Source organism: Pelodiscus sinensis, chromosome 13 (genome assembly GCF_052426305.1).
Source record: "Pelodiscus sinensis isolate ZL-2025 chromosome 13, ASM5242630v1, whole genome shotgun sequence".
In the NCBI taxonomy this organism is placed as follows: Eukaryota; Metazoa; Chordata; order Testudines; family Trionychidae; genus Pelodiscus; species Pelodiscus sinensis.
Window position 1 is genome coordinate 15,122,162 of NC_143064.1, and position 143,773 is coordinate 15,265,934.

Consider the following 143,773-nt stretch of genomic DNA (forward strand, 5'->3'; position numbering starts at 1 on the left):
CCAGTAGCCTAGGCGGAGGAAGGCTTTGCCTTCCCAAACCACTAGGCATGGCCCCGCCCGCACTCTGCCCCTAGAATGCCTGGTGTAGGCATTTGGGGACAGAGTGTTGCTGCCCCCAGCACCCACCCTCCCGTTGCTCCAGGGCAGGGAAGCAGGAACCATGTGGCCCCCTCCCTTCACTGGTGCTCCAGGGGGTGGGGCTGCACCACGTGCCCTCTTCCCTCCCCAGTGCTCCAGGGCTGGGGGTGGGGCTGGGGCTTGCCTCCCCCAACCCTATCTTCACCAACTTCCCATGTCAGACTTTAAGAGCAGAAGGAACCATCATGATCATCTGGTCTGACCTCCTGCATGTTGCAGGCCACAGAATTTCATTCATCCACTCCTGGCTAAGTTACAATCCACAATCACGAAGTTACTAAAATCCGTAAATTGTGGTTCAAAGACGTGAAGTTATGAAGAATGCACCATTTATACTAGTTGAAACCAGCAAGAGACCCAGGCCCCATGCTACAGAGGAAGGCAGCCTTCGCCATCCAAGCCCCAAGGTCTCTCCAAATCTGACTCATTGGGAAATTCCTTCCAGCTATGGGGTTCCTCCGTCAACCCCAGAACATTTGACTGGGCCACTGCATGGCTTTTGGAGCTGTCTGCATGCATTTGAGCCAGATGGCTACAGAAAATCTATTTTATGCAGGAATGCAGAGCTGTGGGACACAGAGAAGGAGAAAACCTCTAGTGGGGCTAAGATGAGAGATTGGGATAAGAAAGGCCCAGGACTGGCAATCAGAAGACCTGCCATTTTCCTGGCTTCGTGACCACGAGCAAGTCCCTTCACCTCTGTGTGCCCGTTTCCCTACCTATAAAACAGACACAATTCAGATGTCATTTATTGTCTCCATTTCACAGAGAGAAAGAGATTGGGACTTGCTTACACTACAGGGTTGTGGTGCATTTGTAAGCAACTGACCCCCACATGTTGTTCAGAGCCTATGGATAACACAGCTCCTAAACGTGTTTCTTCTGCGCTTAGCCCATGTGTAAGACCAGACCTGGACGGCCTTTTCTCGCTGGGCTGTAAGGAGTGGATGCTTGGTGCTAACGCTCTGACAAGGCTCTTAAGAATGAATTGTTTAATTAATTGTTATTAATGAACTGGAAGCCAATATAAAATCCCTGCTGGTAACACGTGTGGGTGGCAAGATCCTAGCGGAGTGGTAAATAAGGCTGAGGCCAGGGCAGTGACACAGAGCAATCTGGATCCCTTGGGAAGCTGGAGCCACACAAACAAAATAGGTTTCCCAGAGCCAAACACAAGGTCTTACCCAATCCCCAAAGCCCGCAGGCCACACCCCGGGAATGGGGAGCTGTACTCAGGCAAGCAGGGACTCTGAGAAGGACTTAGGAGACATGCTGGGAAAGCCACTCAACAGGCGCTCCCAGTACTATGCTCCCGTGAATAGGGCTACAGCCATCATGAGCAGAGGAGTGAGAAGGGCAGGAAGGAAACGCAGACTCTGTGAGACTGGATACTGCAGGCTGTTCTAGGGGCCACATTTTAAAAAAGATGTTGAAAAAATTGCAGCTAGGACAGCAAAGAACCAAATGTTTCGAGGGCCGGAGAATGCTTTCCTGTGAGCTACTGAAAGGAGCTTGATGTGTTTAGCTTCTACACGGGAAGGCTGACGGTGATGCTAGTGGGGCGGGGAGGGGGGGGAAGAGACTTAGAACAGTGGTTTCAGCAGTTTTACTGACCATGCTCAGTGCAAGCCAAGCAGCAAAGAGGAGGAGGGGTGATTAACCCCATCCAACTTCCCCCCTCTACTCCACCATACACATCACCTCTTTCCAGGGGCTATTAAGGCACTTGAAAACTCTAGTTTTTTGGCAGCTCCGCCAGTCCCCCTTACATGGTGCCCATGGGGAGAGGCAGGGTTCTGGCTCTGTAAAATTTAGCACTAAGTCACTGGTCACAAGGCACGTCTGCACCAGAGCTGGCGGTGTGATATCCAGCTCAGGCACACATCCTCACCCAGGTTCCTAGGGGGCTAACGGTAGACGTGTCGCCATGGCAGCACAAGCAGTGGGGCTTGGAGGCGCGGGGGTCGGCCATCCCATGTACAATCTTGTTAGAGAGCCTAAGTACAGACTGGAAACAATGTTATCCTCCACCAGGGCTGGAGCTAAAGTAACTCCTCAGCCATCCTCCATGATGCTCCTGTTACACGTGTAAACGGGCAACCAAGAAAAGGCCAGCAGGGGGGGAGTGCCCGTTTTTTGGGGGGGGGAGGGGGAGAAGGGGAGTGTTCGGTATTTTGGGTTAAACCATCTGGCAACACTACTCAGCATAGCAGGCCAGGTGCTGGCCCACTCCACACAGATCTCTTCCCAGCCTGCCTTTGCCCTGAACTCCCTTCAGATCCTGCTTCTCTGGCTGCCCCCCCAGGTGCTCCAATAATGGGGTAAAGTCCCTAGGGTGGTGAAGAGTTCAGTTGTCCCCCCTACTCCCTCCACTAGCTTTCTCTTCCGTATCAATTTTTCTTGGCCCCTTCCAGACAGGACTTACAGTGAAACATGGCCCACTTTGGGCCAGTCTGGGCCTATCCCTCCCATATGCACTTTCCCTTTGGACAAAACACTCTGTGTGATATTCTCCTAGCCCAGGACTGTCCCAGACCTCCGCCTAATGGAGTTCTGGACCAAAACCTGGAGTTATTCTTCCACGGCTGGCACCAGCTAAGCACTCAGCACTGTACAAGGTTCATGCGTCTACTGCAGTGGCTCTCAAACTTGCTTGCATGACCTGTTAATTACTACATGATCCAGGAGTGGGGACCAAAGCCCCCACCTCTCCACCCTGGTCAGGGGAAGATGAAAACCCAAGGACTTTTGTGCTGGATGGGGGAGCATGTAACCTGAGCCCCCGTGGTAGGGCTCAAACTTTGGCCTTAGCCCTAAGTGGTAGGGCTTAGGTTTAGGCCTTGGACCCCAGAAAGTTTAACACCAACCTTGGAAACCCCACTAAAATAGGCTCCTGACCCACTTTGGGGTTCCAACCCACAGTTTGAGAACCACTGATTTACAACCTACACCAGTGTTTTTCGAAATACGGGTCAGGACCCAATACTGGATTATGGAATATCAGACACTGGATCTCTTGCTGCAGGGAGATCAAGTACCCAGTGGGGTGCTAAGGCAGCTATTGTTTGTTATGGCACCACAGACAGTGCACTGCACTGCACCCCAGAAGGGGCTGGGTTGCAGCAGGATCTGTGGTGCCAGGAGAAGCAGGAAGCTGCCTTAGCACCCTCACTGCACTGCTGACTGGGAGCCGCTCAAGGTAAGCCCCTCCTGCCCCAGCCTTGCTCGCCCCCCAAGCCAGAACCCTCTCCTACACCCCAAAGCTCTCATCCTCAGCCCCACCCTGGAGCCCACACTCTAGTCAAATTATGTTGGGTCACAGGCATCAACCATTTTCTTCAACTGGGTCATGAGAAAAAAAAAGTTTGAAAACCACTGACCTACCCTTAAGCAGGCTGCGATTCCTAGTTAGGTCACTAGGTGGCAGTGAGTGTGAGATGACAGTGAAAGGAGGCAGAGACAGCTCTAGTTAAGAGTGAGTGCAGTAGAGAAGCCTATAATGGCTGCCCTGTAATAATAATAATAAAAAAAAGTACTAGCGTGAAACCACTGCCATCTGTCTTTGTTTTGCTAACCCACTTCTCCAGTCTGTGCTGGCAGTTTGATACTCTGTTGGCTGCAGACTCTTTTCCTAAGTTTGTGGAAGGCAGCACGAGCCGGCCTGATGTTGCTCAGGGCTTCCAAGTTGATTATGGCTCACTGGAAAAAAGTTTTGCCCAAGTACTGTTCAGGTCCTTTGGAAAGAGGCAAAGCAGGGTGGTTTGGCAACACTGACATGAAACCAGGGGCTGTTTGGATCTGAGTCTCATTTTATCTGAAGCCCCAGCATTTCAAAATCAGACCAGTCCGGCCACTCGGGACCATAGTGACTGTCTTCCCAGTGAGCTGTCAAAGAACAGAAGTACAGAAGTCAGAGATGGAAATCACTTATTGGGGTGAAATGCTGGTCCTTCTGATGCTAATGGCAAAGATCCTATTGACTTCAGGGGGGGTCTCATTCTATAGTTTCAAGGCCAATGACAGTTTTTTCCTCGAATTAACATTTTTCTTGTTCTTTGCCCTGCTTATTGGTATTTGATTTAGCAATTATATTGCAGAGGGTGTCTAGAAGGCAACCAGCTCAGGCTAGGGGCTGTACAAATAGTAATTATACATCCCTGTGGTCACAGTTTAAGAGTAACTGGACTTGTATTTCTTCTCCACAGTCCTTTAAAGGAGCCCACTTAAGGTCTCAGAATTTCAGCTGTCACCTCCCTTGAGCGGAGACCTGCATCCCTCTTGAGTCTTGACTGGGCATTTTATGGCTGCAGAGCCCCCTGCCACACACTGGTGTTCCAGCAACCAAGACTGGGCAAGGGTCAGTGCCTGGGCTGTTTTCTCTTCAGGATTAATGACCAGCCTATGCCAGCAGTGACAAATTACCACACTGCTCTTTCTTAGCAGAGAACATTTATTCTGAGGATAAAGCAGCACAGAGAAAAACAATAAAAAGTTCTACACACCAACTAATTACATGAGAAACCGCTCATCTTCCACTTGGGGAGTCTGGTAGGCCCATGTCCTTTCAACAAGGGTTGGGGTCCACTTGGGACCAAAGGTCCTGACTGCTGAATCAAAAGGAAGATCCCTGCCTCTTTTAGCTCAGCCTTTCTCCATCCACATTCTTTCTTCGCCTCTTGGTTGTGGGGAAAAATCTAGTTGACTCAGAACATGCAAACCATGGGGGAAGGTGAAACCCCCTTGGGATTGTTTATAATCTTCATGAATCACCTTAATCATGACCCACTGTTTTGAGTTCCTAGAAAAGCCTCTACCCCATAGAGCAGAACCATAATCACTAACCCTAACTGAACCATGCATAAAACACTCATAAATGTAATACACTAGCTCTCAAAGATAATGCATGGGGATTATGCCACAAAGAGCTTGCAACCCTGTCTAGATTTTAATGTCTCAACTGATACATCTTCTATTGATTCCCTTAGCCTAGTCCAGGGTTTCCCAAATGGTGTTCCGCAGAACCCCAGGGTTCCGCGAAGTGAAAATAAGCGTTCCACAAGAAAATTCCATTCGAATAACGTTTTATGATTTAAAAATAATAATAAATGTTTAAGCATTTATGAATTTTATTGAAAACAATTGTAATTTGTGTTTGCCATGATAAGTGTCCTGGTGTAATGGCAGCTAGAGTGGGGACGATAATGTCACTACTCAGCACTGCGCATGCAGTCAGTCAGTGGTGCAATCGCTTGTTAGGTACCACCGTAAATCCCTGTACTTACTCTCAGGGAGTGTGGATCATGTGGGCGACTGAATATGAATATACTAATGCCGCATCGGACAAAGTTTATTATTATCATTACTTATTTGTGGTCTACTTTTTCAGCGTTATATAAGACTGTTATTAGGGGTCCCGCAAAATTGGGAAACACTGGCCTACTCCATAGCCTAATGCTCGGCGACACAAAGGGGGAGAGTGCAGAATCTGACCTCCAAGTTCTGTTTGCTGTGGTCTTTGGAATCATATTATTCATTACTAGAAGATTTACTCAGTGTTCAGAGTAGGGGGCTGAGGGTGTGGGGGATGCAGGAGTCAGGGTAGAGGTGTGGGAATGTGGGAGTGCGGAAGTCAGGGTTGGTGGGTGAGGAGGGGCTCAGGGCAGGGGGTGGGGGTTCAGGAGTCACGGTGGGGGTTTGGAAGGTGTGGAGGGGCTCGGAGAGGGTGGGGGGGCCTCAGGGCAGGGTTGAGGGGTTCAGGACAGGGGGTGGGAGTGGCCAGTGGCTGCTCCCCGGGGTCAGCCCAGAGGGGTAGGGGAAGCACAGCTTAGCTGCTGATTGCTTCCCAGGGCTGGGGCACTTGCTGTCCCCTGTAGTCATTCAGAAGTATCACTATCCCTGCTACCACAGCCCTGCCTTTCTGTTTGATGAGAAACAATCGCATTCCAGGCACATCCCATTGTCCTGGCAAAACCATATCCTGACCGTGCTTTAGTTATGATAAGAGGAAGTTGCATACTAAACTTAGTGATCCTATCTCTTAGGAGGAGGTCTTGAACAAACGGATTCACAGATGGATGGACACACAGAGAGACAGACACACACATTCTCTCAGATATATAGTAGATTTGTGAATATATGGACAAACAGCTAGGTACTGGTGCAAAATTTCGTCCAAAAATTCACACCACAACATGTTATTTGTTTAAAATATTTCAGTCCTCCAATCAGGAAGCAGCAACAATGTCACATGACTTCAAAGCCCACACGACACAAAAACCAAATCATCCAAGCAAAGTTTGGGAAAACCCCATCATCTGAAAAATGTTGCTCTGAAATATTAGGTGAATACACACATGTCATTAAGGCATTTGGAGAAAACCATGCTCAGTTCACAAACAAGTCACACCCCAGAAAAGGGGCTACATTCATTCTGAGTATTTATAATAAATAGCTCTGCTAGTTAGCCAGAGCTAGTCTTTGAAGATCTGTGCTTGGCAAAAGGAAGGATCTGCTCACCTTGATCTGGGGACCTGTGCATTTTGTTCAGTTTCTTCTTGCTGGAGGCCCGTCCACACTGATAGGCAGCTAAAATGAAAAGAGCTAAAGCACATACTGGACCGGATTCACCCCAGGCACCACTCTCAGGAAGTCTTGGCAGGGATGATTTTTGCCTATCATTTTTAAAACCAATTCAAAGAGGAGATTCTCCTTCTCCTGCCCACATCACCACCATCCCTGTACTAATTAAAAGGAAATGGAGCCCCACCCCTCCCTGCTGCATGGAAGTGACCTGGCATGACGGCAAAAAGGGCAGCCCCTCCATGCGTTGAAAATCCAAAAGCGGGGGGGGGGGAGGGACGGGGGGGAGGTAGAATGACTTTGTCCTGATGGACTGGCACAAGCTGATGGAAAAAGAACACTGGCAGACGTTCATTTGTACTGCACTGAGCCTTCAGTAGAATTGTACTTCCTTACCACCACGGGTGTTACACAGTTTGAGCAGCGCACTTGGAGAGGAACAAATGTAAGAAGTTGCGGGGAGGGCAGAGAAAAGCAAGACTTTTTCTTTGACCATGCACATTTTAGCTCAATCTGCATTCTCCTGCTTGGCTTCACTGCAGAAAAACTGAACTCTGTTAATTAAACCTTTTATGTACCATTTTCTAAAAGACTGAATAAGAATGCACCCTACATATAACTTTGTTATTCTGCCTCCAGTGTGGTAAGGTAAATACACATGCCTGCCAGTGGCATTATCAGAGTCTTTCCAAGGGGCATAAAAGTCATGTGACTGTCTCAGATTTAAAAAGTTGGCTAATGAATTATCCCAATTAAATACAGAAACTGAAGGCTGCTCTGTCTATCTGATATTAGTACAAACTTTTATTAGTTAACATATCTCAAGTGGTTATACAGAGAAGTCCCAAGGTGGGTTACACTGCACTAGCAACATTCCTGGGACCTGAGCTCTGATCTGTGAGGCTACATGGTCAATAAGGGTATCTGAGAGGATTACAACTTACCTTCTCCTACAGAATGGTTTTGCAGTTTTGCATGTGAATAAAATATTAGAACTGGTTACTGGTGAATGACCTGAGCATAGTTGGCTTTGAGTCTGAAACTGCCATTCCTGCTGAGTGATGGCATCATCTTTCTTGCTAGCTGGCACCTTTCCACACCTTCTGTTTTTGCACGACTGCACACAGGCTAATGCTGTGAGGGGGAGCCTGAGAGAACCAATGCTCAACAGGATTTAGAAGCGTCCCAGGGTATTTGCTGTGTTTGTCCTGACACTCACCTGCGCTGAAGAAGCCTTTCTTAAACAGCTCTGAGATTCAAGAGCAAACACGGATTTTAATAACCTTCAGCTAGTTACACAAACTCAGAGAAAGAAGGACGGTTAAAGCAGAAGCAAAATACAGGACTATGTAGCACTTTAAAGACTAACAAGATGGTTTATTAGATGATGAGCTTTCGTGGGCCAGACCCACTTCCTCAGATCAAATAGTGGAAAAAAATAGTCACAACCATATATACCAAAGGATACAATTTTTAAAAAATGAACACATATGAAAAGGACAAATCAAATTTCAGAACAGAAGGGGGATGGGGGGGGGAGGTGAATGTCTGTGGGCTTATGATATTAGAGGTGATAATTGGGGAAGCTATCTTTGTAATGGGTAAGATAACTAGATCCTTTGTTTAGACTCAGATGTAGTGTGTCGAATTTTAGCATGAATGACAGCTCAGAGGATTCCCTTTCAAGTGCAGATTTAAAAGCAGAGGCTCTCACTACCTACTTAATGCACTTAGTTTAGTCTACATATCGCTATACCATATGTATGTCCATTTTCACCACTCAGTTTATAGTACAGGATGAACCTCGGTAGCGTGGCACTCTCTGGTCTGGCAACATCCGCAATCCGGCATGATTTTAGTTGGCTGGATGTTCACTTACCATGGATGTGGCCAAGTTTCCCACAGTCTCATAAAGTTTGCTTACAGCCACCAGTCCTGGCTCTCAGTGTTCTGTGCTGTTCTGTAGCTCTAATTTATCCCTAAATATCTTGTAAGAGCCCAGTAAGCAGTGACAGTGTTTATAATGGTGCTAGGCAACATTGACCTCCAGTGGTCTGACAAATTCTTTGATTTGGCACCAGTCAGGTCCTGAGGATGCTAGAGTAGAGAAGTTCAACTGGTATGGCCACAAAATTGAGATAGACCATGATATCGCTACTTCAAAATAAGACATTTCCTACAAAAATCTAGTCTATGAATTCTCTGTATTAAATAACTGAAAACACTAGACCAAACTGGTATTTTGTGTGATGTAATTATTTGTTTGGCTATGTTGATACAGGCTGCAGGTAGCAGATACGTTTAAGAAGTGATTCAATGAAGAGACAGACTATGGTAGAACAGACTTCACGAGGGGATATGAACCCTTTAAAGATGTTGCAAGGTGATGTAGATTGCAACTGCTTTGAACACTAAGGAGAGGGGATCACCACATAGGAGTGTAAGGATTTGTTTATTGAGTTAAAACTGGTAAGAGGGGGGATCTCACTCATACATTCAACCACACCTACAGTCCCAGGCAGATAAGGCAAGCAGAAGGCAGTTCGTGTTGTCCCGATCTTCCCGTGTTGATTCCTGAGCTGGTCTGCTGGCCAGGCGATCCGAGCAGAGGCCGTTCTCTGGGAGGCTCCACTTGATGGTCAACCAACAACCTGTGTCTGCGTACCTCTCTCCTTTAAGGATCAGCCACCTGCAGCTTCTGGGTCCCTGGGCCTCTCCAGCTGTGTGCACTCCCTGTAGGGGTCTGTGAGCACTGTTGTTTCCTCCTGCTGTTTACCTCAGAGTTTTTCCGCCTCTAGTGTCCACCTCAGACATTCTTCTGCACTCACTCAGGGAAGAGATAGGGGGCTAACAGATAACATTTTAAGAGTTTAGGGAACCAAATAACATGTTAACAGGTGAGACAGAGAACATCATCCATTTTAACTCTTTCCTTGCTCCTCCTTTGCCTCCAACAAAAGACTTCTCATTTTTTGTGGCTACAGGCTAACACAGGGACCCCTCTGATAAGAGGGAATATGCTAGCCTTCTAACAGAACTGCCTCTCAAAAGACAAGAAGCTTTTTCTCAAGAATTCACACCCATACATCTGGACAACACAACTTACAACCTTATCTGTAAGGCCAGCATTGTGGGACTTCTAAACCTTTACAAAAGGAACAAAGACCACAAAATGCTTTGTTAACTTAAATAGATATGTGCCCAGTCCTGGAAGTCCTCGTTTCTAAAGCTCCCATGGTTGTCTGTGGACTGCACTACTAGTAAAATTTCTCCCTGTGCAGAGGACCAGCACAAACTCAGTGGACTACATAAGAATTTAACTGGCCTCATGCCAACCTCTTACACAGGGCTGAATTTCAACCACAGTAAATCAGGCCACAATCCGTGACAAATATGGAGACGCCTCTTAATAACTGTGGTGACTGTACTTTGGCTGGCTATGGGCCATGACTTTTTCCTTTTCATAAAAAGGAATAGATACCTCACCTAAGGAAAGTGGAAGAAAATCCCTTCTAATAATCCCCTTACAATTTACACCTAAGGTCTGTTAAGAGATAATCCCAAAACAAGTAGTTTTTGGCTCTAGTCACAGGTGTGCACTGAATCCTGGGTGAATAAGGCAGATGGAGCCAGTCGTACAGGAAGATCTGGGCTCGCTGAGAGGCTGTAAGTTAGTATTATAGTTCTAGACAAGCCAAGGTAGGCATCACTACATTAATCTTTTCTACAAATATCAAAAGGAAGAGAGGCATCTGGTCAGACCATTTGATTTGAATTCATTTATCTGGTAGTAGAAACCAGAGCCAAACTAACAGATTTTATGATCATTTATAGACCATCACAGAAAGTTGAATATGTACATCAGCAAAGCAACAGATCCAAAAGCCCCAAAACTCATCTTCTCACTTGCCTGCTACAATGTTCACGGGTAATTTCTGGTCCAATCCACACGGCTGGGCATGCCCTAGACCTGGTCTTTGGCCCACATGTTAAAATAGGGAAATGGTCAGAGACCTTCTATTACCCAAGCAACAAGACAGACCAGTTATCTTGGTTCAACCGTAAAGATTCGGACAACAAAAAATTCAAAGCCTGCTCAAGGACGACAGCATTCTGCACACCGAAGGAAAAGATGAGGCCCTGTTCAATCATCACCAATACCTTCCTACACTAACCTCGACCATTAATATGCTGGCCCCCAAAACAGCCCCCTCCTCCCATCGCCCACCCAGGCCTCCTTTCCTTCCTGACACCCTGCACCGAATGAAAAGAGAGGGATAGAAACCTGAGCACCAATGGCAGAACACAAAAGTTGTGTCAGGCAGGAAGGGGTGTAATGAATTCCTCAAAGTGGAATGGTATGAGGCTGTACTATAGGTCAGAAGCACCTCTCTATTGGCCTCCTTTAGGCAGCCACGTCCTGCCCCAAAGAGCTATCTAGGGGGCAAATGCCTGAATGCCTCCAGACTACATGGAACTGAGCTCCAAGTGCTGCAACAGACTAACAGCTGGCTGCGCTGAAAAGATGGGCTACCTCTGAGCAGCTGGATCTGCTCCACCTGCATTGGCCAATCCTCAGCCCCCTGCATTCCCAGAGCTTGGTACAGTCATTTAGCGAGAAGTTCTAGACACCTGAAAGGAATCTCAACCCCAGACTTGTGAATCCAGCCTATTGTGCTTCTTGGCCTGTGCAAGAGCCATGAACAGGGCACTGACAGCCTCTGAGAGCCCCTGGTTAGGTGGGGGGGAGGGATGTGCGCCAGGCTCCATGCTCCCAAAAGGAGCAGGAAGAAGGGACAGAGCCGGGGCATGCCACATTCCTCCCCCACCCCAGCCCTTACAGCCTCTCAGAGCCTGCAGCGCAGCACTCTGGTAGTGATTTAAAGGGCACAGTAGCAAAGAGACCCAGGCCCCTGTGAATTGCTCCCTAACCCCCCTTCCCCATCAGTGGGCCTGATCATGAACAATTGGGTCCACTCCTGACCAAAACAGCCTGATTCAGGGAAGGAATTTTCTCTTCCTCCTTCAAACACACATGAGTCCAACTAACTTGGAAGAAGCCCCCTGAATACTTCTGTCCCAGCCAACCACCGCTACTGCTGGATGATTGTCTGCTGCTAGTAGATGGACGGCAGACATCTCTTCTCATCCTCCTGGACCACTCCCCTGCATTCACATGGTTGACTATGAGATTCTGTCTTGCCTGCAAGAGGTGGACGGTGTCCAAGTTAATGCACTAAAATGGTTTGAATCCTACCTGGAAGGAGTCTCCCCACGTAGTGATGCCCTGCACCTGCACTGATAAACTAAATATGGGTGTACTTATTGTTGTTCAAATCCTCTTTTTCATGTCACATTTTGTTCCAGCTGCTAAATAAAATTTCATTTCAGAAAGGCCATTGGTCAGTACATCCTGGGTCACAGGCTTCTGCAGGGAGGATCCACAGGTGCCCGAAATCCATTTGGACTTGCAGGGTGGTAAGTGGCTGGTGCATAGGAAGTGTCCCTAGTATCTGATCTTACTGGAGGAATTACAAGGGCCTGCCACAAGACTGGGCTTTTTCTGAGGCGGAGCACATGGAAACCAGGAAGGCAAGGGGGGAGCTAACCCTGTAACCATGCCAAGCACCGTCAGTCAGACTGCCTGTCTAAATTTGGTGGAGAACTTAGCATCACATGTAGATGTGCAACATTAGAAAGCTTGACATAATCAGTCACTGCTGTCAATACTTTAGTAAAAATGTGACGTAGGCTACTATTTTAGAGTCCCTGGGATAAGGGGGTTGAAGAATTCATAAACACAGGATATTCCAGTAAAGCACAACAGGGTTATCCATTAGGAAGGCCGGATAAGGGGCACCCTAAAGGTGGGGTGGGTTCTCAAGTGGCTTAGGAGTTAGGGCATTAGTCTAGGAATCCCAGAATTGTGGGTTTGAACACTAGCCACCTGGTGAGTGTCACTGTCTCTAGCACCAGCTACCCCATTAGGAAGGTGAGATAAAGGGTGCCTTGGAGGTAGGGTGGGTTTTTGTGTGGCCTAGGGGTTAGGGTAATGGCCTGGGTGGGAACCTGTAGAGTTTTCTAGAGGATGACTAGTGTGTTGGCATCCAAACTGAGATAAACAAGGAAAACAGAGGTGAGTGTGCTTTGAGTTCTAATTGCTTCATATTGAAACCCAAGTAAGGATGTTATGAAGGATCCTTTAAGGATATATACAGGTTTCCCACCTGTCTCCATGGTTTACTCCTAGTTGCTGTCATCTGTATGGCTGGTTCAGAGTTTGTTTGAATAAACTAACTCCTTACTTCCTCTTACCAGTTCTGATTTCAATAAAATGCCCAGAGATTGATTCTGCGAACACATTTCGACAACCCTTACTGTGGGGAGCAGTAATTCATCCTAAATGTTAATCAAAAAATAGATTGTTGTTGGATAAAAGTGTTCTGTAGTTAGCTTCAGACACTGCATCATATTGCATGGTTCTCGGAAAGTCTCCAGGACATGAGACACTTTGCTCTTGTGGTTGTCTGCTTTTTTCCTCTAAGACACCACGGACAATTAACCGATAAACTAAAGTGTACAATGCCTTATGAAATATGGCTCAGATATGCTACAAGAATTAAGCCTGCCCCTGAGGTATTCTAGAATAAGTGAGATACTTGGGTAGATCAAAATCAAAAGGCAGGAAAAGGGAGGGGAAAGAGAAGTAAATTTAATGAAGACACAGAGAAGGGTCACCCTTATAGAAACACTCAGCTGTATATCATGCATAAGTAGGACACCGTGGGTAGATTCACACAGAGGAGAAAAAAGCAAACCCACTGTCTGTGGCACATTCAGGAATGGATTTGTCGCACACTGTGCCTGCACTCCCACCAATACCATGACATAGGAATCGAACTCCAGGCCTTCAGCAGCAAAAATCACATTTGAGCAAACAGTGACCAGCTTTTCCCATGAATAGCTGCTGGGATCGGCCACTAGAGGGAGACATGATGACATATGCTAGGCCTGCATCCTCCCATTTGTACATTTGAATAGGGAAAGTGCTAAATAAATGCAGTTATGATGATTTGTGGATCCTTGGTTGCTGCCGTGCAGGAAGAGATGACAACAGCACCCTGCACTAAACACCCTGGGACTGGTCAAAATTACTTTTCAAATCCTTGGAATCCCAGTGAACACACCAAGTGGTCTTTAATGTCCAAAAAAGTCCATAAACAACCCAAAACCTGCAAGACCCCATTGGTGTGGAGTTTCAAGACAAAATGTTTTCGTGAGATCATTCTTTCTGGCACATTTTGGTTATTTTCTGTCTGTGATTGACACCATCTGTGATGGGCAGCATCTACACAAAATAACATAGGCTTTGAACAGACCCTAACAACCAGCTACACCTCACTCCTTGCAGAGCAGAGTTGCTTTGGAAACCTGTTTACTGACATTTGTTTCAAGAGCTTACCAACGAGGCCCTGCCCCAGGGATTACTGACTCACCCGTATGATGTTTATTGTCTTCAAACCTACTTGATACATTTCAGAAGGGGAAACAGATCCTTAAAACAACACCAGGAAAGAGAATCAACCTAAGCCGTACTGTAAACCAGCCAGAAGTGCAACCCTTATTGCAATTGTTAAAGGGCGTGAGCAGTTTCCTGCTTTCTGAGGAAGCCAGTAAAATGACCTAGAGTAACCCCCCCGCACCTGTAGGATGGGTTTTGGTCTGACAGTCAGCAAGATCACACATTGTCACCTCCGTGTTTCATAACCAGCAGTAAAGATGAAAAAAATGACCAGGCAGGTTGTCTGATAGCAGGTGTGCCACATAAATTATTGACAGTTTTGGGTGAGCTGTGTTTTTCAAACACCGTGCCCACGGCCATACACATAGCAGCGCTGCTGGTTTGACAGCACTTCCTCAAATGCTATGCTGTTAGCAACCGACAAGGGCAAACAATACATCTCTCTGGGTTATGTTTATCTACAGTCACAAGTTAAGCAATAAACTCTCAGCAAGAGGTCTCAGCCAGGGCCATCATGAAATGGCTCTGAGTGGTGCAAATTGTGATGACGATGCAGATTTTTAATATCAGGACTCTCTCGTTTCCACCACACATCCCCCCAAGCTGGTAAGAGTGGCTAGTAATTAATACGCTCTTGAAAGAAGTTATTGGTGGAACTAGGAGACTAGTTCTCTTGCTCGGGATCGGTTGTCTGAGTGGGTGGCTAGGTAGCAGAAAACCTGTTTTCCTTAACCCTTAAACTGCTGAACTTTCACCAGTTCACATGGTTTTTAAGCTGGTATGATAGAGGATCCATTCTCCCTCTCTCCAGCGGAAGATGAGTTACTGAAATGGAACTTGGGAAATTCCATGAAATAAATGGCATAGACAGTTGCAAAGGAGATGCTCAAAGGGTCTCCACATCGTTAGGTGAGAGCACAAAAGCCTGGACAAGCCTGCCCCATACTCCTGAAACAGCTAGGGTTACCAGATGGCTTAAACCATCAATTTGCTCAATTTGCTTCCCGGACAGAAAGCTTAAATGCTGGACTGTTTGGTTCAAAACCAGAACCCTGGCAACCCTAGAAACAACTAACTGTGTACATGCCTACAGAGGAGCCTAAAATGGGACCTTTTGTTTCTGGGGAGCTCTGAATCCAGGGCTGTCCTTAGGATTTATGGGGCCCTCGGCAGTACTATTGAACTCGTGCCCCATGCCCAATGGAGGCGGAAGGAGGGCAATTTTTTAGATTGATTTATAATCTTCAGCAACACACTAATAAAATATTTTAAAGCAAATTTTAAACTCTGGTCCTGTCGACTAACACAGTAAATTCAGAAACCAACAGGATATACCTGGGGTTGGCAAATGTCTATTATATGGCTTCATTACCATTTGAATGGCTCTTTCACAGGTTCTGCCAATAGCTCTGGCAGGCTTTTTCACTTTTAAGTTAACTAGATTCTTTCCAGACAAAGCAGAGCCACAGAACAGGGATTGGAAGAGGCAGGTGGATGGACGTTAAGACTCTACGGTACCCCACATTTTCAGGTGCCCCACACAGTTGCATATTCTGCACATGAGTAAGGACGGCCCTGTCTGGATTTGAGCTTTGCCTCTCTCTGCTAGTGCCAAGGAGCCGTATTAGATCACATTCTGTACATTTATTCTCTAGCAGATATAAACAGGTGGAAGCACATTGCCCTTCTCCCTCAAAGGTTTGTTTCCTTGCAAAATGGAGGGTGTTCTCTAGACTATAACTGAATGGCTTGGGGCCCTAAGCAACATGAGGAGACAGCCGGGCAGTTACACAGTATTTTTCATGGAAAACTCTAAGAGGATGTCTCTTTGCAAAGGACTCTCTTAACCATATTTTGCAGGGAAAAACCGGACACTTTGGTAAAGCTTGGTTGTCTGTATAAACCACCAAGGATGAAATCCTGGCTTTGTTGAAGGCAATTGCAAAACTCCTATTGATTTCACTGGGGCTGGGATTTCACCCCAGTTATCCCTAGAATGAAGGCAGGCATACTCCTTTGTTCTTGAAGAAGCAGAATTTATCTTAATCTTCCACAATACTGCTGGGAATAGCACCCAGAGGAACCACAGAGCACCAAAAAGAATTTACTTAATAAATTGCCTAAATGTTATTAAATCAAACTGAAGTTTGCAAACCAGCAGTGACTACCTAAAGAGCAGCCTAGTCCCCACACAAGGCAGACCACCTCTCTGCCACTCTTCTGGGCAGTCATGTCCAGGTTCACCAAACACAGCTGCAGACTAGAACATGAGCTGCATGTCCTTTTGTCCACTTTGCTGTACTCCAGCATTTCTAGCCAATTAAAACTGGTATAACCTATCAGAGGATGCAAAAAACCTAGATGGAAGGTCCTCCTCCTAGATGGAGGTAGATGGAAGGTCATCGTCAAAAAAAAAAAAAAAAATTTAGTACTGATAATTGCCGGAATGGAAATACAGAAGTAGTCAAAGAATTGACTAAATGCCACTTACAAGATATTAAGGGCTCCATTCTCTTCTATGCTGATTTCGACTGCACTTCTGTGGAATTGCCTGGTATAGCCTGAGCACCCGGAAGTTAATTCTGCCTCCAAACAAAATTAAAGGTTATTATGACATGATACAGGTTGAACATCTCTAGTCTGGCACCCTGGGGACCTGGCTGGTGCCGAACCAGAGAATTTACTGGACCACGAGTGGTCAATAATGTCTAGCAGTATTACCAACACTTCCACTGCTTGATGGGCTCTTAGGAGACATTTAGGGGTAAATTAGAGCTAAATAACAGCACAGAACACCGAGAGCCAGGCCTGGGGGCTGTAAACAAACTTTATGGGATAGTGGGAAACTTGGCCACACCCACAATAAGTGGACATCCAGCTAACTAAAATCATGCCAAAACAGAGATTGCCAGACTAAAGCGGTTCAACCTGTAGGAACAGCTTTTCTCTGTGGGTTAAGTGCTGCTCATTTCTACTGAGTTTTAACGTAAGCAGACTTGAGCTAATGTTGTAAGCATTTGGAAATAAATGTACTTTCTTCATGGGCTACAGACAGCCATGGGGTCTGAGTGTGTTTTAATATCTAATGATGTAATAACCTGATTTATTTGGGGGAGAAGGTTTGACGGTTTTGTCACAAATGAACACTATCACGGGGTAAGCCCCCCCGTCAAAGGGCACACAGCCCTCACGGGATTAGTCTCACAGTTCCACTTCCTATAGCAGAGCAAATTGTGGGCTTAGTCGCAAAGTTCAGATCCTCTCTCAAGGTAAATATGGCCCCTAAGGGCCTAGTCACAAAGGTCAGTGCCCTATAAGCAGGGGAAATACAGCCCCTATGGGCCTACTTCCAAACACATTCTGGCCTAAAAGCCTACGTCACCGGTGGGCTCTCCCCGGCTGTTACAGAGCTAAGCACCATTTGGGGCAAGGGTAGGGGGACCCAGGCCCTGCCGCTCCACCGGGTCCCGACCCAGAGCCCTGTGGGTAGCGGAGACTGCACTGCCAGCTCAGCGGGGACTATGCCCAAAACACACTGAGCTCCCAGAAGGACAATCCACCACCCTGGGCCACTTCCTACCTTGGTCAGGGTGGTCTCTGGGTCTGCAGCTGGAGCTGCTGCTCCAGGGACGGCTGTGGCCGTGACGGTTGCTGCTGGGTTTGCTCCTCCAAAGATGGCTGCAGCGGGGGGTTGCGACTCCAGGAACGACTGTGATGGCTGCTGCCGGAGTTGCTGCTCTGAGGACAGCTGCGATGACCAGGATAGCTCAGGCACTCCAGCCTGAGCTCCCTCCCTGCTTGCCATTCCCCCCGACTGAGCTGTACCCAGGCCTTTTATACTGTCTCCGCACCAGGAGCATGCCCAGTTGGTTAAAAGGGGCGGTGCTTCCTCTGCCCACAGACATTTCACCCCCCTTCCTCTAGTGTGGTGGCCAGGTGTACACTAGACCAGCAAGCTCGGCTTAGAGTATGCAACTCCAGTTACATAGAATGGAGTCAGCTCACCTTAAGCCAAGTTTCCCCACAGCAGGAGGCTGATGGGAGCGAACACTCCCATCAACTTCCCTTATTCCTGGCAAAGGCAGGAGTATCCATCCACTCCTGGCAGGTGAGCCTTCTGAGTTTGATTTAGCAAGTCTTAACTAGACTCACTAAATCGAACTCCGAAAGATGGACCACAGTCGCACTGATCTTCCACCGAGTGAAGTCAAGACCTCAGGCAAAGAAGAAACCAGAGTGACTTCTTCTGCTGAATAGCACAAGTGAAGCTCCCAACTTAAATGCAGTTTGGCAGTTTTCCTAAATCAGGTCTGTTTTATGGAAATGTTTATAAGAATATTTGCACTGAGGCAAATGAAAGACATGTCAGCTGTGGCAGACTGGGTGCCATTACTGGCAGTCATTGCAAACAATGCAAGGCTGTATTGACTGCATTCATGTTTTTATTACCATTCCATAATACCAGTAAAGAAATTTATTTTATGGCTCGAAAGGACTTGTAATTGACTGAATCCTGTCCTGGATTATTTTAAAGGGTGTGCATGCATGCAAGAGAGACAGAGAGAGAAAATGGAAGTAATAAAATAGTTTGTAAGAGTCCTATGTAACCATAGTAACCGAACTAAGCTAAGTCCATGGCAGCCAAGTTTAAATAGATGAAATAGTGGCCACATGCAGGTTTATACCAGTTTAAATAAACCAATTAAAAAACCCCACTTTTACATATAGACAAAGACTAAGTGACTGTATGTCCTGACTTTACTGGGACATGCCTGATTTTTCATGTTTTCCTCTTTTCTCGGTATTTGAGACACTTGAAATGGTCTGGTTTTTTCATTTAACCTATCAAATTTTTTTGTAAGTATATGAACACAATATCTGACCAGGCCCTACTGTCATTGTGGGTGACATTGGCTTGGTGCTTACTAACAAGCGAACCGTGCAGCGGGATGAATGTTCAATGCGATGAACTGTGTCTGGAATGAAGAGAGAAGTCTAATGAGTGCAGCAATGATCCGAACTGTTCCTTTGTGCAGTGAACGTTAACGACACTTGCTCATTGTTCCATGATAAACTCAGTCAGACACACTGTACACTAGAAACGTATTTATTTTGCTACAGTGCGTAGAAGTAATGGGGCCCCTATTGCTCTAAGCATTGTATAAAAACCACTAAGAGCTTGTCTTCACGGCATGGTGGATCAATGCTGTAGTGATCAAGCTACCAGCGGTCGATTTATCGTGTCTGTGATGCAATAGCTCAATCTTGAAGCACTCTCCCATTGACGCCGGTACTTCACCAAGATGAGAAGAGTAGCTGGAGTCGATGGGAGAGCGGCTCCCATTGACCTTACCATGTGGAAGACATGTTGTTTTTACTGTGGTAGGTACGTTTACTTCAGCTACGCTATTTGCTTAGCTGAAGTTGCGTAGGTTAGATTGACAGGGGTGTGTATGTCAGGGCCGTCCCTAAGGGGACGCAGAGTCTGGGGTAAGCCCCCAGGCGCAGGGCCCAGGACAATCCCCACCCACTACCGGCCCTGCCCCCATCCTGCCTCTGCTCCACCCCACCCTGTCCCGCTCCACTCCTTCGCCCAAAGCCCTGCCACACCTTGATCCTGCCACCTCCCCTTCTTGCCCCTGCTCCATCCCCTTACTCCCTCCCGCATGCAACACAAAATGACAGGGGCCTGGTGTAGGGTGACAGCAGAGATGCCACCCCTCCCTGCGCTCACCACAGTGACAGCTGCCTGCTCCACTCCACCTTGCCACAGTCTCGTGGCCTGCTGCGCTTGGATTCTCCATAGCAGCAGGAAGCTGGGAGAGGGCGGCAGGGTGGGGTGGAGCAGAGCCCTGCCCTATATCCGCCCCTGCCCTGGGTCCTGTCCATAGGACAGTTGAGGTGGCCGCTGCTGGGCCCCAGGCAGCCACCCCGAACCGTCCTATGGATGGGATGACTCTGGGGTATGTAGACTAGGCCTAAGAGACAGTCTCTACCCTGAAGAATTTACAGTCCAAATAGCAGAAGGGCAGAAATATTGTCTCAATTTTCCGGATGGGGAACGGAGGCACAAATAGTTGGCTAAGATTTTCAGGAGTAACTGGAGAGAATGGGTGCAAATCAGGCTCTCCAAGGTATTACAAGCTGGGCCTCCAAAAACGCCTTTTGGCAATCTTGTTCTAAACGTTTTACCCACAACTATGACTGGGATGAGAACGGAATGGAGATTTCCTGACTCCTACAGCAATGGGCTATCCACAAGGCCATCCTTCCTCTGACCCCACTGAGAAACTGGCACACGTGGCTGGTGACCCAGAAGCGGACCATAGTGATCCCAAATCCATGCCCTTTGGTGTCTAGCACAATTATTTTGTGGGGTTATTTTTAAGAAAAGTTACCTCAAAACAGTCCTAGTGTTTTCTTTTGAAAATACGGTCATTAAAGGGAGTTTCGTTGTTTGGAAAATAAAACCAAATGCTTTAGTGAATTGGAAATTCATCCCTGTGGCTCGTTTACCCTGATACTTTTTTGGAACGTGCCCATTTGCCAAGGTGTTTGCTTTTGCAAGGCACTGAAGTGCACTAGAGCCTGGGGAAGCCCTTTGGGAATGGATGAGTGACAGAAGGCCAGGAAAGCTATTAAGCAAAGCAACTGAAACTTTTGCAGCTGAAAATGAGTGTCTTATTAATTACTGGCAGACTGCCCAGGGCTCTTTGTGTAGGCAGGTCTTTACACACAAGCCCGTGCGCAGGAATTTCTGTGTGTGTGTGGGGGGGTGGGGGTGGGCAGTGCTTTTTTAGTAAATGTGGCCTGCAAGGGTGCGAACACCCTCTCCCCCCATGGTCCCTGAAGTAGGTGTGCTCCGGCTGGCTGGGGCTCATTTCCCCTGCCTCCCCAGGAGTGAGGCCAGAGGCAGGGCGGGGCCTCACTCCTGGGCGGGGGATGAGCCCCAGCCTTCCCCCTGCCAGCCAGAGCATGGGTGGGGAGGCTTAGGCAGCATGCCATTTCTGCCTTCCCCCAGCTGGCTGAAGCACGCTTACATGAGGACCATGGGGGATACGTGCGCACCCTTGACACCCCCCTGCATACGGCTCTGACCCAGCATAACAGCATGTCGCAATTCGAATGGCCAAAACTAAAGAGGGGCACACTCGTTTTTGTGCCTTTAAGCGTGGACATTTCCAGACGTTTCTCTTGATCTAGGAGCACTAGAAACTTACTGACTATGTCTAGACTGGCAAGTTGGAAAAACTTGCCAGCTGTCTACACTGGCTGCTTGAATTTCCGCAAGAACACTGACGATCTCATGTAAGAAATCAGTGCTTCTTGCGGAAATACTATGCTGCTCCCGTTTGGGCAAAAGTCCTTTTGCACAAAAGGGCCAGTGTAGACAGCTCAGATTTGATTTGCGCAAAAAAGCCCCGATAGTGAAAATGGCGATCGGGGCTTTTTTGCGCAAAAGTGCGTCTAGATTGGCACAGACGCTTTTCCACAAGAAGAGCTTTTGCGGAAAAGCGTCCGTGTCAATCTAGATGCTCTTTTCTGCAAATGCTTTTAACAGAAAACTTTTCCGTTAAAAGCATTTGCGGAAAATCATGCCAGTCTAGATGTAGCCACTGTTTTTAAAAAATGAGAACTGAGAGCCTCATAACCAGGGCTCGACAATTAGGGCAATCTACTCGCCCGTGGCAAGTAGATTTTAGCCCGGCATGACGCCACAGCGTGATCAGCGCACGTGCAGCGCACCAAACCGCACGGCTGGCGAGCAGGGCTCGCCACCGCTTGTCAAGCCCTGCTCATAACCACTGAAGTGGGGGCTTAAAAAAAGTCAACTATCACGAGACTGGTGATAAAATCCTTGAAAATAGACCCCAATGCTCTTTCTTCCCACAGCAGTTCTCTTGGATGAAATGTCTTCCTTGCAGTGGCTAGCAAGGAGAGCGGCACAGAAATGTCCTTAAGTAGGGTTTCCATTTGTGATGTGTTCTGACACTGGCCCGGGCTGTTATAAGATAAACAAGAACATGGGCAGTCGGTGAAGGTAAGGCTGGGGGAGGCAGGCTCCCAACCTCACCTGCAGCCCTGCCCCTTCTGCTGAGGCCCCACCACCCAGGGGGAGGGGAGAGGGCGCACATGCCCACACACAGCCTCCCAGGCCCAGAGCATGGGGAGGGTGGGCGCTCCAGGGCAGTAACATTCCACCTCAGTACGCCTACAGCAGGCATTCTGGGGGTGGAGTGTGGGTGGACCATGCCTGGCAGTTTGGGAAGGCAGAGCCTTCCCCCGCCGAGGATACCAGATGCCCATGAGCAAGAACATCTATGTGAAGCTAGATGAAAAGGCACAGCCAGGAAAGTAACGGCAGGGAACTTATCTACAGCGAGGTCCTATCCCCACTGATGTGAACTGGAGCTTTTCTATTGACTTCAACATGGAGAGAATTTCACCCACCCCAGTGTATGGGGACCAAGGACTTTAGGGCCACCTTTTTATATATATGTAAATACCAAACCCTCACAGGGATGGACATGTTTTTGTGAACTTTCAAAAAAAAGTCAGTGAAAATACTTTTTTGCTTGTACAGGTTGCTCCTCTATAAACCAGAACTCTCTGGTCTAGCAACCTCCGTGGTCTGGAAGGATGTTGGATGTTCCAGGATAAGAGAGTCATGGCACACTGTGGAGTTGGAGGGGCCGGGAGCCTGGCCTGATGTGGGAGGGACGACACACAGCCCAGCTGGACTGGGGGGGAGAGGTGGAAGCCAGTAGCCCAAGCGCGTGGCTCAGCAGGGCTATGGGGCAGGGAGGAGAGAGAAGCCAGGAAGCCCGGTGGGAGAGGTAGGGCACAGGGTGGGACCAGAAGCAGAGGGGCAGAAATGACCTCCCCTGGTCTGGAATAATCCTTCATCTGGGACCAATCAGGTCCTGAGGTGCTGGACCAGAGAGGTCCAACTTGTATTTAAACATTTCCCTCTAATACTAGAAATGGTCACACTCAACATTGTTCTAGGGCAGGAGAACAAGAACCAGACACTGACTGGGGGTGCTCCACACAAGAAACTGTTACCAGTTGTACCAGTATAACCCCCAAAGGGCACTCTTCTGGTATAACTAATCTTTTGGGGGTTTATCTGAAACCCCTTCCTGAGCCACATAAGAGAATCAGAAAAAAGTAATACTTATACTGGAACAAGAGTGTCCACATGGGGGAGTTATTCCAGTGTAAATTCACACCTAACCTTTGCCTGTATAATTTTCCCGTATAAGTTTTAGTTGTCCAAATGGGCTGAAATAGAAAAAAGAGACAAACAGCACAGATGGATAAAAAATGAGGCTGATTTTAAATTTACCACTGTAATAATCTATTACTTAGCAGTGTGGGTACAGGATAAGTATATTACTTAATCTGGATGGCAGTATCCCTTTTAAATACCTAATGTCAACATTATATAGTTATATAGTCTACCAATAGATTATATATATGTGTATCTATGGCTATGCCTACACTGCAATATCCTGGAAAAACTCCGCTGCATCCAGGCAATGCATCTGCTCTTCTGAATTTTTTTTCGGAAGGGCAGACACGCTCCTTCAGAAGCTCTGAATTCCTCATTTTATGAGGAATAAGGGCTCTTCCGAAAGAGGAAGTCTCCACAGGGCCAAATGTCGGAAAAGCCTCTTCTGAAAAAAGAATTGGAAAAAGGTACGCAAATTGCAATCCGCAATTTGCGTACCTTTTTCTGAAAAATCCCCCCAGCAGTGTAGACATAGCCTATGTGTGTGCGCGCACACACATACTACGTGGCGCTCAGGTAGCAATGTCTACAGTTAAGACTCCCTAATGCTTTGTGAGCACGTAATTCAGGGATGGCAAACATTTTTGACGGGGAGGGCCACTCCAAACCTTTGGTAATTGATCAAGGCCATTGGGTGCATGAGAGGGTGTGGGTCTGAGGGAGTTTGGGTGAGGGGCTTTGCAGTGCATGAAGCTTTCTCTTTCTCCCTCCTACCCTCCCCCAACCTCTACCGGCACATAGAGGCAGATAGCCAGCCAGCCACTCTGAGCTTTGGGGCTGCTCCCTGCCTGAGGGTCCAGTGGGGTGGGCCAGATTAAAAGGGTTGGAGGGCTGAATTCAGCCCTCAGGCCATATTTTACCCACTCCTGATCTAACTGACGATAGTAACATCATGCATATGCAGAAGGAGGCAGAAAATAAAGTTTCACAAGAAACCTAAAGTCAGGTGTTTTCAGCGTTTGACTTTTCAACTTTTCAACCTTAGTGTTCTTAAATAATTTTTTTTATTCTTTCTCTCTTTATATCTATGTGTGTAATTTTAGTACCCCTTGTATTTAAGAAGTTTCAAAAAAACTGTGTTGTACTGTCACAAAGTATCATTGCTGGGGGAAAAACAGCTTGTTACTCACTCAAGAAAAATAAATCCTTGACCCTACTCAAGACCTGTTTAGCAGTGGCGCCGTTCACTCCTTATGAAAGTGAGTGGGTGGGAAAACAGTCTATGCTGACTTTTATCCTGGCTATGTGAACTGTGCAAAGCATATAGCCTTTCAGTAGATGGTTGATAAAAGTCAGCTACTCCTCTACTTGCAGTTAGCAAGCCCCAAAAGAAGCACGGATTGCAAACATGAAACTGGAGTCTCCCACTCAGTGTTTGAGAAGGACATACCCTTTCACAGCCTCTATTTGCTTGGGGGAACCGTGCTTATCTGTATTCAGATGATTTATTTCTTTAGATTAATGAGTCAAATTGGCTTGCTACCAAGCCCACAGTAAAGTCTCTGTTTTCATGGGACTATCCTAAACCACATGGAGTTTCATTGCTTGTTTGTTTTCTGAAGCTGGATTTTTATCGAGATTGTAAACTAGAATTTGGCTTTATTTTGCAGATGCAAGGCAGCCCACACTGTTTTGATCTGCAAGCAAAATATAGCCTTCTTAGAGTTCAAGGTGGACTACTAAATCAGGCCTTCTGGAACTAGAGAAACAAAACCCAGCTAATCATGGGAGCACAGTAGGAATATTTCTGTTCATCTCTGCAGATATGTAACCAGAGCAGGAGAAACAAGGCAATAATAATCAGCAACTTGAGGGAATTTGCTTTCATATGGCATTGAGGAATACAGCAGGGTCATATTGTCACCCCATCCTTTCCTTATGAATATAATAATATTGAAATCAACCTCCCTGAGATAATCAATGCAGAAGGTGGATGAGAATTCAAGATTCATCTCTCCCCATCCTGTATTAAGGGTATGTCCCTTTTGCAATACTTTAAGAACAAGGAGCAATGGTCTTAAGTTACAGTGGGGGAGATCTAGGTTGGATATTAGGAAAAACTATTTCACTAGGAGGGTGGGGAAGCATTCGAATGGGTTCCCTAGGGAGGTGGTGGAATCTCCATCCCTAGAGGTTTTTAAGTCCCAGCTTGACAAAGCCCTGGTTGGGTTGATTTAGTTGGGATTGGTCCTGCTTTGGGCAGAGGGCTGGACTTGATGACCTCCTGAGGTCTCTTCCAGCCTTAGGATTCTATGATTCTAAGACACCATTTAAGGTGTTTATTTAGGATTACACATATCAAAATGCTCTATTACTCCATACAATAGCATGAAGATCATAGGGACCCTGCCTCTCATGACATCACACAAAGGATACCTTAGCACTGCATATTTCCTACCCTACTGATCCTCGTAGCTACAGTTACATCAGATTCTTTGAGCTACAGATTTCAAAGATACTCTAATTTTCAACCCTGGGGTTGGTGCATTTATTGAAATGAACATGGCGGTGATGTTCTTAGTAGAACTGTCTGAGCTATATTCACTAAAAAGAACTTGTATTTGTCAGGACAAGCCGCTCAGTATGAAATGTTCACTAACAAATATTAATGAAAGGAATTCCCAGATTGGTGGCTTCACCTAAAAAAGGTAACGTAAAGAACATTTTGTTTTTGGTCGGATAATAATACAAGACTGTAGGGAAGGCAGAATAACCAATAGGAGTGCTGGGTGAATAATCAGTAATAAATTATTGATTAGACTAATTTTACCATTTTCTCCCGTTTGTCAGTTGCCATAAGCTGTCCCTATATTCTCAAATTTGTTACTGGAAATTAAGTGTCTGTCCCTAATTCTTGAACCTCCAGCTCATTTGTAAGAAGTGTGTTGAGAGTGGCACTTAGTGCTGAAAATTTAAAATTCATGCTATTTCAGCTGCACACATAAGTCTCACATTTTCTTTCCCTCTGAGGATTCCGCAGTGTTATCCATACATAAATTTTCCTCAGCTTAGTTAAACTGGTACAACCCTCATATGGATGTACCCATTTCAGTTTAAAGAGATGTATTTAGTTTTAGCTTCAACCAGTTCCTAGCCAACTTAAGCCAACTTGAAGAAGCCTGGTTAAAACCATAACAAGAGTACCAATACAGCCTTTTGCATCCGATTTTTTAAAAAATACATCTATAGTTGAATCAATGCAACTCTGCATGTAGAGTATCAGAGGGGTAGCCATATTAGTCTGAATCTGCAAAAGCGGCGAGGAGTCCTGTGGCACCTTATAGACTAACCGAAGTGTTGGAGCATAAGCTTTCGTGGGCAAAGACCCACTTCGTCAGATGCATGTAGTGGAAATTTCCAGAAGCAGGTATAAATATGCAGGCCAGAATCAAGCTGGAGATGATGAGGTGGATCCAATCAGGGAGGATGAGGCCCACTTCTAGTAGCTGATCTGGAGGTATGAATTCCAAGAGAGGAGAAGCTGCTTTTGTAGTTAGCTAGCCATTCACAGTCTTTGTTTAATCCTGAGCTGATTGTGTCAAACTTGAAGATGAACTGTAGCTCAGCAGTTTCTCTTTGAAGTCTGGTCCCGAAGTTTTTTTGCTGCAGGATGGCTACCTTTAGATCTGCAATTGTGGAATTCACACCTCCAGATCATCCACTAGAAGTGGGCCTCATCCTCCCTGATTGGATCCACCTCGTCATCTCCAGCTTGATTCTGGCCTGCATATTTATACCTGCCTCTGGAAATTTCCACTACATGCATCTGACGAAGTGGGTCTTTGCCCACGAAAGCTTATGCTCCAACACTTCGGTTAGTCTATAAGGTGCCACAGGACTCCTCGCCGCTTCTGCATGTAGACACATCCTTAGACTCAGGTGTCTGGTGTCAATACTTGAATTTAAGAATCTAAAATTCACTTTTATTAGCAGTCTTCAATATTTACTTGAATTTCCATTTTTTTTTTGACAAATGGTCCCGTCAGTAAAGTCATATGCTGGAATATTTGTGGAAAAGGTGAAATTCTCTTTCCAGAGGAATAGCATGGGTTCTATGCATTAGTGACACTATTTTGAGTGAAATTTACTTGGCCCTCTGCAAGGGCAAATTTCACCCCAAGCGAACACTATAAGGAAACAAAGAGACTATTGCTAAAAACTGTGCTTAAAAATTGAAACATGTATTTACAGAACATTTTTGTTTGAGTAGGAGGGAAGGATAGCTCAGTATTTTGAGCATTAGCCTGCTAAACCCAGGGTTGTGAGTTCAATGCTTGTGGAGGCCATTTGGGGCAAAAATTTGTCAGGGATGGTACTTGGTCCTGCTGTGAAGGCAGGGAACTGGACTTGATGACCTTTCAAGGTCCCTTCCAGTTCTAGAAGCTAGGCAATCTCCATTAATTTAATTCTACTCATCTCTAACAATGGCATCTCCTCAACCCTGAGCCCCAGAATCTGTTCAGCCCCATGCCAAATCTAACACAGACCCGTGTCCTTGATAAAAAGTCTCAGAGGGGTAGCCATGTTAGTCTGTAACTTTAAAAACAACAAGAAGTCCAGTGGCATCTTAGAGACTAAAAAATTTATTAGGTCGTGAGTTATCATGGGTAAAACCCACATCAGATGAGCTGAAGTGGAAATTACAGAATTCGGGGTATATAAAACAGCAAAAAAAATTGCCCATCAATTGTAGGACCAGTGTTAATTAATCTGCCCATCAACTGTAGGACCAGTGTTAATTAATCTAATTAAGTTGGGGTGGATGTGCCTCATTCACAATATTTGGTGTGGAAATATGAATATCAAAGATGGGGAAATTGCCTTTGTAGTGTGTTAATCTACAGTTAAGATCTTTATTCAGGCCTACACTGATAGTACTGAACTTGTAAATGAACTCCAGTTCAGCTGTCTCCTTCTGTAATCAGGTGATAAAATTCCTTTGTAGAAGAATGGCTACTTTTACATCCATTATTTAAATGGAAGTTAAAATGTCCAAGGAAGTTAAAATGTTCCCCTACAGTTCTATGTGTGTTACCATTCCAGTCATCTGAAGAAGTGGGTTTTGCCCACGAAAGCTCATGATAACATCTACATGTTCTGTAAATGGTACTACTAAACTATTTGTTGTTTTTTAAGTTTTTCCTGTTACAGACTAATTCGGCTACCCCTCTGAAACCATTCCTGATGTCTGATTTACGTCCATTCATCCTTGGTGCAGAGACTGTTGGAACTGAGAAAGAGAAAAACAGTTGTTAGCTCTGTGCTGCTCCTGGCGTAGGGAAAGTGAGTAATGCTGTAGCTTTCTTGAATGCTGGCTCATGTCGTAATATTACTGGCATTTTATGCTCACATAAAGATCAGAGCTGGACAAATAGTGGAAAAAATTAATAATGAACGATTATGCAATGAAAAAAGTGCCCAAATGTGCAAAGAGTATTAATCACAACAAATTATACAACCAGCTCTAATTAAGGTCGGATTCTAGTGGCTTTTTTATTGACATTCGCACAATATTCCATCTCTATTCATTGCACAACACTAACTGAGCCAAGACTTCTTTGCTGTATAGATTCCCCTGTGTCCGTGGAGACAAGTCAGTGCTCTAGCATACCCAGTTCAGCCCTTTCTCTAAAGGAGGTTCACAGGAAATAAGACCACAGCTTGCATGTGTCAGCAATTTTATCTTTACTGTCAAATCCAAGCATGACTCATGCATTTTCCGAACATGCCATCCTCACCAAACACTGGTCTGTGAGTTCAATCCTTTTCCTTCATGAGGCATTTGAGATTACCATGTGTCACACACTTGGTTGGTTAGTTTGTGCTCACAATCAGTTACACTTCATCTTCTTTTTTCGTGCATCGCAAAGAGTGCAGGTGTCAGTGTGTACCAGCATCGAAATACTTGCATAGCTGTCTCATTGTCCTATGAAGGTTGAGCTATTGGTCAACCTGCAGCAGAGAGACTGGTGTTTGCAGTGTGTATTAGCCAGAGGTGGACTCAAACCAATGCTCATGATCAGTGGTTTTCAAACTACAGGTTACGACCCAGTACTGGGTCATGGAATGTCAAGCTAGGTTTTGTTGCTGCAGGGGGATAAGGTGACCAGTGGGTACCTGTCCTGTATCACAGTCTGTGCTGTGCCCCAGAAGCAGCTGGCTGCAGGCCCAGCTCCTAGGTAGGAGAGGGGAACACCAGCTCCACACTCCCACTCTGTGGGTACCTGCTGCCTTCTGCTTTTGGGGTGCAGCATGGTCTGCGGTGCCAGTAAGGCAGGAAGCTGCCTTAGCGCCCCCACTGCACCACTAACCGAGAGCCACTCGAAGTAAGCCTCTCCTGCCCCAGCCTTCCCCACCTCCAAAGCCAGAGTCTCCTCCTACACTCCAAAGCTCCCATCCTCAGCCATCTCAGAGCCCACTCTCTAGTCAAATTATGTTGGGTCACGGGCATCAACAATTTTCTTCAACTGGGTCATGAGAAAAAAAAGTGTGAAAATCACTGCCCTAGAACTGTACATTTTGGGGAAGCTTAGATCTTGGCTGGATTCCCTGCCCCTCATCCTAGTTCTAAATATTCCTCAACTTTAGGGAACTTTGGACTGGATCCAACCTTTGTGACCGAGGCTACATCTACACTGCAGAGTCTTTGCGCGAAAACTCACAGAGCGTCCACACTACAAGTGCATTTTTGTGCAAGAAAAAGTACAGTAGATTGTCAGAAGACAGGGCTTTTTGCACAAGAGTTATTCCTCTTTCTACGAGGAATAAGCCTTTTTGCACAAGAGCTCTTGTGCAAAAAGGCGTGTGTGGACAGACAACAGGGGTTTCTTGTGCAAGAAACCCCTATCGGAAAAAGCACTGGTGTTCTGATGGCCATTCTGCGAATGGCCATCAGAGCTTTCTTGTGCAAGAGCGTCCATGGCAATGTGGATGCTCTCTTGCACAAAAGCACATGGCAGTGTGGATGCGCTCTTGTGCAAGAACTTTTTGCAGAAGATCTCTTCTGCAAAAAGTTCTTGCACAAGAAGCCTGCAGTGTAGACGTAGGCTAAGACTTCTCCATAATTTTACCTAAACTCTGCAAATACAGAATGTTTTGGGGGTGAAATTTTCCCATAGGAAATACAGGGAAAGGTTGTCATGAGCACACTGCCAAGAATGCATTTATTAGGGAATTTACAAAGGCCTGCTGGTAAACTGATAGCTGAGGGGAAGTCTTCATAACACTAAATGGCATCTGAGTGACATGAGAATATTAAGAATTGGTCTTGTAGTTAAGGCATAGGACTTGAGAGATCTGGTTTCAATGACAATGTTACTGTGAGCAATATTTCCTCTGTCTGTCTTTGTTTAATTTGTCCTTTGTTCCGGGCAGGGACTCTCCCTCCCTAAGTGCCTAGCATAGCAATCTCAGTTGATTAGTTAATCACAGGGTGACAGGCTCAGAAGGAGTCACGCTAACATCTCGATACAATTTCATTCCTGTTATTAGAAGAATAACACCCCGTTATTCCAGTTTCACCACAACAGACTCTAGACATCTTTCCCTGGGAAGGCATGTCAAACTGTGCAGTGGCTCTGAAAGAAAGATAACTGGAACTAGCATGAAGCTGTCAAGCACATATTTTACTTTTGACTTGCTCGAGGATCTGAAAACTCTTCCCAGAGGCTGAAGAGCAAAGCCAACTGTGTGCAGGTCTGGTTTGGAACACACTATTCAACTTGAGCAATGGATTAGATACACTGCTCTCATCGCACTTGTTTTAAACAATTTCTGCAACTCATGCATTGGAACTATTTGCATTAATTTGTTCATTTATTAGAACATTTAGGGAAGTCGGTTTTAGTTGCTCCATCAGTTTAAGATCCATACAAACTAAAGACCCTAATAGCCTTACTCATGCAAGTAGCCTCAGGTGAGCAATGATTGCAAGTGGGAGCTCTAGGCTGGATATTAGGGAAAACTATGACACTAGGAGGAGGATGAAGCGCTGGAATGGGTTACCCAGGGAGGTGGTGGAATCTCCATCCCTAGAGGTTTTTAAGTCCCAGCTTGAAAAAGCCCTGGCTGAGTTGATTTAGTTGGGGTTGGTCTTGCTTTGGGGAGGGGGTTGGACTCGATGACCTCCTGAGGTCTCTTCCAGCTCTATGACTCCACGATTCTAAGATCAGGCCTTACTTAGGAATCGCCTTAAAAAAGGAGTACTACAGTCCTTCATTAACAGAAACCCAATGCCACTGCAGTTTGCATGCAAGAACAGCTTTCCTCAGTATGAATAACCCAAGGGAAACCACAACATATGGAATCCTTAGTTCTTGGAGAACAAGTAGTGCCACAGGAGGCAGCTGCTGATTTCTGTCTATGCTGCAGTGTGGAAGAGAGCTGCACTCTTCTCACACAATTTGATGGCTTGTCTGCTTCCATTCAGATATGCATGGGTGGTGGGTGAAGATAGGACTGAGGGAGACAAGACCCCAGTCCCACCCCCAGCCCTGCCCCTTCTGCCTAGGCCCTGCCCTTCCCAGGAGCCAAAGGCTCCTGTCTGCCCAGAACACCATGGGGAGGTGGGGAGGTGGGGTGGTGCGCGGCCCCAGCCTCCCTGGCCTTGGAGCATAGGAAGGGCAGGGTGCATGGGGACAGCAACACTCCATAGGGCAGTAAGCGTTCTGGGGGCAGAGTATGGGTAGGGCCAGTCTGGTGGTTTGGGACGGCAATGCTTTCCCCCACCTATTATACCCACTACCCCTGCAGTTGTGGTATTTTAAAAATGTCCTTGCACTTCATTATGACACTTTTGCTGACTAAGCTGCCAATCATAGACTCATTGGCCTGGAAGGGTCCTTGAGAGTCATGGTCTTTGCAACAGTGTCACACTGTTGACTCATATTTAGCTTGTGACCCACTTCGACCCCCAGATCCTTTTCCGCAGTGCTCCTTCCTAGACAGTCATTTCCCATTTGTATGTGTGCAACTGACTGTTCCTCCCAAAGTGGACCAGTTTGCAGTTGTCCTCATAGAATTTCATCCTGTTTATTTCAGACCGTTTCTCCAGTTTGTCCAGATCATTTTGGATTTTGACCCTATCCTCCAGTGCACCTGCAACCCGCCCCAGCTTGGTATCATCCACAAACTTTATAAGTGTACTCTCTGTACCATTATCTAAATCACTGGGTGAAGATATTGAACAGAAGTAACCCCTGTGGGATCCCACGTCCTTTCAGCATGACTGTGAACTGCTGATAATTACTGTCTGGAGGGTTTTCCAACCAATCATGAACCCACCATCTAGTAGCTCTGTCTAGGTTGCATATCCCTAGTTATTTTATGAGACGGTTGCGTGAGACAATAATGATGGCAATTAAAGTTCTTTTCCCATGAGTGAGTCCTGAAGCCCTCTCTGGCACGGGTGGTCTACGCTATAAATAAGTCATTTCTAACAAGTCTGACTAGTTAACCTTTTTCCCCTCAAGTCAAACACATAGGCTGGAATTGTGTGAGGATTATTTGACCAGCCCAACTGAGCTGTTAGCACGATAGAAAATAAGGAGAGCCAGGCCCTGTTCTCAAGATGCCAATCGGTCTAAACAGTCAGCCAACATCCTTCCAGCCTAACACTGATATAAGTCCCTTGAAATGCTTGACCGCCAGAGACATACAACAAATTCATTAAAACATAGAGATTGTTTTATTAACACATGCACGTGGCACAGACAATGTCACCAATGCCTTTGCAAAGTGCTTAGAGATCCATAGATGCTATATAAAAATTCTCATTAGTGCATCTAATAGGGAAGGAGTAGAGGCAAGAAGGCTTTATTTGCACTCATTTTGGGTGAACTGCGTTACTTTCTCATGGTTTGTGAATATGTAGTCATGATAAATGTGTGCTGTCAACAGGTAGCACCAAACCTGCAACCTCTAGAGCTTAGTGCATGAGCCTACAGCTTGGGCATAAACCCAACCACCACTCAGCTAAGGCTGTAGAGCAAACTCATCCTCTCTCTCTGTAAGTCAGCAGTGAGGAACCGAAGGCACAGGGGCTGCATCCAGCCCCCAAAGCTCAGGGCTTCTACCCCCCAGGACTGGGGAGCCCGCGTTAATGCTCCAGCCCCCTCGCTATTCCTCTGTGGGGCTGGAGCACACAAAATCTACTAGCCTGGGCCCTCTGAGGCTCTGGTGTGTGGGGAGTGTCTTTCTTCTTCTCAGTCGGGGGCTATGTCAGTGAGGGTTTGCTTGTTTGTGTGTGTGTTTCTACCCCTGACTCTTTTTTTGAAATCTACTCGACAGCGATGTCCCATGAAGAAGCATAAATGTGAAATTTTTTAAAAAGCAAAATATATTTTCTGGAGACTATTTGCATAAAATAAAACAGCCTCGGGACACAGAGAGGGCACTGGTTACTTACTGACCAGTAATATTTCAAGCTGAAATCTTCACGGTTCACCCCATGTGTTGCCACAGACAGCTATGCAAAGCAGATGGATCGTGCTGCCATGTAGAACAGAAGAGCTATGCACTGGTACGACGGATGTTGTACAGGCACTCAAGTGGAGAATCAGGTCCTGTGATAGGAACAAAGGCCCAAATTTTGCTCTCCTCAGTCCAGTAAACGCTGAGTGTAGTCAATAGGAGCAGCCTAGATTACGTTTCCTCTTCCACACCTTCTTATTTTGTTTGTGCTGAGGAAGTTACTTGCTGATAAAGTCCTGCTGCTTTTCGGTTTGAATTAAATATCGACCGGTTGTATCTGTGAGTCTAATAAAAAGAGTGGCTTTGCTGCAGACACCATTAAGGCGTTAACGCGTGACCAAGTAATAGGGAGTCCCGCTCTCCGTTCAGCAACAGAGAGCTGCCAAGATGCCTCCTCGAATGACTCAGGTAAAGCCCTTTTATTGCCGGAATTCCCTTGCCTCAGCCAAGCATTTGGGGAGGGCTGAGTTGAGAATGGAGACGGCTCTTGCAGCTAATTCTTCTAAGCTAACGTGCTTTTGAAAAAATGCTTCTGTTGATTTTCCATTGTGCTCTCAGGGTCTGACTTGCCAGCTCTACTGGACACCACCAAACTGGCAGCCAGCCCCAATGAGTGGACTGTCTGAGGCAGCATGCTCTTGCTCTAAACTCAGCTGCTATTAGCTTGTGCTCTGAGCCCAGCCCCGGAGCAATGAGGTGAGTGGGAGGCAGGTGAGAGTGGGGAATCATTTATTAGACCCATTTTGCAATGTGCTCCCATCCGACATGGCTAGGCCCAACTGCTTCTTCCCTCCCCTCCCTGCTCAGATGCATGGTCATCCTGCTCTCCCCGCCCCGGCACACCCCCAAACACAAGTGGATGTAAGTGGGCTGTTCCTTAGGCAGGCTACACAAAGTGGGGGAATCTGCCCCCTGCTATGCTGCTGCAGTAAGGCAGAGCACAGTCCAGACAATAGAGAGGCAGAAGCATTTGCTTCCATAAGGCTCTGGAGCGGGTCCCTCCCCTCCCCCGACTGGGGTACCTCAGGGCGAGCCTGTGAAAACCTGCGGACCTGGGTCAATTTGTGCCAGCTGGCTGTGAGTCACCACACAAGTACCCCTGAACACACATTTCCCCTCACTATGGTGACATTCCCACTGGTGGGGAAAAGGGTTTAAATTCTCCCCGCCTCTCCCAAGAAGATAAATCCCTTCTCACGACCTCTCACATGTGCAGTGAGAACCCCACCAGAAATGGTTTCAAACCTATTAAAAAAAAAGCAAAGGAAGGATCTGATCCCACAAACCCCCGTGCAAAAGGAAGCCCTGACGCTGGTGAATCGTTCTAGAGAAACCAATGTTCACCATCACTAGGCTATTCAAGGGCCTGAGCTAAAGCCACTGGAGTCTGGGTAAAGACTCCTGTTGGCTTCAGATCAAGCCAGGGGGGCAGGGGTGGGGAAACTTTTTTGGGTTGGGGGCTGCCGACCCACAGAAAAATCAGTTGGAGCCGCACAAAAGCGAAGCCAAAAAACCCCAAACAAACAAAAAAAACCAACCCCCCCCAAACCTACTGACTGAGAAGCAGAAAGACACTCCCCCCATTCGCCTCACACATCAGAGCCTAGGGAGGCCCTGGCTACCAGATTTTGTGGGCCCCCTATGCTCTGGGGTGAGGCCAAAAATGAGGAGTTAGGTGTGTAGGAAGGGGCTACTGGGATGTGGACATGAGTTGTGGGGGCTGGGTGGGAGGGAGGGTGCAGGAGTGGATTAGGGGTTGATGGGTCTGAGAGGGTGCTAGAGCGGGCAGGGAGCAGGAGGGCTGAGCAGGAGGGAGGATATAGGAGCAGAGGGGAGGTGTGGGGTCTGGGCAGAATAAAGCTGCAAGGCTGGAGCACCAGCATTGGCTCCCTAATGCTGGGGAGGAGCCCCAAGCCTTGGGGGCCAGATCCAAACAAGCCTGGCTCACAGGCCAAAGGCTCCCCCTCCCCCTACACTAGAGAGTAAGGACTATGTGGATTTGCAGTTAGTGTTTTCTGTAAGCTGAGCATTTGGGTGGCCACCCAGGAGAGATTCAGGTGCTGCTCAGCTGATTAGCAGAGCGCCCAATGCTGCCTACAGCATGTTTCCACTGGTGGTGCATGTCCACACATACCTTGGTGCACATAATAAAATTTGTTCCACCTATGGATGGAAAAAATTAGAGGGAACATTGGTTTGCAGGACTGGGCCCAGAAAGATCACTGCTTTTCAATGTTAGCCTAACCACGTGCCCATTGGCACGAGCAGGAGTCCTGACACTGACCACTGGGAGTAGAAGCTGGCCCCAAGATAGCAAGACAGTGATTTCCAATTTGCAACCTTTATAAGTAGCAGCACAGGCTGATCCGTCGCTCTTAATGGTGGCTGCACATGCTGGCACTTATGGATTCATCCTTCAACCCACATTCATTCCATTTTCAAGCTGCTTTTCAGAGCACACAGCTTGTCTTTCAAATAAGAGCAGTGTGCTCCGAAAATAACTAAACTCAATGGCTCTGCTACACAACAAAGCCTACTCTTCCTGTGCTCTCATGGCTACCTGCCCACTGCACTCCCAGGGGTGGAGAGGCAGAGGCTGCCAAAAAGGAGGTGAGTAACTCCAGTTTAAAAACTGCAAGTGTTGGAGCAAGAAAAATAGAATGCTTTTGAGAAGTTATAAACTCAGCCGACTTGCAGACGTGGGCTTCTTATTACTTTCCCCTAGACAAGCCCCCATTAGAATGCAGGAATATAAAACACTGACTTCTCCCTACCCAGAATAGAGACAGAAAGTGACCCATACAGCCTGATTCTCGTTATCAGTACCATTCACTTCATGTTAGCGTTCAGATCGGGACCTCTTTGTGTGGGGTGCTGTACGAACCCAGTTAAAAGACAATCCCTATCCCCCAGGTCTTACAGCCTAAACAATTCACACCAGAGCGAAGGCAGGGAATGGAGACAGAACTCACAAGCAACCACAGAGGGAGGAGGAATTGGCAGAGCTCAGAGAGTTATGGAGTGTGTGGTTGGTATTTGGGTTTTCACTAGGGGGTGGGGGAAAGGTGATGGAAGGCAGGCATAGGGAAGTTAGAAACAAGGGAGGGAAGTGGGTAGCCTATGCTCCCTACCTGCCTCATTCGGGGCAGCATGTGGCAGGTGTTGTGACAAAGGTGGGCCTTAAGGAGGGATCCAAACACTCAGCATTGCCTGCCCCATGCGTTCCAGTGCGGGTGCTAACTTTTAAAAGTGCTGGGGGAGGGGGTGTCTTGGACCTCTGGCTCCGCCCCACCCCATCCTTCCTGCCCAGTTCCATCCAGAGATGGGTTTACAGTGAAACATATGGTGCCCTGGCATGGCCCTTCCCCCAATAACATGGTGTCCTGGACTGTGGGGGAGTCACCAGGCCCTGCACCCCCTCCACAGTCAGACGTGACTCGCAGCAAGCAGAATAGAAGGCTTATTGGTTCACTGGGCCACAGCGTAGCACAGACTGGATACAGGAGCCAGGAGCAGTCAGTCCAATCCATCCTGGGGATAGGGGGGCCACACACCAGGGCTGTGGGCTCCTGACAGCCCCCCCCCCCCCGGTCCGGCTAGATTCCCTTCTCCCTAAGCCAGCCGAAAAACTAAACTCACACACCCAGCAACTGATCTTCACCCTCTAGGGAGCCCTGACTACTCTTCTGTCCTGCTTCCCCGGCCCAAGATGTTATCTGCTGCCACCTGGTCCTCAAGACTGAGAAACTGCACATACTTCCACACTGAGTCGTGCCCAGACTTCCTCTCCCCATCCAGGGAAACTGAGGCACGCACGCACACAGTTACTACAGACCAGAACAGGACAGTAGAATTACATACAACACAACAAAGCAAACAGAGTGATTACAGGGACTACAAGAGCGAATACAGTCCCCACTACATCACACATGGGGCCCCCTGAGACAGGCAGTCCGGCACCGGGTCCAGCATCTCCTCCTGTACAGGGAGTGGCCACTTTGCAGGGGGAGAAGGAAGTCTCTCTGTAGAGAGGGTTGTGGGGGGGAAGAAGGACAGGGAGGCTCAGCTGCAGGCTGCAGCCTCAGGAGGGCTGGCAGGAGGTGGTGAGCAGTGCGAGCACAGGCTGGAAGGCTTCAGAGGAGAATGGGGTAGCTGCTCAGCCGGCCAGAGAAAAGCGGCGCTTTGAAGCTAGAAAGCGCCGCTTCGCTCCAGCCGCTGCCTGTGCTGTTACCCAATGCTCCTGTGAAGCCTTCCAGCCCATGTTCGTGCTGCTGGCCGCCACCTGGTGAGTAGCAGCTGCCTGCGGGTGAGGGGAAGAGCGGCTGGGGGATGGAGAGTCTGGGGCGCTCAGGTGGCCAATGGAACTATGCCCCCCACACGGTTAGATAGAGCACATGTGGGTCTCTGCCCACATCTCCAGGCCAGCCAGTGCAGGGCCACTGCGGCGCCTGAAGCTGTCATCCACAGCCACAGAGATGATTTTTTTTATAAAGCACCCCTATCCAAAGCACTTCGCAATAGTTAGCTAATGGTACCAACAATAGTTGGAAAGATCATTAAGTGGTCTACCGAGACCCTCAGCAATTTTCAAGTGTTCAGTGAAAAAAAAGTTAGACTCCAAAAACAATCCAGGCACCTCACTTTTTTCATTTACTTTTTATTACTTATAATCTAGAAGGAGGATGAAAAAAAAAGAATGAAAAATGGGAGGGGCAGGAAGAGAATGTTCTTTTTCTTCACTCGGTCCCCAAGGGGGCCCCAAAAAAGAAATTGAGCATAAGACCCCACTAACTCTAAATCCACCACTGGTTCCATCCCTTTCCCAAGCATGCTGCATCCTTGCTCCTCCCTCCATGCTGCAAAACAGCTGATTGGGGTGGGCAGGAGAAGGAGGTGCTGATGGTGGGGCCCACCGGCAGGTGAGCAGTGCTGGGGGATACAGGGAAATGATGGGGGGGAGGGGCTGCTGGTAGGTGCTCAGCACCCACCCATTTTTCCCAGTACATGCTCCATCCCCGGAGCATGCACAGAGTTGGCACCCATGTGTTCCAGAATTGAGCCAAGACCTCCAAACTCATCCATTTCTAAAATAATCCATGTCTGGCTCATTTGATTTGCCTCCAGTTCTGTGCCCCTTTAGAGTGCACATGGGTGATATGTTCATGCTTTTCACCTCAACCACAAGAGCCAGAACCCTTTTTTAAAAGGCCAGCTGCGATTCTCATCTGTTCAGAGGATTCCAGGGGATGGGGCTTGATTTATTAAAAATAAGAGAGCTAAATATCAGTAGGCCTGTGATAACATTGTAAGACCTGGCGACTCTGCAGAGTTTTCTAGTTCTACCATGGAATTTTTTCCCCTGCACAACGGCAGCCACAGATAGGGTTCAGCACAGAAAGGTTTATGGGTGAAGTTGACGAGCGAGGGGGTAGAGGCGAGTAGAACAAAGTCAGAGTGGATGTTGTGCTGGGTTAACGTGTGTGAAGGGCCTTAAAGGTACAGCCAGGAAGTTTGTATATGATGCAGAGGTGAAAGGGGAACTGTTGCAAGGCTGATGTGGTAAGACCTGCAAGCCAGGAATATGAGCTTTTCAGCAACATTTGGAAAAGATGTGAAGGGTCAGGCTGCAATAGTTAATGCTAGAAAAGAGAAGATGGCAGTTGTCAAGATGAAAAACAGTGAGGGCCTGGGGGGAGATTTCTAGCTCTGTGGCTAGAGAGGAAAGGCCGAGCCTTAGAGATGTTACACTAGGGGAAAAACAGCAAAATTAGACAGTGCTCAGGCAGTATTCCCTCTAATTTTTTCCATCTATGCATGGATAAATTTTGTTATGTGCACCAAGGCATGTGTGGGTGTGTACCACCAATAGGAACACATGCTGCTAGCTGAGGGTGCTCTGCTCATCAGCTGGGTGGCATCTGAATCTCTCCTAGGTGGTCGCCCAAGAACTCAGCTTACAGGGAACGCTGTAGCCTGCGTGTGTGGACCTACAGATGTCACTTAGGTTCTAGGTGTAAGTGACAGCCAGAATGGTCATGTTGTCCCCAGTGACAGAGAAATGAGGCAGAGGCGAGGGTGTTGGGGAGGGAGGGACAAGGCTCCAAAGTGCAGTTTTGGCCATGTTGAATTTGAGATGCTGCAAGACCATTCCTGACCAAGGGTACATCTACACAGCAACATTACTTCAATATAACTAGTTATTTCGAAATAACTTAGTCCACATCTATACAGCAGGTAGTTATTTCAAAATAACGTCGAAATACTGTCAAGCTGGAGGACTTCTTACTCCAACTCCTGTAACCTCATTGTATGAGCAGTAAGGGAAGTCAGAGGAAGAGTGCTCTATTTCAAAATAAGTGCTGTGTAGACCCTCCCAATTTTGAAATAAGCTACTTCAAAATAAGCTACACAATTAACATAGCTCAATTTGCATAGCTTATTTCGAATTAAGCCCTGCTGTGTAGACATACCTCAAGTGTCAGAAAGACAGGCTGAGAATCTGGATTGCCTGAAGAAACTCAGCTCAGGAGGGGTGAAAGGCAATAAACCTGCCAAATGGAGAACTGATGTTTTACAATGATCTGATCCAGAAAAAGCTTTTGAGGTTAAGTTCCCTTCTCCAGCCCCATTCCTGGGGAATAGGCCCATCTCCTAGAAGAGTGTATTTCAGGATCTGTAACTGACAAGCTGGAGTGAGAAATCCATAAATGTGGTAAAGAGGCGAGATAAGTTCTGACTGCCACGCAGTTACTCAGTTATCTGCCAGAGAACAACAGCTCACTCTAGTTGTTGCTACTCCAATGAAAGATTAGCTCAGAGCTGTCACAGTGGAAATTCAGGATGTATTAACATTTCAGCCTTAGATTCTCAATGCAGTGAGGCAGGAAACATATTTAGCAGTTAAGAGAAAATCAACAGCTGGCTCAGAGTGAGTCTTTATACTTTCTTTCTTTTTTTCCTAAGGCTATGTCTACACTACAGAGTTTTTTTGGAAAAACTGCAATATTTCCGAAAAAACGTCAATTACATCCACACTGCAATCATGTTCTTTTGAAAGAAAATCGGAAAAAAAAAGGTTTTTTTCTGACATTGGTAAACCTCTTTCTACAAGGAAGAAGCCTTTTTCCAAAAGAGCTCAGTTCATAGTAACCACAGCTTAAATGCAAGATAGTGTCCATTCAGTGTGGGCACTATCTTTTTCAATGCGCTTTTGCTGTGTAGACACTCTCTTTCGGAAGAAGTTTTTTCGGAAGATCTCTTCCAGAAAAGCTTCTTCCAAAAGAAGCCTGCAGTCTAGACATAGCCTAAGGTGAAAAAACACTAAAATATAAGAATGGGTAGCAGATTGAAAACAAACAAAAGGAAGTTTTTCTTCATGCAGCACACAGTCAACCAGTGGAACTCCTTGCCAGAGGATGTTGTGAAGACTAGGACTTTAACAGTATTCAAAAAAGAACTAGATAAATTCATGGAGGATAGGTCCATCAATGCTTATTAGCCAGAGTGGGTAGGAATGGTGTCCCTAGCCTCTGTTTGTCAGAGGCTGGAAATAGATAACAGGAGAGGAATCTATCCAACCTGCTTTTAAATGTCTCCAGTGATGGAAATAGTGATAGAAATGTAGCTGTGTTAGTCTAGGGTAGCTGAAAGAAAATACAGGACTATGTAGCACTTTAAAGACTAACAAGATGGTTTATTAGTTGATGAGCTTTCCTGGGCCAGACCCACTTCCTCAGATCAAATAGTGGAAGAAAATAGTCACAACCATATATACCAAAGGATACAATTAAAAAAATGAACACATATGAAAAGGACAAATCAAATTTCAGAACAGAAGGGGGATGGAGGGGAAGGTAAATGTCTGTGAGCTAATGATATTAGAGGTGATAATTGGGGAAGCTATCTTTGTAATGGGTAAGATAACTAGAGTCTTTGTTAAGACTCCGGTGTAAAGTGTTGAATTTTAGCATGAATAACAGTTCAGAGGATTCCCTTTCAAGTGCAGTTTTAAAAGGCTTTTGAAGCAGGATGCAGGTAATTAAGTCGTTGAGACAATGTCCTTTCTGGTTGATGGAGATTCCACATGCAGCAAGTGTGGAGAACCAGGCCCTTTCTAAACTACACTGCTTTATAGTAGGGAGGCACAGACATGAAAATTAGGCAAGGTTCCTTTGCCATGACTGGACAGCTGTGAATATCATGTGAGCTAAATGGCAAAGGGCAATAGTACAGGAGTGAGGTCTTGTCAAACAGTCTCTCTATTAAAACCAGCGAGTGAAAAATTCTTCCCCTTGAAACTGTGGTTGGTTTCTCTGCACCATAATCCAATTGCCATTAAATTAATACCATTTGCATTCTAAGTCTTCATGCACAGTATTTATTTTGGCTCCACTTTTGGTTGAAGATGTCTGATTTTGTTGTGGCTCATTGGCACATGTGGCTACATTTTTTTTTAAGCCACCAAGACTAGAATTGTCTCTCTCCCATAAGGGATCCTGGCTTTCACGTATTTGCCTAATTGTTGTTTGTCTAGAAAATGAAATGTGAATCTGAGCTTTGTTGAAGGGGTCTTTACCAATTGCAAGAGCACAGCCAGCAACCAAAAGCAATGCTTCAACAACTTGCAGATTCAGGTTAGAAATCGGTTTTATAAAACCTGGACAAATGTTCTTTTCTTAAGAAGACTGCTTCCCAAAGCAGACTTTTGGAGCCTGTTTTCAGGGCTGGACCCTGAGTTCTCTGGCATTATTTTGCAGCTGTAAATAAATACTTTATAAAATAGTTTATTTTTCTCCTATATTATCTTATTTTAGCATCAACATAATAAAAAACACAATAGTAATGAACTGCTTTCACTTTTCTGTTTGTATTTAATGAAGACCTTAGATAGTGCAAGAAACCACAAATTCTGAAATAACTGAAAGTGTAAAAGAAACAGGACAGTGATGGTAAAAGTTTTCCAGTTAAAGGCTTATAAACGGAAACAACATGCACTTTGAACATCATTTAAAATAGCCCCATTATCTCTTAGGGAGGTACACCACAGTTTCATTCCTCCAAGAAGCAAATGCAGAAGTAGGTAAGTACTTACTTATAACAGCAATCAGACAGCTATACTTTCCTTGGTTAAATGATCTTTAAACCTGCATTTTCAGGTTGCTTTTTACAGTAAGATCATAGGGAAAAATCTTACCATATATTTTTAAAATGTGTATCTGTCTGTCTGCCTGCCTGTCTGTGAGTCCATTTGTTCAAGAACTCCTCCTAAATGGTAAAAGCTGGGACCACCAAATTTGGTATGCAGCTTCCTTTTATCATAACTTAAAGCATGGTCAGGCCTTGGTTGTGCCAGGACAGTGGGATGTGCCTGGAATGTGATTGTTTCTCATAAAATGGAAAGAGGGGGTCTGATAGGAGGGAGTTTGTACTATACAATAACCATAAGGGGCAGAAAGGGGCTATAGATGGGGACGAGGGCAGCTATCACCCCACTGGGCCAGCAGGGTGGAAAAAGGGATAGCTAGCTACTATATGTTTCAGAGAGTTTGTTTGTTTGTGTGTCTGTTTTTCTGTGTGTCTGTCTCACAGCCAGGGGACATGCACCTAATGCTGTTCCTGCTGCAGCTGCTATGGACAGGCGCTTCTCACCTCGCCCCAAGCTGCTGCAGTGAAAGAGCTGGAATTGTTCTCTCTCCCCGAAGGCTGCCTGCATCCTGAACCCCTCATCCCCAGCCTGACCTCAGAGCAATGATTTAAATGAAGAGAAACAAAAATTATTTGAGTTAAGGACCAGAGCAACAGCAGGTAACTCTTCTAGTATTATATATTATGACAATATTGCTGTATATTGAGTTGAAAGAAAGAAACAATGCCTTTGAGGGGAGACTCTGAAATGACTTTTTTCTCCAAATCTTTCCAAAACCAAATGTAACTATCCCTCCTTTCTCTCCCCCTTTCCCAGTTCTGTGCAATGTGTGTATCTAATAAGAGAAGAGTGAGAGGCATAAACCCTGTCTAGTTTCAATGAAACTCGTGGTGGATTTCTCAATTCATAGTACAGGTTAAACCTCTCTAGTCCAGCACTCTCTCTATCCATGGTTTGGCATGATTTTAGTTAGCAGGATGTCCACTTTTCATGGGTGTGGTCAAGTTTCCTGCTGTCCCATAAAGTTTGTTTACAGCCACCAGTCCTGGCTCTCAGTGTTCTGTGCTGCTATTTAGCTCTAATTTACCCCAAATGTGTTCTAAGAGCCCAGTAAGCAGTGGAAGGGTTGTCAATGCTGCTAGACAATACTGACCTCCCATGATCCGGCACATTCTCTGGTTCGGCACCAGTCGAGTCCCAAGAGCACTGGACTACAGAGGTTCAATCTGTATCATTTACTGACATCATGAAATTATTTTGGCCTTTTCCTTTTGTCTCTTTGCAGTTAGGGTATTTTCCCCATGAAGCTAAAATCTCTGTCTTTAAGGCGAAATTGGTTTTTCTTGTAAGAAGTAAAGAAACGCAGATCCTGGTCCCATAATCGATGTTTCATTAATTGTTATTTTATTAAAATGTTTTATTAGAAAGTGATCATCAGGTTCTTGCAAAAAAAAAAAAAACACAAAAAAACACAAAAAAACACAAAAACCAGCCACTTTGGTAGGCTAGCTGGCAGGTATCGTATGCCATAAATGGCATAATCAGATGGCAAAATTATTCCATACAAAATATGTTGTGTCAGTAATACCTTTTATCACTTAGCATATATGTAGTGCTATTTGTCTGTAACCAAATTGTTTCCACTTACTGACATATTCTGAAACAGCCATGAATCTTTTGGAATAGAAAAGAAAGGGTTGTGTGAGATGTAGTACCCACTCTCCAGTAAGCTATGAATGCCTGTAATAGCGTAATGTAACTAAACCAAAACCTAGGTTGGGAATCTACAGCAACACATGCATGTGAGTGTGTGATGGAGGGAAAGAATGTGAGTGAGAGTCACAGCATTCTCGTACAGCGTGGCATGATGCAGGTCATTAAATGCTTGATTATGACAGTGACTGTGTGTCCACGTAGGAGGGAGTAAGAGCCACTCCTTCATTTCTGCCTGGGCTGCCTGGACTTTGCCACGCATCTACATACTTCCAAAGCCCCTCACCCCAAGGCAGAAGACCCAAGGTGGTTTTAATCTCAGCTCCACTCTCCAACACTTGCCAATACAGCTAAGCCATTGCAAGGGGTACCATAATTTACTGCTGATACTTACTCCTCCCCGCTTTGTTATTCCTCCTGTGAGGAACAAGCTGTCCTTTGTAAGACGACTAAAGGGTACAAAACTAACTCTGGTTTTGGCACTCTGACTTTATATAGTCACATCTCACTCCACTGAAGTCGGAGGAGCTTTTGTCACTGACTTGAGTGGAAGAGGGATTGGGCCCAAATTACTTTCTCACTTAACTAGCAACCCGGTGGAACAGTCATTTGAACCAGTGACAGTGAAGTTCAATCATTAGAGCCCTGTGTGGATACAAAACTGGTATCCACCTCTGTAAAAAAGGAGGTGTGGACAGGGGTGGCCCGTGAGCCTAGGCAAACTAGGCAGTTGCCTAGGGTGCTGCTGGCCCAGGTGCCCGATGATGACATCACGGCCACTGATGGCCGTGCGCTTTCGTGGGTATAACCACTTCTTTAACCTGGTCTTAAATATCTCCTGTGATGGAGATTCCACAACCTCTCTGGGCAATTTATTCCAATGTTTAAACACCCTGGGCTCGTCTACATTGGCCCCTTTTCCGGAAGGGGCATGTTAATTTCACGAGTCGTAATAGGGAAATCCGCGGGGGATTTAAATATCCCCCGCGGCATTTAAATAAAAATGTCCGCCGTTTTTTTCCGGCTTTTAGAAAAGCCGGAAAAGAGCGTCTACACTGGCCCCGATCCTCCGGAAAAAAAGCCCTTTTCCGGAGGATCTTATTCCTACTTTGAAGTAGGAATAAGATCCTCCGGAAAAGGGCGCTTTTTCTGGAGGATCGGGGCCAGTGTAGACGCTCTTTTCCGGCTTTTCTAAAAGCCGGAAATTTAAATAAAAATGTCCGCCGCTTTTTTCCGGCTTTTAGAAAAGCCGGAAAAGAGCGTCTACACTGGCCCCGATCCTCCAGAAAAAGCGCCCTTTTCCGGAGGATCGGGGCCAGTGTAGACGCTCTTTTCCGGCTTTTCTAAAAGCCGGAAAAAAGCGGCGGACATTTTTATTTAAATGCCGCGGGGGATATTTAAATCCCCCGCGGATTTCCCTATTACGACTCGTGAAATTAACATGCCCCTTCCGGAAAAGGGGCCAATGTAGACGTAGCCCCTGACAGTTAGGAAGTTTTTCCTAATGTCCAAACTAAACCTCCCTTGCTGCAATTCAAGCCCATTGCTTCTTGTCCTATTATCAGAGGCCAAGGAGAACAATTTTTCTTCCTCCTTGTAACACCTGTGTAGGTACTTTAAAACTACTCATGTCCCCTCTCCGTCTTCTCTTTTCTAAACTAAACAAACCCAATTATTTCAGTCTTCCCTCATAGCAGGGCCGGCCCGGGCCATTTTGGTGCCCCAAGCCTAGGTGCACGGCGCATGCATGGGCTGGCCCGGCCACGGCCTCTGGTGTGTAGCCCAGAGCCCGCCGTGCATATGCTGCCCAGCCACCACTGTTGGCTCGCAGCCTGGGGCGGGCCACGCAGAACCCCACAGCTATGGGGGGAAGGGCGCTGCTGGCTGGTGCTGCGGGGATGGGGGGGGACCAGCGCTGCGGGAGCCAGGCGCATGGCGCCTGATGGCAGCTATCAGGGATGCCGCGTGCCCCTTACAGCTGCCATCAGGCGCCCCCCATCGGTTGGCACCCCTTCACCCACCCTTTAGTCCGGCCCTGCCTCATAGGTCATGGTTTCTAGACCTTTAATCATTTTTGTTGGTCTTCTCTGGACCCTCTCCAATTTCTCCACATATTTCTTGAAATGTGGGGCCCAGAATTGGACACAATACTCCAATCCACATTCGCAATCCACATCCACATTTGCAGATGCCCTTGGATATAAAACAGATATCTGCAGATCTGCAGTGTACTAGATATAAAATTTGTATCTGCATCCACATCCATATCCGCACAAATGAGTTGCAGATATCCACATTCACAGAGACCCCCAGATATGAAGCAGATATCTACAGATTTGAAGGGCTCTGTCAATCATTTCAGTTGCAGGGCCGAGGGAAGCCAGAGGATGTTTTTGACAACATTCTGCCTGAATCTGGTTCTTGCATATTTCTGAGTTCTTCAAATTTCACTCCCTCTCCTTCTACCCCAAACGAAACTTTGAAAGCCTGCACCATCTTTTGGAACTTGCAAAATCCGCTCACATAGCACCCGGCAATATTGGTCTCTGGACTTCTTGTGCACAACAGGAATGCCATAGGAATAACCTTCAACAATGTGTGAGTAAAAAGGGCAGGCAACATGCAGCCAGCCACTTTTATAGCATCACCTTCTGGTGCCACTTCTAAAAGTGGCCAGGATATTTTTAGGACCTTAACTCCTTCACACTATGATCCAAACAGTCAGAGTGCCAAGCAGAGGCATCTGCAGCTGTGAAGGCAGGAAAAGAGGAGCAGCAGCTAGCAAATCTATCCAACAATTGGGGTACGTCTACACTGACTGTGTCATGGCTAAGACAGACACCACATGCCCAGCTAGGAAGGGTATAAACAGCAGTATAGATAGTGAGACAAGTAAGTGTGTCCTGGCTGCTCCAATCCCCATCGTACGAACCCAACACAGCTCTCTACACACCCAAGTGGTGCTCCCCATGTCTACACTGCAGTTTTTAGCAGTGTGCAGCCCTACCGCTGGAGCTTTTTCCTTCAAAGTGAAAGAATCTGGCAAGGGGAGACCATGGGGAAAGGCCTGGCAGAGACCTGCTGCCTCTGTGTGCCTGTGACTGCAGCACGTAGCTACACAATGCAGTGACAAAGGTGATGATATGGCGCAGGTCTCATCCAAGCTTCCCCTCCCATGCGCCCAGTTTACCAGAGCCTTGTGCTGCCCAAAACTGGGGTGGGGGGTGGAGCTAACACCACCGCAAGCTCAGTGCCACCTGGATGGGGCACAACCAATGTGCCCTCTAATCTCTTCCCTCCACATGTGGATTTTTTTCCATCCATGTGCAGAATATTTTGTTATATGCACCGAGGCATGAACGAATGCGCACACGGCTACAAGCAAAACACCTAGCAGTGGGCACTCTGCTAATCAGTTGGGCCACGCTGGAGTCACAGCTTACAGGGAACATTGCTCAGCTCTGAAGGCAGCGCTGCCTGCCAGCAGCAAATGTCGCAGCTGCTGCTGGTGGACTAATCGGCTTTCCGCTGACCCTTTGCAGCAGCTGCTGCTACCGCTCTCTCCTCTGCCCAGTTTTGGTGAATAAGGAGCGGCAGCCAGGTCAGAGCTGAAAAAGGGGAGTGTACCAACCCAAACAGGACACATGGTCAGCCCACCTGCCTTCCACGGTGGCATGTAGCTACCTGTGTATTGCCCATCCTCTGTTTAACGGGAGCAGGCAGCTGCCTCAGGGCAGTCACAGATACTTTAGGGTTGCTCCACTGGAGGATTGTGAGCAGACCAGGGAAGGCTGTTGGCTTCCAGTGGGAGACACCAGACCATCCTGTGGCTGTGTAGACAGAGGGTGAAAGCCTGATGCTAAAATCTGTGGCAGGCCTCTGCTTCCTGGCCAGCAGTTGGCTCCCCCTCAGCCCTGCCACTATGAGATCCTCCATGATTTTCAACTGGGATTTGAGCAGTGCCTGTAAAAAAGTGTGAGGGGACTGTGTAGGTGGGAAGGAGCTACCATAATCTGGCAGCAAGCGCTTTGGGTAGATAGTGTATAAAGTGTGCCCCTTGGCAACCTGGCTCGAGTTTTCTTTTCTTTCTCTGGGTCTGCCTGCAACCCCTGACAGCTAAGCACTGGATGTGGGGCAGCAGGGAAGGGGGTTTGCCACTGACGGGCCGCTGTTGAAGACTGGCAGGGGATAACCACTGCCTGCCTGATGTGTCACTATGCCCCAGACGCTGCCACTGAGATGGGAATTAAAGCGTTACAGCCGGCTGTCCTAAGCAAGTTAAACTGGCCCCAGTGGAGGCCAAAGGACCACCGCATGGCCGTGTCTTCAAACTTACCTGGGACACCACTGGGCCATGTAGCTATTGGTCCCCAAATATCATCCCCAACCTGTCCCACCACAGACCCACCACCCTCTACCTGGTAGCGGGTTCTCACAGTGAAGCGGAGGATGCTGGGCTCCGCTTCATCCATGGAGGTCAGGTGCCATCAGGCATAGTCACGGATCCCCTCACCTTTACCCTCAGGCGAGGGAAGACATGAAATGTGTCCCTCTTCCCCTCAGTGCCGCAGGGGGCAGCACAGAGCTGCTCCCTCCTTCCACCCTCAAGGATTTTCCTGAGAGCCACAGAGACAGCACACAAAATGTGGCTACTGTCACCTCTGAGGGGGAATCCAAAATGGTTTCTATCTGCCCTGCTGACCCCATACAATCAGCTTAGCCAGGGAGACAACCAACACCAATCACAACCAAAAAAAAAAACCCACCCAGCATGGAATCCCCAACAGCAAAACTGCCCCAAATTGAAAAGTAAATTTCACATTAAACATTTGAACATTTTTGCGGATGTACAGAACATGAATGGTATTTTTTAAAACAAACCAAAACTACCAGAGAGATTTACATGCAAAATTTAAATTTTCATTCCATTGTTCCAATTTCACAAATGTTTTACAAGTCGAAAAAAGTTTTTTTTTATAATGAAGGAGGAAAAAAAGACAAAAGGAAACTTAAGTATTTCACTCAGCCCCCATGTTCAGACGTTTGTAGTTAACAGTTCAAGAAATCTGCACAAGATCTCATTGTTAAGGGATAAAGCTGCATTCAGAATTATTTTCTCTACATTTGTATGTTGTTATTTATCACTGTTATTTCTTATTTGTGTTACAGTATCAAGATCAGGGCCCCACTGTGCTAGGCGCTGTACATATATAAAGTAAGAGACAGTCCTTGTCTAGAAGAGGTCATGGTCTAAATCAACTAAGGAGGAAAGAAAGAAACTATTATTCCCAGTTTACAGAAAAGAAACTGAACCACAGCGAGGTTAAATTATTTGCTAAAGGTCACAGAGGGAGTTTGCATCATAACCAGGAACTGAATGAATGTGTCCTGAGGGCCAGTTTAATGTTTGAGCCATAAGACCGACCCTCTTCCCTGGGAGGCTAATATATGTATTAGTAACATAGCTACATAGTATCAATTTCTGCTGCTCATTGCAAAACTAGCATTTTTACTATCCAGAGTCTCCTAACAACAAACCAATATTTCAGGAACTTTTTTTTTTCAAACTAGTTTAAGCTGTTGAATCACTGTGACATTTCCTTTCTTCCCTGCATTTTGTAGTAAAGCTGCAAGCTGTAATGAGTATTTAATGTACACAGGCTTGGGGAAACGACAGCAGCTTCCTACTCTCTGTATCAGACCCCGCTCGTGCAGCAGGAATGGCTTGTGCGACTGCTAAAGACAAGTTGAAATGTCATTTTTGCTGGAGAGGAAATGTAGAAACCCAGTAGGCTGTTTCACTATGTGATTCTGCTGGTGAAACCACAGCAGTGCAGAGTCTGGTGTTTGCTTCCTTACACTCACTGCCTCTGAAAAGACTTCAAGAGATCAGTTAAGTGAAAATGAAAAAAACAAAAATACGACATAAGCACCCACGCCATCGTAGCTTTTCTTACAAGTTGCTGCTGCTGACCAAAGGCAAAATTCTGTCCTTCTGCACCAGATGTTGACAATATTTTGCTCTCCTGTTGGGAGAGCCTTGCAATGGGATGGAGGGGAGCACAGAGTTTTGATCTACTTCACAGATCTAAAATTGGCAGGCAATCCCAACATGGCAACTGCCCATTCCCAACCCACCATACCTCTTTCCGCCCATCTGGTATATCCCATACCCTGATTTCTCCCAGTTTCCCAGAACATCCACTCCCAAGTCCTACCCAAGCTTTGAAAACCCAATTGCAGGTTCTTGTTGGGTCCCAGCCTTGAACATAAGAACTAGATACATTCATGGAGGTTAGGTCCATCGATGGCTATTAGCCAGGATGGGTAGAAATGATGTCACGAGCCTGTTTGTCAGGGGCTGGAAATGGGTGATAGGAGAGGGGGTCACTTTTCTGTTCATTCCTTCTGGGGCACCTAGCATTGGCCACTGTTGGAAGACAGAATACTGGGCTAGATGGCCCTTTGATCTCACCAAGTATGGTTGCTCTCACGTTCTTATGTAAGTTTGGGTGCAATAGCACAGAAAAAATCAATACACTAATTAGTCGTATAATATAGTTTTGCACTACTATCATGTAAAACACTGCAATTGTAAAGGAGAAGTAGAAGCTCATCGCAACAGTTATAGATTATTGTCTATAAAATGACACACTCCTTTCTTTTTGAAGAGGTTGCTGTGTAGTTCCAGCCTGTTGATTGTCCTAAACAATTTCAGCCCTGCAGCCAACAAAACAGCCACAAAAATCCCTCAGGGAGTCAAATCTCACAATCCTTTGCACTCCCAAGGGATGGTGATATATAGTGGGATGATGTTTCAGCCATTTTGGGGAGCAAAGACCAAAACAACGTTGAGGCCCATGACTGATCCCAGCTTCTACACAATTTCCAAGATGTGTTCTGGGATTCATTCACTGCTCTCTTCTACGTTGTCATCTTTCTGCACAGTGACTCAGGGGAACACATTCTTGAGCTGTATTGTCTTGTAGCAAAAGGAACTTAAAACTTGAGGCAGGTACCCTGGCATTCTTCCTGCCTATCCAGGCTGAGAGTCAGCAGCTAACCACAGGCTAAAGATAGTAAGAATGAAGCTCAATCTCAAAAGTGACATTCACGTGTGGTTCAAGGCTGCCCATATCACTACTCGTCTCTCTCTTTTACTTAACTAGATGGCAGGACTATGGGATGACAGGAAATCCGGTTGACACATTTCTCACTGCTGTCACAACCCCCCATATTCATGCAAGTTAGGAAAGCTCTGATGGACCATAAGCAGAAAGTGACAAAACAATGTAGAGAAGTAAGGAGCAAGCCACCTTGGTGATACTCTTCCTTATTTTTCATAAATAGCAGAGTGCCACGGAGTCTCCGATCTTTAAAACACGCTTGTCGCTCTCCCAAGAGAGGCAGTGAGGAAGAGGGGATCACTGGAAGACAGACTCTTCTGAATGCAACTAGGCCATTCCCCGCTGGCATGTTTCAGGGCAGCTGGGGGAGCCAGGCAAAGAGCTGGCATTGAAAACTCTAGAATTGTAGGAGTCAATGGAGGACACAATAATAGATGTTATTGGGCTGTAAAAGGGTCCTATGTCAGTGAGTGGGGCACTGCTGACTCCCTAACGTGCCCACAAGTCCGTGAGGCACACCTCGGCCGAGCGACAGTTTGTGAGGCCCAGCCCGGGGTCAGGCCAAGTGGACAGACACAGGGTTAATACAAATAGTCACCAGTTCACTGTTTATGGCGCAGCTCTGAGTCAGGGCAACAAGTGTCTATCACCACTCGTCCAGCAATCAAAGCTCTGGCTGGGTCCCAGCCGGACAGGGAGTCGGGTCTCCTCACTCTGGGAGAGCCAACAAGTGCAGCGGTTTTGCCCCACAGGGGGGAACCTGCCACCCAAAAGGCAGGTGGCGGACACAGGCCCTCCCTATTCCACCACATCCCAGCTCAGGGCCCTGATAGTGGTGGCCTTGCAGCCACTAGGTCGGCAGGGATCCAGGCCGTTACACGCCGAGGGTCTAACTGATTATGGCGATGTTCCGGCAGATCCTCGGGTGACAGCAGGGCTGGCATGGTGTCCATGGGCTCTGATTCAAGCGAGGCTCCAGGTGGGCCAACCCAGTCGTTGGTGCCCGGCACAGGTCCCAGCAGGGTTAACATGGGTTCAGGCGGCGGCCAGTGTCTCCACAGTCCAGGCCAAGGCTCCAGGGTTGGCAGGGGTCCAGGCAGTCCAACCCAGGCCTCAGGCCGGGGGCAGCACAGCTGAGGCCTTCGCTGCAGGAGTCAGGGCCAGGCATCTGCTCGGCTCAGCTCCCTGGGTCTGACTGAGCCTGGGGCTTTTATAGTCCCAGACCCACCCTTTGACTTCCTGGGGGCAGGGCTAGATGTGGTTAGACCTGCCCACCAAGGGGTTATAGAGGGTGCGCCCTCTTCTGGGTCAGCAGGCAGCCATGTTACTGTCCCAGGCTCGTTACACAGGTCCATTTGCAAACGTGAGTTCCCACACTATCATTCCTTTATTAACTGGCTATAAAGGATGATCACAATGGTCCCTTCTGGCCTTAACCTCTGTGAATCTATTCCGTTCCTCCTGTGCCTCTTTTACTTTTAAGTGACCATCCAGCTTGCCCAACAGTGATAAAGATATCATACTGAATCTGGGACCAATCCTTCATTGAAGGCGATGGGAGTTTTGTCTACTGTAGGACTGCAGGAACAGGCCTTCCCTTTCTTGTGTCTTCCGTTAACACCTGAGTAAGTTGGAGTCAACTCTGTTCTCACAAGTCTGGCATCAGCCTCCTGGCTGGCCTGCCATACATTCTGCCTGTTTTTGCTAGTTGTTTTAATCGAAGAAATGGTGTGGATTTTTTGTTACTTTTTCTCTTGATTTCCTGTCCGTAGTCACTGCCTTAGATGCTTACTCATCCAGAGAGCATGCACAGCAGCACATGATCAGAGCTTGGTTTTGGCTTTGTCTACACTACAAGCTTTTAGCGACACGGATGTGTCACGAAAAGTCGAGCTGTGTAACCACTGTTTGTCAGGCCTTTTGCTGACAAAATATACTTCCACCCACAGGGGGCGGTGGGAGCTTTGTTGGCAGGAAGGTGTTCACACCGGCGCTTGTCATCAACAAAACTTCTGTCTTGCGAGGCAGGGGAAGGTCATTTTAACATCTCTGAAGGACAAGCACTTTGTTGTTCAGTTGCGGTTTTAGAGGTGAAGACAGGGGCCTGGACTTGATGACCTCTCAAGGTCCCTTCCTGTTCTAGCGTTCTATGATTCTATAGCCTTCAGTTTTAAAGGATTTCTAATAGCTTTAGAAATCAGCGTTGTGTAGTAATTTCATGTTTTTCCATAGCCACTTGTTAATCACTTATTTTATCTCTGAGCGCTGCCACTGATAAATTTTCCCCCTAATTAAAAGACTCTCTGTTTCCAAAAAAACTCTGATATCCCGGAAAAACTCTGTAGTGTAGACATTGCCAAGGTGATCATCCTCAGAGCTCCTTTTTGACGTGTGTTTTAACAAGTTGGGCAGGGCCGGGAGTGACCACAACAATGCAACAGAAAGGGAGATTATTCTTGAACATTTTTCCTCTAACCATACCCAGCTTTATTCTTTCTCCATTCACTGACAATCTGAGAAATAGTAGGTGCCTTTGTTATTTTGGCCTAGTTCTGGGGGGTTTTATTTACAAAAGTGGTGGACAAGAGTTATTGGACCTGCCTGTTCACTGCCCTACATGTTGCATAGTCATTTATACCACTACCAGATGAGTGCAAAACATGATCACATCTGAATTGGAGCTTTTTATCTTCTTTCTGTAAGTGAAGATAACTTAGATGGTGCAGAGAAGCATTGATTGAAGAGTAGTGTTGGGAGGACACTTTGAACAGTCAAAATGCAATATAAATATGAATTCATTAAATATGAATCAGCATTAGCATTGTGGGAGATCCCATTTGTTCTCTCTCCCACTGCTTCTCTTTTCAGCAGTTTCTCTTTGTCTCCCCTTGTCCCATACCATTTTATTGATTGTGTCTGTCTCTTTTGTTTTCTTTGCATGGAACTGAGGTGTGAACACTTGTGGGACTTCTTGACTGGGTCACAATTTTGGGCAGATCCTTCCTATATCATCAGTCTTGGGTGCAGGTCAAGAGTTTAACCACTTTACCAAAACCGGATTTTTTTGGCTGGTCTACATTCTCCTCTGCCTCAAGAGGCCTGCATTCATAATAAATATAGACTTCAGTGGGGTCACGTCCTGTGCACAAGCCAAGTCAGATCATGGCCACAGAAATACAGAGGCATCCCACGGAAGAAATGAATGCAGTTCTCCAGAGACAGATAAGGTCCCACAATGAAATGAAAAACAAATGATTACTGCAAAAGCACAGGGCTCTAACAGTGCCATATTGCTTTCTTTCACTGGGCTTTCTCTATAAATAATGTTAGAGTTTGTGTTTGCAGTGAAAAGTCTAAACCTCTTATTAGATTTCATTGGAGCTAGGCCAGTTTGCACCAGCTGGGCGTTCCAACCTTCCCATTTGAAACTGATTTGGAACATGGCATTTAGCGTGATAAAAAGAAACCTCGATGTGATATATGATACCGCGTCTCCTCCTCTTCTTCAGGGCTCCGTATGTTGCTGCTTTTCTCTGCATCTGGACAATATGCAAAATATGTTTTTATTTATGCCTGGCTTTATGTCTTTACTGAGCACAGGCCGAAATGCGTTCCTGCTGTGAGTCAACAGACTTACACCGTGGAAGAATTTGGTCCTTTGGGAGCCAAGCTCTGACTTGTTCCTGCCGTCCTTACTGGAGTGAAATCCTGGGGCGGGGGGCCAGTAGGCCCATAGCACTGGGGAGCCCGTGATTCTGCTGTGCAGCGAGGAGCCAGGATAGAAAGGGGACACCCAAGCTATGTGCAGAGAAGAATCAAGTTCTATGGGAGCCACCCGCTAGAGGTGTATGAAAGGGCCAGGGTCTGGTGCAGCTGGCCAAGGTTCTGATGATGGGTGAGTAGAAGGCAGGGATCCACTAGCTGACAATGATGGGATGTAGCAGGGGTAACCTGCAGCCGTGGTCAGGAAACATGTCTACCGGAGTGCCTGCAGGTGAAGGTCCATACCTCAGTCCCTGCAGGGGTACACGAGAGCACAGTCCCTTTTCTCAATGGTGCGTCATTTGCTTTTTACACCAACGTGCCCAACCAGACAAAGTGGGGCCCAAGTAACCATGGGAGAGATGCAAAATCTGGCTCCCCACCTGTGCTGCTGCTTTGGCGAAACATCGAGTGCTGCTGGAAGGCACATGATGATGTAAAGCGCTTCTACCCCATGTCTATACACGACTCTCTGGCTGGGTGCTTTTCTCCCTCCGTCAGGCAAAACTTTGCCGAAGACACAGTCACCAGTGTTCCCTGGAAGCTGGGCACTTGTGCGGCTGAGCACGAGAGGTTTCAGTGCTACCCCGCTGATTAGCAAAGCGCCCACAGCCAAGTTTTGTGTTTCTACTGGTGGTGCATATCCACACATGCTTTGGCGCACACACAAATTATTCCACACACGGATGCTAGTCACAGATACCAGAGCTAGGCCCTGATAAATGGAGTAGATCCATTGCTCTTATACCACTCTGGGCAGGTAAGAGTGTGGGGCAGCACTGTGGGGCTACAAAGGATCAAGGAGCAGCAATCTGGGAGGAGATGCCTGAGGAAAGCCGGGAGAGAAAAGAGAAGAGAGGCAGCTGGGAGCTGCCAGGGGATAGTCTAAGGTGGAGAGCGAGGGGTAGAGACGGCTTGGTGGCTGAGCTGAAGGCAGGAGACCAGCAGAGGTGCTTATCAACGCTGGTATCTCCATACCTAGACCCAGAGGAACCATGAGGGCCAGGTGGAAGGAGAGGTGCATCCCTGGCCCTGACGGTCTCAGCATGTGAGTGTTGCTGCAGGGCTGTCCCCTGGCTGGCAGGGTTGGTGAGCTCCCAGTTAAAGTACTCTCTGATCTACTGACAACAACTGCTATAGAAAACTCAATCAGACTGGAGGGGAGGGGGTCCCTGAGGACAATCTCTGTGGAGCTTGAAAACTTGTCTCTTCCACAACCAGAAATTGGTCCATGAAAAGATATTATTCCACCACCCTGGATGTAGGTAGGCATGGACTGAGCTGTCAATTGACGGATCTCAGCTTCTATGATGCCGTTGGTATTAGGAATGTCAAATATCGGTTAATTTAATAGTCGAGTAACCTCATGAATTTTTATTGGTTAGTCGACTAGCCTATAGTCCCTTGGTTGGGGCTGGCAGCCACTGTATCAGAGACAGCAGTGCAGGGTGCCAGGCAGGAGCTGGTCCAAGAGGGGAGCCAGTTTAAAAACCAGCTCCCCTTCTGGACCTGCTGCCTGTTGTCCAGTGCTGCTGCCTCTGATAAGGAGGCAGCAGCATGAGGTGGCAGCAGCCACTGTCTCCTGGACCCAGTGCGAGATGGAAGTGAGCCAGGTGGCCAGCCCACCTGGCTCCTAATACACTTTAAATGCAGAACTGCAGCAGGGGTAGGTTTTGGACCTGGCAGGAGCCAGAACTGAGCTGGGTTGCTGACCAGCCCACAAAAAATTTACTGGCAAGGGTGGGGGGAGGGAAACGCATGCAGTCTATAGCATTAACCTATACGCTTTTGCTTATCGGTTAATCGACTTCACTATTACATCCCTAGTTGGTATGCGACTAGGCCAGGGGTGGGCAGAAGGGCCTCTGTGGGCTGGATGTGGCCTGCAAAGTGGGTGGATCCAGCCCCCGGAGGCCCTGCTACTCCCCCGTCCTCAGGCCAATCAGGGAGCAGCTGTGGCTTAGGGCAGCCATGGCCAACTCGTGGCTCGTGAGCCATATGTGGCTCTTGCCCCCCAAAAGTGCAACTCACAAAGCTGCTCCTGGGCCCCCCCCAACAGCCCCTGCTGGTCCCCCCCTCCCCAAACAGCCCCTGCCGGTTTCCCCCGACCCCCGGCTTTCCTGTGCTTACTGGGGTCGGAGCTGTGGGATTTTAAAAATGGCTCCCAAGATGGCAGCCGTCTTAAAGGGGCAGCCTCCTTTTATAAAAAAAAATTAAATGTTTTTGTTTGACAATTCTGTTCTGGGGGGCTTTTTTTTATTTGCTTGACAATTCTGGTGCAGCTCTTTGCCTTAGGGGTAGGGGAGCAAGGGATGTCTCCTCCCACACAAGGGGCACATTCACCTTGGGAGAACATGGGGTGAGGGCAAAGGCACTCTCTCAGCCCCAGACCAATCATTGTCTGGGGATGGAGAACTCGGAAATATATTGGCCCCTCCCCTTCCGCTCAATGCCCTGCCCCTTCCTGTACGGCCCAGGGCCACTTCAAAAATTTTCAGAGTGGCCCCCGGCAAAAAATTATTGCCTACCCCTGGACAAGACCAATCCTAGATTGGCAAATCCAATTACAGATGCCACATAAAAGTCCACCATTTGAGGTGCAGTACACTCTTTTTAGATCCTAGACTTTTCTTATCATGCCTGGATACGTTCACTCTCAAAACGTCTGAGAGCCTGTAAAATAGTTTTCTTCCAGAACAATCTGTCCTGTGCGACAAGTTCCATGATTTCTTTGTTACCTGGATTAGGGCATATGGGTTATATGGGGTTATATAGGTTATATGTTTGCATCACTGCAAACATAAAATCTGGGTACTAAATTACTATGAGCAGGGATGATTTTATCACCTCATCCTCTAACCCAGCGGTTTTCAAACTTTTTTTCCTCATAGCCCAGTTGAAGAAAATTGCTGATGCCCACACTCCAACATAATTTGACTCCAGTGTGGGCTCTGGGATGGAGCTGAGGATGACAGCTTTGGGATGTAGGAGGGGGTTCTGGCTTGGGGGGGGGGGGGGGTCAGAAGGGGCTTACCTTGAGCCACTCCCAGTCAGAGGTGCAGCAGAGGTGTTAAGGCAGCTTCCTGCCTCTCCTGGCACCACAGGCCACGCCATGCCCCAGAAGCAGCCAGCAGCAGGTTCCTAGCCGATAGGAGTGCAGAGCTAGTGTCAGGGTGGGGGCAGTGTGTGGAGCTCTGTGCACTGTCGTCCCCCTCCCCAGGAGCCAGACCTGTTGCCAGCCACTTGTGGGGTACAGCGCAGTCTGCAGTGCCAGGACAGGCAGGGAACTACCTTAGCATCCCCCACTGGTCACCTGCAGAAAGGAGACCCAGCGCCTGACATTCCACGACCCACGCAGTTTGGAAACCACTGCTCTAAAGCCTGCATATTGCATTAAGGCAGAAGCAAATAGAAGGGCCATGCATTCACACCGCACACTGCAGTGAGAGTTGGCTGCCGGCCTCAGCAGGACAAACCTTAGTTAGTGAACGGAGATCTCAGCACAGAAAAGGAACAAAAGCAAGACCCTCCAACATGAGCTGCTGGGCTGCCCTTCAGCGTGAGGGACCCCAAAACGCTTTACTCCCAAAGGCGTAACAGCGACCAGTGCTTGGGGCATGTCGGGGGGAGCGACACTTGAGAGAGTTTGGGTTTGGATCTGTGCGCAAAAAGGGATTTAGAGCTGAACTTTGTGCCCCCTGCCTAATGCCGCTTGGCTCCGAGTGTGATTGTTCCCACTGCCACAGGTCCCTGTATGCTGCTTTTCATTGCAGTGGCCACATATGGCCAAAACTTCAGCTGAGACTAGCACGACAGGGAGCAGAAAGGCCCTACAACCCAACCTCTTTCACCGGCTATTCCAGCTGCAGTTGGAGAAGCCCGTATCCTGGCTCTATGCCACTAGGAAAGCAGGAGCTGCAGGGTGGCGTATCATGGAACAACCATAACACCGTGGAGAATTTGTCTCAGATCCTCAAATCTCTTCAAAAAGAAGCCTTCAGCCCTGAAGCAAGGCCTGTCCTTCGTAAGGGCTTGGAAAGCATCTTGCACACAGTCCACCCATCAGCACATAAGTAATCAAAAAAGAGGAGAAAACAGCTGTGAAAAAACGCCTGGAAATTACGGTACTTACCAGCTCTATTCAAATTGCAATAGAGTTTTCGGGAAATAGACTGCGTACAATAGGGGGAAGCGTTTGTGTATTTCTTCCTCTCTGCTCTCTACAGGATACCAGGAATGAGTGGACAAGGGAACGGTAACAAGGACTAGGGATGTTCAAAGTCATTTTAATAAGGTAACTGTGCAACCGCTCAAAAACCTAGCGGTTACACGCACTGTGTAAAGTTTCAGATTGCAGAGTGCACAGCGACATCCGCCCGGGAGCGGGGCAGAGTTTAACTGATAATATTAACGACTAAGCGTCAGCTTATTGGTTAATCGGTTAAACTCAAAGATCCCTAGCAAGGACTAATTCAAAGTCAAATCTAAGGTACATGCATGGCCCTGTCGTGTCGCAAGCATGCCTCGTCCCGAGGCAGTGTGGCCCAATAGCCACAGTCTATAACACAGACCTAGGGTTTGGGGCAGCACAGCCTGATGGTTAGAATTACAGGGGATTTGGGGCAGCAGCCACAGTAGGAGGGGGCTAGGCCCACGCTACTCCACCAGACCCCGACCCAGGGCCCTATCAGTGGGGGAGTGCTCCACCACCTCACTTGCTCAGTGGGGAATCCCACTGCAATAAACTGAGCTCATTCGGGTGGGAGATACAACTCGCCCACCCTCCCTGGGTCACTTCCTACCAGTTCTGACATTAGGGTGATCCCTAAAGTTTTAGGTTTGTCAGGCTCCTCAGCATCAGTCTCCTCCTGCAGTTCTGCTGGGCCGGGAGGCTCAATACAGTCTCCTGGGTCTCTGGCTCCCATCATCTGGGTTTCCGGCTGGTCCACCTCTGGAGATCCTCTAAGGTCCTTCCTCTCCAGCATCCAGGCCAGACTGCGTTGAGCTGCTCCATTTTATACTGCTTCAGTCCTTGGAGCATGCCCAAAGTGACTGGAGGGGTGGGATTTCCTCCACCTTAAGGGCACTAAGCCCTCCTGACCCAGTGGATGGTATACCCCCCCTGTCACAGGCCCCCATCAACATACTATGTGACCATCTTGCAGCGCTCTTAGCCCATGATGCAGATAGGGAAGTGCGGCACAGGTGCTAAGTGACTTGCCCAGGATCATACAGGAAGACTGTGGCAGGGCACAACAATAAAAGCAGGTGCCCCAATTCCTAGATTAATGCCATATTCCCTGGCCAATCGTTATTCTCAAAGTGTCGTAAAGCTATCTAAGGATTACAAAGGGGCCTTCCAGGTATCTGCATATACCCATATCTCCTTCCAATGCATGGAACTTGAACTTTTGCAAAGTAAATATGCCTGGACTGAGCCCATGCAGGCCACAGCTTTAATCAGCAGAAAATTATTTTTGACAGTCATCACCCTCCCCAGCTCTCCACAAAGGCTTTCCAACGGAAATTCTGATACAGTGTTCAAGGGTAGGGGCATAAATGGGGCTGCTCTACTTGAGGGGGGCAATGCTTTGCTATACAGTCAATTAAATCCTTTGGGGGGAAAAGGTAAATGTTCATTAAAGAGGCAATTTAAGGAGCAACTTTCATCCTAGTTAAAGTTAATCCCTGAAACCAATGCCTGATTGCCTGTTAAAATTTTCAGGAGGTGTTCACCAGCTCATAGAGAGCTTGTTCTTTCAGTTTTGTGATTTCCTAGGATTATTTTAAGGTCAGAAGAAAACAACTGGGCTCACATGTCTGCATAAAGTAGCTACAGCATCTTCACTTTAAGGCTTATTTGAGTCTCTGCCAGCCACCTGCGCCGATGCGGAACGTCTCCTTGCAAGAAAGGGACCACAAAGATGTAAAAACAAAGCCCAGAAAATAGGTGAGTGGGCTGCCATCTAAGCTAAAAACAGCGCTGGTCTCCACTTTCATCCTCCGAAGAGCAAATGACTACAGGCTGCCACTGGCTGTACGGCTATGTGTACACTCGCGGCTTCCTGCGAAAGAAATATGCAAATGAGGCTAAGCCTGGAATATTGCCGAGCCTCATTTGCATACTTAATGAGCCACCATTTTTGCAGAAGAGGCTCTTGCTCCAGAAGGAGCTGTCTACACTGCCCCTTCTTGTGCAAGAAAAACACTCTTGCGCAATGCCGTTATTCCTAAAAATAATCGGCGTAGCGGCATTGCGCAAGAGTGGTTTTCTTGCGCAAGAAAGGGCAGCGTAGACAGCTCCTTCTGGCACAAGAGCCTTTTCTGCAAAAATGGCGGCTCATTAGGCATGCAAATGAGGCTCAGCAATATTCCACGCTTAGCGTCATTTGCATATTTCTCGCGCAAGAAGCCACGAGTGTAGACATAGCCTAAGGGTGTATTTCCTAAAGCTGAGGTAGAAAAACAAAGGCTAGAAAGTCTGACCTCTCCAGGCAGCAGACAGAACACACCTGCCACTCATTCCAGCCTCCCTCGCCACAGTCGGGTTTCTGGCCTCCAGTCGTTGGAGACCACGGACTTGCTTGAGCAGGGCAGCAAACTGGTTTGTTGTCAGGTGCGGCAGGTATCCTAGGCAGGGGGAGGCATTGCCTTCCCAAACCATCAGGCATGGCCCTGGCCACACTCCCCCCACCAACACCTACTGTAGGTGTACTGAGGCGGAATGTTCCTACCCCAGAGTGCCTGCCTTCCCTGTGCCCTGGGGCCAGGGGTGTTAAAGCCATGTGCCTCCCACCCTCCCCATAGTGCTGTTGGGGGCTGGGACCATGCACTGCCCCACACTCCTTGGTGTAGGGGGGTGGGGCTGGGCAGAAGGGTTGGGAGGGCTTACCTCCCCCTACCCTACCTTCACCCACCACCCACGTTTGTTGTGTTTCTCCCAGGGAAAATGTAGGTTGCAAATGAAAAAGTAGGGTTTAGGATGTTCCAAGGTGCATGAAGGAGGGAAGCACCCAAATCCCAGTTGAAAAAATATCCCTGAGCACTTGGAGTCAAATTTACAAAGGTGGCAGTGATCCAGGCTGCTAAGTCTCATCAGAACCCCCTGGAACATAGAATAGTGATAGTGCTACATAGTCCTGTTTTTTGTTTCACTGGAACATAGGCACTTTAAGGTCTACCCCATCTCCCTGAGGCTGCACTGAAAACTTCACCTTTATACCAGTTGCAGGGGGGCCGACAGCTTCCACAGGCCCCCAGGCAAGGTGTCGGAGAGGGGAAGGGACGGTACCTCGGGCAGAAGAGGTCTGGCCCCCTTCAGATCCCTTCAGAGCATGCGGCGTGGTGCTCCAGTGGCGATTTCAAGGCCCAGGGCTCCACCCAGGACTCCAGTAGCAGCAGCGGCCTTTGAATTGTCAAGACTTGGGGCAACTGCTTCCTTCCCTCCCTGCTGTGTCAGCAGGCCTGCCCAGTTGTATTTCTACTATGGCCACTGTTTTACTCAACTGGATGAACAAATGGCTTTGCAGGGATTACGTCAAGGGAATATAGTTTGCCAGAGATTTACAAAGCTTCCCCATATTGAATTTGGGCATCTTATTCCTAGCAATGTTCCCTCTCGTCTTTTCCATCAATGTGCAGAATAATTTTATGTGCCCTGGGGAATGTGCAGATGTGTACCACCAGTAGAAACAAAACCTAGCTGTGGGAGCTCTGCTAATCCGCTAGGCGTCATTTGAATCTCTCCTGAGCAGCTGCACACGCGCACAGCTTCCAGGAAACACCGCCGCCCAGATGGGTGGCTCTGAAAGCCTATTTTTAAAGCACTCCTCTGCCACAAGATGTTTGGAGCACCATGCAATACTGAGAGCTTATAGAGTGCAATGAAAGAGCCAATCAAAATTAAATCGCAGCCACTAACCTAAGAGCAGCAAACCAAGACATAGACATGGTAGTTGAAGGACAGTGGGAAATCAAAGCAAGGGGCTGTCACTGACAGTCAATCAAACATACCTACCAAACATGGCTTAAAAACAGGACTGGTTGGCCTGAAACATGTCAGGGAGAAGTAAAACTCCAGCCCTTCAAGGCTACCACAGTAAAGGTCCAATCCCTTCACGTGCGAACATAAGGCACAGAAATGGACCTCTCAGCAAACAGACTGCTGGCTTTTGGGGGAAGGGCTAAGATTGAACTGACTAGAGAATGGAGCCACAAAATGTCTCTTGAAATTAACAGAGTGGATAGTTGTGTTTTCATACTTGTTTTTGCTAGTCTCAAGCAGTGTTCCCTCTAAGCTCAGCACTTGGGAAGCCGCCCAGGAGAGATTCAAATACCATGTGTTTCTATTGGTGGTGCACATCCACACAAGCCTTGGTGCACGGAACAAAATTTATTCTGCATGTGGATGGAAAAAAAGGGAAGATAGGTCTCAAGGTAAGCTTTTATGGGTGCCTTAGCCCTTAGGTGATCAATGCCTGATGGAACTCCCTGCTCCCCACAGCAGAGTCAAAGAGGGGGGCAGCTTGGCCAACCCAGAAGTCCATGGGCCTCTTTGGCAGAAACTGAGTGGTTCCCCGCCCTTCAGCTTCACTTGGCTCTCCTCTTGTGCAGCTGCTCCACAGAGAACATCTCAGAGGGCAGAGTTCCACAGCCCATTACTGAGTCCACCACGGTTTGGGACTCCTTTCGTTCGGGTAACTCCCATTGCTTTATGCTCATAAAGATTCGTTCCTGCTGATCCTTGCTGCTTCACCTCTGCTGAGTCACCCGACCACATCACGAGTCCCAGGCAGTGTTCCCTCTAAGCCAGGGGAGTCCAAACTTTTTCAAAGAGGGCCAGATTTGATGAAGTGAACATGCGTGAGGGCCGACCATTTTGCCTGACGTTCTTTGAACCATTAAAATTAAATGAAATTAACTATTTTATGCAAAGTTTATTGCAAACGGCATACTTTTCATTTCGTCACATGGATCACAAAGCTAAACAGGTGTTAAATCACTCTGCCTTTCATATCTGAAGGCCAGATGAAAAAAAAATCCAGGAAGCTGAAATATATGTCAGGAACATTGTAAAGTGCATTACATATTATTGGTAATAAAGGTTGTCTGTCAACTTTTAAGTTCAAAAAATATGAACAGGAACATAACACCAAGTATACATGTTGTGTCCAAATATATTTATAACTGATTTAGACCAACTGACATTAACTGAGATTTTACAATGTATTCATCTCAATACATATGGATTCGTTGGGGGCCTTAAAAGATAGATGTTGCCAAATTACCTGTGGGGCCGTATTAAACCAGAACACGGGCCGCAATTGGCCCGCGGGCCGGACTTTGGACATGCCTGCTCTAAGCTGACTGCTCGGGCAGCCAAGCAGGAGAGATTCAAATGCCACCCAGCTGATTAGCAGAACCCCCAGCCCCCAGCATGAGTTTCTACTAGTGGTACACATCAACACATGCCTTGGTGCACATACAATTTATTCTGCACATGGATGGAAACAATTAGAGGGAACATTTGTCCCAGGTGAACTAATAATGGGTCTTCCAGGTACAAAGCCAGCAGCCTACTTCTTCCCTGCAAAGGGTGCAGCAAACTAAGCCATTGTTTGTCTATATCTAAAGCACCTCTCACCACCATGCTTTCTCTGGGGGAATGGCCATGAAACATACATGTACCCACTGTACAGCATGGTCTATGGCAAGAACCTTTGGGCTGGATAAGGAATGTGCTACAAGAAATATTAAGTGAAAATATGTAACTACTTTCCTACATCAGCGTAATATAGACCTTGGCAAAGGCCTAACGTACACATTGATTTGTATTGCAGATGTTTCTGTCTTATCAACAGTGCCTTATTAAACACCATACTCTCGTGGAATTTTGCTTTGCTGGTGGAGTAGAATATTTAAATACACATGCTCCTTGTATTGTATTTCTGACAGGATTGGATATTAACTACAACTTGTCAGTTGCGGTAGCAAAACACCCTCCTGCTGCTCCCCTCTCCAAAGTTTTAAAGCTCCAGGTTTTGGAGAAATTTTATGAGAATGAATTGACAAAGCAAAAGTCACAAAAGACAAAAGTCAAATTGTCACAGACTTTATAAATAATGATCATGATAAATTAGAGCAACTTCACAATGAGAAGAGTAAAACTAGTGTATTAGATCATCTCTTGGTTCTGCCCAACTCTCTTTTAAAAGTAAGGCTGAATGTGGCCCTCAGTTTCCAGACTTTAATGCGCAGTCATTCTGCAGGCCTGTCCTCATTTCAGCTCTGCCAGAGACACAGGCTTGAGTTTTTGAAGAGATTTGATTTGTCTGGGCTGGAGTCTCTAGGGGGAAGCACGTGAGGTTTTTTACACGTTTCGCCTGTTGTTTTAACAGCATTTCTGTGTTGCTTAAAGGGATAGTACCAGGATTAAAAAAAAAAACTCTCCCTTCCAGAATTCTTGTGGGTCTTTCATGAATGATTTGGCAAGAAGACAGGCCAGCTGCTACCCCCAGCTCTGTGGAGCTGGCATGCTGCAGCTCCTTTGTGCGGCTGCTGCTGCAACTCCCCACAGCCCTGCTGAAGAGAGTGGAGCCCTGGTAATTTACACCAGGTGAGGACACACAGGGCCCATGGTGCACAAGTGGGGAATAGGCTGGGGGCAGGCTCATGGTAGAGGGGTGATCTCCCCTGAGATGAGGCTACGGGAAGGGATTAGTAACCTTGTCATAGGAGCCGGGTGCCTTCTCTGGATGTACAGCTTGGCTTCAAATAGGAAGCTAGCTGGTTCTTAACAGGGCTGTGCTAAGAACTCATCCCATGTAGGAATCTTTCTTTTTCCTATCAAGGAAGTGAGGAGCTTCACACGGAAACATGCAGCCATCCTCTCTGCTGCAGGCCCACCCCGAGCCATAAACCCGGGAGAGGTCTCATCTTGCCCCCTGTGCTGCTAGTGCTGACTCCCTGTAGCTTCACTGGTGTAAGGTCAAGCCCTACGCCAGTATGTTTAGGACACTCCTGGGGCAGTTCAGACAGCCCGTAGCACAGACCTCCTCCCCGCTCCTCCCGTGCCCACAATGAGCAGGAAGCTGGTGCACTGGGACAGCCGCTTATCATGCTGACCAGCAGCGTCTGTTTCCTTGCGCTCCGCTGGCTGTTTGTCGCCTTCATTTGTGGTCTCATCTTCTGCGACCATAAGCCCTTTGGAGCTTGGACTGCCTTTCTCTTCTTGTTTGTTCAGCATCTAGAACAAAGGAGGCCTGATCCCAGAGAGCGACCTCTTGGAGCTACCACATTTCTGGCTTCCTTCCAAGCCACTGGGCTTTTTGGTGTCGTTTTCCTTGCTTGTTGTCAGGTTTGGGGGGTGAAGTGTGAGAAGGGAATCCAGGGCGCACAGACGTAGGACGCTGCAGGCCTCACACACACAGCTTGTTCCCCTCTTTAATGATACAATATCCAAGAGCTAAGTTCCCTCGAAGCCGCGTGGCAACCTGTTAAGCACTGTGCAGACACTCAGGGCTGCAGTGAGGAGAGATTCCTCTCCTCCAGCCCTGGACCTGCTGTGGTGGAGAGAGAAGCTCTGGCCCGAACCCAGCCCAGCTGCAGCCAGGGGAGAGGTGTTCCCGTCCCATGACCCCAACCTAGCCTGGCCCAGACGTGCCACAGCCAGGAGAGAGGCACCCTTCCCCCGGCCCCAGCCAGGCCTGGCTTGGACCTGCTGTGGCCTAGGGAGAGGTGTCTCTATGCACAACCCAAGTGTTGTGTGGGGGAAAAGAAAGCTGAGGGGAGCCCTCTCCCCACATCACAGCTCCAACGCAGCCTGACCCCACAAACCTCTCATCCTTGACCCTATCCCAGAGGCAGCACCCCCAGCTGGAGCCCTCACTAACATTCCCTTCTAATCTTTTCCATCCATGTGCAGAATACATTTTTATGTGCACCGAGGCATGTGCGAATGTGCACCACCAGTAGAAACACAAAACCTAGTTGCGGGCGCTCTGGTAGTCAGCTGGGCGGCATCTGAATTTCTCCTAAGTGGCCGCACAAACTCCTAGCTTACAGGGAACACTGGCCATCACCCGCCTGTACCTTAGCCCTCTGCCCCTTCCCACACTCTAAACCTCTTAGCTTCATCCCTGCCACATAAATTTTGTTAGGTGCACCAATACGGACACAATACATCACACATCACTTCCATATTGGTGCACATAAAAAAAATGCATTCCACACATGGGTGAGTAAAATTAGAGGGAACCCTGTTCACGAGTAATTTTATTCCCCAGGGGTTCTGGCTCCTTACAGAGTCAAGCATTTGAGTTACTTGTTATGGATTTGTTCTGTTGTAAGAACAAACATCCAGCAAAGCAGTGAAAGTTGTTCAGTTTGAATTGCTTCTCCCCTCCCCCCGCCGCCTCCTGTGGCATCAAACAGTATCTATTGAGAGAGATTATTTTTAAAAATAGTTTCTGGAATTTGGCCAGATTCTGTGTGGTTGTCAAAATTGAGAAAATAGGATGGGAAATCCAACACAAAACTGGGGTATTACTTAGGGACCAATTGGCCGGGGAGAGGGCAGGGGAGGAGAACTGACCAAATTACAACAGCAAAATTTGGCCCTTAATCACTTTCCTGTTTACTTTCAGGAGCAGCAGACTTACTACCACAAAGTAAAACTAATCTACAGCCACACTGCGCTCTTGCTCACATCACCACAATATTGACTTATGCCTTGTTATTCCATGAACTATGTTCTCCATTGGAAGCACCAGATAACTGGAGATTCTCCATTTACCTGACACAAAACAAATGAACTCAAGTATTAGGTGAGGACTGTTTGCATTAGAACATAAGCCAGAACCAAGTTCCATGCTCGGTAAGACTGTCCTCTTGTTTCCCCTGAGGAGAACTGCAAGCTGACTTCTGCTTTGTGCTGCAAAGAAAACAAACTCTAAATGCTCTGGCCCTTTTCTCTGTGACCTTGAAGCATGAGCCTTCTTCCCCTCCCCCTCCTCTGTCTTTTGTATCCTGCCACTGTCCCCTGTCTCAAACTGGCTCTAAACCTCAGAGGTACTTTCATATCTCAGCTCACTCAGTAGCACTTCCTCCTTTCTCCTCCCTCCCACTAGATGCTACAACACTCTGCAGACTCAGTGTCAGCTCACACAGGATGTGATTCCCAATGATTTGGGGGTTTAAGCCCCTCCAATTAGGACAGATCTACCCCGCCCATCACCCCCTACCCTTAATACACACACTCAGCCTTGCTTAGTCGTCCTAGCCCATGGCCAACTCGGCCTCTGCTCTGCATGTTCACAGGGGTTGTTCTCTAATTCTAACGTTTGTTCTTTGTGTTGGGTTTGGCCCCTGATTTCTCCTTTTCTTGCTGCTCCCCCCTCTCCTTCGCAGTGCGTCATCTGCCTCATTTCCTTTCCAGCCCCAGTCTCCCTCCTACCCTTTCCAGTTACTATTCCCTTTGCCCGCCCCTGTTTCCTCTTCTGTACTTTCTTTCCCCTTCCTTCTTCTCTCACTCTCCTTTGCTGACTTCCCTTTGACCCCCACTCCTTGTATGAGAGAGGGCCTGCTACTGTCTCTATGCTGACTGCGTACTCCAGGATGTTGAGAACGATGCCTTACAGCCAATGGACATGTTTTGTCACTAGTTTCAATGAGAATGTGATCTAGTGACAGATTCCTTACCTGCTCTCTGGCCTTGCTGGAAAGCAGACCTGGCTGAAATGAGACATGTCACCCCATTCAATGCCTGAATGCTCACTAATTCTTAGCCCGTTACTTCTTAAATAACTTGACCCTTTTACTCCCATGGACTAGTAAAAGGAGACAGTGCTATGGCCCGTGTCAATGGTGCAATCATTTCCCTCTCTCAAACTGGCCCTCAATACAAAGAGGCATAAGTGGGGCAGCACCCACCCCACTACAATTGAACACAGCAGGTGAAAACCATGATTCCTGACTATCTTGGCTGATGATCTGGAATCTACTGAACCTGTGGGACTCTAAACCAGGGTAATTTTCACAGTAAACTCTCAATTTTCTTAGTAAATATTTCCCTATGTCAGGATTCTATGAGAGCTGAACCTAAACCAAAAACTGATAGCTGGAGTCAGCCAGCCAGATACTAATGGGCTGAACAGAGTGTCAACATGTAAAGTGAAAGAAGCAAACTTATAGAGTTCAAAAGTTGTTCAGATCAGGGATTCTAGACTGGCCCAGGATTGCATGCAAACTTTTAAAGGGGCTGGGTCCAATGTTCCCTCTAAATCTTTCCTTCCATGTGCAGAATAAATTTTGTTTGGTGCACCAAAACCTATGCTGATACGCACCACCAATAGAAACACATGCTGATGGTTGTGGTTGCTGTGGGCGCTCTGGTAATCAATGAATGTCTCCTGGGTGGCCGCCCGTGAGCTCAGCTTACAGGGAACACTGGTTGGGTATAAGGCAAGTTAGGAAATGGGGGACAGGAGGGTTCTTTCCCTTTCCATCCAACCCCAGAAAATGTTTGAATCAAAACTCCTCCATGAATTCAGTTTTATGAAACCAAGTTTCAGCCAGTCAGGCAGAAAATTTCAGTACAATCAAATTTGTGGGTTCCCCAATGTCCCAATCGAGCATGGCTTTTTTTTTAGCATAAAAATAATTTTTTCATGACCACCCCCAATTAATTAAAAATGGCCATTTCCTGTGCATTTTTTTTCAGTAAATAGCTATCTTCCGTTAAAACCAACCTTTGGCTGAAATATTTTGACCAGCTCTCGTTACATCTATAAGCCCATCTCTATTTTACATGTAGAACTCAAAGCACACCTCAGTGTAGGGACAGACTGCTCCTCTGAAATGTAGCCACTTCTAGAGTAAAGACAGGCCGCCAACCTCAGCTGACATGTGGCACATCTGTAGGGGAAAACACAATGTTGGCTACGGAAACATATGAAGTTGATCTATGTACCAGACAAGAAGCCTGTATATAAATTTCCTGGGAAATGTGACTTCAGTGAAATACAGAACACATACAAAATATGTGTGACAAATTGCAATGACAAGGTTGTGTTGGCAGGTTGTGCAGCTGGGAAATGAAATGAACCCTGTCCAGACAGTGTTGTGCTCTGGGCACTCAAGTCTGTAGCGGGAAGGGGATGTGGCCCAAAATGGTTCACACAGTGACCACGCCAAACTGCTACACTTGGAATAATAACCAAGACTCTTATAAGTAATAACAATGCACGAAACCCAGAGGCTGAGACCTCTACACAATGCACAAAAGCGAAATACTGTAAAATGTTGGGGCAGGTGCAAAAGGTCACCAGTCAGAGCACTAGAACTTTGAAGGAGGCCTGCAAAGAAATGAAACATGAAAGCAATACTTCAACCTGGCTATGAGGAACTGAAATGGAAGGCCAGAGGGCTAGTGACCATACAAGAGGCAACAAAGAGATGGGTGTCCAGAGTGGGTATGAATTTACTAGTCTATATGGGGATAATGCAAATAAAACAACCTCCCTCCTTCTACATCCTGGGAACCAGGAACTGCTGTATTGAAAAAACAAACAAACAAAACCAAGTAATCAATTGATACGAACATTTCAGTTGCAAAACTTTCAGCCTCTCTGCATGTAATCCAGCAACACTTCCGTTGCAGACTCGAAATTTTGCTTGTGCAACAAGGACTTTACATCCGCAAGTTTGCACCTTCCACCTTTACTGCCAAGGCCATCCATTCCTCCCTCCCCCCGCCTCCTTCAGGCATCTGCTCTACCGCTTTCCCCTCCCACTACTTCAAGTCATAGCCTTCAGCTTGTGAAATCAATCATTTCTCCGGCCATCAATTCTGATGTCACAGCCAGCGAGGGGCCATCACTTCAGACAATGAAGCAGATGAACTCTGACGATCCTGTTTTTTATGAAAATATGTCCCCAACACAATGCTGGGATCCAGTTTGGGAATGTGTGCATTGGGCCTACCCATTAATTAGAAGCTCAAAAACTGAATAAAAGTGTCCAAAGAGCTGGACTATCCATGAAAACTTCCTACTCTTTAGCCACAGCCAGGAATTGAGAGGGGAGGAAGCTGACACAAAAGTTCCCCTCTTAGCAGAGAGACAGCATCATTAGAATGCTGTGCAGTCAAAAATGTTCAAAAATCCACCCAACTACCCCTCAGAAGTGATCTTTGTCTTCAAAGGTCTCTCCATTATCACCTGTTCCATCCCCAGCAACCTTCATAGGTGACGTAAAGTCACAAAAGAGTTTAGCCTTGTCCTTTTCCCACCTGCGGATAAAAAAAACATACACCCACTCTCTGGGCTGGCACAAAGAGATGTGCTGGGCCAACAGAATCATGCCTTAAAAAAGGAAAGTTTCATACACATTTTCAGGAGACAGCAGCACTTCAACTTAGTACTGCTTGAGGTGAAGGGTTCCAGAAACTAGTAATGCTGCAAATCATAGAATCCTATTACTAGAACTGGAAGGGACCTTGAGAGGTCATCGAGTCCAGCCCCCTGCCCTCATGGCAGGACCTAATACTGTCTAGAGTAGACCATCCCTGATAGACATTTATCTAACCTACTCTTAAATATCTCCAGAGATGGAGATTCCACAACCTCCCTAGGCAATTTATTCCAGTGTTTGACTACCCTGACAGTTAGGAACTTTTTCCTAATGTCCAACCTAAACCTCCCTTGCTGCAGTTTAAGCCCATTGCTTTTTGTTCTACCCTCAGAGGCCAAGATGAACAAGTTTTCTCCCTCCTCCTTATGACACCCTTTTAGATATCTGAAAACTGCTATCATGTCCCCCCTTAATCTTCACTTTTCTAAACTAAACAAAACCAATTCCTTCAGCCTTCCCTCACAGGTCATGTTCTCTAGACCTTTAATCATTCTTGTTGCTCTTCTCTGGACCCGCTCCAATTTTTCCACATCCTTCTTGAAATGCGGTGCCCAGAACTGGACACAATACTCCAACTGAGGCCTAACCAGCGCAGAGTAGAGCGGAAGAATTACTTCTCGCGTCTGGCTCATAACACACCTATTAATGCATCCCAGAATCATGTTTGCTTTCTTTGCAACAGCATCACACTGCTGACTCATATTCAGCTTGTGGTCCACTATAACCCCTAGATCCCTTTCTGCCGTACTCCTTCCTAGACAGTCGCTTCCCATTCTGTATGTGTGAAACTGATTGTTCCTTCCTAAGTGGAGCACTTTGCATTTGTCTTTATTAAACTTCATCCTGTTTATCTCAGACTATTTCTCCAATTTTTCCAGATCATTTTGAATTATGACCCTATCCTCCAGAGCAGTCGCAACCCCTCGCAGCTTGGTATCATCTGCAAACTTAATGGCTGTGTCTACATTGGCACCCTTTTCCGGAAGAAGGATGCTAATGAGACCAGTCGGAATTGCAAATGCCGTGGGGGATTTAAATATCCCCCGCGGCATTTGCATGAACATGGCTGCCGCTTTTTTCCGGCTCGGGGCTTTGCCGGAGAAAAGCTCCAGTCTAGACGGGATCTTTTGGAAAATAAAGCCTTTTCCAGAAGATCCCTTATTCCTCTTAAAATCAGGAATAAGGGATCTTCCGGAAAAGGCTTTATTTTCCGAAAGATCCCATCTAGACTGGTGCTTTTCTCCGGCAAAGCCCCGAGCCGGAAAAAAGCGGCAGCCATGTTCATGCAAATGCCGCGGGGGATATTTAAATCCCCCACGGCATTTGCAATTCCGACTGGTCTCATTAGCATCCCTTTTCCAGAAAAGGGTGCCAATGTAGACACAGCCAATAAGCGTACTTTCTATACCAATATCTAAATCGTTGATGAAGATATTGAACAGAACCGGTACCAAAACAGACCCCTGCGGAACCCCACTTGTTATGCCTTTCCAGCAGGATTGTGAACCATAAATAACTACTCTCTGAGTACGGTTATCCAGTCAGTTATGCACCCACCTTACAGTAGCCCCTTCTAAGTTGTATTTGCCTAGTTTATTTATAAGAATATCATGCGAGTCCATATCAAACGCCTTACTAAAGTCTAGGTTTACCACATCCACCGCTTCTCCCTTATCCACAAGACTCGTTATCCTATCAAAGAAAGCTATCAGATTGGTTTGACTGATTTGTTCTTTACAAATCCATGCTGACTGTTCCCTATCACCTTGCCACCTTCCAAGTGTTTACAGATGATTTCCTTAATTACTTGCTCCATTATCTTCCCTGGCACAGAAGTTAAACTAATTGGTCTGTCGTTTCCTGGTTGTTCTTATTTCCCTTTTTATAAATGGCACTATATTTGCCCTTTTCCAGTCTTCTGGAATCTCTCTTGTCTCCCATGATTTTCCAAAGATGATAGCTAGAGGCTCAGATACCTCCTCTATCAGCTTGAGTATTCTAGGATGCATTTCATCAGGCCCTGGTGACTTCAGGCATCTAACTTTTCTAGGTGATTTTTAACTTGTTCTTTTTTAATTTTACTTTCTAAACCTACCCCCTTCCCACTAGCATTCACTATGTTAGGCATTCCTTCAGACTTCTCGGTAAAGACCGAAACAAAGAAGTCATTAAGCAAACGAAGCCACCTAATAAACACACAAGAAAAATTTTACAATTACTACAGAAATCATTCAGGTATGCAAAATTTCATACAGGTTGGTCACTTTTAATCTGTAAACTAATGCCACATTCCATTATAAAGATGACAAATAGATATCACATTATTATGTTATAAATATCAAAGATGTATTTTATTCAAAACCTAGGCATCAATTATATATGAGTCAACAGCATGAAACTGCTGCAAAAAAAGCAAACATGATTTTGGGATGCATTAACAGAAATTTTCTGAGCAAGATATGAGAAGTAATTCTTCTGCTCTACTCAGCGCTGATTAGGCCTCAATTGGTCTATTTGAAAGGGGATGTAACTTTCAAGTACCTATTACAAAGAGGAGGGAGAAAAATTGTTCTCCTTGGCCTCTGATGATAGGACAAGAAGCAATGGGCTTAAATTGCAGCAAGGGAGGTTTAGGTTGGACATTAGGAAAAAGTTCCTGTCAGGGTGGATAAATACTGGAATAAATTGCCTAGGGAGGTTGTGGAATCTCCATCATTGGAGATTTTTAAGAACAGGTTAGACAAACATCTATCAGGGATATTCTAGAAGGTACTGGGTCCTGCCGCAAGGGCAGGGGACTGGACTTGATGACCTCTTGAGGTCCCTTTCCGTTCTAGTGTTCTATGATTCTATGAAACTCCCATGCTCAGTGGGCATACAAGTGTGCTTGAAACCATACTGTAGATCTATCATTTATCATATAGAGCCTAGGACCACAATCATGGACCATGACCCCATTGTGCTAGGTGCTGTACAGACAGAATAAAAAGATCTAAAAATCTTGCATCTTAGAGCCTGTTCCTCTAGCATCTAATGGTCCAGGCCTCTGCCGCCTAGACTGCTATAGTTCTTTGCACCTGGGGAACGGACAATGGGATGGTTCCCATCTAGTCATTTCTTGCTTGTAATTTTTTCCTCTTTAAATGCCCAGTTGGCAAAAGGATCTGATTTCACCGTGTTCCAGGTGGCAGCTGTTAAGAGATGTGGACCAAGTTACGCTGAAAAGAAGGCGAAAAGGTTGGCACGGTGCTGTCATTCAGGGAAGTGTTGCAGGAGTTGCAGACAGTTTTTGTAAAGGAAGTGTTCCTGAATGCAGGCAACTGGGCAAGAGCCTGGCTCCACTTTTGTATTCTCCAGGATAGGAGAAACCAGCAAGGCTTGTGCTGTTTCCAACTTCTCCGGAGTGAGTAACTACCAGGTGCCAACAGTCTCCTCACAAGGACAGGAGAAGCAATTCACCCTTCTCATCATCCACAGAACAGCCACACCAGTCTGTCCCAGAGCAACAACCCAAAGCCTAAACAGGTGTGCCAAGGTGGGGGAGAGAGAAGAAGGGGTAATATTGTTCCCTGGAACTTGGATTTTTGTTTGCAGCTTGAGCAATCTGTATCTCTTCTCTCTGCTTTAAGTCAACACTGAAAGAGCAACTGTCTGAAAAACATTGTTTCAGCCATTTTCACTCTTTCTTCTGCTAACAATATTCATTCTGTGCTCTCGCTGTAACACCATGTGCCGAGTCCTTGCTCCCCTGGAGTATTCTCCCTTTACAAAGCAGCGACACGATCCAAGCTTGGCAAACTCCTGCTGATGTTAAGCCAGTGCCTTTCATGATTCTCCCTGCTGCTTTTGAGCCTGCGATATAGATGGTGCCACCAATGGACCGCATATGCAGGAGCCTCCCACAATGCCATTACATATGAAACACCGACATTTATATTTGACATCCCAATTGGGCTGCCTGTGTGTGTTTTAATAAATGTTAGGACTTGCACAGGATGCTGGATTGACAACCCTGTATAAACTGAAATCCTCTATTCTTCCACTGCATGGGTACAGTACAGATAGCTTCCCTGCCAACATAGTTTTATCTCCATGCTCATTCAGTCCCTGTACTTCTGCTGAGACCCTCTCCGTCAATAAATGCCAGTGATCAGATCTGAGACTCTGAAGTTAAAAATCACCAATTATTTTACACAGAAACCTATGGGTTGTTTGTGAGTGAAGACGAGTAGTGCTCAACAATGATAGCAATTTTAAAAAATGAGGATAAGATGCCTCAGCAAAGAGGTGTACTTGTTGGGAAAATGTATCATATTTTAGTTCTGGGGATGTGCAGACTTTTTAAAGGGATATTTCTTACTTTTAACTTAATAAAAAAGTTAATCTCAGAAAACTCTTGGTGTAATAGGCAAAAATCCAGGAATAATTAAGAAAATAATAGTGCACACCCAATAAGAAAAACATTATTTGTTTAAAGGAGTAGTCCCACCAGAATTCTTGGTAGTGATTGCATTTCTTTCAAGAGGGAAAAAAAAGACCTCTAAATCAAAAGCAGCAGTCATTTGCCAGTTACTAGATCTTGAGTGGAAAAAGCACAGAAACCTTTAGCAGTAAGACTTTTTCTATTTTCAATGCTGTTATCAGTTTCTGTAGGCTACAAAATGAAAAGGCTTTGCCCCTCTATGATGTGGTCTCGCAGAAGATTTGCAAGCACTTTACAAAATGTAATATGTTTAGTTTCTGCACTCACCTGTGAGGCAGGTGGATACAATTATGTTTTATAGAAGTAAAAACTGCAGTAGAGAGATCAGAGGTCCTGTGAACTCTCACTGAAGTCAACAGAAAGACTTCAGTGGCTCAGACAGGATTTTTGACTTCCCATCCTTTGTTCTATAAGCCCCATTCTTCCTCCCACTTAATGGAGCCTCACAGAATAGGTCCCAGGATGTGTAAAGTGCTTTGGGACTCTGATGAAAGGCACTATTAATGTGTGCATGTGTAATTACTAAATGCCTCAAAGCAGCCTGTCCACGTTATTCCCATGGCATATGAGAAAAAGGTGACAGAGCGATTAAGTGACCCGCCTAAGGTCACAGGAGAAGCCAGTGGCAGAACCAGTGCTTGAGAACCCAGAAGAACAGCTCTAACCACTAGATTAGAAACTCCTTTAGGCTTTCCCAGCCTTTTCAAAGCTATTAACCATTTGGAAACACCTTCTTTACCATGAGGTTCCCAGAAAAATTTTCCCCTCAAGCCTCACTTCTCTTCAAATTCCACAATCTCTCTTAGATCTCCCCTCCTTTGTCCCTAAAAGCCCAGTCATTCTTCCCCCAAAATTACCTTAAATACCCAAACACCCCACCTTTTATTTGCACCTCCAACGTCTCCAGGTTTCTGCCTCCTTCAATCTCCCTCTGCCCACCAGGTCTCCCCAAAATTGATACTCCGTCCATCCCAGAGGATACTTATCTCCCAACCCAACCTTCATTGTTCCACTTTCACCCCACTCTCAAGACGACCTTTGACTTCAGTGGGCTTTGGAGCAGGTCCGAAGTGTGCATGCGTTGGGGTATTCTCAGGAGGAAAGCCCTGATGATTAAAGCACCAAGCTTGGAGAGCGGAGAGCTGGCTGCAGTTCTTGGTCTGCCACAGACTTCTTGTGTGATCTCAGGCAAGTCTATTTTTTTGCCTCTGTGGCCCATTTGCAAAGTGGAGACAAGAATATTTCCTGCGCCCGCAGGTAGTGCTGTGAGGCACTCAGGTACTATGCTGATGAAAAAAAACCGCACCCTGATTCAGGGCAGGGTTTGGTCAGTAAATGAAGCATAGCATCACACACTGAATGACAAGAATAAAAGAAACCAATACTGAATGTCTGTCTCGTTCACTAAGCACCATCCATTCCTGTGCACTGAGTAAGGTAAAGGTCCTGTGGTGGGAAAACAACATATGAACATATAAAAATTGCCTGTGCCATACAGCAGACCTACAAATGGGCAAAGTTAAGGCTACATGCCAACCTCAAATTTATTTTAATGTAATAATTTCTGAGTTTTCAAACACTGGACCCTTATTATTTTTGTCTAATTTTCTTGGTGTGCTGCTGTTTGTTTATTCACTGAGGCTTTTTGGGCTGTGGGGACTAATGTTCTCTCTAATTTTTTCCATCCACACGTAAAATAAATTTTGTAATGTGCACCGAGATATGTGTGAATGTGTACTACCAGCAGAAATACATGCTGTCAGCTGTGGGCATTATGGGCACTCTGCTAACCAGCCTGGTAGCATTTTAATCTCTCCTAGGTGGCCTGGGGAGATCCATCTCCTAGACTCAAGTAGGGGTGTAAAATCCTGTGAATTTAACTGGTTAAACATTAAGTTTAAATGAGTGTGGCTGCGGAGGGGGCACCCCAGCCCACCACAGCCAGCCTAGAGCAGCACCCGCTCCCTAGGCCAGGGCTGCACCAGCTCAGCAGCTTCCAGGCCCACGGTAGGCTGCCAGCTCCTTGGGCCACGGGGTGTGGGCTGCTCCCGGGGTAACGGTTAACTGTTACCTGGCAAGCATCACCCATTATGGGTAACTAATTAGCCAGTTACCCATTCACACTCCTAGACTCAAGCAGTTCTATTAAAAAAAAAAAAGGTGGCTCAGGGATGACACAATTACAGTTCATGAGTAGTCAGCTGGTCTCTTCCATCCAGCAGAGAAAGGTACACCACCGTCCCATGGCTGGGAGCCGAAGCTAGATGAATTCAGACTAGAAGCAGGCATACATGTTTTTAACAGTAAGAGGAGCAATCGACCAAGGATTGTGGTAGATTTTAAAATTGCCAATGATGGAGAATCAAGATGGGATATGTCTAAAAGAGCTTCTCGAGGAATGATTTTGGAAGTTCTCTGGCCCGTGTTTTATAGGAGGTCAGACTGAATGATCACAATGGCTCCTTCTGGTCTTGGAGTCTACGATTCTTTCGCCACTTGCCACCCTAAAGTCCCAAGAAAGCTCATATAATAAACTGTCATTTCGAACATAGCACAAAATCCTCCTCCCAAAACAAATCCCCCCCAAAAAATCAGATAAAACTTTAAATACTATTACTGTACTTAGCCCAGTCAGGATCGCCTGGTACAGCTCAAATGTTAACCTATGGCAGACAGATGTCAGCGCTATGTATTTGCTAATGTTGCGGCAGTTGTAATGAAGGTTCTGGGATCTTGTGAGGGAGATCAGTGCATTCTGTGCTGAGTGCTTGACCGTCTGCTGGAGGCAGAAGGGAATTCCTTGTGAAACTATCAGTCTGGTACTGTCAGCAGAGAGTTTGGTACGCTTGGCGCTCTTGGTGAAGAAGTGCCATAATTTGACATTTTCTTGCTCTTCAAAGTTTACAGTAGGTGTATGTCATACTGAGATGACAAGCCAAAGGAATTAAGGTTGGGTTTTGTTTATGGATTACACAGAAGAATTATTTCCACAATCCACCCAGCCTCCCGAAATACTGCCATACTGCCACTGTCATTCTGAAACAAAAACATTTCATGTGACCATCTGTTGAAAGGTCCCAAGGAACTGGCAGGCTCTGGTGATGAGTAATAGGGATGGAAAATCCCATTTGAAATGTTAACTGGTTAAACTATATGTTTAACCATGGAGTGCCATGAGCGGGGAGCTGCTCTAGCCAGGCTGGGCGCCAGTTAACCAGATACCCTGGTAAGCTTGCCGGTAAGGTATCCGGTTGCCCCTTTACATCTGTAATTAATAATGGTGTGATCCGGTGATCTTCATCTTTAGGGAGCCAGTGAGAATATAGTCAAAGTTCATGGTACTTTTCATATGTGTTCATTTTTTTTAATTGTATCCTTTGGTATATATGGTTGTGACTATTTTCTTCCACTATTTGATCTGAGGAAGTGGGTCTGGCCCACTGTTACCCACCAGCTCTGTGATTCTTGGGAAACCAGAACATGGTCACCTGTCAGCCTTGTGCTCTTGGGAAGCCAGGGAGTGACATTCATGGAAAACCATCCCCCTCCCTCAGGCCTCTGCTAGAATCAAAGACAAAGCAATGAAAAGGCCGGGGAAGACACACCTAAACTGCTTCAGACAAGGGTGATATAATTAAGGAAACACCCCAGCCTCATTTGCATTAAAGATGAAACAGAGGGACATCTCATTAGCATACAGAATGGAGAGCAGCTCTTCCAAGGCAGGAACCGCAGTGAACTATGGGACACCGAAAGCAGAGAAGCACTGCCTGACGGGAAATCCCTGCTCCAGATGCTAATGAACCTAGGCCTGCTCACATCCAAATTAGTCATTATCAGACCAATTCTAGTAACGATCCTATTGACATCCAAAATACTCAAACTGCCTAGTTGCATTGTGAGCTTGTTCAAGGAACATCACCCATAACCAGGGGTGATCAGTCTCTATTGTCTCTCCTCTTTCTCTTTGAACTATCCCTATAAAAACTCCTATCCTTGCCCCAAGAAAACTGTTCTGATACCTGGACTTAAACTGCATCAGTTCCATTGAGACTTCTTCATCTCCTGTCTGATCGTGCTGGGGGCTCTGTCCTGCTTTTCTCCTGCCCTCTGGACCCCCGGCTACCATCATCATCTGGGAACTCCGATCAGTGCAAGCTCCGTGGAGTGGTGAGATCTCTCTCTCTCTTTCTCTCCCATCAACTATCTCTCTAAGCATAGCCTCTGACCCTGCCCTATGTAAACTGTTATATGGTTACCTAATGTTTGTAATCAGTTTCAATTTAGATTTAATATTGTAATTGTTAGATTTAATATTGTAACTTTTTGATACCTATTCACTACTCAGAAATAAATCACTTTCATTGTTAAGCTGGTTGCTTCTCTTTCTTTCTTTCTCTTTTGCTCACTCTTCCTTAAGGGGTGATGTTTTGGCTTCCCCATTCGCTCTGCAACAACGCTTCTTGTACCCAAGCTAAAGATCCCTGTAGTGCCCAAAATCCTGTGGGGTTTGCTCATCGTGTGGTTTACCAGTGAATGACTGTGGTGTGAAAGTGGGGATAGGGGGTGCTGAACCTGGGGGCTTATGAGGATGGCAGCTTAAAGTGCTGTTTAATCCAGCCCACGGAGTCCAAAGGCACATGAGGGTGCAGTGTGGCATTGCTGTGAAACCCAGCCAGCTGAGTCGAGGGACATATGAGGGGGTCAGCTTGTGAGTGCTGAGTACCCAGTCCTCTCAGACGTGCTCTGATTAGTGGGTGTGAGTGTCTGTGTGTGTTGCCAAGGTGGTAAGAACCCCATCCTGAGGAACCTAGTTCCTGCAGGAGAGCTCCAGTGGGAGGGGGAATTGGCAGCAGGGAGAATTCAGCTCCCTATGAGAGCACAAGTAAGCACCAACAGCACAGTGATAGAATTGTTAACCTTCCCCCAGTCCCATCAGGGTAACCCTGATAAATGAGCATACCCCACAGTATTGGGCAAATCTCGTAACACCACGAAAGCTCATCATCTAATAAACCATCTTGTTAGTCTTTAAAGTGCTACATAGTCCTGCATTTTGCTTCATGGTACCAAGCACAGATTTTAAGGTCAGAAGGGACCAGCATGATCATCTGGTCTGACCTCCTGCACATCACAGGCCATAGAACCTCACCCTCCCCTCACCCCTATAACAGATCCCTAATCTCTGGCTCAGTTACTGACATCCTCAAATCTTGATTTAAGCAATGAGGGGCCACCTAGGCTAGTGAGTGGGCTACAAGATTGTTGTAACCAAGATGGTTTCCCAGGTTAGGGTAGTTTTGCTAACTAGGGATGTTAGGTAGCATGTAATTGAATAGTCATGTAACGGCATCAGATTTTAGCGGTTACACAACTATTCAATAGTCCCCAGGGACAGCAGCCAGAGTGCTCCGACCCCAATCCCGGGCATCACTCTGCCACCCCACTCTGCTGCCTCTCTATCAGAGGCAGCAGCATGGGATGGCAGGCGGGAGCCAGTCTGTGAGGGTAACCGGTTTGAAAACCACTTGCCACCCCGCACTGCTGTCTCTGATATATAAGCAGCAGTGCGGGGCGGCAGCAGCCTCTGTCTGCAGGGGGCCCAATCTCCCCAAGGGCAGGAGCTGCGCCGGCATCCCACAGAACAGCCTCTGTCTGCGGCAGCCTCCCCTCCTACCCACTCCTGCTCCCCTGCCTCTGCTAAAAGCAGCAGCACAGGTAGAGGGCAGGTGGAGCTGGTGCTTGTGGAGAGCTGGCTTTTACAGGTACCAGCTCCTGCCTCACCCCCCTTTACACCCTGAGGCAGCAAGGGGGGTGAGTGTGTGTAGTCGATTAGCCCAGGCTTATCGGGTAATCGTGTAGTCTGCATGTTGACAACCCTATTGCTAACTGCACTTGCGTACCTAGAATTTGTGGGATGAGTCAATTGAACCATAGGAGAACTTTAATTGGATGCAGAGGGAGTGCACAGCTCTCACAGTACTTCACGATCAGCATACACCTCACGTCACGTGCCCTCATTCTGCACACACGTTACTTTAGTAATACCAGTAAGAGAAAACTACATCAAGCAATAGAATCTGACGAAAACCAACAGAATCTGGCAACCTTGCACATGGTCAACGGTAAACAAAATGCCTTGTGGGCCATACCTAGAACCCCAATGGACCACATTCAGCCCTTGGGCCACAGGTTGCCCACCACTGACTTAAAGCCTTCAAGTTACAGAGATTTCACCCTATACTCTAGTTCAGGGTTACTCAACACGCGGCCCACGGCCTGTTCGTCTGCGGTCTGCAGTGCGGTTTGGGTTTACACAGGACTCAACACATGGCCCCCGGGTGTGATTCAAAACAAAAAAGTAGTCAATATAATGGTCTTCTGTTGATATATGTTTTAGTAGTCAAATTCCTGGACTGTCATTGCTCATTAAAAGTGCTGTCGTATGGATGGAAATCGGGTAAGTATTGCATTTTATTAATATCAGCAGAACTGACTTACATGGGGTCTGTGTGTTGTGTGGTCTTGCCTTAATCTTTGTATTCATGCTAGTCAGTGTGAAAGAGGTTATTTGCATATATATTTGCATGTATATGCCACCACACTTAAGTTGCAGCCCTTGGCATGTGCTGTGCGTATCATTGTGGCTTCAGGGGCTTTCAAAGTTGAGTAGCCCTGCTCTAGTTTAAACTTGCAAGTGAACCGTGACCCATTCTGCACAGGAAAGTGAAACACCCCTAAGGATGCTGCCAATTTGATCCGAGGGAAAATTCCCTCCCAACTCCAAATATGACGATCAGTTAGACCCTGAGCATGTGGGCAAGACCCAGCAGCCAGACACCCGAGAAAGAATTCTCTGCAGTAAACCAGAGCCCTTCCCAACTCGTGTCCCGTCACTGACCATTGGTTGCTGGCAGTTGCCGATGTGCTACAAGCCATTGCAGGCAGTCTCATCACACCTTCCCCGCCGCACACCTATCACGCTCAGTCGTGGAGCTAGGTAGGGTTTTTGCCCCCAGGGGCTTTCAGACGGTTCAGTGGCTGCTGGGCAGCACATGGAAAGAGCCAGTGGTGTCAGTTTCCTTCCTGCTGCAGAAGATAAGTGTTAACACACCACTGGGCCTCTGTCCCAGGTTGGCTGAGGAAGGGGCAGGACTCTAGCATGGCTGAGACTTGGGGGACACTGCCCTTGCTACCCCGTGAGCTCCAGCCTTGTCCCGTAGGCACGTTCTGCACGGCTCACTACTCTCATGCTTCCATTAGGCAATGCCAGGCCCCAGGTTGGGAGGAAGGCTGCACACCCTTGGCAGGCTTTTCAGAAAAGAGGCAGCAGTTCTCAGACTCTAGGCTGTGACCCCATTTTCATGGGGCTCAGGGGCTGACATTTGACTTGGTAGGGGTCTGGGCCCAAAGCCAATGCCTGAGCCCCACCGCCTAAGGAGAGAGCCCAAGCGCTTTGCCACTGAGTGAGCAGTGGGACTCAGGTTTTGGCTTTAGCACTGGGTGGCAGGGCTTAGGGTCCATCCTCCCCCTGGGGCCATGTAGTTGCAGTGCACTGAAGCTTGAGAATCCCTGGAACAAAGGAATAAAGCATCCAGCAGCCTAGTGCAGGCACCATTCCCAGGTGAGAACACATTGCATCAAGCACGCTGGAGTGAAAACCCAGGTGCTCCTCAACATACCTTCTCCTCCATACAGGGCAGTTCCCACCAATGCACCCGCACCACTCTCCAGGAGGGATCCCCACCATGCACCACCCATGCACACACAGCCAGCTGCCTGCTCACATGCGCACACATCCCAGGTGTCCCCCCATGTGCACAAGCCCCCAGATGCCACCCCACACACAACCCCCAGCTCGGAGGATGTGATGCTTCCCCCTGACACACACAGCCTCCAAGCTAACCACCTATTGCACACCCCAACTCTCTAGGGGAAAGCATGACCCCAGTGCACAGTCCCACCAGCTCCCCTAAAGCATGGCCCCCCCATCTCTAGTGCCCTCCCCCCTTCTGAAATCCCCTGCCTCACTCTCTGGAGGACCCCTGCAGACAGAGCATACCCAGTATACCCCTGCCCCACATAGCCCCCTCCCCAAGCACTGGGGGTGCATTCTGGCTGCAACTACTTCAAGGCACCCACCCCAGGACACAGCTCTGCTTCTCCATACACATTGCCCCCAGTGCACAACCCCACTCTGCCACATTACCTCCCCTCCCCCTAGCACAAAACCCTACAGCCTGCTCCACAGGGCATCACCCCCAAGCCCATAGCCCTGCCTCCCCCAGGGCACCATTCTACCAAGTTCACACATTCCTGCTTCTCCTGGGACATCACTCCCCTCCCCACAAAATACTTCCCACTGCCAACAGTAACTCAGTGTGAAAAATGTTAAAAGCAGCTACTCAAGTGGATCATGCTTGAATCAGCAAGCCCTACTAACTTGTACCCAAGAGTTTTAAAGGAGCTGTCCACAGAGCTCTCTGGTCCATACATTCTGATTTCCAATCAGGCTCCAGAGGACTGGATCAAAGCTGGGTAATTCTAGGCCTGTCAACATATATCCTGTGACGGGGCAGAGCCCGGCGCAGCAGGGGAGGAACCGGCGCAGCGGGGCTCCAGCCCATGAGGGGCAGATCTCAATGTCCCCACCCCTCCTGCCTCCTAGCGCGGGACGGGGCACAGGGGTGCCACGGGGGAGCATGCGCAACGTGCTCCCAGGCAGTCAGAGAGAGGAGGGGGGATGGAGGAGTGAGAGAGGGACGGCGTCCGGGTGTGACGCAACACTCCAACGCCAAAGTTTAAAAAGAGCAGCGGCTTTCCTGCAGGGGTAGAGAAATGGCGCAGGGAGCCAGCCACCTGAGAGGCATATGTGGGGGCACGGCGAGAGGCCAGGACGCCGAGGAAAAGGAGGCTTAGGTAAGGGGAGAGGAAGCAACCCAGGGCAGGGCTCTTTACAGCCCACGGGCTGGCGTGTTATGGCGGGAAGCCCCGCCAGCCAGACTGGACCACAGTGGGTCTGCATCCTTAGGGCCCTGGGCTGGGGTCTGTGAGAGAGGGCAGGCCCAGACCCCCCTCTCCTCTATGCCTGAAGTCGGCTTGGAGTGAGTAACGAGGCGGCTGCAGCGGAAAAGCAGGATTTAGGGCAGGCCAGATGCTCACGCCCGCCGGGGGATGATGGTAGTGGGACATGAATAAAAGCACAGATTGACTAGTCCTCTGCGTACATTGTTACATATCTCAAGCAAATTAGAAACTTAAAACAGGGTAATATAATGCCAATCAATGTGGGTTTATGGAAAACAGGTCTTATCAAAGTAATTGAATATAACTTGTTGATGATTACAAAACTGATAAAGATAGTAGTGGTTAGGTAATATGCATAGATTCCTCTCATGCATTCTACTTGGCACCACAAAACTTCTTGTTGAATAAATTAGAACAATACAAAATTAACATCACACATTAATAACCTGGCTAACTGATAGATCTTAAAATGTAATTTTAAATGTGCAAACTCTGAGTGGATGTGCTGTTGTTAGGGTCCAGCAGGGACTGGTTCTTGACCCTACACTATTGAACATCTTCATCAATGACCTGGAAATGATGAAGTTTGCAGATGGGAGGAGGGAGGAAATGTTGTAAAAGGCGGTTCACAGACACAGAGCGATCTGGATTGCTTAGAAAGCTGGGTGCAGATAAGCAATATCCATTTCTATTCAGTATCAGAGGGGTAGCCGTGTTAGTCTGAATCTGCAAAAGCGACGTGGAGTCCGGTGACACCTTATAGACTAACAGATTTATTGCAGCATAAGCTTTCATGGGCAAACACCCACTTCATCAGATGTATGTATTTCTACACAAATAGCTGTTAGGCTGGATATCAAGGACCTAAGCATCTAAGTCCTACTTACAGGAAGGGTGACCCATCTCTGGGAAGCAGTGACTGTGAAAAAGACTTGCAGAGTCACAGTGGCTAATCAGATTTCAGAGGTAGCTGTGTTAGTCTGTTTCAGTGAAAACAACAAGGAGTCCAGTGGCATCTTAAAGACTAATAATTGTATCATGGAATAAGCTTTCGTGAATTGCAACTCAACATCAGATGCATGAAGTGAAAGAAAAAGAATCAGATAGTAGGGGTACAGAGATGGGAGTGTGACATCAGATCTAATTCAATCAAGATGGATGTGGATACGGTGGTAAGAATACATAAAGTAGAAAATTACTTATGGTAATGAGGGAGCCATTCCCAGTTCCTATTCAGACCCATTCTGATGGTGTCAAATTTGCATATGAATTCCAGTTCAGCAGTTTCAAGCCGCAGCTTGTTTTTGCAAGTTTTTTTTTTCTTGAGCGTGGCAACTTTCAAATCTGCAACTGTGTGTCCAGGGAGGTTAAAATGTTCTCCCACTGGTTTTCCTATGTTACCATTCTTGATGTCTGATTTGTGTCTAATTATTCTGTTGCACATATATTGTCCAGTTTGTCAATATACTTGGCAGAGGGGCATTGCTGGCACATGATGTATATCACATTAGTAGATGTGCAGGTGAACGAGCCTTTGATGGCATGGCTGATGTGGTTTGGTCCTATGATGGTGTCATTAGGGTACAACAGTGTTGGCAAAGCAGTTTGTTGTAGGGATTGGTCCTGGTGGAGAGTCCTGGAGGGCTGGCGGCTGGGCTCCCCTTTGTTGGGCTGCCAGGCGCAACCCAGCTGAACTGCCTGGTGGGGCTCTGGAACCACACACATCAGCTGGGTTGCCTGGTATGACCCAGTGTGACGCAGCAGGGCTGATTCATGGGACCAGGAGCCCAGTGTCCTGGGAACTGGGCTGTTCGACTTAGCAGAGAAGGTGGGGGGAGAAACATCAGGGCTGGCAGTGGTGGGGGGAGCCAGCTGGGAGGCCAGCGTCCAGTCCAGGGCTGGAACGGATCAGTAGCGGGAGGCCAAATATGACTTCCGCTGGTCGAGCAAAATCCCTTATCCAAGACCAGTTAGGTCTCAAGGGTACTGGTGCAACTTGTATATATTTCAGGTTGGGGGGGCTGTCTGTGAGGACTGACCTACCTCCAAAAGTCTGTGAGAGCAAGGAATCATCAGCTAACATAGATTGTGTAGATCAGTGGTCCCCAACACGGTGCCCGTGGGTGCCATGGCACCCGCCAGGGCATTTGTGCGTGCCCGCTATCAACCTGGGCCGGTCCCACCTCCGGCGCACTGGAGGCGCCGGCCCCAGGCGCACGACACGCACCGGCGCCTGGTGTGCGGCGCTCGGGCGGCCCCAGCCCCGGGGCACATGCGGGCGCGCAGCGCCGGTGCCGGCCCCAGGCGCGCAGCTCGGGCGGTGGTGCCGGCCCCAGGCCCACGGCACAAGGCGCTCAGGTGGTCCCGGCCCCGGGGCACATGCTGGTGCCCGGTGCAAGGACATCCCCGCCCCTGGCGTGCCCCAGGATGTGGGGCCCCGCCCCCGGGCACCCGGCGCATGAGTGGCCCCACCCCCGGGCACCTGGTGTGTGAGAGGCCCCGCCCCCAGGCGCCCGGGAGCCTCTAAAGGTTGGGGACCACTGGTGTAGATCCTTGATGATGTGTTGGAGAGGTTTTAGCGGGGGGCTGTAGGTAATGGCCAGTGTTTTTTTGTTGCTTTCTTTTTGGCTCTATCATGTAGGAGGTGACTTCTGGGCACCCACCTGATGGTGTTAATCTATTTCTTCACTTCCCCAGGTGAGTATTGTAGTTTTAAGAATGCATGATAGAGATCCTGTAGGTGTTTGCCTCTGTCTGAGGGAACAGAGCAAATGCAGTTGTATCTTAGGGCTTGGTTGTAGACAACGGATTGTGAGATACGTTCTGGATGAAAGCTGCAGGCATGTATGTACATGTATTGGTCAGTAGGTTTCCAGTATAGAGTGGTGTTTATGTGACCATCACTTATTTGTAGTGTAATGTCCAGGAAGTAGATCTCTTATGTTTAGTAGTGCAGGCTAAGATTGATGGTGGGGAGGAAATTGTTGAAACCCCAGTAGAATTATTAAAGGGCCTCTTTCCAGTGAGTCCACATGATGAATATGGTATCAAAAAAGCACAAACAGAAGAGGAGCAAATTATCTGCAGACCTTCTATCCATGCTATCTGTTTCTTTTTCTTTCATTTCATGCATCTGAGGAAGTGAATTACAACTCACGAAAGCTCCTGCCATAATGAAATTGTGAGTCTTTAAGGTGCCACTAGACTCCTTGTTGGTTTTTTGATGGATAGTCAGTTGAACATGAGCTATGCAACGTTGTGGCCAAAAGTGTTGATGGGATCCTTGGATGCACAAATAGAGAAGACAGAGCAGGAATACAGAGGTTATATTACTTCTGTATTCAGCATTGGTCACACACCTGGAATACCACAGCTCAGCTATTCACACTTCAAGGATGTTGATAAACTGGTGTCAGTTCAGAGGCTAGAACAATTAAAGAAAAACAGGCCTTCCTGTGATAGATTCAAGGAGCTCAGACCATTTAGTTTATCAAGAAAAAGTTAAGGGGCTACACAGCCAGTCTATAAGTGCCTATGTAAGAAACAGAAACATGACAATGGCTGGCAACTGACGGTAACCAAATTCAGACCGGAAATAACATGCAAATTTTTAACAGTCAGAGTACTCAACCATTGGAACAACTTACCCATCTGTGGCAGAGGTGAAATTCTCCATCACTGGAAATTCTTTCATCCAGACTGCATGTTTTCCAAAGCTCTGCTATAATTCAGCCACAGCTATTGGATTGGAAGCAGGAATTAGTACAGGGAAGTTCTATGGCTGGAGTCGTGCATTAGGTTAGACTAGACAATGACCCCTTCTGGCATTAGAAATTATGAATCAGGGCTTAGTCCGGCTCCAAGAAGAGCCATCCTCTCCTCTCCCACTAGGGCACAGCCTGCTCCCCAAGTCCATCCCCCCTCCCAAAAGGCACAGCATTCTTGCCCCCAATATTCAGTGTCACCTCTCTGCACCACCATCCCTTAGTGCCACCCCTGCTCCCCCTGAGGTGCCCAGCCAAGCTTTCTCCCTCTTACTGCCATCACCCACAGCCCAGTTCCCCCACACACCACCCAGCCCAGCAGCATCACCTCCAGAACCACCCCTCATCACCCCCCAGCCCAGTTTCCCCGCATGCCATTACCCCCAAGCACCCAGTCCGGCTCCACCCTTCCCATACCAACACCCCTTCATGTCAGCACCCACTCTGCCCCCCCAGAACCAGCCACGCTCCTCCCCCCAGCGCCCACATCCCCCTTCCCTCCTCCCCAGCCCATCCCGTCCCGCGCATCCGCCAGCCTGGGCGTAGCGCAGCGCAGCGCGGGCGGTGCCGGGCCGAGCCGAGCCGAGCCGGGGGCGGCGCCTGCCCCCCCAGCCCCTCTCCCAGCAGCCCTTGCAACCGCCCACAATGAAATTTGCGAAGTTTTTTCGGTTTCGGCGCCATTTTCGAGTGGACTCGGAGGTGAGGAGGGAGGGGGGCGCGGGGAGCCGCCGGTCTGGTGGGGGGGGCACGGGGGGGCGCCCCGTGAGCTGCGGGAGGGGGGTCGTGCAGGCGGCGGCCCCCGCCGCCCGCCGGGAAGCGGGATAAAAACTTTCCAGAGAAAGGGCAGAAACCACCAAAACTTCCAATTTGCAAAAAAAAAAAAAAAAAAAAAAAGCCCCCCCCCCCCCCCCTCAGCACAGCCGGAGGCGCGGGGTGGGGGGCATATTTGGGTCGCGGAAATCCAATGTCGCGCGGGGTGGGGGGGACAGGAGAGAGGTCACCGAGCGTGGGGAGTAAACAACTTCTTGGGGGGGGGGCTACTGTGGAGCTGGAGATGCAGAAAGGGGGGGGGGGCTTTTTAACAAAAATCAGGCGCGTGCCGTGCAAAAATCCCAGGGTGACAAAGGGTAAAAGTGCAATCCCCCTTGCACACTACCTCGCTCACACCCAGCCCTGCTTGTGCTCCCGCCTTGCACGCTGCCCCGCTCACACCCAGCCCTGCTTGTGCTCCCCCCTTGCACGCTGCCCCGCTCACACCCAGCGCCGCCAGCCTGGGCTTCTTGTGCCCCCTCTTCCGTCCCCCCCGCTGCACATTTCCTCGCTCCCACCCCGCACGGCTTGCCCAGCCTCCCGGTGCGATTGCTGACACTCGGCCTGCGATCGATGCCCTCGCTATTGTATCAACTAATGACGCAGTTGAGAAGTGACAGGAGACACTGTAACCTGCCTGCCCTGGCAAGCGGGAGGGGGACACGGGCAGCCGTCCCCCAGCGAGGCGGGGAGGGAAGAGGGTCAAGGCTACAGGCCGCTAAAAAGCTGCTGGCCGGGAGGGGAAGGGTTAAAAAACGGGACGAGTTAATTCAATCCAAGCAGTTGCAAAGTTGCAACAGGGATTGGGAGTGTAACTCGGCCGCGTGTGGACACGTTCCACCTAGGGCATTTTCAATTCGACTTTTGTTTTCGGTGCGAGTTTGAACGGAAACATTTTAAAACCAAGCGCTTTCGTAAAGTAGCCCCGTAACTCGTCGGGGTATATGTTACCCGGAATATACATCGTAATTCGTTTTTTTTTTAGGGGGGGGGGAGAGAGGGGTTTGTTTTTGCAAAAAAAAAAGTCTTTTTCGAGTTTTGTTTTATTAAGGAGGAACGTCAGCAATTTTTCATCGCTTGTCAACAGATACCAAAGTATTTATTAATAAATTGAACTCAGGATTGAAAATTTAATGTACATGGTACAGTTCTGCTTCTGAAAGCTTTTAACGTGCTTAGAACTGAATTATATAGTGTTTTAAAACTATTGTATCTTGTGGGATAAACTCTGTGATTCTGTTAATTTTTGTTTTGACAGACTGCAAATGGGAAAATTGACAATTTAATTTCTAGATCTCAGCCTCCCACTCCCCTCCCCAAATTCAGTTGTGAAAAAAATTGATTTTCTCATAACGTCCAACTAGTAATTATTTAATGTTTACTGTATTAAAATTTAGTTTTAAAATATTATTGTATGTCTTGAGATACCATTTTCGTGTAGAAATATCTAATGTAATTTATATGTATACATTTCGTATCTAATTTGGTATAATATTATTTTCCATATTCAACTTACTTTAATTCTGGAAATTTTAGTTATTTAAAGCAATTTATTAGTGGTGATGAAAGATACTGTATTTTCATAAAATATAAATACATTAATGTAAATAAAGTATATCATCATGTAATGTCTAAAGTGCCAAAAAATTGAAATGAAGGAAGAAACAAAAAAATCCCAATTTAACAGTTTTTTACAGACCTGTTTCACGTAGGAAATATGAAAATTCTGGCGCACTTGTGAACTTCTAAATTATGTTTTGGTTAGATGAGTTACAGTCTTTCTGCCTGTATACAGTGAGAAGCGCAATGTGTGTAATTTGTGTGTGTTTTTACTTCATTAATATATCAGATAGGTAAAAGCAATTTTTCAGTGTATAGAAAAATAACTTTCCAAAGGGAGAACAACAAAAGTGCAAAGTAAATATATTTTTTTTAATGCACTGTTACATAGACATACGTAGGTGTACCAATATCTGTCTGGTTTCAGTATGATCTGAAGAAATCAAACGAACTGCATTGCTCACTATTTTTATGAATATTTAGTAATCCAAAAAGAGACCATTTTGATAGTAACCTAGTAAAACAGTGAAATGCTAATACAGTGAAGACTTACGGAACGTAAGAGGGAAGTCTTTGGTAGGCTTTAAGCAAAGTGATCCAAATGTGAAGAATATAATTAAATTACTGCATGTTTATTATACTTTAATGAATCTGACAAAAATATCACAACAAAAACCCATAGTTTTTCTTTCTGTTCTTAACAAACATTCATTTTAGGAATTCAGGTTCCAGATTCTTACCTTATTTAAAACTGGATGGGATAATGGTGAAAAAAGTGGAATGAAGAAGTTCTTCCATTCTGCAGTTTTTAAGAAAAAACGGGATCCTGGGAATTTTATTGATGTTCTGAAGTACAGTAAGTTAGAATCTGATCTTAACAGACCTTTGCAAGCACAAGTAGTCCTTTCTAACATGAATAGTTATTTAATAAAAGTAGTCAAGTCAGGGTTTCTAGGATCAAGCTCTAAATTTTGTAAAACTAGAACCTTTAATTTAAAAAAAAATCAAATGATATACACTTTATTGTAACAGTTTGATATCCAATTTTCTGTCCCATTCCCAATACCACCTTAAAACAGAATTTGAGTACTTAATTGTGTAATTTTTCAAGGTAGAATGTCAAAGCTTAGGTTGCAGCTATACATTTATGTTCATATAATGCTCATAATCCTTGTTTATTTTAAGAGAAATAGTAGAAGTTAATTTGTGGTGATTAGGGGATAAATTTGGTACTTTCAATACAAGTACACTAGAAAAGATCAATATTTCATCTCCACCCGGTTTTATAGATATCAAAAATTAAAATTGATTCACTGTTTATATGGCTACCTTGCTTACTACCTAGTGAAGAGTGCTTACTAATGATAGTTGCAGAACACTTTGAATGCAGATTAGTTTCACTTGAGATGTTGTTGCAAAGGAAAACAATGTTACTACGATACATATAGTAATACAGTGAGCTGTTAATTAATAGATAGTTATTTATTCTTTAAATGTCCTCAGCTCAGTGTCAGCAGTCTTTGAGCTGAACTGTTTGTGAAATGAAGTAGTGGAAAACGTGGTGGTGGTCAATAAAACATTAGGTGTGTTTCTACCTATTAACCACGTGTGTAAATATTAATACTTTACACTTAAATTCCATTGCTCAAATTAAAACTGAAATGAAAATGACCGACTTAGGAGCACAGTCAGTTATGATCTATTTAAGTGGGTAGGACTCATCGCTTTAGTTCGTTTCATTACCGTATTCAAAATGAGTGGTTGGATGTCTGTTTTCACGTGCAGTGGGGATGACTAGTTTTATATACTTTTTAGAAAGCAAATGCCTTATCTGATATTTGTTTTCCCCAATGGCAAAATTTTAGTATTTCTGCTGTGTCACATTTCATACACAACCATGCGATAGATAATCATTTTTATTCTTAGTACATCTGAAACAATATTTTTTTGGGGTTGGTTTTGCCTAGCACTAAAAAGGAAACTAATCAAATTAGCGAAGGGGCTGTGGGTGTCTGTCTTGTCATCTGTCTATCTCACTCTTGGCCCTAATACTTATGAAAAAGAAAAGGACAGAAACTTATACGGTACCCCCTGTTTTCTTTCATCAAGTTTGATTTTTTTTTTTTTTTTATGTTTTGATGTTTTTTTCTTGTTTTGGAAGAGAATTTTCATATAATGGTACACTGGGGCGTGGTAAGCTGACACTGTATAGGTATTGTCCTAGAGACAACATTACAGTGGACTTCTGCGTATCCAAAATGCCTGGCTATCCAGAAGAATTAACTATGCCTATATACACTGCTCCCATACACATGCTGGCTGCGTCTAGACTGGCAAGTTTTTCCGCAAAAGCGACCGCTATTGCGCAAAAACTTTCCAGCTGTCTACACTGGCCGCTTGATTTTGCGCAAAAGCACTGATGTTCTACTGTCCGAAATCAGTGCTTCTTGCGCAAATGCTTTGACGTTCCTGTTCGGGCAAAAGCCCTTTTCAGGAAATGTTTTTGCGCAAGAGGCCAGTGTAGACAGCTAAAAACTGTTTTGCGCAAAAAAGCCCCGATGGCGAAAATGACGATCGGGGCTTTCTTGGGCAAAACCGCATCTAGATTGGCATAGATGCTTTTCCGCAAAAAAGTTCTTTTGCGCAAAAGCATCCATGCCAATCTAGACGCTCTTTTCCGCAAATGCTTTTAACGGAAAATCATGCCAGTCTAGAAGTAGCCGCTGTGTCTGACCTGCATATATTTCTGCCCCAGTACTTTCTGGAGTTCAAATTATACCAGTTGTGGTCTCTGCTGGTAGAAAATACAATGTCAGTGTATAAAATAAATGTAATGGACTATCGAGCCTCTGGATACTCTGAGATGTGCTCAAAAGATGGTAGAGATCTGAATGTGCTTTTCCTGGCACAACTAACTTCTGACTGGCCTGTCTTGCTCTCACTGCTAAGAAGGGCTGTATGAAACTGAAGAAGCTCTTCCTGGATTGTTAGAGATCACCGTGGCATTCACTCTTTATCTCCTTTCCCCGCTCCACCCTCCCAGTCAGATGAGAGCGGGGCGAGGTACCTCCTGCTTTCATCTGGCAGCAGTCTCCAATGCCCTTCATGGCAGACGAGACAGTCTGTGTTTAATGTTCTTGTTGAATGGTAGTATATCTTTAAACTCAACATAAATAAGGATTTGCTTTTTCATCTGGTCTGTCAACAGATCTGCTTCCCTTGCTATTGTGTATGAAGTAGTTACACTTCCCTTTTCACCATATTCTTGTGTGGTGTTTTTATTCTGCCTTAGGATGCAGAGCTATTTCTTCCCATCTTAATTGTACATAGAGAAATCAAGGCTTCCTAATATCACTGTACCTAGTGTCATCTGTACTGTGAATTGTATATAATTCCTAATATGAATTGTGTATAATTCCTAATAAACAAAATCCAGGCAGCCAGTCATTGGTGTTCCTGGTGTTACATAAATGACAGTGCAATGATGACAGAAGGGATGGGTGCAGCAATGTTTAAATACTTATTTTTGTATTACAGTCAATTTTGAAATGAAAGGGAGAGTCCCCTCGCTTACTTTCGGTTCATAGGATGAGCACACTTTGGAGCCTTCAACAGTCTGTCTTTAGGTTTAACCAGCCAAAAAAAAAAAGATTATTAGTCAGTGCATGATACTGTGTATTGCCTGTCTAAGGTACAGTCTGTTGGAACATTTTATAAACTCTGCTTTGTGTTCTTTTCTAGGTCCTGTCAAAAAAGAAATGAAATTGTGTCCGAGGAATCATAGTTGCAGAACAAACTGATGCATCATTGCATTCTGTCAAGGTGCGTTGGGAAGGTAAACCTAATTAGCCAATAACCTTTAAAGGTCTAGGCTGGTGGTGTTAGATATATGGAATTCCTACTAAGATGAACCTGTAATTAACAACAAGAGATAGTCCTTAGACAAAACTTTCTCAGGGAGCCTCAGAGGGGTAGCCATGTTAGTATGTATATTCAAAAACAACTAGTCGTCCTGTGGCACCTTAGAGATTAACAAAAATATATATAGTATCATGAACTTTTGTGGGCAAAACTCACTCATCTGAAGAAGTGGTTTTTGCCCACAAAAGTTGATGAACATTTGTTGTTTCTCAGGGAAGATGCTCTTAACTGACCGTCTTTACTTCAGTCCTGACTTTTGCAGTATCGAGAATGCAAAGTGGCTAGTTAAACAAGAAAACAAAAACCTCGCTGTACTGCATGAGATGATTAATAGCATTATGCCATTTCAAATAATTGCTCTTTTGGCTTGCATTGGTAAGAATAGTTTCTTATCTCTGTATTTTACTGTACATTTCAACTGGCCTTGTGCTCCTCTTCCAAATAACCCTATTTACATTGTGAAAATTCACTTCCTCTTTTCTCCAAAGGGCTTGTGCTAATAGATGGGCAGTGGTTTGGAAATGTCACCCTTCTTTTAAGAGGCAGGATCTATTTGCCCTCTTGGCTTATAGATTTGAGAGTTCTGCACCTCCAGCTTCTGGAGATGATCATTCTATAACTTGAAACTCAATCTAGAATCAAAACAGATTTCTAGAACTGAGAGCTTGTTTCTTTGACAGTATTAAACTAACCCACTTACCCTTTTGAGTATTTTTTTTACTCTCTTAAACAGGCTAAGCAGGTACAGCCAAGCAAGATATTGCTAGAGGAACAATAAGAAAAAGGGTAAAGTAGCATTCACTCTTTTAGAGTTGTTTGACTGACAATGCCAGTACTAAAGTGAGAAAGCAAGTTATATCTGCTGGCCAAAAATCAGTATTGTAAATTTGCATGAATTCAGCACACACTATTAGAGCTTTTGCATTCCTATTTTAAAGTTCTGTTAAAGGGGGGTGGGGTAACATGGACCTGAAAAATGTATTTAGAATGCTTAGCACAGGTGAGAGCATACTGTTGGTGGGAGACATCTTAATGCCATATTTCTAACACTGTTCCTATTTTTTCCCCATGACAAGCCCTAAAAAGGTGAGTAGGAGGAACATACATACCTGTTAGTATCGCACCTATCTTTTTTTATCACGTGAAAATGTGAAAAAGCTTAACATACATGTGTTTCTATCTTCAATACATCTGTACTAATGCGTAGGCTAACTTGTAATTACATCTTAAGTTTGTACACTATGAAGTTGGGGACCTCACAAGAAACATATTCCACACTTCTCCTCTTCTCCCCCCCCTTGCCTTTTCCAAAAGTGTGGTGTTCTCCATCTGCAGAGGCAGCTGTGATAATTCGTATTTCAAAGGGGAAATCTGAGTGATATGGACCTGAGAGAGAACTTGTTGCTTCAAATTATGTCCTGAAAGTGAGTCTGAAGGAATCTGGATTCTCTAAATTGAAATAATTCAGGGAAACACTTTAACACTATAACTATTTCTTACCCAGGTATCAGCTTTTAAGATGCCCCTATCACTGAGCCCCATATATGCAAGGTACCCACACGAAAAGCTGTAGACTATTCATATTTCCCAATAGCCTGTTTCATAGGGCCAGACAAGTAGTACAGGGCAGAGCAGGAGCAGGAGACCTGGCTGATCTGAAAATGTAGTTAACTGCAGCAAGTCCACTAGGTATTTGGGGCAAATGAATTAGGTTTTTGGGTTTGTTTGTTTATTTATTTATTTATTTATTTATTTAATGACTGTAGTCCTGATGCTCTTAAATAACTACTTGTTCTCTTTTCTAGTTACAGGCTTTCTGGTAGAACAGAATGGAAGAACATTTTAACTTGTGTGTAATATGTCATTGTTAAGAATGTCTTCAATGTATTGCGTTATGCGCTTCGGTCCCTTATATCATGTTTTAAAATAATCAAAATACCATTTGGAATTTCACCATTGTTGGGCTTTGAGGAGATGTAGCAGCACATCATGGTTTGTAGGGACAAGGAGATACAGACCATGCTGGGCTGCCTCATTACCTCAAGGATAGACAAGAAAGGGAGCTTCTGGGTGTCAGCCGTGGAAGCTGCCACCTTCTCATGTCTCTCTTAGGTCAGTTGAACAGGTATGTTTAAATATGTTTAGTAGTGCTGTCACATGTACCCTTTTTTCCAGCCTGCGAAGATAATTGTTTTTATGTATTGGTGTGGTGAATTTGCCTAAAACAAAACACATTGTGTTATTTTAGCTCATTGACCTGATCCCAGGCCATGTGATTGTTCAATATTTCATTAATCTCCAATATCAGCAATAGCTTCATCTTAATACACTAAATCATCTTCAATGTTGTGTCTCCAGTTGGCTTATACCAGTTGCACATGGCTTGACTTAATCCTGCTTCCTGTTTTGTTCAGCATTCTTTCCTCCATTGTAAGACAAATTAGAAGTGCTATGACAACCTGCAAGGATTGTTTAAAAAAAAAAAAGGGGGTGGGGGGTCTGGAAGTCCTGGAGACCTCTTTACCGTGGAAGTATGTCAGCAGTGCTCTAGCAGCACGTAAATACTGGAGTTTAGGATTGCCTAGCTGCTCTCCAGTATTGCGTTGCTGCTTTAGTGAGGCTGGATAGGTGCCCCCGGCAGAAACCAGCCTGTAGTGCCGAGGGCAACAAAAGGACGTTATTGCACTGTTCAATTTGGAGAGATGCTGTACAATCAGGTTTTTGTCGGGGTGCGGTGGTAAGAGGTTTCCCTGTCTGTAGTTCTAACTTAAAATGATATGAAGGTGGGAAAAATTGATCTGGAGCTGTGTCTTATTAATAGGCTGGTGCTGCAGGAAATGGAAGCAAAAGGATGTTGCAGCAAGAGATCTCAAAGCAGAGCTCTTTGCTCTGTAGCCAAGTTTCTACACTGGCTGTCTGAATTACCAGTAGCTTAATTCAGTTTATTAACAGCAGCCCCGCATTCAGAAGCGCAGTGGCCCATGTGCCACTAGTGCAGTAGAATAAGACCCCAAGAAGGGAGGGGAGGAGGCAGGCTATGGGGCCCTGTGCTGAGCCAGCCCCATTAGTGCAGGAAGGGGGTTGTGATGACCAGGCAGAACTGCTGGGGCTGGCTTCTCTTTGCTTCAGGAGGGGCAGGGCCAGGGGAACCTAATACGTGGCCCTGATGTATCAGCACAGACCTGCCTATGAGTAAGGGGATATCATGCGCAGAGTACAAGGGCCCTAGGCTGATCTCTCTCTTCTGGGGAGGTGCTGCTGCAGGCCAGGCTGGGCCCACTGAGCATTAGTCCCTTGGGGTGTAGGGCAGCTGCTTGGGAGTGGCTTACCAGGGCTTTGGGGGGACACCAGGCTCTAGGGCAGTGGTTCCCAAACTTTTTGGCATCACGCCGTCTTTTTATTTTTGAGAAACCTTCACAGTCCCCCCCCCCCTTAAAAAAATAGCAAAACTCGTTGGGGAGGGGGGGGAAAGGAACTGATGGGGGATGAGAAAAAATAGCAAAACTTGGGGAGGAGATTGATGGGGGGTGGTGCTGGGCTGCCTCATGCCCCCCCAAAATAGCAGCAAAACTTGTTGGGGGGGGGGGGAAGGAACTGATGGGGGATGAGAAACAACAGTAGCTGCAAAACTTGGGGGGGAGTTTGATGGGGGGCTGGGTTGCCTCATGCCCCCCAGGAATGTATTCACGCCTCCAGTTTGGGAACCCCTGCTCTAAGGCTTGGGAAGCTGAGCCCGAGCCCTGGCTCACGTAAGCTGCCAGGTGCCTGGCTTGCTGCTGAGGGAACGGGGCTCGCCCCTGGCTGGAAAGGGCAGGTCGCTGTCCCCTTGCAGGGAGATTTCCCGGGCCCGCCGGGGTAACGTGGCAGGGCAGCGACCTCAGCCAGGCTCGCCCTGCAGCTGCGGGAGAAGGGAAGTATCGGACCAGCCCCAGCAGGGGGCCAAATACCCCGAGCGGCGGCTGCGGCCCTGCCTGGCCTGCGCGGGGGGGCTGCAGCGTGGCCCGAAGCCGGCAGGGGGCCTGGCTGGCGCTGCCTTCCCTCGCCCCGCTGGCGCGCACGTGGCCCGAGGCGCAGGGAGGCCGCCGGGGCTGAGTCTAGAAGACGGGAGCGGGGAGCTGTCCTGAGCATCCTCCGCTCTGGGGGGGGGGGGTCTTTGTGAGCCCATCGCTGCTCCCCGGCCCCGCAGGGTGAAAGCCCCGGGCGCAGCCCCCGGCAAAAGTGTTCGGGGGGGGGGGGCGGGCTGAGTGTCCTGACCCCTCCCTGAGTAAGCACCGCCCAGGGATCCGCGCCGTGGCGCCCCAGACCCGTCTTCAGCAGAGCCCTCGGGGGCCCTCGTCAAGCCTCCGGCAGCGGGGCCTGGTGCTGCTTGAGTCCCCGCGCCGGGGCTGGGCCGGGACTGGGGGGCGGGAGCTGAGCCCTGTCCAGGCTGCCTTAGAGGCAAAAAGGAGCCCTAGCTTAGGCCTCAGCCGGGGCTCGAACCAGCCTCCTGAGGAGCCAAACGCGGTCAGGGCGGCTCCTACTGCGCCTGTCGGGCACGTGCGCGGAGAGCGCCACGAGGGACCTGGCCAGCCCAGCCTCGACGGCAGCGGCCGGGCAGAGCCCCAGGCGCTTGGTGCACCTGTCCCCCGCTAGGGAAATACCGAGCCCAGCTCGCAGCACGGGACGAGTTGAGTTCAGCGCAGGGTCCGGCTGGACCGCTCTGCCCCGTAGCGCCCCGGGAGGAGCTCGCCTGGGCTCTCCAGTGCCCCAGGAGCGGCTAGCGCGGGTCCCCCACCCGGGGCAGCTTTCCCGCCGCCTGCGCTGCAGCATGGAGCGGCGAGAGGACGCCGCGTGGGGGCGGCTGTTCCGAGAAAGGTGACTAAGAAGTCGCGGCGGGGGGCGAGGCAGTGGCTGGCCCTGAGGCGGGTGGGTGATGCTGGGAAGTTTTCGTAGCGGAGGGAAGGCAGCGGGAGCATGCCAAGCACAAGCCGGCAATTTCTCCCCCGGGCCAGCCCTCACGCTCAGTCCGGGGGCGCGGAGCCGCTGAAAATCGGGACGCTCCTTAGGCACCTTCGAAAATGTGGCAAAGGAGCCAGTTCTCTGAGTATCAGACCTGGAGCTAGATCCCCCAACCTGCCTTCTCAGGCCCTTTTTATGTAGCTGGTTCTTGATGTACACCTGAAACCTTTCAGGAGCAACTTGCTACGGTATTTCACCTTCAGGTGCCCAGCACTTCTCAGCCCTCCGTGGTTCCTAGGCTTCTGGCATGGGGTTCAAATGCTGCCCTACTGGGTACAGGTAAAAGCACTTCCCTTGAGTGCATTAAGAAATGGGACTGAAGGGGTGGTTCTTGCCTCTTTTTCCCATCCTGCCTGGCAGCAAGTGGTGGGTCACAAGAGGGACTGGTCCTTTAGGAGTGAGCAGCTCTGAGAAGGGTGGGGAAAAAATCACAACTTGCTCTTTAATCTGGAGGTTGGGAGTGAGGGACGCAGGTTCCAGCCACTACAGGACTCCCAAACTGTGCAGTTGCCCACTTGTCCTCAACTAATTCATTTATCAAAGCTTTGCTCTTCGAACCCCGCACACTTCAGCCGGCTTTAAGATGACTTGGCGGCATTCTGGCTTTGCAAATTAGCAGAAGGAGAGAGGGGTTTTCTAACCTTCTGCAGTGTCCAACAAACACACTTGTAACTTCTCTTTGCTTTTTCTCTTGTCATTTCTGAAGAAGCCTAACGCCTTCCTAATCATGAGTCATGGGAAGCAATGCAGTGGGTGCACAAGTGAAATTGCTAGGGCTGTTGAATATGCAAAGTAGGATGGCTTGTCTTAACTGGGTCATACATCAGAATTGGGGCTGCACTGTACGGTGTACTTGCTGATGCTACTGTACAGTCATACAAAAGAAAAAGACCTTTCCCCGAAGGGTTGATGTCATCTAATCTTCCCTGCTGGATTTAGATTTGTTATCCACAATTTAGGGTGGTTCCTTCTGCAGAAGACATCCCTCCAGCTGCAGGAGGGAGGTACATCCCTTCAGCCAGCCAAAAAACCAGTTCCAACACATCATCCATATTTATATGCACAGAAACTCAGAGAGCCTGCAGTGTAGCTGAGGGCTAGCCACAATGGTGCCATTGTAAATCCAGTATTGGGTCAGGTGAAGGGCCCCTAGGTGTGAGTAAAATAAATGCTTGTGGTCATGTGAGATCAGGTCCAGGCATGGGAGTGCAGGGGAGGGAGAAGTCCAGTAGCCTGCAGAGTTAGTGCAGGCAACATGGAATTAGAAATCGGCGGGATCTTGCCACTTTACTCTTCTGAACCTTTTGAAAATTCCCTTGGGGCAAGGTAGTGAGGATGTGATCTCAATAATGATGTGAGATTATTAATCAGAAACAGAGAAAAACACTGTAATAAAATCAGTACTTGTAAGCATCTGAAAGCAACAGCCTGATTCTTCTGCATAACACCCATCTTTCAGTGCACAGTTAAATGCTTGTCGGTCTAAATATTTTATTTTTTGTACAATAAAGTAAAGTAGTTCACACTGTTCACAGTTAAAATTCAGCATGTCAAATACTGTTAAAGCTACAGTATATCGATAACTTTAGATTCCAGTTTCAAAGGCAGAACATGTGCTGAGAGCCATGGCGGGTACCGTTATGGTAAGAGGTGGGTAAGTGTAATAGAGGTGTCAGCAGTGACTTCACAGGAGGTGAATCATGCCATAAAGATAAGGGGGTTGAAACTCTCTCACAAAGCACATGGGAGATGTCAGTCAACAAGATTATTTGCATGAGGTAAGTGGTCTTTGGCCGTGGTAATAATCATCTTTAGATATATATCCCTAGTTAAGATTTGTGGTTGAAGTGAAATTGCTTATTCTTTACATACAATGTATGACTGACAGAAATAATGCAATACCACGTTCATTATTTAAAAGCTTTAAAGCCTGTGAATATCCCCCCTCAAACATTTTTTAAATATTTCACAGAGTATTAATGAATCAGATAAATAATGGATTATTAACAGAAACCTCCATAATGGTAAAATGGGAATGTAATCCCGTTTACACATACTCTCAAGTATTCTAATTTAGATTATCTCACTTTACTTTGCTAGCCTTAGTATTACTGAGTGTAAATGCTGGCACTGCCCACAACACTGTCAGTATTGCTTATAGTACAATGGAAAATCAAAATAAATGTCATAGTTGGGGAACTGATTTTTAAGAGGACTCCCCCGACATAATTTGACATGCAAAATTTTATGCCCAACAGTAGTTATATGTACAAATTGTAGTATTTGAACCATCTAGCTACGTGACAACGGCAAGTCAGATATATATGAGTTTGCAAAATAAGAAATTTTCTGAAACTTCCCTGCTTGTCATTTCACTTGAGCAATAGCAAACAATCGGAACTAATCCTTTTAAAGTGGAATTAGTCAGAAAAGTGACATTCTGAATTTTCATATTTCTTCACTCTTTTGGCGCATTGGATTTGTTTAGTTTGCAAATTGAAGGATGTTCTGAATCAGTAGTCCTGTGTATTGAATCTTAATTTCTTAAATCACCAGTAATCAGATTTTGCAATCAAAACTTTAGTTTTGTTCAAGAGATAGGAGGCAAAATCCACTTTAAAATCTCACAGTTTTAGTTGTTACACAGCATTAACTCAAGCAACAAATTTATAAGATAAGCAACTTTGAGAAACACACAGGGAATAGTGGGGTGCCATTTTATAGTCACTTTTCTGACCATGAGCAACTAATGCATTACATTTTTAAAAGTTACTCGCATGGAACCTAGATGTTACAAAATATAAAGGTCCTGTTAAGTCACAGCATCCACTTCCCCTGAAAGCAATTAATGTAGTCTCCTGATAGGGAGGTTACAGGTTTAAAGTGATATTACACATGTTCTGTAAGAACTCTCATCAAGCAGGCACTTTTAGTGGATAAAACAACAGGAAAAGCTGTACCATAGGTAGTACAATACAGCCCTTGTAAAAATTGGTTTAATCGAACATATTTACCCCATTAATATGTCTATCTAAAAGAATACAGTATCATGAGCTTTTGTGGGCAAAACCCACTTCTTCAGATGCACTCTTTCTCCATGTCAGCTCATCTGAAGAAGTGGGTTTTGCCCATAAAAGCTAATAACATATAGTTTCAGACTAACACAGCTACCTGTCTAAGACATTTAAAAAAATACATAATCCAGTGGAAGCATGATTTGTCATGAGCCCCTGTGCCATCGTTTCAGAAATTAGATGTTAACTCTTGTCAGAGGGGTATTTAAGTACAGCTAACTAGGGAAACTTACAGCAGGATACCTCACTGACTGCTATTGTAACTTCACAGTGAACTAGGTGCTGTACAAACACATAGGACTATCAATAGTACCTGCTTCAGAGAATAGAGGGTATTTCTAAGCATATTTGTGTGCAGTCACAGTGAGAATTTAAGGGTGTATATCTGTGCCTTTGTTCTGTTGAAAGGGGTGGAAACCTTTACAGTATTTCTCTAAAACATAATACTTCCTCCTACCAAATGTTAGCAGCTTGACCTCAGGTCAGTACTCCAACATTGTGCTTGACAGTGACTTCTCCAGTCCAATAACAACGGCTCGGTTTTTAAAAGGTTATACAAATAAAATAGCATGCAAGTGAGAGTTGATCCAACATCGTGTTTATAAAGGGCTGATGGTCACAATGTGCGGTAGCAGGCTGACCTTATAAAAGAAAATGCATTGCCATAGGAATCTTTGGTTTTATATATATATTTTCAAATCTTGTCTTCAGTGCACATACACACATTGAAATTAATCAGGTGAAAGGGTCCTAATACACATTTATAAAAAAATAGGTACACCTGAGGTCACAGAACAGCACAAGCTCGTGCAATTTAATGGCTGTGGAAGAAGATTCTTCAATTTTTCTTAATAATCAGTTTATAAAGTTGAAAACCTGGGGTTCTTTATGATAAGTAAATGTATATCCCATGGTGTCACTTCCATTGAATTGCTGGGTTTAGGATGCAGTGTCTAAATAAGACAATCTACCATTCCTTGTTTCATTTAGTCTGTAATCCAGATGAAAATCAAGAGACCCTCTTCTCCTTCCTGTGAACCTATTTTAGCATGGTAATGCCTGGAGAGCCAGATTAGATTTCGTCCCCTATCTGCCAAGCTGCCTCAGTTCCCTCCAACTCCTTCCATAATACTCTCCTTCACTGTGGTACCTAGGGAAACACTTGACAGTGGTTGTATTGCTGGGGTACTGATACCATTGCCAATCACACAGAGCTATCTCATCTCATTGCACACACCCCAGCTACCTGTCGATAGCCATCTCTTGTCCTATACCTAAGATTGTTCTTTGGGGCAAGATGATGTCCTCTTGCACAGAACAAGTGCAGTGCCAGACTAACACGACTACATCTCTATTACTATTCTAAGATGCCGAGGACCTGGTACAAGATTCAGGCTTCTTGGAAATATGTTAACATAAATAATGATTATTCCTTGCACCTTTTGGGAGTGCTGCAATAGTTCTTGGAAAGAGAAGGAAGATGTAGGAGGTGCCTCCTTTTACTACCACTGTTTCTTAAATAAGATACTTATTTGGCTGAGACCAAGAGGGCATCCTTTTCAGTTACCTTAGGCTTGAATGACAGTGTCCATGACATGAAACCACAAGAGGTGCAATGTGAGATACATCATCATGACTTACAGATGTGGAAGGCACACAAGCATCTACCAAAAGAGAATCCGAGCTAATAATAATGCTGAGCTCCCTACAGCTTGACTCCAATTAACAATTCACAGAGTAAGTGGGATCCCCTGGATTCAGTAGTGACTGCAGGGTTCTTGGAAATTAACCTGCTGTAAGACAAAAAAAGTACAGCTTTAAACCTTGCTTCTCTGGGTTGAAAACTGAGTATCATTTTTGCAGAAGACTGCACGTACCTTACATAATCTCACATTCATAAGAGAATGGTTTTCATGCCCCAGTAATGAAGGAAGGTATTAAAAGCTACTCAAAATGGAATCCAGTATTCAAGCTCAATATAAGTTTATATATAAAAACCATCCAATAACTCAGGTCTCAGTCCATGCTGTGCTAACCTAAATCAAAGCAAGCCTACAGCCTTACTGCATGACATGAAAGCAGTTAGCTTTAAGAGTGCATAACTGGCAGGAGATGCATCAGACATGGAGAAAAAGGGAGTGTGGAAGACACACAAAGGATGGTTCTCTAACTGACAGAAGAGCTAGCCAGCTTGTGCTGTTGTTAGCCTAAAAATTACAATCACATATTGCACATGACATTTCTAACATAAAATTGTTTTCTTGTCAAATTCCTATAGGTAATTTTTGGTGTGTTTTGGAGAGAGAAGTAAGAAATGCTAAAAAGAAATGTTTAATGGAAAAATGTCTGAGTGAGAAGTATTTTTCAGTGTTTTTCAAAGGTGACCTTCATGAGCACCTGACTCTGGCTGAGGATATGTTTACACAGCAGCGTTATTTCAGAATACAGGCAGTCCCCGAGTTACGTGGATCCGACTTATGTCAGATCCCTACTTACGAACGGGGCTTTTCTTGCCACGGAGGACGCGGGCGGCGGGACCGCACAGACGCGCCACGGTCCCGCCACCCGCGTCCTCCGTGGTGAGAAAAGCTGCTCCGCATCTCCCTGGTCTGCTGGGGCCTCCCCAGACAGACCAGGGAGATGCGGAGCAAAGCCACGGAGGACGTGGGTGGCGGGACCGCAGCGCGTCTCGGTGGTCCCGCCGCCTGCGTCTCCCTGGTCAACTGGGGGGGGGCGCAGCTAGTGCGCCCCCCCCCCAGCAGACCAGGCTTTTCTCACCCGCGGAGGATGCGGGCGGTGGGACCGCCGAGACGCACCGCGGTCCTGCCACCCCCGTCCTCCGCAGTGAGAAAAGCCTGGTCTGCTGGGGGGGGGGGCGCAGCTAGCGCGCCCCCCCCCCCAGCAGACCAGGCTTTTCTCGCTGACGCCTGGGGTAGAGCAGCTGGGGGGCTGCCGGGTTGGTCCCACAGTGCCGAGGTGTGGCGCTGTGGGACCAACCCAGCAGCACCCCAGCTGCTCTGCCTCAGGCATCCCCAAGAGCAGCTGGGGTGCTGCTGGGTTGGTCCCGCCACGCCAAGGGTCGGTGCTACCAGACCAACCCAGCAGCACTCCAGCTCCTCTGCCCCAGGCGTGTCTGATTCAGCTGCTGCTGGTCAGTTTCAACAGCAGCTGAATCTGGACGCCTGGGACAGAGCAGCTGGGGCGCTGCCGGGTTGGTCCCACAGCACCACACCTCGGCACTGTGGGACCAACCCGGCAGCCCCCCAGCTGCTCTACCCCAGGTGTCCCCGAGTCAGCTACTGCTGAAACTGATCAGCGGCTGATTCCAGGAAGCCCGGGGCAAAGCAGCTCTGCCTCGGGCTTCCTGTAGTCAGCTGCTGGTCAGTTTCAGCAGCGGCTGAATCGGAGACACCTGGGGTACAATATGTACCAGTTCCGACTTACATACAAATTCAACTTAAGAACAAACCTACAGTCCCTATCTTGTACATAACCCGGGGACTGCCTGTAATGTAAAGAGCATGTCTACACGGTAAGCTATTATTTCAAAATAATGTCAAGCTGGAGGACTTCTTACTCCAACTCCTGCAACCCTCATTTCACAAGGAGTAAGGGAAGTGGAAGGCAGAGTGCTCTTCCTTCAACTTCCTGCTGTGTAGAAGGCGCCAAAAGCCGAATTAAGCTATTTCGACTTCAGCAACGCAATTGATGTAGCTCAAGTTGCAGAGCTTAATTTGACTTTTGCCCTGCTGTGTAGACATGCCCTGAAGTTTGCAGTGCACAATGAAGCTGACTGGTCACTGGGTGGCAGCAGCAGCTTCTAAAATAAAATAGCTAGATACCAAATTGAAGATTGGCACTGCAGGTCTGGCTTTTCCAGACAGTGTTATCTGGAGGAGAATAATTCCTTGGAAAGTAAGTAGCCCGTTTTGCCTTAAGCCATGTGTGGTTGTACACTGAAGATGGGCTTTTCAGGAGTGCTCAGAATTGGCCTGACTCTGTTCCCCTTTGAGTAAAAGGGAGTTTTAAACTATGTCGGGGGAGCAGAGTTAGGCCAACACTGAGCACTGTCAAAATCTTGTCCAAATGCTCTAGCACATTGTCCTTGAGCATGTTTACAACAGGTACTGTTCATCACACAGCAATCTCCTTTACCAAATGCAAGGTTAAGATGAAAACTCCTAGACCCTACTCAGCAAGGTTCAAGAAGTTAACATTTACTGAACCCACACAATTGAACAGATTCTAGAGTAAAGGCATTTAACCGTGTCATACAAAACAGAAAACACTATCACAGAAATAATAAACATCTCGCTGGAAACTGGTGACTTTGGTTTGCTACTAATTGAGCAAGTATAAAGAAATTTGGTCCAGTTCTGAACCAATTGATATCTTGTGACAATTAACAGGATCTCAGAAGGTGCCACATGGGTAGTGGACAGGTCAGGGACTAAGTAGCTCACTGCAGAGACCAATTCGCTATAGACACATATGGTAAAATTAGACATAGATGTCGAGTTAAAAAGGGACCCAACAGGGCAGTTGCTGTTCATTTGACCCTTTTTCTGTGGCATTTGTGAAAGGAGAATTTTTTTTCTGATTGTATCCAGGAAGGAAGAAGCCAAAATCATGTCTTGTGACTGACTCAGCTACACCTGAACTAAAGAGACACAGAAGACCAGTGGCCTGAGGCCAGTCCTATATTCATTTTAGTGCAATACTAAAAAGGTTTTAACAACAGTTTTATGAACTGAGTGGAGTGCAGTTTAACAGAACCTGTCCACTCTAGCTATCCAAAGTAGCTTGTTCACCACCAGCCTAACAGCAGCAGCTACTTTTGTTACCTGCCCGCTGACAATACGTTCCCTCCCACAATAGGTCCCCTAGTAAAAATCTCTCACCTTTGTCTCTGTTCTTTTTCTTCCCCACTCTTACATTGATCTTGATGTGCTTCCAGAACTATAGTGTCTTCATTTTCAGGTCTGCAACAGTTGTGACCATGGAGGATCTTGATAGCTTCCTGACTCTCTAAAGGTATTTCACAAACAAAAGTGCTTCCTAGACCACTTTGCTTGTGAATTAAAGTGACTTTCAGATCTGGGTAAGGGTTTATGATAATAGAGAAAAAAAAGTGAAATAAGTGCTTAAGAACACTGTCCCTTTTCCTTTCACTAATAAAAGAGGGTTCAATTTTGAAACCTGACTCTGCAAAGTCTAACTTGAACGAACAGTTTGTACTGCACAAGAACAGCCGTTTGGTGAACCCTCTGCACTTACCTACCTATTGCACTGTTGATCTACTAATATAGAAACATAAAGGGACTTTAAGAGGCAATGCAACTAATCTCTAGTTATTCAGTTAAATGTACAATTACAAAGCAATTTACATGTTTTTTGTTCAGCTGGATCCTCAGCCAGTAATTTTTAATGCAATGGTATACAAAGCTGAAACTGAATGAACTGCAAGCACTCAAACAGTCAATAAGACTGTTAGTCAACTTTCATCATGCTGTCTAGATTACATTATTGTTCAGTCTCATTAATGCTTTATTTATCAAGAAGACTTTAAAAATCACGTAACCACGATGTGAAAGTGCAGTGAAAAAAACAGAAGTTCCAGACAGAAAAAATTGTCATTTGTAGAATTCAGGCAGCTAAATAAAGAAGTTCCTTGGTTTGAATGATGCCATTTAAAATTGCAGATGTGTCAGGAATTGCGTATCACCTTTTGTAAGTATTCAAAACCAAGCATTCCCCTCTCCCCGGTACATGGCCCATCAAGGAATTAGGTCAAGTGCCCCTGTGCCAAAACAGGTGTGCCCAGTTTGGCCAATTTAAGAGGACGGAGCAAAACCTGGAGCTATAAAAAAAAAAATCAAGGTGTCTTTGAGAAAGAGAGGGCTGCAGAGTCACTGTCTAGGAAAAAGCCAGGTGAGCAATGGGGGTGAGTTGTTGGCTGGTGATAGCTGCCTGAGCCAGGAGACAATATGTGACACCTACGAGGAAAACAGGAGAGCAGTAAGAGGGATTTCCAGCTGACCTCCCCAACCCAGGGACAGGAGGATGGAGAGCAGCAGAGGGTCTGCTACTGTCTAAGCCAGAGAGCCAAAGCTGCATGCCAGGAATAAAAGTCAGGGAAACGGGCTTACCTGCTGCCATCTCCACACTGGAGAGGTAGACCCAGGGAAACATGAGAGCCAGTGGGAGGGAGGAAAGCTCTCCAGTACGATGATCTCCAAGCCCTGAGATGGGGGAGAGGAGGTCCCCACTGGGAAAAGTGGGTTTTTAAGACTTACAGACACTGGCTATGGGAAATGTCCTTTTGTTGTGGATTATTTAAACTATGTTTTGGTAACACATCAGCCCAAGGGAGGAGTATTAGGCCTCACCTCAAGTGAAATTTCTGGGAACTCAAAAGTGGACTTTGATGTGGCTCTACCACAGCCACCCACAAGAGGGTGCACAAGGCAGGGCTATTCTATGACAAATGTATATTTGGGTTAGAGAGAGACTATAGTCCTTTATACCAGCACTACAAAGTACATTCTTTTCAGGCTATGAATATGTAATACATTTTAATGTTCTAAATGAGACTGTGATAATTCAAATGTTTTAGATAAGGCAAAATAGTGTCCAGTGAAGCTTATCGCAAACAATATTTTGTATATTTATAAACTTTTTAAATCAATACAAAAACAAAGGGTCTCTTGCTTCCCAGAAGTTTACATACTGGGAAACTAAACAAAACAGATTATTCAGAACAAAATGTTTCACAACTTTTACAGCTGATCAATCTACACCTAAGACAACTATTTTGTAAAGTCTTTTTACAGGCTACTTGGCCCTACAAAAGAAAGGAAGAATGGTTTTGTGGTTAAGACATTTTACTGGAACTAAGCAACCTAGAGTAATTCCTAACTTTGCCACACCTGCATGACCACAAGCATGTCACTTAAAATATATCTACACTGAAGTTACGGGTGCAGCTGTACCCATTCTGCAGTTGTGCCCTGTCAGTGTTCCCCTAAAAATGCTGCCCAGCTGATTAGCACAGTGCCTGCAGCTGACAGCATGTTTCTACTGGTGGTGCACATTCACACATGCTTCAGTGTATGTAACAAAATGTATTCCACACACAAATGGAAAAAATTAGAGGGAACATTGCTCTGGGTATATACTTGCTCATGCAGCTTTCACTGCCACATCCTCATTCCTTTTTCTAGTACACTTAAAGCCAATACAGGTACATGTGCTACAAATCACATCCTAGGCTCAACCCATAATTTTTTTGTGACTCCAATCCCCACCTGTAGAGGATACAAAATTTGCATGGATACACAATTTTCATCTGGATTCACAAACATGAGCCATAGACATTCTTAGATGTGGATACCTGTAGATATACAGCGGATATTTACAAAAGTTGCACCCACATCCATATCTACAAAAATGAGCTGTGGGTACCCATGGATATAAAGCCGATATCTGCAGATTTTCAGGGCTCTACCCATCTGTTAAAGGGGATAAATTCCATGCTCCAGAAGGACAGATTAATTAGTTTGAAGCACTCAAACACTGCAGTGATGAGGTGCACACAGGTACCCAGACAGAATACCTCAGGACTGATTGCTTAAGGGCTTAATCCTATAATATGCTAAATGGCCCTGACACTTTTTTTTTTTTTAAACTTTATCTCGGTAGGTACATAGCTCCCCCTCCATCCCATCACTGAAGTATCTGAATGCTGATGAATGCGTCTGCACAGCAGTTATTTCGAAATAACTGATGTTATTTCAAAGTAACAATGCAAGTGTCTACACAGCAATTCCTTTATTTTGAAATCATTTCTAAATAACTGACAGCTTATTTCAAAATCTGTAAACATCATTCCACGAGCAATAATGCTTATTCTGAAATAGCTATTTCAGAATAGCAATAGTGTGGACGCTCCACTGCTACTATTTCAAAATAGCTCCTCCCCAGGGCCATTCAAAGTATTTACACCCTCAGTGCCTCCTGGGGCTCTAATTCGACGTAGCATGTTCACATGAGGGAAGTCTGCCTTGGACTAATTTTGAGGCTTCCCTGTACTGTAGATTTATTTCAAAATAAAAGTTATTTCAGAAAAAAAATCCAGAATAGCTTATTTCAAAATAAGCGTGCTATGTAGATGTACCCTTAGATACATTAATTGGTTTATGCTCAGTGCTCACCAGTAGGAAGTAGGGAACTATTACTCAAGTCAGCAGAACTTCAGTATCTTGAAGGATCAGGCCCTAAATGCAGCCACCACTAAGGGTTGGTCTAGCACTTTTGTCAGTGAAAAAACTCCCGACGTACTTTTCACCAACAAAAGTGCCAGCGTGGACAGTGCTACATTGGGGGGGAGACACTCTCGCCAGTACAGAGTGGTTGCACGGGACACCTTATAGTGGCGCAGCTGCAGCAGTATGGTTGTGTTGCTGTAAGGACCATAGTGTAGACATAGCCTAAGTCAAAGGCCAAAGAGGTAAACTGATTCTGGGGGAATTTATACATTTCTCTCTCCAAATATTTCTTTGGCTCCTCTTCTCCTTTTCTTGGCATTGCCAAATATACCGGATACTGCATATCCTCAAAAATAAAGTCCAAGAGCCAGTGCTGGACCTTGAAAAGACACATGCAAACAACTTTTTTGAACCTAAGACAAATGCTAAATAGTCAGCTATTGAATAGTGAATTGAGGAACTTTCTGGAATAATAAATGCAAGAACAACAAAATTATCCAAAATATGCAAATACACTTAAGAGCAGCTTGCCTGGCAAGAAGACAGTATGTATTATGTTCTGAATTATGTAGAGTCCTGAAAAACAAGGCAGGAATTAGGGATGTTAGACATTGTGTAACTGAATAGTCGTGTAACTGCATAAAATATTATCAGTTACACAACTATTTGAGAGTCCCCAGAGGTGTGACCAGCAGCCAGTGCACTCCAGCCCGACTTCCAGGGAGCCCCTTGCCAGTCTGTGCTGCTGCCTATCAGTTTAAAACTCAGCTCCCCTCATGGACCAGAGGCAGCAACATGGGGAGGGAGGGGCAGTTGACACAATGGAGCTGGTGCTGCAGAGAACTGGCTTTTAAGTTGGCTCCCCAAGCACCAGCTCCTCTCTGCCCCTCTCGCTGCCTCTGTATGAGGCAGTGGGGGGGGGGGAGGAGGAGGAGAGAGGTGGGTCTGCAGAAGCCGCTACATGCGGGGAGCTATCTTGAAAACTGGCTCTCCACATGTACTGAATCCCGCCTGCCCCCCTCACCAGTAGAGCATGGGGGTGGGGCGGGGAGCCAGATCTGGTGCTTGTGGGGTACCTGCTTAAAGCTAGCTCCTCACAGGTACTGGCTCCCTCTCCCCCACCCCTTGCTGCCTCTGACACAGAGGCAGCAAGGGGTGTGTTTAGTCAATAGGCTTAACTACTAAGCCTAGGTTTATCAGTTAATTGTTTACTTGACTATAGGCTAACATCCCTAGCAGGAATCTAAGTTAATGTTACAGAGGAATTGTGAAAGCCAAGAGACTGAGGCCACATCCACACTACACAGATTATTGGTGCTCCAGAGTTCAGTCTACTGTTGTTTGATTTAGCAGGTCTAGAATAGACCCATAAATCAAACACTGAGGGCAACTCCAGCCAGCATCCAGTATTCCTCTTGTCAGGAGTAAGGGAAGCTGATGAGAGCATTTGTTCCTGTCGGCCTCCTGCTGAAACAGAGTGGAAATATGATTTAAGATATGTCGACTTGTAATCAATGGAGCTGGAGCTGAGTAACTTATTTCAACCTTACGCTGTAGTGTAGACCAGGCCTGAAAAATGTGACCGAGATGGACTGTATAGTGAGGTACTATGTCCAGAACAAAACCAGCATTCTTCAAAGTATCACCAGTGCACAGACAAGTCAACATGACAAAACATAAAGATCACACACAAAATATTTGTATATTTCCATATGTATGTGTTTAATAAACAATTATCTTCACTATTTACCTTGAGAAAGCAGACTAAACAACAGTTTTAATCACTATATTCTGTTAATCTAATTCAGTATAGCACACGGAGGTATTTCTAGTGATATATTTTTCCAGTGATATATTTTTTCTATACATGGTATACTAGAATTACCTGAAATCTTTGAGAAACTAGCAAAGACAGGAGTCTGCTTCAATTGTTGGAAAAACTGAAGCCCAAACATCATTAGCAAAAAGCACATTTCAAGAGCATTTTAATGTGTACAATGAGGGTGTAGATGCATAGGTTTTATTTTAAAGAAACAGCCTTTATTTAAAGTACTTTGCTTCGTGGATTTTATAAACGTTATCATTATTTTTTCACAAATGTAAAATATATTATAGTAGTTTATATTTAAAAGGCAATTCCCACTGGCTGATAAATATATATATTTTTAAAAAGTTAATGCACAATAAAGGGACAGCTCATTGAGAGCTAGTTTTTAAACATTCAGTTTTGTCATTCATCTCCTTTCAGCCCAAACTGACATTTTTCACTCAGATTTCCTTTAATGGCAATAAGGGTACTCCAGGAGCTGTAGTTAACACATTGGAGATTAAAGATACTATAACTGCTGCTGCTCCTCATGCTTTCCAACAACCCAAGAGTACAGTTATCAATAATCACAATTGTGAATTAAAACAAAATTTTACATATTTCAAAATATTGTCAATGGATTTCCCTATCTTAAAATGGCTTACATCAACAGTACTTTGAATTATTTCAGCTGTGGGTTGATTAGGTTTCAAGAGTGCAACTCACAAACAACACAACCCATCAAAGGACAGTGATAGCTGATAGATTCATAGTGCAAATGAAAGTGAGAACTGCCCTAATTATTTGACATTTCAAAAATATAAATCAACAAGACAAGTTTCTTATGCTGTACATGCAAAGAGCTATAGCGAGCGTATGAATACGAGGTCGTGACATTCTACACAGTTAGCTGGTACACCAGAATTGAATCTGTTAAAAGACAGGACTCAGTAAACAAAATGTTGCCAAGTTCTGTTGTCACAGCACTTGAACTATGCTCTCATGCTTTGTATTTCTGTTTCCCAGTCTCACTAATCACACAAATATGCTGAAACAAAACAAAAAGTTCACGTTAGAAAACGAACATCTGAGTAAGAAGTTTTAGATATTTATTCAATACATTTCTATTGAGAAAAAAATGAGTGTATCATGTTGCTCATCACTGATTTCATGAGCTGATTTATATAAAATACATTTCAAGTCTATTTTTGTATCAAAATGTCAACTCCCCCATATCCCACCTGATTCCCGCCAAGAGAATTGTGTCATCCAGAGAACAAGAGCAGTTCAGACTTTATTCCAAATTGCATTGCTGTTGGTTAATTGTGAAAAAACTTTGTAAGACCAGAAACCCTCCACTACAGTTGTTACATTATTTCATATCTAGTCAATAAGGAACATGTAAATGTCCTTTCTCCAAAGCTTCTGGTGCTAAACCAATTCACAATCAAACATGAGAGTTGAAAGGTTGCTCTGGTGCTGAATTTCTCAAGCTTTTCCCTGGTCACTACATCACTGACCAAATGATTAGGTTTCTACATGAAAATACAATTTAAATAGGAAAAATCTGAATTTTTTAATTTCTTCCTCCCTAGTTTTGAAAGAGTAAGTAGTACTAAGAAAAAGATTACTTACATTCAAATCTCGGAAGTATTCATTATAATCAAGGGCATAACCCACCACAAACTTGTCTGGTATTTCGAAGCCAACAACTGAAAAGGACCATAATTCATAATTTTGTTATATTTCAGGTACTAGTGTTTGTTTTTTAAAAAGCACTGTCATATTAGCATTTTTAAAAAACCCAGATATCCTTATTTGTTCTCCTCAAGCATTCTAAATGTCTAAATTTACTTTTCACTATCTAGTCCATTTATTTCACTCATCTTGGAAATGAAAACAGACAAGTTAATTTCATCTTCTGTTTTTTATGCAATAGCACAATGGTGCAATGTAAAGCTTATACATGCCTGCTCCAAAGAAAATTATCTGTATTTACATTTTCGAAATTCATTAATGCATTTCTACTAATGTAGGTTTTAAAGATTTTCACACACACTGTCCTGTCTGTGCTAATAATTTATAAAATGGGTTTTAGGTTACACAGTATGCGAGAGAAGCAGATCCTATCAAGGAGTCTGACTTGTGGCTACAAGCACCAAGCAGGAGCTAAGGCAGGGGTGGGCCCTTTCAGCTGCTTCTATTTAAAGTGCTTATGCCTTCCCCGTTACCTGGCAGGCGTGGGGAAGGCACAAGCCCTTTAAATAGAAGCAGCTGAAAGGGCTTGTGCATCTCCAGCTCCCAGGCAACATGCTAGCAGTGCCACAGCTGCAAGCCCTTTTAACTGCTTCTATTTAAAGGGCTTGTGCCTTCCCCATGGCTGCCAGGCAATGCATTGCCTGACAGGCACAGGTAAGGCATGAGCTCTTTAAATAGAAGCAGTTAAAAGGGCTCGCAAGTCCTGTCTCCCTGGCAATGTGCTAGCTGCGCCCTATCTGCAAGCCCTTTTAACTGTTTTTATTTAAAGGGCTCATGCCTCCTAGGTGGCTGCCTTGCCTGGCAGGCAACTGGCAGCCCTTTACATCGAAGCAATTGAAACAGCTTGCAGCCCGGCCCCATCGAGCCTGGGACATGTGAGCCCTTTCAACTCCTTCTATTTAAAGGGCTCACACCTTCCAGCCCAGACTTCACCCCTTTTATCTGAGGCCCCACCCTTTCCAGGGTGGCCCGTGACCACTTCAAAAATTTTTGAAGTGGCCCCCACTCAAAAATTATTGCCCACCCCTGAGCTAAGGGATGGTTGGACCTACTTTGCCATTTATGCCTTAAGGCATGGGGTAATTGAATTCTTTTGACCAGCAATGTCTTTTGGAATCTCATGTAAATTGGGCATGTGTGCATTAGAAGTAGAACCTATATAAGCAATCCCTGGAAGAACCAATTGTATTTTGGACATACCTCCTAGACAATGGCCCTTTAACATAATGTGTCAAAATAAGATGTGTTCTGCCAACATGTATGTAAATGCACTAAACATATCAGAGTTCATTGCCCCAAAATCATCAGAAAAAAGTGAACTGGAGACAAACATTCCAAATATTCTTATAGTTGGACTAAAAAAATTCTTTTTACTTTGATAATGTGTTTTTAGTTAATTTTAAAATACTTATTGATAAATGGCCAAAAGGGGTGGGTCACTTACAGTCAGGCCGATATCCCACACTTCGAGGAGTTCTTTTTACCAACAAGCTGTCAATTAAAACCAGTAGAAATTTGAAAATGGAAATCAGCAGCTAGAAGATGATCAAAGAAACTAGACAGAGAATTAATTACTAAAATCACTGACACTGAATGGGTGTAACAAAGCAGAATTTCATCAATTAAATATATCCCATATTTGCAGCTCACGGCAATCACACTGATTTAATCCAGACTTCTGGTTGAATCGCAGTTGACAGCCTAGCTAAAAGAGTACGGGTGTGTCTAGACTATACCTATCTGTCAACAGAGAGATGTAGATTAGGCACATTGAAATTGCTAATGAAGCAGGGATTTAAATATCCCGTGCTTCATTAGCATAAACATGGCTGCCGCTTTTTTTTTTTTGAAACTGAGTAGAAAGCCTAGACCCGGATCTGTCAAAAATAAACCCTTTTTCGACAGATCCTGTAAACGTCATTTTTTGAGGAATACAGGATCTGTCAAAAAAGGGTTTATTTTCGACAGAGTTGCGTCTAGACTGCCATTTTTTCCCCCGAAAAAAGCGGTGGCCATGTTTATGCTAATTAAGCACAGGATATTTAAATCCCTGCTTCATTACCAATTTCAATGTGCTTGATTTGCATCCCTCTTTCAACAGAGGGATGCAGTCTAGACGTAACCCCCGAGTCAAACATGCGTCTGAGGCCGAGAGTAGAAAAATCAGCCAGGAATCATGGTAAAATTCAGTTCTGAAAAGTGATTCTGTAAACTGGCATAAAAAGGCTCCATGTTCATTATGTCTAAAAACCTTCAGATACAGTACTCTGTTCACAAGACAAGAGACAGCTTTTCTAGTTATCACACCTGCAAATTCAGCCTGTGAGCTGAGAGCCAAATTGGTTTCCTTCCTTCTTATGCACCATCACCAGTTCTGCTGAACTGCATCCACCTTTACACCTTTGCAACAGTATGTCTTCAACAGGGTTGCAGAGGTTCTCCTGATTATCCAGCTTCCCTTTCTCAGCTGTGTCGAGTCTGCAGAGCTAATAGTAATAGAAAAGAACCTACTTTTTGTCACTAAAGTTCAGCAGATGTAACAGAATACAAACAAGGAGCAGATTTACCAAGTTAAAACAGTGCCGTTTTTACCGTCACTTTTCAGAACAAAACTGTATTTTACAGGAAGCAAAAGAGATCAAAGAAAATGTTCTCATACTTTTGGCTGATCACCAAATATTGAGGTACCATTTCAATGACTCAAGGCAGTCAATGGACACTCCTATACCCACATAAAAGGTCACTGTAGTGTCTGGTATCTTATTTGGCTGTCATTGTTTGGGGAAGGCTCGTAGGAAAAAAAAAAAAGTTCCCCTGTACACTGAACACTGGAGACAGCTCAAACTAGTCATGCATTCCATAGGTGTCACCTACTCAAGGGAAAAGGCCCTCTGAAAAGAGAGGCAGAGGAAGAGGTCCTACTAACCCCCCACTGCGTCATGGTTTTGGTCCTTTTCTCATGAATGCTTGCCCTCTGGTAAACTTTTCACAAGTCTTCTCTCTGTATTCCCCCTCCCTTTCCCTACCTGCAAGATAGCCACATCCCTTACAGGTGGAAGAGGGTCTGCCACTGCCTATCAACATGACACTAAATTCCTTCGTATCTCTGAAAACTTGTCAACAAAGTCTGAAAGGGGACATGTGAGGTTTATGGAAATTTTGGCTGAACGCCTTAATTTTGGGGGGCTGCTACCAGTTTGGGATTTGACCAAAGAACCTCAAATCCATATTGGGATGTGCTGGAACACCTGCACAACAGCTATATCACACAACTATGGAAAACACATAAACAGGCCAGTTTTCACGGGAATAAAAATGTAAAATATCTTCACCTTTATAATAAACAGACCCTGTATCAGAGAAAGTGTGTCCATGTACAATGCTATCAAAGGTGCTTTCATCTTTGAGTCATGGGGGGGGGGGAATTCCTTTAAAATATAAAAGGATTCTATAATCCTATTTAACTATTTTTATAGTCCTTAAAAATAATATACAATACAAACAGCTGTAATCACAACTCACCTGGCTACTTTCACCATGTTTGGATTGTACTGTTTAACCAGAGACAGCAATGTTTTCATTGTTTTACCAGTATCAATTATATCCTGATGATAAAAAAACCACATCAGAAAACTAAAAAAAGCCATTAAATTAACACTTTCAGATTCTAATCAAAGAGCCAATGTTGCACTGAGTTGTGATAACTTGTGAAGCGGAAATTAGGCTTTTCATACACACAAGCAAATATTGGTGTTATTCCACTGATGTGGCCGTACTTTATGTGTAAGGATTAATTTCTAACAGCTATGGTCATATTAATAACCACTGCAATTAAAGCATTAAAGAGTGATTTTGATGCTTCAGTGGTAATTTCCTAATTTGGGCTGAATTAACACAAAGCTTTCAGGGGACCCTACTTCCAGCTGGGCTGCAGTCTGGTATACATGAAGTAAAGAAGTAGATGGCATTGAAATGCAAAATTAATGGTGGTACCTCATCGTTATATGCTCCTCCCCGCCCCCCGGAACATCCCAAAGCAGCAGTTCTCAACCTGCTCCCTCTACACCCAGAGGCCAAGAGTAGGTTTCTAAGGTCCTGCAAGCACAGCCAGTGTTAGCCTTGCTAGGCCATAGGCAAAAGGCCAAAGCCTCTTGAATGGGGCTGAATCCCAGAGCCCGGAGCCCTCCGTCTTAGCCAGATACCCTACCCACAATGTGCTCCTGCTCCCGCCTCCTGAAGTGCTCATATGGCGCCAGGTCCCCCAAGCCCTGGCCCAGGCTGGGTGGAGGATGCAACCGGGTGAAACACTGAAAATTTATTCATTTTTCGTTCTTTTTTTAAATATGTGTTTCTATTTTTGGGCTGCAAAAGACAGTACTGAAAAAAAACGGGTTCCAACTAAAGTAAAAAGTTTGGGAAACCCTGATCTAGCCAGCTTTCTATCCGTCTTACAGTCCATTTATCCAATCCATATTCCTTTAACTTGCTGGCAAGAATATTGTGGGTGACTGTATTAAAAGCTTTGCTAACGCTGTCACTGAGGGCTTTGGGAGGACCAGAAACAACTTATTTGAATATTCATCATTTCCTTATTGAATATGCAAATATGCAAATGAATGTTACCGGTCCTCCAAAAGCTCGTGAATGGATTTACTGGTCCCAGTGTCAAAAAGTTTGGGAACCCCTGCTTCAGGGCACTTTCCCTCCCTCCGGAAATGTCTTCTATGCGAGTGCTGGGTTCTGCTGGGTCCAGCGGCCCCAAGTGGTGTCCATCAGAATTGCAGTCTATTTCTGGGAAGTAGGAGGATGGAGAGGAAATTCTGTACACACAACATTAATGTCTGAACAATTCTGCATTGCACGATGACGCAGAATTTTCCCAAGAGAAAATATTGACTGCATAGCTTAATTCTCCATCCATGAAGGATGGAAGATATCAGTGAAAGAACTGATTTATCTTAACAGCTAGGAAATCAGATTAAATCATATTCTGTATATTAAATGTCCAAAGGCTGCATTATGAGCCACAGTGGTAGGAGAGACTCTTATATGACAAAACTGTATTTATCTTTTATATTTAATACACAAATAAGTATGGAAACATCAGGTATTGCTGAGTTTTGTATATATTTTCAGATACTCCTATTGATCTTTTCCTATAACAATTGCAGTTTAAATTCTTGTCTGTTCATTAAAGAGATACTTAGTTTCACTTTCTTCAAGTTCCTTTATTATATAAACCTGTGTAATTAAATAGGGTCCCAGAAAACAAAGTAACAACTGCAAAATTTTGACCTGGACATTCTGTTCCTACAGCTAAGTAAAATGAGATAGGCCAACCTGAGAATTCAGATATGGTCTTCACACACTCCTAAATTTGAAGGCATGTGGGTAAAGTCATTATAAAAAATTAGGGACCATTTGCAAAATCCAGGCCTAGACTCAGGTTTCACAGCTCACTGAAATATATATAGAGGTCAGATTCAGGACCATCTGCTGTTAGGACATTATCACAAATCACACATTATAGAACCCAAAGGAAACATAATACTTACTTCTACAATCAAGACGTTCTATTGAGGAAAAAGAATTAAAAAATTCCATAAGTATTTAGCTGGAGAGTATGTTGATACCATTAGCAGTTTTCCGTTAAATTATTTATATTATCAATGCAATGAAATATGCTTATGTCATCATTTACAGAATTTCACATTCTAAAAAGCTGAAAACTATTGAAAAAAAAACCTGTAAAATTATTAGACCCAATTCAAGCATTGCAAATTCTATTTCATTAACTTTTATGAAGTGCTGGCAAGAAGATCTCATTGAGGTCCATTGGCACATGCTGAATACTAACTGGTCTGTAGATTTCTTTAGACTGGAAAACAGCATTATAAATATGCAAAAATAGATCAAAATATAAGAGCCTACTCATTTTTGCATGCTTTTAATGAAACAGTCATGATTAAAATGGCATTACTCTTGTTAAGGATATATGATTCTAGCATTATCATCTCCTCTATTTTAAAACTTGGCACACATTTTCATTTAACACACATGCCTTGAAGACTGATTTTGGTTCTATGTCTTGATATAGGGCAGGGATGGGGAATTCTGGCTTGTGGGCCGCACTTCCAATGGCTGCAGGTCACCGTTCTTAGCCATCGGGAAGTGCAGGAAGCAGTGCAGGCCAACCCACCGCTCCCATGGGCCACGAACAGCAAACCGTGGCCCGTGGGAGCTGCACGTCTCTGTGCCTGTGGACACTCAGGTAAACAAACTGTCTGGTGGCCTGCCAGCAGCTAACTCTGACAAATCGCGTGCAGCCCACAGCCCAGACGTTCCCCACCCTGATGTAGGGGGAAAAATGTATTTTGACATTCAGAATATTTTAATCTTTTTGGCATTCCACTAATTTGCCAATTCATTTTTAAATATGAATTTTTGCAGATGATTAATCCATATAGCTTTTGAGTACTAAAAACACTTCAAAAGACTTCTATTGCAAGCATGGAATAACTGCTATGTACAGGCAGTCCCCGAGTTACGCGGATCCGACTTATGTCGGATCCGCAGTTACGAACGGGGATTTCTCACCCCGGAGAACTAGAGCAGCGGGACGCCTGGTCCCGCCGCCCTCCTTCTCCGGGGCGAGAAAAGCTGCTCCCCGTCTCCCTGGTCTGCTGGCGGAGCCAGCAGACCAGGGAGACGGGAGCAAAGCGGCGGAGCACCGGGGGCCGGACCCGCGGCCGCTTCCAGATCAGCTGGAAGCGGCGCGGGTCCTGCCGGGTGCTCCGCCGCTTTGTTCAGCGTCTCCCTGGTCTGCAGACCAGGGAGACGCTGAACAAAGCGGCAGAGCACCTGGGGCCGGACCTGCGGCCGCTTCCAGATCAGCTGGAAGCAGCGTGGGTACGGCCGGGTGCTCCGCCGCTCTGTTCAGCGTCTCCCTGGTCTGCAGACCAGGGAGACGCTGAACAAAGCGGCGGAGCACCCAGGTCTGGACCCACGGCCGCTTCCAGATCAGCTGGAAGCGGCGCAGGTCCGGCCCCGGGTGCTTCGCCGCTTTGTTCAGTGTCTCCCTGGTCTGCAGACCAGGGAGACGCTGAGCAGAGCGGCGGAGGACCCGGGCCGGACCCGCAGCGTTTTCAGCTGATCTGGAAGCGCCACGGTTCGGCCCGGGTCCTCCGCACCTTTGCTCCACGTCTCCCTGGTCTGGTCGGGGGGGGGGGGACGCAGCTAGTGCCCCCCCAGCAGACCAGGGAGACGTGGAGCAAAGCCGGGGGCCTGTGGTAGAGCAGGTGGGGCACTGCCGGTTGGTCCTGCAGCACCGCTCCTTGGCGCTACTGGACCAACCCGGCAGCACCCCAGCTGCTCTGCCCCAGGTGTCCTGATTCAGCTGCTGATCAGTTTCAGCAGTGGCTGAATCAGGATGCCTGGGGCAGAGCAGCTGGGGTGCTGCTGGGTTGGTCCAGTAGCTCCGAGGAGCGGCCGTGCTACTGGACCAAGCCAGCAGCACCCGAGCTGCTCTGCCCCAGGCGTCCCAAAGTCAGCCGCTGCTGAAACTGACCAGCGGCTGACTACAGGAAGCCCGAGGCAGAGTTGCTCTGCCCTGGGCTTCCTGGAATCAGCTGCTGATCAGTTTCAGCAGCAGCTGACTTGGGGACGCCTGGTGTTCTTACCTTGAATCTGTATGTAAGTGGAACTGGTGTCCAGATTCAGCGGCTGTTGAAACTGATCAGTTTCAGCAGCGGCTGATGCCAGTTCTGACTTACATACAGATTCAACTTAAGAACAAACCTACAGTCCCTATCTTGTACGTAACCCGGGGACTGCCTGTACATGCAAAGGTATGGAACTACTGTGATGATAAGAATGCTAATGCCTTGTGATTTCATATTGCATACTGTCATGGTAACAGCCTCACAATAGGTAATGTACAGCATCATTACTGACCACATACACAAATGCCCTATAGCCACTATGCAGTATACCATAAAGAGGATACTACTGTATCAGAGTTTGTGTTGATGTAATTTTCGGCCCTGGAAAGCTGGTGGTCAATAATCTCTGCCAAAACCAGACAACACAGAACTGCTCTTGCAAAAAGTCATAATACAAAGCAATTATATAATGGTAGCCTTTAGAATGCCATTATCTTAAGTTAGGCCATTAGAATAGTACTATATGCACATAAAGGAGATTTTAAAAAAAAGCTATGTTGCAAAATTCATAGTTAGAAAAATGATGCAGAGAAACTTAAAACACTTAAAAATATGTCCTTTATTTCTTTTGTTTCACACTAAAAGACATACCTTTCCACTCAACGTTGAGAGGTCATCCCCACCAATTACTTTTATATCTCCAGTTGACTGATCGTTCTAGTTAAAAAGGGGAAAGAAACAAAGCATTAGTGTGATTGGAAATAATTAAAATAGCTAAACGTCCAATCAACTATCTAAAGTTGCAAGAGATGGTATCATCCAGTGAATATCAGCACACAGAACTATAGCATCTATGAGCATCTCTCCTCTAACTAGAGAATTACAAGGGCTAAATTAATTATTCTGATGAAACAGTGTTTTAGAACATATAAAGGTGTAGCAATAGACCCATGGCTTTGCCACCAAGTTTATAGTTTTATGGTAAATATGAGCGAGGTTGGGTGAATGCGTATGTTGTAGTAGGAGTGTTGTGTGGATGGGGAATAAGAGGTACGTGCTATAGTGACAAGCTGTTTGTGCGTTCAGGGTTGCCATATATGGGAGTTGTGTTAGTTTGTGTCTTCTGGGAGGCTGTGCTGGAACAGTGGTGTGGGTGGCAAATGAAGGCTGATCTGATTAGGCCTCGACTGGAGTATTGCATCCACTTCTGCGTACCATATTTCAAAAAGGATATGGGCAAACTAGAAGGTCCAGAGAAGAATAACAAAAATTAGTAAAGGTCTAGAAAACATGACCTATGATGGAAGATTGAAAGAACTGCGTTTGTTTAGTCAGGAAAAAAAACTGACAGGGGACATGACAACAGCTTTCAAGTACTTAAAAGATTGTTAAAAGGAGGAGGAAGAAAAATTGGTCTCACTAATCTCTAATAATAGGACAAGAAGCAATGATCTTAAACTGCAACAAGGGAAGTTTATGTTGGACATTAAGGGTACGTCTACATTCCACATGTATTTAAAAATAAGCTATTCTGGAAGAAATACTCCAAAACAGCTTATTTCAAAATAGCATGTCTACACTACAGGGAAGCCTCAAAATTAGTCCGAGGCAGACTTCCCTCATGTGGACGCGCTAGCTCAATTTAGAGCCCCAGGGGAGTAATTAGTTTGAATAGCCCTGGGGAGAAGCTATTTCGAAATAGCAACAGTAGAACATCCACACTACTGCTATTCTGCAATAGCTATTTCGGAATTTGCGTTATTCCTCGTGGAATGAGGTTTAGAGAAGTCAGAATAAGCCATCCGTTATTTCGAATTTATTTTGAAATAATGGAATTGCTGTGTAGATGCTTGCATTGTTAGTTCAGAATAACGGCCATTGTTCCAAAATAATGCTGCTGTGTACAAACACCTTAAGAAAAACTTCCTGTCAGGATGGTTAAGCAATGGAATAAATTGCCTATGGAGGTTGTGGAATCGCCATCAATGGAGATATTTAAGAGCACCAGCACCATGTCAGGGATGGTTTAGACCCGTGGTCACTAACCCGTCAATCGCGATCAATGGGTCAATAGGGGAGGCTCCACCAGTCGACTGCGAGGCATTCGGGCCCCCCCATTTCCTCCCACCCCCAAGAAGCCCCCACTGACACTACCTCCAGCATGAAGGTAGTGCCAGCTTCCTGTGGGGTCGGGGGAAGTCCCACAGCTGCGTGCCACATCCAGGGTTTCAGGAAGTGCGCAGGCTGCTCCTCCCTCCCCCAAACAGCCAGCGCGTTTCCTGAAATGCCGAGTCTGTAATGCGCCGCGCCGGCGACCTCCTTCCCCTGCTGCCTTCCTGCATGGGGGGGATAGGAGTCCTGGGACTGCGCCAGCTCCAACTGCTCAGGAAGCACACAGTTGCCGTGAGAAGTGGAGGAGCAGGGCGCACCCTGCATCCACCAGCACCCTGCCCCAGCATCCTGTCTCCTGCCCCCACCAGCACAGCTGGGGCCACATTAGTGAGGCTTGGGGATTTTGGAGGGTTTTTTTTTTTCGTCTCACTTGTGTGGTCCCAAAAAAGAAGCCTGGCCAAACCTCCATCTGGCCGCAGCATCCTAACACTCATGCACCTGCCCAGGCCCCAAATCTGAACCTATCATACATTGGAACCCCGTCCTGAGCCTCTCACATCCCCAAACTCCTGCACCCCCACATCCTCAGTCTTCTGCCACAACACTCCTGTACCATCCACACACCGCAAATCTGTGTCCTGAGCCCATCATACTCCTAACCTCCCTGCCCTGAGCCCCTCACACTCAACCCAAACTCCTGCACCCTCAGTGGCTTACTCAGCACCCCAGCCCTCCACCTGAACCCAACACTCCCCAGCCTGGAGCCCCCTCCCCAAGCCAGCATCCCCTTCTCCACCTCCTCCTGCATCCAAATTCCCTCCCAGACCTTGCACCTCTCACCCCTTCCCACACCCAAATCTCTCATTCCCACTCCAGAGCCCGTACCTCCTGTCTCAACCCAGTGAGAGTGTATAAGGGCTGGGGACAGCAAGTGATGGAGAAAAGGGGAACAGAGAAGGCGGGGCCTCAAGGAAGGGGTGGGATCTTGGGGAAGGGATGGAGTAGATCTTGGCTTGTTCTGACATTTAAAAAGTGATGTTGGGTATAAAAAGGTTGAAGACCACTGGTCTAGAATGATGATGCTTGGTCCTGCCATGAAGGCAGGGGACTGGACTTGATGACCTATTGAGGTCCCTTCCAGTTCTAGTATTCTATGTCTGCAGTTATTGTGTATGCTGGTTGTGGTGCTGTGTGGGCATTTGTGCTGATTTGTGTCTATGGGGCTGTGCTGCGTGATTTTTTTATTCATTTGTATGGATGACAATTGGGAGCAAGGTGTGGCAATCGGGCCAGGTATGCAAGCTCCCTCAACGAATGAAATGATTGCATGCAATTAAGCTGCAAGAGTAAGGTTATTGGTTGAGTTCCTACTGGTATCACAATGATCTAGGACTCTTGGCATGGCACCAATACCTGCCTCTGTAGCTGTACAGTTCATAAATTCAAAAAATCAGACTTAATATTTAGACAATAACAGATCGCAAAATCCAGTAATGATTCAGCCTGGTGATATTCTGAACAAGAAGAGCTCTCAGCCATGCTTGTAGCTGCTTCCATCACTTCACTAACGCAGAATAGTGATAGAAATGTAACCGTGTTAGTCTGGTGTAGCTGAAGCAAAATACAGGACTATGTAGCACTTTAAAGACTAAGAAGATGGTTTATTAGATGATGAGCTTTCGTGGACCAGACCCACTTCCCTCAGATCAAATAGTGGAAGAAAATAGTCACAACCATATATACCAAAGGATACAATTAAAAAAAAAAAAGAACACACATGAAAAGGACAAATCAGATTTCAGAACAGAAGGGGGATGCGGGGGGGGGGGGGGGGCGAGGTAAATGTCTGTGAGCTAATGATATTAGAGGTGATAATTGGGGAAGCTATCTTTGTAATGGGTAAGATAACTGTTATTCATGCTAAAATTCGACACTTTATGCGGGGGTCTTAACAAAGACTCCAGTGATCTGAGGAAGTGGGTCTGGCCCATGAAAGCTCATCACCTAATAAACCATCTTGTTAGTCTTTAAAGTGCTACATAGTCCTGTATTTTGCTTCACTAACGCAGATATTTTAGGCTGTGGAGTGACAGTCTCAGCATCTTCTTACATAGCTGTCCAGGGACAGAATTCATGTTAACCTATAAATATGCATTGCCCATCACATGCTTACACTAGAAAACAGGGATTCACCTGGACAAGTTGGGGTTTGGATATAGAGATGTTACTGTGCAATTGAATAATTGTGTAACCGCATCAAATTTGAGCAGTTGCACAACTATTTGATAGTCTCCAGAGGTGGGGCCAGCAGCCAGTGTGGGCCAGTGTCATTCCTGGGAAGCCCCCTTCAACCCCAGGCTAATGACTCTCTATGGGTATGTCTACACTACCCTCCTAATTCAAAATAGGAGGGTAATGTAGTCTTACCGCAATTGCAAATGAAGCCCGGGATTTGAATTTCCCGGGCTTCATTTGCATAAAGCCAGCCGGCGCCATTTTTAAATGCCGGCAGTTCGAACCCCGTGCCGCGTGGCTACACGCAGCACGGAGTAGCTAGTTCGGATTAGGCTTCCTAATCCGAACTAGCTGTACTCCTCGTGGAATGAGGAGTACAGCTAGTTCGGATTAGGAAGCCTAATCCGAACTAGCTACTCCGTGCCGCGTGTAGCCGCGCGGCACGGGGTTCGAACTGCCGGCATTTAAAAATGGCACCGGCCGGCTTTATGCAAATGAAGCCCGGGAAATTCAAATCACGGGCTTCATTTGCAATTGCGGTATGACTACATTACCCTCCTATTTCGAATTAGGAGGGTAGTGTAGACATACGCCATCAGAGGCAGCAGCATGGGGTGGCAGGTGGGAGCCGGTCCATGAAAAATCCTTCCCACACAGACTGGCCCCCACCTGTCACCAAGCACTGCTGCCTCTGACACAGACAGCAGTGCAGGATGGCAGCAACTTCTGTCCACATGGGGGTCTGAGCTAACCCCTGGGCAGGGGCTGCTTTGCAGAAGTCTCCCCTGCCCTACCCTGCTGCTGCCTCCAGTAGAGACAGCAGCACAGAAGGGGGGGTGGGAAGAAGAGAGAGAGGCAGCACCACGGAGGCGGTGCTGGAGGAAACCGGCTTTAAAGCCAGCTCCCCCAAGCACCAGCTCCTGCCTGCCCTTCCCACCACTGCCTCTGTAGGAGGTATGCAGGGAGCTGGTTCTGCAGAGCCAGCACATGTGGAGAACTGGCTTAAAAGCTGGCTCCCTGCGTGTATTGGCTCCCGCCTGTCCCCCTTACCCTCTGCTCTGCTGCCTCTCTATCAGATATCCTTAGCTGGACTTAGGACACCAATATACATTTTAAAAAATACTTTGATTCTTAAGCTGCATTCTGCCACAAAGTTCTGACAATTTATATTTTAAATAGCAAGACTTTAAGAGTAATACTTCACAAAAAATACTAAAGAATTCAAGTTGGTAACCAGGCCAAATCACAAGGGTGGAGACTAGGTATCAAATAATAATTATGACCACAAGTAGCTACAGTGTTTAACATTGGATACTAGCAATACAAGCAATGAAAGCTCAAAAAAGAGTTTTGCTTTCTGTAATGAGGGAGAGTGGCCTCATTCTAGCACAGAGAGGATTATCTCACCCTCTTGGGCTCAGCTAGCTCCACCCTTTCCATCTGACAAGAAGTGTAAGGGCAGGACATATAAGAGCAGGCCCTGATGGCAGTTCAATTGGAACCTCATGTTTTCCCCAGGGAGCCAAACCGCCAGCAGAGCTCACAACCAGTCATGGTGGACAACAACCCTTTTCAGGCAACTTGGAAGGAAGTCCCAGGAAACGGAGAAACCCAAGCATGGGAGAGAACTGGCTGTTCCAAAAAGAGACCACGAACCAGGCCCCAGAGACTGTGGAAAATCCCTAAGAAGCCAGCTGGAAGTTGCCCAAGGAAAAGAGATATTGGTCCTATGTGTTGCTGGGAGTACTCTGGGTAGGGACCCTGTGGAGCAAGGTCACTCTACCCTGCACTGGGGGTTGGATAAGGTCACTAACATTGTATTTCAAAATGAAGGGGCCATTTTCTTAGCATACCTGCCCCATTCCTCTTTCAATATTATCATCATTAATAATACTAGAGGGCTGCGTACCTGCTCACTATGCTTGCCAATCACACTCTTTCTGGGGTAGGTGTCTGGTCAAGGGGAGGGTGCAGGAGCAGTCTGGGGGCTGGTGTCTGGCCAGGGGGAAGAAACAGGCTGGGAGTGTGAGATCTCAATGGAAGGGGTGAGTGAAGAGGCTGGGGGTGTAGGGTCTCAGGTTGGGAGGGGTATGAGTGAGCAGGCTGGAGGTACGGTGTATCAGCCGAGGGGGGAATGATGGGGCTGAGGGTTCAGGGAGGGCATGCATCTTCCAACCCCCAAAGAGGGAAGGGGTGGAGGCCATACAGCTCCCGCCCCCCTGGAAGGGAGAGGGCATGCAGCTCCCACCCCCCTCCATGGGGGGAGGGAAGAAGCCACATGGTTCCCGCCTCCCCCCAAAGGGGGAACAGCATGTGACTCTGGCCCCCCCAGGAGGGGCATGGCTCCTGGCACACACACCCCACGAGGACAGTGGGGACTGCCATAGCCAGTTGGCAGACCTCTGGGGTTGGCAGGGGCCACTGGGTACGGTGGCTGACCAGAGCCCCATCTCCAGAGCTAGCCACTCTGTTCCTGGTGTGGCTGTCCTGTGCTCATTGGACTGCATGACTATGGAAGCTAGCAGACCCCTCCCTTGCCACTGTATTAGAAACAATCTATTTCCAGGCACATCCTGTTGTCCTGGCACAACCAAACCCTGACCTTGCTTTAAGTTATGATAAGAGGAAGCTGCCTACCAAATTTGGTCGTCCTAGCTCTTACCGTTTAGGAGGGAGTTCTTGAACAGACTCAGAGACACACACAAATGCCCTCAAATATACAGCAGAGTAGCAGTTTTCAAACTTTTCTTCTCATGACCCAGTTGAAGAAAACTGTTGATACCTGCGACCCAACATAATTTCACTAAAGTCTGGGTTCCAGGTGGGGCTGAGTCTGAGAGCTTCAGTTCTGGGGGTGGGTCAGGGCTGGAGCAGGAGGGGCTTACTTTGAGTAGCTCCCAGTCAGCGGTGCACTGGGGGTGCTAAGGCAGGCTCCTGACCTCTCCTGGCACCACAGATCCTGCTGCACCCCAGAAGCAGCCAGCAGCAGGTTCCCAGCCAATGGGAATGCAGAGCTAGTGCTTGGGGCAGTGCGTGGAGTCCTGTGTGCTGTGCCCCCCCCTCCACACACACACACCCGTAGGAGCTGAGCCTGCTGCTGGCCAGTTCTGGAGTGCAGAGCAGGGTGTGGTGCCAGGATGGGTAGGTAGATGCCGTAGCACCCCACTGGTCACCCTGCAGCAACAAGACTCAGTGCCTGACACTCCACAATCCAGTACTGGGTTGCAACCTGTAGCTTGAAAACCACTGTAGGAGATGCTCAGGTACCTTTCCTGTGTTCAGCCTATGTTAGGATATTAAGATGATAGCTTCCTCTTGTCAAGATTCTTTGACACAATGTTATCTTTTATACTTACAATTGTTCATCATATATATATATATATTATATATATCGTAATTACCTTTTCATCCATTCCTATACTAGGGATTCTATACTCCTTCCGAAAAGAAAGATAATTTTTTCACTCTTTAGAAAGGGGGGGGGGAAGCTATTATCAGTTTTTGTTCCTTTAAAAATAACAAAAGCATATGCATCTGTGGCAGTTAGCTTGTTTCAGACATTTAATAATAATTTACTATCTTGGCCACTGATAAATTACATCAATGCTTTTGCAACTAACATAGAGTTTGGAGAGCACCTTTAAAAAAGAAACTTAGGTGCACCTCAGAAATTCTTCATTTCGAGATGCAAATAGCACTATTCCTTGTGGTTTCCCTCTTAGCTCCACACTCTTTACTTTTTAAATGTTAGGTCATAAGGAGAACATCAACAAGCTGAACATCAACAGATGATTGGAAACTTTCCCTCTAAGTGGTATTCTTAACACATAAACAAGACTAGGGCTTGATGCAGAAAATCCTGTCAGTGTACACAGTGGCATACAGCCTATCAAGCAGGAACATCATGCATTACAGATTACAAGGAACTTTTGCCTTCTCCCTGCTAAAATATGGCAATTAGCAGAGCACATGTTTTAATAATTTCTCAAGAGCATTTTTTCCCCCCAATACAAATACTCCTTCATTTTGGAATTCTAAGTACAAATGTGAACCAGCATGTAAACCAGTATTCCTCACTATGCATGAATTGAATTTCTAAACAACCTAAGGATAAAAAAAGAATTTGAAACACAAGCCAAATAGGTACCTTGTTACAGACTGTAAACAGATTTCCATTCTTCTCCAGTGTTAAGAACTTTTTTGTTTAATTATTAAACAATTAATTTTCATTTCTCACAAGTGACACTACTTGGGACATTATTAGCAGTAAGAGCCCTGGGCTGGTCAGGAAATTGATTGCTATCTTTCTTCAATATTGATTTAACACTCAAGAGAGATTTACTCTTTAAGACTGTCCCCAGACTCAACTCCTGCCATTGCCAAATGACAGCAGTGTTTTACAGGATGGAGGCCACTAGCTAATGACCTCAGAAATAACTTAATTTTAAACAATTTAAAATATATGTGCTGTAAAGTACTTACTTCACAACGATGCAGATTGCATGCAGTTTTATAGGTATTTTAATCTCCAACGTGAAACACTGACAGTTTTCTTAACCCCTGGTGGTAATAGTTACTCGTCACCCCTCTCCTTGCCCCCTGAAATAGCTACTGTTTTTGGCTTTTCTTCTTGACTATGCAAGCAACTTTCATTTCTAAATTTAAATAAAGAAGATTTATGAGAAGTGATTTTGCTAGTGCACCACAAAATAAACTGTTAAGAAGACAGAGTTCTGGTTTTATTCATAAATGCTGCCTTTCCATCCAATAATGGCATGCCAGCTCATTCTGGAAGCATTCATTTGCTAAAACACTGAAAGCAGAAGTTGCAAGTGAAGTATAATTGCAATCACACTATGTGCTTTCTGTTCCAACATTCAGTAGCTATATATTTCTAAACATTAAAATAGTCAATGAGAGTAATCTCAGAATTCCAGAATAGTTATACAAGGTTCAGTTGTCTTGCCTGGCTAATCATGGCATTTCTTCTTCCTTTTAATTCAGATTGTAAAATCTATAGAATGAGGAAGGCTTTGTGGTCTAAAACCTATCCATGAATTCAGTGTCAAGAGACTAGGATTCACCTCAGAACTCTGCACTAAATTTGTTATGTGACCATGAGCAAATTACAAAGTCCACAGGCCTTAATTTTTCCATTGTCAAAATATGGATAGCATTTATTCATTTTTGTATTTGAAATCACAGGAAGAAAAGCTCCTAAATCCCAAGTAAGGGCTCTATTAATAGATGAAAGTCTAGTCAACTCGTTCCATAATATTTGTTGGATTAAAACATTATAGACTAGAGCACACTGTTCTAAAGACCTTTGCCTGGATTATAGTGCCTATAGAACTAAAGTGCTAGTAAATTTTATATTAATCCTGTGCATCAGTGACCAGATTTCCTTACTGATCTGGAGCAGGATTTCATTTTTTGGTAGGGTTGCCTGATAAATCCCTACTCCATCCCATAAAGAGCCCTCACCTCAAGAAAGCATTCTATTTAGAAAGCTTCCCATCCAGGATATTCTCTGTATTTCTCTTCCCTTATTCTTTGTTATTAAGAAAATCTTCATAAAAATAAGATCTTCAGTAAGTTAGGATCTTCTTAATGCTTTTCTCCCTTAACATCAAAGGACTGATATAGCAGAGGACTAAACTTCTGGAGTGGAATAAGCAGAAAGAGCAGAGATACTAAAGAAAAGGATGTAAATATGCCTAATAAACTAGGGAAGTGAAATACAGAACCCACACTGAAAAACCAATCATCTTTCAACCGGTTGGTTTTGCTGAAGTTTTCCTAGTGGTCTTACTGACTCTCACTTTTTCCAACCAGTTTTGTTTTTTAAACAAACCAGAGAAAATGTCACTTGGACAAAATGTAAAATACAGAGTTGTGATTTATTTTTGTTCTGTTTTGTTTACTCAAAAGAGCTGAGAGTCATCCATTTCTTCTTTTATACATCCTCTAACTGCATTAATTCAGGAAAATTATAACATTGTTTTATACTTGGGCTTTTATAGACAGAGGGTGTGTGGGGAGGAGGGGAGCTAAAATCTTTCCCTAGGCACTAGGAGTAGCTTTTGTACACTACTTCATTCATTAAAGGGCAAGATAAGAATGCATATTCCCCACTTCGTTCAGCCCTGTCGCCTCTTTAGGGGATGTAGCTTTATTGGCTGAAGCAGTCCATCCCGTCTCATGTTCCATGAGTGCAACTAGATGATGTTCTAGCAGCCCCTTGCATGCTTGCACAAGGTGATAGTGAGGGGAAGACAACGACTTGTGCTCTTTCACCCGACTGTACAATAGTACAGGGCAAATCCAGAATCAAGCACTTAGATCTGACATTTTTAAGCATGAGATTTTAACGGATAATACTACATCAATGTACAAGCTCATAAAGTCCTTCCATAGCCAAAACTCCTAATGTTGCGGTTTAATCTGTGGTTTCATGGTCTAATCAAATGAATGACAAAGTTATGTTTTTAATTTAATAAGCTCTATGGGTATTTTTCCTTCTTGTTCACTGAAATGGGCTCTCATCCATGATAATAGTTTGGACTACTAATTGGAATGTGAAGTTCGTTGGACATAGAGCTAACAAAGAAACTTCCTGAAATAATTCATTTTTAAAATGATTTTCAGTTTAATCATTTTATGATTTTATTTCCACACTAAATTGCAGTCTTGTGGAGTCAATCCAAAAGCACTCTTGATTTATTTTGAAGAAACAAAACCAGCCCTTTGCTATGTCAGAAAACATCTAGCAATAGTAGATGTAGACTCTTTCCTTAGATCTATGTAGTTTAGTTTCATGCTTTCTAAGGTTTAAACATAACTTTGTACAGTGCTGCAGTCTCCCTTTTTGTACAAACTTAAGTGTCAGGGGAGGAAAAACGGGGGGGGGGGGCCTTTAAAAGACAATCTACAGCTGGTCTCTACAGGATAGAATACCTTTTATGAACAACTGATTGCAAATTAAGTTTTATAAACCTAACATTTTCTCAAAGCTAAAAATGCTACTAGTTTTAGAAATATCAGTTGATTCAGGTAAATAAAACATAGGTAAGTAATGTTGTTGCTGCCCATATTAGGAATGTTAAATATCGGTTAACTGAATAGTCGAGTAACCTCATTAATTCTTAGCAGTTACTTGACTACTCTATAGCCCCCAGGGCCAGGGATGGCAGCCAATGCACTCCAGCCTCACTCCTGACGAACCCTCTGCCACTCCACACTGCTGCCTCTGCCTCGGGATGCCAGGCGGGAGCTGATCTGTGAGGGCAGCCAGTTTAAAAACCAGCTCCCCTCGCAGACAAACTGCCTGTCGCCCTGTGCTGCTGCCAGCCTGCTAAAATATTTATTGGGGAGGGGAGGAGAGGGAGAGAAATGCATGCAGTCTATAGCATTAATCTATAAGCTTTTGCTTATCGGTTAATCGACTACACTATTACATCCCTAGCCCATATATTCAGTGCAAATCAATGGGTATAAGATGTAAATATTTTGTAGTTTTCTGAAGTTCCCTATCCAGTCAGTAGGGTCCTAGCCATATAAAACTTTCCGTAAACGATGCCATAACTTATAACCATGGACCGGATTTTGGACAGCAGCAGAAGAATGGGGAGGAGGAAGTTAGATAGTGAATTATATAAGGAGTCATGTAGTTCTGGAAGGAGATGTTTTACATGGGTGTTTTACATGACGGAACATATTTTGCAGTAAAATGTGATCATGTAGCCATGTGATCTTATTTTTTAAGCTCTCCTCCAACTTCCTTCCTATTTCCCCACTGTCACCATTTTGCAATATGCTTAAAGAGATTGATCTATGGCTTTAATCACACACAATATCCAGCATGTTTAGGTAACAACAATAGATTTAAAACCACCTTTGTTTAATAACTTCAGCAATTTTATATGAAGTCATGAGTGTCAGCAGATATACTTACACAATAGCTCTTCAATCTGATGAAGTCCACAGTCATAGGAATAGATTTGTCACTGTTTCTGTTCAGTGCTTTGATATAGTCGAGTAAGTCAGCAAAAAACTTATAGCCACCCTTGAGTACACAGAGGGCTACAATATGATGTCCCCCCATGCTCTGCATAATATCTCGTGCCAATCTTTCTGTCCTGCAGAGAGAAAACAGTTACTTACTACTCTCTGGTTTTTGGAAGTGGGAGAGTGGGTTTTTTTTTTAACTACCACAGTGCTTGGTATTGGAGCCAATAGGGAGGAATACAAAACAATTTCCTTGTTCAGTGTAATATTTGCATATAGCTTCACAGCCAATTTTACTGTTTACTGATCAGCAAGGCTTTTGCTTTTCTCTCTTTTCAAGAGCTTCAGGGGATAGCTGAGTTAGTCTGTTACAGAAAAAAACAACAGATGGTCTGGTAGCACTTTATAGACTAACAAAACATGTCGATGGTATCATGAGCTTTCGTGGGCACAGCCCACTACTTCAGATGACTGGAGTTACCTTTTCACTTTTGAAAAGGTCACTTTTCAAGGTTAATGCAACAGTAAGACTGCCAAACTTTCTAAATGTCATAGGACGCCAAAGCAAATCTTAATGATTGCTGCGTTACAGGATGGCTGCCAGAAAAGTGAAGCATACATTGGTCTTTTTTTTTTAAGTTTGGTTTAAGTTTTTTGTTTGGTTTCTTAGACACAGAGCGGGCCTCTGATACAGAGGCAGCAAGAGGAGAGGGGGGAAAATGTGAGTCACTTACATCCCTAGTTTATAGAGAGGCAATAAAATATTCTCTCTCTTACCCTCTATCCCTTTTTAATGATCCCTAACATTCTGTTTGCCTTTTTTGTCCTTTACTTTATAGCTAGGTTAAAAAATAACTTTGCATTAACTCTAAAAGCAAGGACACTATAAACAAATCAAATCACACAAATCTCTCTATATATTAAAAAAAGTTTTTCCTGTGGGATGACAGAGTAACATCATCACATCACTCTGTGTCCCGCCTGCCTCCTACCTCTCTCCCCACTCCTTCTCTACCAGCTCGAGCCCGACCTCACTGCTTCCCCTCACCACTTGGAATTGCTATTTTAAACCAAAACTCTAGTCTCCTTCCTACACTCCCACCCCACAGGGCTTTCAATGCCAAGAAACATGGCACAGTAGCCAGCAGATCCCACATCACAGCCATGACAGCCCATGGTCCGGGGGGAGGGTGCTTGGGACAGCAGCCAAATAACAGGTGCTAAGAGCGGAGGTCTCAGCGGGCTTATGTGCCAGCAGAGGGCTCTTGGAGTCTACCCCGCCACCATGCTCTTGGTGAGCTGGAGCACAGTATCCGACTACCCGGACTCTAGCTTCCCCCACAGAGACACACCCCCTCCTCAGCAGCTGCACTTACCACAGCTGCAAGAGCACTCCTAAGCCGCCAGGGGAACTACCGGACCAACCTGTCCGCTACTTTCCTTCTGCTCCAGACAGACAGACAGACGGCTCTGAGCTCTGAGGGTAGGACTAGGGCAGTGAGCAGCGCAGGCAGGACCGTGCGGGGGAGAGGTCGGGACTGCAGCCCCCAGCACTGCTGCTTTCCCAACCTCAGCAGGCTGTAATGCCCTAGAGCGCTGCATGCATATGGCACTACCTGAGCTTTGCTGCGCCCCTTGCAGGGCTGGCAGGTACTCTGCACCTCCCTGGCTTCCAGGGTTGGAGCCGGGCCTGGCGCACACTGTAGCTGGGCATGGAGGCTAGGGTTGGGAGGGAGAAGGGACCCTGGCTGGCATGGCTGCAACTCAGCCCTCATGAGCTCACCATGGATTTCAGGCAGTACAAAGCTAAAGGATCAGTATTCTGCAAATATTAATGCACTGTAGAGCACGGAGAAGAATGCAAGATGCTAAGTTTGCCTACTACATTATCTTGAACAAAAATCTGAGTCTTCAATAACTTATGTTTGTGACATTACGTTCATCTTCTGGTGAAATTGAGGTGGCTATGCCACTTCTAATTTTCAGGCTAAACTAGATATGAAAAACATGTTTAGTGATAAACATGATGTGCTTTTTACTTAATTCTTTAGACTGCAAAAGGCCCTGGAACTGTTCTGAAAGAGGTCATGTATCACTACATATAGTATAACATCTCTTGATAGCTATGTTGTAGTTTTGAAACAGCTTACAACAGTAAATGTGCCAATTTCTAGGGTCTACCATAAGAAAGTAAGTTTTATTAGTGCTTGCACCTCTCTTTGGAGAGGTATGTGAGAGTCTTAATTAAATGTCTTCTGTGTGGTCCCGCATTTACTAAATTTCCATCAGTAATCAACAGAGCTACAATTTTCTCAATAGCATTATGACTTATGAAAAAAAAAATTTTAAAACTATAATTTTTACATAATCAGTTGCTGCAGTGTGTCAAACTAACCTGTCCATAATAAGCCCATGAGGAATATAGACTTTCTCCAAATCATTTGCATAATGTTTAGGTATGCAGAACAGGTCCAGGTCATAACCTTGTTCATCATCACCAATCTAAAAAGGAAATATAGAAGATGAGACTGGGTACAATGCAGAGAAACACATGATCTAGAACCATTCAGGCACTCCACTGATCTGGATCATTTTCGCCTTCCCTCAGTACAAACATACCAATCATAATGAACAAAATGCAATGTACAGATTAGTAGTCATTTATGGTGAATGAGTCTTCTCAATTTATTACATGAGCATTACTTAATAGATCAAACTTGAAGAGACATTAATTTAAAACTAGCAGATGAGGCCCATCGTTGACCAGGCAATGTCATTTTGTGTACATTACACTTATAGAAATGTTCAAGAAATTAAATATACGTAATAGAATTTTGTATTAACATGTTGGCAAAAGAGAAATAAAAGAACAGTTTAAATGTGTAGGATTTGAACTTTAAACATTATTCATTATGGAATAATTCCCATACATAGCAAACTTGAACCAGAAACTCATAAAGCTTCCATTACTACTTCCGTATTTAATTTGAATTATTTTGTGATTTATAACAGTAAAAATTTTCTTTACACTAAAATGACAGTTGAATAGGTGTTAATTTTGTTAGCAAATATTTTTATGAATTCTAAATCATAATAGTCATGACTTTTTTCTGATAAAAAACAAAAATAATTATTTAAACCTTTCGCCCAGCATATTCCGGTGTAAAAAGTATTGCATTCATCTAATTTAAGTGGCAGGATTGTTTATGCAAAATTTGGTATCTGTAGATAATCGCGAAGTATGACTTAATTTTGCACAAACAAATCCACAAACTCTTCAAAATATATAATACATTCAAGCAATGTTCATCTGGATCAAAGAACAGAAAATGAAACTATCTCAAATTGGGTCTGAATTCCCTGAAAATCCAAAATTATATCTTTTTGGAAAAAAAAACCTTAATTCCTAAAAAGTTCAGTATATCACCTATATAAACAATAGATAGGGACACTTTATAACATGGACAGCTTTCAAATCCATATACTACCAAGGTAAACCAAATCCAGGAGCCAACATCTAATATATACAAAACAGGTTTACAAATATTACTAGCTATGCTTACAAACAGAAAAAGTGTGGCTAATTTCTAAGATCCTGTAGATGTTCAGCACCTCTCTGGATCAAAGCCAAAAGCCCCAATGTAACACAGTTTTACACAAGCAAACTACTGTATGGAACAATTTGTAGGCTCAGTACTTAAGCGTGTACAGTAATTCCTCATTTAACACTATATGTTTCAGAAAATGTTCATGTTAAGTGAAAACGTGTTATGCGGGGTCAATTTTCCCATTTTAAAATAATGGAAAAGGTGGGGGTTACATTTCAAGCAGTGGTGACTGTTGGGACCAGGACATAAGGTTGGGGGAGAAAGGGAACTGGGTTACAGCAAGGAGGGGAGGTGTTTGGCTCTGGAAAAGGCAAGGGGAGGAGAGGGGAAGGGGACTGTGTTGGGAGTATGCCCCTGTGACGGATCTGCCGGGACCCACACTGTATCTGTCGAGCGGGAGTCACCGGGGAATGGCGTGGTAAGCAGCGAGCCCTCCACCACTTTGCAGGGAGGCGAGGGAAGCCCCACGCAGCCGCCCGTGACGGGCTGGCTGGGGAAACCCAACTGTTGGTCTGCAAGCAGGGGCGGAGGAGAGGGGGCAAGGCGTCCAGCAAGGGGAAGTCAGCGGGGAACGGCGCGGTGAGCAGCGAACCCTCCGCTGCTTTGCAGGGAGGCGGGGGAAGCCCTGCACAGCTGCCGACAATGGGCTGACTGGGGAAATCGTGTTATTCCGGGGACGGTCGTGTAATTCAAAAAAGGTTCCCTAAAAAAAAACCCATGCTATTGCGAAAATGTGTTAAGTGGGCACGTGTTAAATGAGGAATTACTGTATTAGGAGCTTCAGGGGGTAGCCGAGTTAGTCTGTTATAGAAAAAAAAAAAAAAAATAGCCACCTACATGTTTTGTTAGTCTATAAAGTGCTACCAGACCATTTGTTGTTGTTTTTTTAAGTGTGTATTGATTAGTATTTGGGATTAGCATATGTAGCCATTAGGATGTGAAAGTAACAGTTTACGCAGTTAACAACTGAGCATAGGCTCATGGTTAAGGTGAGGTTAAATGCAGCCTCCCCACCCCTTCCTGCTGTCTCTGTTAGGAAGCAGCTGGGAGGAAGAGAGGGAGGTGGCAGTAGCAGCAGCTAGATCGGCTCCAGCGAGCCACCTCTACCCCTTCCGCTGTAATCAGACCAGTACTGATGGATTTCAGAGGGGTAGCAGTGTTAGTCTGTAATAGAAAAAACTTAAAAAACAACAAATAGTCCTGTAGCACCTTAGAGATTAACAAAAACATAGATGGTGAGAGACAGAAAACACAGGACAATTTGTCAATCTCTAAGAAGTTGGGACACCTGCAGGAGGCCCTAAATACTGGCTTTTCCTTTCAAAAGGGGACATCTGGTCACCCAACTCAGAGATCCCTCCCAGCTCCTTAGTAGGCCGCAAAGCGCTCCACTTGACTGGCAAGTGACACAGACGTGCACCTGAGCTGCTTTCGATTTGTTGGGTATGAAACTTCAATTTATTTAATCCTTTAATAAAAACCAATGTAGGCGCTTATGAGGTGGAAGATGCAGCAGTGCCAACAGCTCCCCTCCTCCACAGGCCCCAGAGACTCCCCTTCTCCCAGGGCCCTCCACACTCAGGCCCCAGAGACTCCCCCTCTCCCAGATCCCCCCTCACGGGCCCCAGAGACTCCCCCTCCCCCCCACGAGCCCCAGTGACTCCTCCTTTCCCAGATCCCCCCCACGGGCCCCAGTGACTCCCCCTCTCCCAGATCCCCCCTCACGGGCCCCAGAGACTCCCCCTCCCCCCCCCACGGGCCCCAGTGACTCCCCCCCCCCCCACGGGCCCCAGTGACTCCCCCTCTCCCAGATCCCCCCTCACGGGCCCCTCCCCCCACGGGCCCCAGTGACTCCCCCTCTCCCAGATCCCCCCCACCCCCCCCCCACGGGCCCCAGTGACTCCCCCTGTCTGGAGGCCGCGCCCGCCCCTCGCAGGGCCCCGGGAATTGCGGGTTCAGCCCCTGCCGCGCTCACCACGATGCAGGGCCCGGAGGTCGCCATTGAGCTCGGCTCCGCGCGGCGCCGCTGGCTGCGTCGCTCCAGGGAGGGGTCCGGGCGCCTCCGCTTCCCGCTTCGGCCGCGGGATTGTCTGCGGGACGGGAGCGCTCAGCCTGCCCTCCCCCCGCACGCACGGAGGGGTCACCCCGCCCCCACGCCAGGTAATGCCCTCCCCAGGGGTCACCCCCCCCCCCCCCCCCCCCCACGCTTCCCCCCCAGCCCCCCTCCCAGCCCCCCCCCCCCACACGGAGGGGTCACCCCGCCCCCACGCCAGGTAATGCCCTCCACCCCCCCCCCCCCCCCCCCCACACGGAGGGGTCACCCCGCCCCCACGCCAGGTAATGCCCTCCCCAGGGGTCAACCCCCCTTTCCCAGCCCCCCCCACACGGAGGGGTCACCCCGCCCCCACGCCAGGTAATGCCCTCCCCAGGGGTTAACCCCCCTTTCCCAGCCCCCCCCCCACACGGAGGGGTCACCCCGCCCCCACGCCAGGTAATGCCCTCCCCAGGGGTCAACCCCCCCTTTCCCAGCCCCCCCCCACACGGAGGGGTCACCCCGCCCGGTAATGCCCTCCCCAGGGGTCAACCCCCCTTTCCCAGCCCCCCCCCCACACGGAGGGGTCACCCCGCCCCCACGCCAGGTAATGCCCTCCCCAGGGGTCAACCCCCTTCCCCAGCTCCCGCCCCCCACAGCGCTAGGTCACTCCGCCCCCTTCCCCACACGGAGGGGTCACGCCGCCCCCACGCCAGGTAATGCCCTCCCAAGGGGTCACCCCCCCCTTTCCCCAGCCCCCCACACACAGAGGGGTCACTCTGCCCCCTTCTCCAGCCCCCCACACACGGAGCGGTCACCCTGCCCCCACGCCGGGTAATTCCCCCAAGGAGCAATCCCATCCTACCCAAACCCTCCCCACACAGAGGGGTCACCTCACCCCCAGGCTGTGTAATGCCCCCCCAGGGGTTATCCTGCCCCTCAGGAGCTGAGGAGTCACCCCGCCCCTACATAAGAACAGCCATATTGGGTCAGACCAAAGGTCCATCTAGCCCAATATCCTGCCTTCCGACAGTGGCCAATGCCAGATGCCCCAAAGGGAGTGAAGGGAACTGGGAATACTCAAGTGATCCCTCTCCTGTCATCCATTTTCAGCCAAACAGACAGAGGCTAGGGACACCATCCCTGGCTAATAGCCAGGGCTCGACAATTACGGCAATCTACTCGCCCGTGGCAAGTAGATTTTAGCCCGGCACGGCACTGCAGCATGATCAGCACATGCGCAGCGTGATCTGTGCATGCACAGCATGCCAAACCGCGCGGCTGGCGAGCAGGGCTCGCCACCGCTTGTCAAGCCCTGCTAATAGCCATTGATGGACCTAACCTCCATGAATGTATCTAGTTCTTTCTTGAACCCTGTTAAAGTCCTGGTCTTCGCAACATCCTCTGGCAAGGAGTTCCACAGGTTGTGCACTGTGTGAAGAAGAACTTCCTTTTGTTTGTTTTAAACCTGCTACCTATTCATTTCATTTGGTGACCCTTAGTTCTTGTGCTATGGGAACAAGTAACTAACTTTTCCTTATTCACGTTTTCCACACCAGTCATTATTTTATAGATCTCTATCATATCCTCTCCCTAGACTCCACTTTTCTAAACTGTAAAATCCCAGTCTTTTTAATCTTTCTTCATATGCGATCCATTCTAAACCCCTAATAATTTTTGTTGCCCTTTTATGAACCTTTTCTAATGCCAATACATCTTTTTTTGAGATGAGGTGACCACATCTATATGCAGCATTCAAGATGTGGATGTTCCATGGATTTATAGATGCAATAAGATATTCTCTGTCTTATTTTTCTATCCCTTTTTAAATTATTCCTGACATTCTGTTTACTTTTTTGACTGACACTGGACATTGAGTGGATGTTTTCAGAGAACTATCCACAATGACTCCAAGATCTCCCATTGTTGACTTTTCCCCAACAAATTATGTTCATCTATGTGTCTGACTATTTTATTGTTTACTATAGTTTCAATTAATTTGCCTGGTACTAATGTTAGACTTACCAGTCTATAATTGCCAGGATCACCTCTAGAGCCCTTTTTATCCTACGCCAGGTAATGCCCCCTGAGGCACCTTGCCCCACTGCAGCCCCCATGCACAGGGGGGTCATTTTGCCATCATGCCAGGTAATGCCCCACCAAAGGTCCACCCCGCCTGCACCCCAGCTCCCGCATGCACAGAGAGGTCACTCCCCTATGCCAAGTAATGTCCCCACCAGAGCAGTCATCCCACCTCTGCTCCCCATGCCCCCCCTCCTTCCCCCTGCTGGGTAATTGCCCCCCCCCAAACATGCACCTCTGTCCCCACAGAAGTTAATGGCTTCACACACGGAATGGCATCCCACCCTCATGCTGGATAATGGCACTCCAATTCAATGTCCCCAGAGGGGCACCCCCACACGGATGCTATGGGATGTACCCACATGCATAGAGTCCTGCAAATCTGTGGGTATCTCAGCCGGTGGCC

General features: G+C 46.2%; 1 protein-coding gene and 2 long non-coding RNA genes across 8 annotated transcripts; 1 reads left to right on the forward strand and 2 right to left on the reverse strand.

Annotated features, from left to right (window-relative positions):
• Nucleotides 1-46,881: 46,881 nt before the first annotated feature.
• LOC106731460 (uncharacterized) lies at nucleotides 46,882-89,883 on the reverse strand. Of its 4 annotated transcripts, XR_012906932.2 has the most exons (5): nucleotides 89,319-89,883; nucleotides 89,031-89,095; nucleotides 83,546-83,733; nucleotides 70,578-70,664; nucleotides 46,882-56,005 (listed from the first exon to the last, which is right to left on the reverse strand). It is a non-coding gene; the product is annotated as an uncharacterized LOC106731460 (long non-coding RNA). The 4 variants fall into 4 exon arrangements; XR_016350617.1 differs by lacking the exon at nucleotides 89,031-89,095; XR_012906935.2 differs by lacking the exon at nucleotides 83,546-83,733.
• A 70-nt stretch (nucleotides 89,884-89,953) lies between these two features.
• LOC102457338 (uncharacterized) lies at nucleotides 89,954-102,137 on the forward strand. 2 transcript variants are annotated; one of them, XR_012906928.2, is made up of 3 exons: nucleotides 89,954-90,134; nucleotides 92,523-92,661; nucleotides 95,547-102,137. It is a non-coding gene; the product is annotated as an uncharacterized LOC102457338 (long non-coding RNA). The 2 variants fall into 2 exon arrangements; XR_012906929.2 differs by lacking the exon at nucleotides 89,954-90,134 and having other exon boundaries at nucleotides 90,396-92,661.
• Nucleotides 102,138-113,762: 11,625 nt separating this feature from the next.
• On the reverse strand, nucleotides 113,763-141,369 carry HPRT1 (hypoxanthine phosphoribosyltransferase 1). Of its 2 annotated transcripts, XM_075941013.2 has the most exons (9): nucleotides 141,229-141,369; nucleotides 138,041-138,147; nucleotides 135,593-135,776; nucleotides 123,943-124,008; nucleotides 121,186-121,203; nucleotides 119,153-119,235; nucleotides 117,075-117,121; nucleotides 115,508-115,584; nucleotides 113,763-114,920 (listed from the first exon to the last, which is right to left on the reverse strand). In XM_075941013.2, exons 1-9 carry the CDS (start codon nucleotides 141,253-141,255, stop codon nucleotides 114,873-114,875), a joined length of 657 nt encoding a protein of 218 aa, XP_075797128.1. In that variant the 5' UTR covers nucleotides 141,256-141,369; the 3' UTR covers nucleotides 113,763-114,872. The 2 variants fall into 2 exon arrangements, with proteins under 2 accessions (XP_075797128.1, XP_075797129.1); XM_075941014.2 differs by lacking the exons at nucleotides 113,763-114,920; nucleotides 115,508-115,584; nucleotides 117,075-117,121 and adding an exon at nucleotides 117,639-118,116.
• Between the last annotated feature and the right edge of the window lie 2,404 nt (nucleotides 141,370-143,773).

Coding starts and splice junctions, on each gene's coding strand:
- HPRT1 (XM_075941013.2), bottom strand. CDS start 141,255: ATGGCGACCTCCGGGCCCTGCATCGTG. Junction 135,777..138,040: donor CATGGGCTTATTATGGACAG/GTTAGTTTGACA, acceptor TTCTCTCTGCAG/GACAGAAAGATTGGCACGAG. Junction 124,009..135,592: donor TCAGATTGAAGAGCTATTGT/GTAAGTATATCT, acceptor CTTTTTAACTAG/AACGATCAGTCAACTGGAGA.